The following is a 118,888-nucleotide window of genomic DNA, read 5'->3' on the forward strand; positions in this document are numbered from 1 at the left end:
CCCAAGTCTAATGTAATGTGCAGGAGCGTCATTCCAGGACTATAAAGCTGAAGCATTTATACTTAGTTTGAGTTTAAAATAAACTAATTCTGTTGCTCTATTCTTTGGATGAAGCAATAAATAAGATCCAGGTATAGCAAGGGTCAATGCTGCAGAGCATATAAATAAAAGTAATTTATTGTGGTCTTGTTTCACAGGTATCTATAGAATAGTATACTCAGCAGAAAAAAAGTAAAAGCTGTGGAGAAGCATACTGTTCATCAGAATGACACACCATGGTAATTATGTTCTTCTGGGAATATAGGTTCCAGTACAAGGCACTCTCTGTTACAACAGCCTTGCTTCAGAAAAGCAAAAAATAATAGTGCTTATATAAAGGATCAGCATATTGCAAGATTCTAAACCTGAATTTCATCAATTACTTTTGTTTTCAAATGTGGGAGAGGTAAAGTATGTGCTTTTTCACTATAAATGTGCCGGTAACTGATCTTAATATAGCTCTTGAGAGGTGTCATGTTTGAGTACTTTTAGCCTGCTACTTTTCCTGTGTGAATATCCTAACATTGTCTTTTTTTGACCTTTTTTTTTTTTTTTTTTTTTTTTTTAGAAAACATGTAAGTTTGGTTTCATTTTGTAGGACCACAGCTTTGCACAATAGTTTCTGAGTCAGCACTAACAGCCCATTTGCTATCCAAGTTCTATGCTAATCCTACCTGCTGCAAACTCTTAGCACTACTAATCGGTCAGTAATTTCTGCTTAGCTATGTTCCTCAGAGAAATGGCCAGCTGCTCCTGTCCTGCAAGGTTTTCTTTCCATCTGGAATGCAGTACTTTGCACAAAGTACCAAAACAGCACTGCTGGAATTTCCACCTTCCTGGCAATTTATCCCTAGCTTGATCTGTACTGTAAGCAGATCTTACCTCTCAAATATTTGTGTTTTTCTTTTTCTTAAGATGTCTGAAATGTATAAAAGTGTCGAGCTTATTTCCATTTCCCACAATGTATTTTTCAAAACTTTTAGTAAGGAAGCGATCTTCAATCTTGGCTCTTAAAAAAAAAAAAGAGAATGATGAAAAGGAGGTTTTCAAAATATATTTGCATGAAATGAAAGAGTCTTACAAAATTAAATATCTCTTGCATTATTTATTACATGCTGTGTCTGGATTTCACTAGCTAAAAGGTTTAACTGGAATCAAAAAAGGAAGGTTTTGTCTGTGGATTTTAAGAGAAGTCTTACACTGCTGGAGTAGCCTTTGTTAAATTCAGACACCAGATGGCCCCATAGCACTCAGTGAACTAACCAACAGATTTCAGTGTGCCTGTAAGGAAACAGAGGAGCTGTATAGCTTGAAGTTTGAAGCTATGGCTACTTGAAGTTTCAGAGTGAAAAATGCCTTGAATTTTATCAGATTTATGTATGTGTCTATAAACTGCCAAGCCATAACTGAAGTCCTTTGAGCTGCATGCATATTTTACTGTGCATTCATGCACATGTACTTCACTATTCCAAACAAATGCCATGTGTACTTCACTCTTCTCCTAGAATGGAGAATGAAGCTTTGAGGCATCACAGAGCAGCCCAGCTTCGCAGGGCCCTTGTATCAGCCACATGCAAACAAAGCTTTCAGGCACCTGTGTGCACTTCTAAGAGGGCTACAGTTTTCAGGAACTCTTTTGCTGTTTCTTGAGCTTTCTGTTATCACTCTTAAATGAGGTACATTTTAGCCATCTCAAGGCACCTTCCTATGGGGTCCAAAGGCCTTTGCCATTTGCTCATTTGATTCTGAACAGAATTTCTCTACAGGATGGTCCAGCTGGCTTTGTCTGTTACAAGCAAAACAGCCACAGCCAGATTTCACAATGTGAAACACATTTGGCTTTGGGATAAAAACAGAGCTTGAGATGCAAGAGCTTAAGACTTCAAGACAGCAGTGCCTCTCCACTGAGTTAGAAGAAGGGCTTTGGACTGTGGATACTGGAACCTTCCTCCCCCCCCAGATAGCAATCCTATATATCTACCTGTAAAAAGTGTGAATGATTCCATCATTTCTATTAAGGTCTAAAAGCTAAAAAGCTAAACCAGGAAGGAGGAGACCATACCATTTCACCAGAATGTGTAATACCTACCAGCAATTCAGGCAGTTTTGGAGTAGGAGGAAAAGCCATTTTCCATATCTCCTTTTAGAGTTTTACTGGTGGATGGTGATTTAAGATTCCCTGGACAAGGCAGCAGGATACTGTAGTTCAATGGTTAGATGTTTACTTGAGAGAGTCTTGGGCTCTCTTCATATTCTATTGGTGACCTGTAACGCTACCAGCTCTCAAAAGGAAGCTGTAACTAAGATCTCTGCAGAGCTTGGTCCTGCAGGAACAAGTATGGTAGATGCCTTCATAATGCACTCACTAGACAAAGCTGAAGTGGAAGGATAAGTATATCTACAAGATTAGGCACCAGCATCAGACTGGCAGGAACTGAAGCCACTTAGGAAAAGGCAGAGAACTGCAGATATTAAAACATAATTTTAAAATAAAACAGGGAGAAAAAGTTAATTAGGTGACTCCAGTGAGAAGACTCAATTCTCCTCTCAATAAAACCAATTACATTTCTGTTATTGATGGCAACAGACACAGATGCGAGTTTAAGTTTGTTGACAAGATGTAAGCATAGAAAATGTTGGCACACAAATGCTTTAACTTTCAAGTAGAGCTGAAAAGGATAAAACTCGCAGAGGTACACCTGAAACTACTCAGGTATGTTGTCAGTAAGAGAAGAGTACTCTTTCCTACGGAAGGGTAGGAAGCTCCTTCTACTGAATTACTCATTCTGAAACCAAGATTAGAGTAAAGAGGTCTTGAACTTCAAAAAAAGCAATGGATTAAAAGCAGAATTTTACATCTTTATAGTAACCTGAGATGGAAGCTACTATTTATGTGGTGGTACAGCAAAAAACTATAAGCCTTCTGCAATACATTCTCTTTCCCTCCCCACAAAAATAGGACAGTAGGAAAAAAAAAATGTATGCATGTAAAAAAGGTGCAGTATATGTTTATTTAAAATAAGTACTGATACAGAAGGACATTGATAATATATGGAGAATTCAGTTAGATTCTTGCTCCAAGTTATCTCTCGCTCACAAAAGGTAATACCAGCTGAAGATTAGATTTGCTATTTGGCAATGTAAACACTGCAAAAAGAATATGCATTTCCATTAGGATGTACTTTGTTACATCTTACTCTTGGTTCATCTCATGTTACATGACATCCATAGTTAGAATATGACTATGAAGTTGGAGATTACAATATTCACACCATGCTCAAATATACTATTTTTGTAATAAAACCAAACCGAGCCTACCCACATGTAACAGGGGAATCATCTTTAGATTAGCTGGTTAAGGTTTCAGCTATAAAAACTTATGCTTTTTATTTCATTTTCAACCATAAAATTCAGTCTATTACATTAAATAATGGATTGCCAAGATGAAGTCATCTGCTTCATTTTCTCTGAAGTTATAGTTTAAAAAGGTAAATTTCAAGATAGCTTTACACCGAGATCCAATCGGCTCAGTGTTTAAATTACTACTATAAAAACTTGTAAACGATTCAAAAGATGTTGAGGGTTGATCCCAGCCAGCAGCCAAGCACACACACAGATGCTCACTTGCTCTCTGTCCCCTCCATTCCCAGCAGGATAAGCAGCAAAAGCAAGAGAACTTGCAAGTTGAGATAAGGACAGTTTAATAAGTGAAGGAAAGAGGGGGAAAAACCCAAACCACCAGGTGATGCAAAGGCAATCACTCACTGCCTCCCATAGGCCACTCTGCAATGGCCAGCTTTGAATCCACCTCCACACACACCCCTCCTTCTTGCTCTTCCCTAGTTTTTATCAGCGAACATGATATTACCTGGTATGGAATAGCCCTTTAGCCAGTTTAGGTTAACTGTTCCAGCCATGTCCCATCCCAGTCTCCTGCTGACTGCAACCTACTCACTGTGGGGGCAGAGTGGGAAAAAGAAAAAGCCTTGGCCCCATGCAAGGCCTGTTCAACAGTTACCAAAACATTTTTATCAATACTGTTTTAGCCAAAAATCCGAAACATAGCACCATATGGGCTGCTATGAAGAAAGTTGACTCCATGTCAGCCTGACAGTACAGAAAGAAACCCCAATAATTTAGCTTTTAATCTGCATGTGCTATATCACATCACAGCTCACTGTTTGGAAGCCCAAAATGAAAAGCAGCTCATCTAATGTAAAATGCTTTCAGCATATGAAACTATGTGCCAAATTTATCAAACCTGAAAGCAGTCTCCTACACTCAGTACTGCTCTTAACATTGGCAGTAGTGGCTTTGACCAGTGTATTTGTAAAACAAGTAAGCCTAAGCTTTGCCCAAACATACAACTCTGTATGTGAGCTTGTGGAACTTTTGTCCATGTTATTAAAAGTGAACTGTTTTCTTTCTACAGTTTGGTTATTTACTGTTTACTCCCAGCAGGTTGTAAGCAGTATTGTACAGTAGATATGCATAAATAGAATCATAAATTAAAAAAAAAGCTAACAAAGGTGCTCAGAAAGGCAGCTCAGTGACTTTGCCACTGCACATCAGAACTCATGATTAGTTTATGATGCTTACTATAGTTCCACAGAGAAAAAAATAATTATATATATATAAAAAATTAGAAACTGTAGTTTCCACGCAAAACCTTCTCCTGCCCATAAGTAAATACCAAAGGAATGGAGGGAAGTAGTGATAGTCTGTGGAAGTCTGTACTTTCTCTTCACAGATCTTCAGAGCTCCTTGGTGTTTGTAAGAAAAACTGTTGATTAAACCCAAAATATCCTAAACAGTTCTACTCCCAAAAGCAGTAGTTTTTATTAATCTGCGTGAAACTCACTTCCCTTAAGGGTAAAGGTGTTGGGCACCACAGATGTTTAACCCACTGAAAGCCTTCAGGAATTGAGCATAAATAGTGCATAGCTTTCTGGCACTCTTAAGATGTCCCTCATTACCTCTTTGGGAAAGCAGTACAGGAGAGCCAGTAAGGAGGCCTCCAGAAATAAAAAAAGCCACTGCAGACTAAAACTACAGACAAAAATTAAGCTGTATCACCACAAGTATTTAGTAATTAAGTTTTACATGTAAAGGCCACTCCTGAAGAGCAGTAAGGCTCTGCCAGTGCAGGCCAGTACTCGCAGTTCTGTGTCCCTGGAGCAGGAGCTGCCCTAGAGTTCCATCCAAGGGCAAAGCATCCTCCCAGCAACTCAGGCACTTCTCTCCATGCAGCAAGAGCTTTCTAGAAAATACTGGGCTCACTTATAGTCAGTTTTGAACATGAAATAAGCAAGGTCATCTGCCCAGGGTTTTAAAAGTGGCATTGTTCACTGAAGAGATCTGTCATGCACTTGAGAGGCTAAGGCACAAGGAGAGCGAGCAATCGAGGCCATGATTTTCCATGTCCGACTTAACACAAAACAATGTGGCTCCACTTCCAACAAGCTGAAGCCGCTTTAAGGCATATGGGGGGGCACAGTAAACACTGACAGTGGCAGCTGTCAAATCTAAACACGACTAGAGGTTTGCTTTTCTTTCTAATATATGTAAATTACTCCAGTTTGAGTTCTGGGACACTGATGAGCTAAGAAACAGTTTTGTTTGAGGTATTAGCACTTTTACAGCTTGTACAGAGCTCTATCGCTTGCCACAGGCCTCAATCCAGAACCACCTGAATCGCCCAGGCTCTGCCCTGGGCAGACATTTCTCAGGCAGACTTCACTCCCTTAAAAATCAGCAGCAAAAGCAGCAGCCTTAGCTCCACTTTCCTCTCTCCTGCCTTTCACGCAGCAGGTCAGGCTAGCAGCAAACAGGGATGTTCTCTATTCCACTGTGCTGCACAGCAACCAAGCAGCAAGCTCACTTCTAAATATATCAAAATAAACTGCAAAATAAATACAGTTTTTACTGTAAGTTATGCAGCAAAAAGTATGTTACACTTAATATTTCATGGTAAATGTAGTGTTAACTTTTTTTCCTTGTCCTCAGCATAGCAGATACTTAGACACTCAATTGAACAAAAATAAAGAAGACTTCCACAGAAAGTAACAAATAAGTTTACTTTCTGGGTTTTTTACTCCCTGTCATAACAAAATAGTGATCATCTTGCCTGCTCTTCATAAGAGGACCTTTTGATACCCCAGGCATCCCTTTGTTACATGTCACTGCCAGTTTTCCCTTAGGGAGAGGCTTCTTGGCTGCCGGGGCCAAGCTTTCGTTTGATTGCAAGCTTTTGGTTGAAGGCTGACTTTTTGTGGAAGGCTGTACTGGCTTTTTGGTCACTGTTGCTTTGGCTGAAGTTTGAGGAAGCCGTACAACAGATAAGGGAGTGCGTTCAGGAGGTTTGGATGAAGCGGGTCCAACCTGAGGAGATTTACTGACATTTGGCTGCTTACTGACAGTTGATAGGTTTTTGCTCATAGATACCAGCATAGGTGGTGACTTTGATGTTTTGCTAACTGCAAGAGAAGGAGCAGAAGCTGAGTGTTTAAGGACTGGAGCACTTTTCAGGTTCCTTGCCAGGTCAGCTGTTTGTGGAGCTTTTCGATGATGCTGAGACCCAGTTCCTGAGGCCTCAATAGTATTTTCAGAAGGAAGTTTTGCAAGGAGCTGCTGAGAATGTGCAAACTTGGCAACAGCCTGCAGATTTGTAACAGGCGCCCGAGCAGCCCTCGGAGCAACTGAACTCGTTTTGGTTTTAGTGACAGATACAGGTTTGCATTTAGCAGCGACATGCTTCTGTTTTGAGGCCATGGTTTTAGCTGTGCCAGGCAAGTGAGATGGCTGTTTTTTAGAGGATGATGGGGCAGGACGCAGCACTGGTGCGGGGGAGCCCTGAGCCAGGGCAAATTTTGCCTCGGGAGCATCGGGGGACAGAATACGTTTGCGCAACGTTTCGGAGTGCACAAGAGCTGTTCGGGCTCCTGCAGATGAAGAGCTCTTGCTTACAGGCTGAGAAGGAGCTGGCGAGTTGTGTGAACGAGGCTCCAGTTTCTTTGAGGTGCCAGCTACTGGTTTGAAAGGAGACTGCACACCTGTCCCTGAACACCCTTGTAATTTGGACCTGACTGACTTGGCTGCAGAGGAGGGGTGTGCTGGCACTTTCGGTGACGCCAGGGCAGGGGACTGAGGACGTGTAGATACAACCTTCTTGGCACTGGCAGCATGGACAGCCTTTACAGCTGAAACAGGAGTAGGGGGTTTTGATGGCTGCTTTTGAAACATATTGACAGCTGACATCGGATTCATGATGGGAGGTTCCTGAATTCTGGCTGTTGAACTGGGGACACTGTCACTGGTGACCCCTTTCTGAAACGCCAGGATTTTTTGTTCCAGAGTTGCAAACTGAAGCACTCGGCATGGATCGTACTTGAGCAGAAAACCTTGAAGAGTGTCCCAGCCTCCACCAACACGTACCATCACGTGTTTGCCATGTAGCATCTGAGAATGGAGGAAGAGGGGGTGGGAGTAGGAGAAGAACAAGAGACATTTCTATCTCATTTTCTGCAGCATTATGTCTTCATTTTACATTAAGATCTATCAAAACCAAGTAAAAACAGGACCTCCTTTCTTCCAGGAAAATATTTTTTAAAAGAGAAATTATATGATAAATCAGGTTTATGCTTCCCAGTTCATTTATTAGATAGTTTCTCCTGCAGAGAAAGTCATTATATGTTGGGAAGTAATGAAGACATATATACAGAAGATATTTTAACCACTCTTTCAGCATATTTATTTAGTATACAGTTTTGGATACCTGTTTTGTTCGAATTATGGATGTCCTCATAATATTTTAATCCCAGAAATTCTTATGCCTGCTGAAGACCACACTCAACTAGCCTACAAATTATAAACCCCAAGCATCCAGATTTTGAATAAGCAATGTTCTCAGGATATTCTATTACATTATCCTTATTTATATTGCAAGTTGCTACTGAAATTTTAGAAACACAACAGGAAAACATTAACTTGTTTACTTCAGTGTGGTTGTAAAAATAAATGGTTGTAAGATCTAATTAGCTACACCTACTTTGAATAGGTGACTGGATGATGAGGTGTTCCAACCTAAATCATTCTATAACTCTAAAACAGTATCATAAAAGTGAAGTATCCCACTTAAAAGTATTTTCTTCCCCATTTTGAATATACATTTGAATTCTGAGAAACTACTTACTCGTATGAAGAGTATTTTATCTCCCAGTCTATAACGTCCCTCTGATAAGTATTCAATCGAAAATCGATGGGAACAACTACAGGGAGGATCTTCTGCTATATGTTTAACCTGGTTATTAAAATCAAAAGCATGCATTAGTATTTTGACAGAGGCAAGTGTTTAACAGTTTATTGAGATATTTGATACAAGAAAAGATACTGTTATCTTCGTCCAATATTCTAAGAAAACACTAGAATCCTATTCCCTCACAAGAAAATCTCAGCTACATAGAGTTTCAAAATACAGAATATTAAAAGAAAGAACACACTATATACAGACAAGTATTTTGAGTTGCTAAAACCCAATTTCCATTATTTCTTCAATTTGAAGATATTTTTATTTTCCTTTTTAAGATTAGTCCATAGCACACTGCATACTAGCATTCAATTCCAACCACAACTTTGTAAAGACATTGTTACGGTCTCTAGGAATTGAAGAATTATCTGAGTCTCTCCTGTGTCTGAATCCATTGCAACACTTGACCCAAGGCTAATTCAGCATTCTTCCTAACTTTCTGCAAGGCTTTTATAAGTTAATCTTCTATGTCCTACACAAGAAGGAAACTACTGATAAAAGGAGAAACAAAGTTCCCAAATAACTCCAGGCTTAGAAAAGATGTGCCTGTTACAGCCGCTTAGAAGCTTAACAAATGGGAAGGTCAAGATTATTGCCAAGCAGGACAACTAGTGAGTCTTCAGAGAGAGCAAGGATCTGGCAGCTGACATTCCCAAACAAGCATAAGTTTTACATTACAACACAGAGGACCTTTAAAATAAATTAAAGTCTTAATATGCATTTTTATGCAAAATAGGAAAGCTGTTTATCATTCCTTTTGGACCAAGTCACAGGATGTATAAAGAATTTCCTCTTCTCCATACATATTAATTTCCAGTTGGTATAGCTACAGAGGTTTTATTTAAAGTATTTTTCAAAAGCATTTAATCAAAGTCTGCTTTAACATTTGATGAAGTTTGATGAAAACATTACATTCAAGAGAAGTATACATTACAGTCATAGAACATTGACACACCAGAAAAAATGAATGAGAATATTTCTTCTACTCATAGCAGCAATAAAGGGGGAGGGGAGTGGAAATCAAGGTAAGTTATATGCACTAAGGCATTAACTCCAGAACATGAGGAGGTGCATGTCCTTTTGTTTTCTGTTTAAGGAGGCTCACGAATATTAGACAAAAATGAGCCTATGCTTACTGAGCTGGATCATACAAGCACTAAGCTTAAGAGTTTAAAAGCCCATAACCCACTAAATAAGTGATACATACTGCCTCATGTAGCTCCCCATGGTGACAACATGACTTGGCTGTGCTAACAGGTGACGGCGGTCCAGAGGTCATCAGTAGTGTTTCTTCTAGCTCAATTTCCTTCTCTAGTTTTACCAGTACAGGAGGTTCAACTCCATACCTCAATACAAATATAAAAGTAGAGAGTTTAATTGTCAATTTATTTAAGAAAACATAAATAAACTGATGATCGATCACAAGCATGCAAAATTCTGAGCAGTGTGACTGACAGAAAACAGCATCAAATCAGTCAGAGGAATAATTGTTTTGAAAATGCAAAGAGAAGGAGCAACTCTTGAGTTTCTAGCAGAAGTGCTCTCAAAGGTGATCTTTGAGCTATCAGAGAAGGCAGTAAAAATACTACCAAAACTACACAATTTAAGTCACATTCAAATTAGATAAGCTATCTGAAAACTTCCTGCTTTGCACTGGAAATAAAAAGTATGTATTTAGAGATTGATAGAGAGCCGATTCATATTTAAAGCTTCCATACCTGCCAAAAAGCCTACAAAATTAAATAACTTAAACTCATACTTAACGTTCAGCGAGATCTTCCAAGATGTATACATGTCTATAAACTGAATGTAGCATTTAAACCTACAGCTATAAAAAGCAGTGTGGATCATCACCTCTCCATGAAAAAAGTCTGATAACTAGAAGAGCTACTCATTACTTTCTGCACAGAATTAACATCTACTGCAATGCACTTAACAATCACAGATTGGTTTAAGTTTGTCATAGCTTTTACTTATTAGAATGTGTTCTTCAATTTCTTGTTAAGAGCACATGTGGATCACATACCCAGATACAATGCGTCCAATTTCCAACAGACAAAGATACACTTGTCTTGGATCCTTGTGCAAAACTAAAGGGAAAGAGAATAAAAGGAGTTACAGTTCACATTTACTGTGGGGAGGCCTGTGCAATTAGGTACACAGAAGGGCAGATAAGGAATAGATGACTATAACTTTGCCATAATTCTACCCAGAGGCAAGCTATATTATCATGGATAAAGCACTGTATGCTTTCCAACTCTAATATTCTATTCCCTGAAGCGTTTAAACCCATCCTGGCACCCCTGAAATCAAACTCTACCTCCTGAGAGAAACAGAATTTATTTGGCTCATTCTTGATGTGAACTGGAAAGAGAACTGAGAGCTTTCCCTTCTTTATTCCCAAATACTTCATAGCAGTCCTGAAGATAAAAAGAATTCAACAACTGCAGACAGGAAAATACACTCCATCTGCTCATGCTTATGCATACAGATACACACAGATGCTACAGGGGAACAACCATAGGAGAATACACTGCAAGGGACCTAGCTGACAAGTGGATGGCTGTGCACAGCCAGGCAGCCTAAGCGTTTTAAAATGCTTGGCTGTGAAATAATAATCTGAGTGACTGTTATCATTTTAGTAAGCAACAGGTCTTTTTCCTATCACTTTAGAAGTTCTAGGTGCCAGCAGGGTACATCCATATGGCAGATTAACCCAGTTGCCCTAGAAACTCTCACTTTGCCAATGGTAGCTCCCCTATCTCATGCTATATCCTCATTTCACTCCTCTCTATCCACCTTCACCTCCTGCCCCATCCACCCAGGTATTTCCTTCTGAATTTGGTATCTCTGTGAGGCTCTATCTGAAAAGGATGGTCAAAACCCCTGACTATAAGGAGGGGAGAATGAAATTGCCTTAAGAGGCAAACACTCAGATTTAAACATCAGATACTGGTTGTGATCACAGAAAAGCAGCAACATTACCTCAGATATGTTAGTAGCACAGGGTTTTGCACTAGGCTTTGCTTCTCAGAGGCTGTGCCCACAGTAACCAAGCTAGTGCCAAACACAGAAGATGCTTTGCACCCCTCAATTCAGAGCAGTTCTAGCAGCTGCATGCACTCAGCTGTGTAGGCACACAGGGGAGCTGAAGATGAGACGGAAATGTGGAGTGACAGACAAACACTATAAAGATGACTATTGCAGGTCTTCTGGGTTTTCTTGACAACTTTGAAATGGTAAGACTCTACTATTTCTACTGTTGCACTGAAGAACAGAAGAGGCAGAAAAAAAACCCCAATGTCTGTTTTGGTTTCTTGAAACTTCCATCTTTAGATGTGTAATAAAAAAAGAAACAGGGCCACAATCAAAGAAAGAAAGTAGTTGAAAATCTCACACACAAGTAACTCTTCCTCCTCTCTCCCCATTTAAACCTCAGAAAGTGTTGAGAGCACCTCAGTTTTAAGAACATAGCTCTAGAAATTCTATAGAAAACAAGTAATTCCTTTGCTTTTTTAGCAAACTAGGAATACTGCCTAATAACTCAGAAACCAAAGGCTGGCAGAAAGGTCATTCAACTCTCCTCAATCCACACACATGGCACCATTCTTTTCCCTCACCACAATCAAGTACAAGAAATGGGAAAAGCTGAATATACAATTTTCATATGATGTAACATTTATATAAACAAGTCTGTGTGTTAACAATATTCAATAGAAACTGGAAATTCACTCTGAAAATAAACTAATGAGCCAGCTCTATATTTACAGAAGAAATCTAACATCTTTCTGATGTTCAATTTGATATTTAAAATTACTTTGCTTTAAGTAAGACTGAAGTATTTCCTAAAGTATAAGCCAGGTATGAAGTCAGATGTTCTTGTTTACATCATCTACTGCAGCCTGTAAGTCTACTTACAGACCTGATTATGAAAGGTAAGTCTAGAACAGAAAGTTGACACAGCCATAACCTAAAAGGTACTAGAGGTAATTTCTTTTTTTTTTTTTTTGGTCATGTTTTTGTCAGCTGTAACAGAAGTGGCATAATTTGCCTGAATCCAGAAGTCAAAAATCCAAATACAACCCAGCAGAGATCAAGACATTTGTTTTGGCTTGACGTCAAAGGGTATCCCATGATGATTACTTTCCCTTTCTGCTGTCTCAGGAGCCACTTAATTTATTCCTTCACAGTCATCCACACATTTCTGGACATGTTGCTATATGTATCTGATGGGAAAAGGACAAGCGTCAAATTTCCTTTCCCTGATTCATTCCTAAAGAAGGGCTTGAAAGTTTGATGGAGAACATCAGCAGAAAGAACGTTTCATCAAGGAGACTGCAAGTCTGCTCATTTTGAATGCCAAAAAGGCTCACAGAGGATATTTATGGCACAAAGCAAGTTTGTGTCAGGAGTTGCAATCAGACTTCAAAACACTTCTTGCCTATGAGGGAAAGCCACAGCATTAGGAAATCCTGTCTGCTTATCTCAGGGAGGCTAAACAGGTTCTAGTTACCCTTCCACTTACAGGCACTGAGATGTTTAAGCAATGCAATTCATACAAGTTGAACTGAAAAAATATGAAAACTAGTTTTCTTAAAGCTCAGTTCTCCTACTCATCTGTATTTCATGGTACTGAAGAAAGATACACTCCCTAGTTAAATTAGAATGAGACATATGCAAATGAGGATCCTTTCTCAATTATTTTAAAAGGTGACTTATCCTTTTAAGGATAAGGTGGAGAAGGCATGGGCATTCCAACTAGCAGGGAGGAGAGCTTGAAAGAAAAGCAGCTAATGAAAAGTGCCTCCCATTAAATGGCACAAAGAAAATCTGGTAAATATTATGACAATTTCATCTGATTACAGAAACAGAGGAACTTTGCAATTTTTTGCTACTCTGCTTGACAGGGAGATATTTTGCCTTAAAAAAAAAAAACACACAACAAAAAGCCAGTATTTGGCTTGTCACAGAAAGGTTTGCATTAATTAATTTTTACTGACATAAAAGCTGGTAGAAGAGCATGTCATTATTTACCATGCAATGAAAGCAGTTCCTCTTAATTAGCAGTCAAAAAAATTTATTCCATCTGGAAGTATCAGTCTAGAAGCTGTTTGTTATAAGGACAGACTGTGCACTGGGGCAGGCATACACAAGTTGGCAGAATTTATTTTTACAACTATCTTATTAAATGGGAAAATACAAATGGTTTATAGTGATGTTAAGTAGGTCCTGAAGTAACTTGTTAATTACCAACAGACTGTTGTCACTTCAGGCACAAGTCCCTGATGTAGTTACCAAATTTAGCAGTCATGAATGCATTATTCTGAAGGCTTTCTGCGACAAGAATCAGCTCTCATACCAAATAAAGGATCTTATTGTGAGTTGACTCCATGGCCCTGTGGTCTTCCCGCACTGGGAAAGCGAAACCACACTTTCGTCCTCTGTTCCTCAGTGTTCCTTTTTACTGAAGGAAAACATTCAAGTTTGCTGCACAAGCTGTCACTGCCCCCCTTCCTCCCACACAGCAACTTTTAGAAGGTTGGGAAGGCATCATGCAAGTTAGAGCAGTCACTGAACTGATTTTTCAAGGCTTTTATGCAAACACTGCACTAAAATAAATAAAAGCATTAATAGTTTGCACATGACAGGTAAAGCTGTGACAAAGACTTCACAAGACTACATGAAGGAGGTCTCCCTGACCAGGTAGTTATCCACATTCAGACCAAAGCAAGTCTTAAAAAAATATAAGATTTACCTAAACCTTCAGATTCAAAGAGGTAAGTTTCATCAACTCCAATGGCCCTACACCAGTTAAGAAAGTTGGCTGTATTATCTCTGGCAAAAAAAGATCCTGATGCAGCATCCTTCTTACATGGAACTTTTCTCATAGGAAAATTCTGGCAAGGGAAGAAAGCAAAAAGTAACATTGTGCACATCAAGATTGCCAAAATATTTCAAAGCCTATTTGCAAAAGAAAATAACCCATAAATTCAGAGTACAGAAACAGTGGTTAGTAAGTATTTTGTGCTCAATCCACCATATATTCTATTAAAAAAGCTATGCTAATGTAGATGGCATTCCACCTTATCTTTGTGAACTGTCACAGAGTGAACTATCCTTAGCTCTGCAGCCTCTCCCAAGGCTGCTCACACAGTTGCTTCCCCGTTTCCCAGGCTAAAAGCCTTACTAGTGTTTTCACAGGTCTATATAGTTACTCCCTGCTCCCAAGCTCTGTTCATAGCAGTAGAATAAGCACAGAGAGAGACACAAATCAACTGAACAATTCTTGGCTGCCAGATTTTAACATTTTAGAGCCCATTCTAGAAAACAGAGGGAATCAAAAAGGAGCAATGGGCAATTACTTTTAAAACAATTCAGTACTTATTTGTTTTTAAACTGGTATCTTCAAAACTGAACAAACAGTTCAAAGGTACAGAAGTTGGGCATCTTGTTCTCAAAAAAAATCCCTAAGGATTTGTAGCTTTCATGTGGCTTTTCTATAAATACCGTGCTGTCTTGTTCCCCCAATTAATAATAATGTTTCTAATCTTAGTAATTATATTACTTACTGGCAAACATTCTTTAATTAAAAACTACTGTTTTGCTAGATAGAATAGTAAAAGTTAAACACACCAAAAAGTGACCTGGATATGGTGAAATAGTTCCTTCTGCCCCAAAGGGAAACAGCACCACTTAGGGCACACTGGCTGGTCATCTACTATTAGAGAAATCCAAGCATTGCTGTAGCTATACTGCTTACCTGTACAATGAACACCTGCACCAGCAATACATGTTTTTATATGCCAAAGTGCCACATTGCTATTTTTCATTGTTCAAAACCAGAATGCAAGTTGCTTGAGGTTCATGTTTCAACTCAGCCTTGGTTCCAAACAAAAACACTAAAGCCTATCTCCACGTACATCTCAATACAGATATTTTTAAGGCTAACCTATATATTAAAGTTAGCCACCAGTTTCAGGAATAAAACACTCCATCAAGTGACAATGGTATCTTGTTACTAATCCACACTCATATTACCTGGGGAACAAACTCCACACTTGGGCTACTAAGATCCTCCCCCAGCTAAACTTTTAGTGAAATAAAACTAAAAAAAAAAACTAGCCAGGACATTAGGATTTGATGAACAAAGCGAGTAAGTAATTTGTTGCATAAGGCCAGTTTATCCATCTATAATTCCACACTGTTGTTACTCGGTCTCTGGATACACAGCACACAGAATGGCTCTTTGGGAAGCCTTACTCACCTGCTTTCCTACTTACTTACTACTACTTACAATTAAAGACTTTATATAATGTATAAAAAAATAAATAAATCAGAATATGACTCACCCTTAAGTTATTTGAGCTACAACATTTTTTAATTGTGTTTTGAAGAACACCAACCAACTGGCAGAGCAGTACCCCATTATCAAGTTCTTCAAGCAGTTGTTCTGCTTTGATTTCTATTCCTTAAAAAGAAAAGGTCAATATTAGTTACTCCACAGAAGAGAAATAAGTTTCATATGAACTTAGAGGCAACTCAAACAACATTCCAACCATCATATAATTTACTAGAGCATGAAAGACTGAGAATTAGTAGACATATATAACTAAAATATCTACTTAATTAGATTTTAATCAGACTAGCAAGATGCAGAAATATAAATTAGAACAATTAATCATCCTACCTCTTAATGAAATTCTCCTCATAGCTCAGGCACAAATAGACCAGATCTTAATAATACTATAGTTATAAAGTGTCAGCATTGACTGGAATATTGGAAAGTACTTTGAAATGCATTAGACAGTGATTTATTTTTAACCTCACCCAGCAAGCCAGACAGCCAGATTGACAGATCTTCTTGCATAGGCACCAAAGTTGCTTCATGCCGCACCGATATCCATTGGTCATACAGGCACACATCTGCCAAACCTGGCCCATGTCTGGGAGTCAAGGGACTTCGGGGACTTAAGGGAAGGTCATCTCCAAACCACACCTGTGGAAGATTTCAGTAAGATGAAGAGAGCAAGCTCTAATATTTGCAGGCAGAGGACAAAAACTTGCAGTCCTGAATTGTGCTAAAGATCTACTATTCAAAGAGTAAGCGTTCATTCCCCTTCAGACGTTCACCAAACCAACACAACAGTAATCATTAATTGTGCAGCTCTCATTAGTAACTCAAAACTGTTTCAAAAGTCACAGAATCACAGAATGGTAGGGTTTGGATGGGACCTCTGGAGATCACCTTACATCCTACTACATTCATTCTCTTCACTTCTTTGGATTTAAAATTACATACTTTCCTAAATATCAAATAGAGAAAATATGCATTAAATTTGTGGGGATTTTTTTCTAAACATATTTTGAGAAATACAGTCTGCAGTTTACAAGATAATTTACGACCGACACCTCTGATCAAATATTTCAAAGACATTTTGTTCTTAAATCCTTTAAAGAATGATGTTAAAAATGTAAACATTTCCATGCAAGAACATAATACACTTCATGAACATGAATCCTTACCACATCTATTAAAGATTGCATATTTCCAAATTGAGAAGTACCTTTATATTTCAAGAATAGGACCACTCTGGAATTCCATGTACAAAATGTCCAAAGAGGGAGTCCTTCTTGTATTCTTAACTACTCCTCGTCAGTTAAGGAAGTGTGTCTTTATAAAACACATTTATTTATATTTAAACAATCACTAGAACATAGGGTTTTAAAACATGTCTCTTAATTATCAAGAAAGTTTTAAAATAATCTCAGCCTTTGACTTCAAAAAGCTGCTTAGGTAGCAGCATTTAGGAAGAGAAATGATCACCTATCTGATACAACACTGGATTATCTCTCGTCACATTTCTCTATTTGCAAAATGGGAAAACTATTACTTTTTTTTTTCGACTAGATATAAGTCTGGGGATTCTAGCATTTCACCTGTTTCAGGCTAGATTTCTGCATTAAACAAACAAACAAAACCAAAACAATAAACAGGATTAAAACATTACAAAAGGCCTTTACCTGAACTGCATTCTGCATGGTCATCTGCATTTACATTAGTTTCTTCCTCTGGAGAAAAAGAATAACATTTTTAGTACAGTCCCCCCTGCTTTCATGAAAATTCCAAGAAAAACATACTAGTGCTGTTTTGGAAAAATAAGAACAAGTCTAATTCAAATTGAGGGGGAAAGAGGGAAGTATCTTAGTAGCTAAGGTTTCGATCCAGTATTCAGTCAACTTCAGTTCTCTGCCCTTAAAATAAAACAGCAGCTATTACAACACAAAGTAGCAATAAATAATATGCATAAATAATACTCAACGGTTTGCACAGATCCATGAGAGAAATCAATGTTTGACTTTCCAGGCAGCTAGCACACACCTATGTTTTCAACAGAATGTGGAAAACTATTGCAGCAACATCATTATCAGGACAATTCCCTGACTAAACTATCCTTAAGCAAAGTTTTAGAGGCAATCTGGTCAACCCTTTTTCTTCTGAAGCCAACACAGTGTTTTCCAGCAATGCTTTTAATAATGGGAAAACCCAGCACAGAATCAACACTGAACTGAGGATAAGTGGTGTCTCCATGTAGGCTCAAGGTCTAGAGTTGTGCAGTATTACCAAGTTAGCTGCATACACACCTACCAGAAGGAATTTCCTTCGCGTAATTCTCCACAGTGGTAGCAAAGGGGATTACAGCCTCAAAATGTACCTATCTGGGGTCTTGAAGCCAGATAAAAAAACAACTATCTTGTTAAGTTACTTAATAGTTTCAATAAAACCTCATCTCACTGATTAAGCAGGAAAGGAGATTGCCAACACTGTCAGACAGTTTTAACTCATGTGTTTTCCTTTAAAAATAAATAACTTTCCTCTCCTGTCCCAGATGTTTAAGCTTTAAACATAGATGGCATTCTTCTTCTCCTCCATCTGTTGCACAGCCTGGCCTTCCTACAGCAAAAGGCCAAACAGCCCATCACAGAAGACCTAGTTCTTGTAAAAATTCTTCCTCTTACCCAAAAAGCAGAACGGTGCCATTTCCTCCCCATTTTTCCCTCCCACTGCCTTGAACCTCCCACACTACACAAGACAGGCTTTTCATAAAACTTACCTCTAGGACCAGCAAAGGGAAACCAATTTGCTTTTGGGCTGAAGCCACTTCCTTGTATCAGGACTGCTAAACTTTATCAGAGACACTCCAAGTGCTATCTTTCCCCCCTCCTTTTATTTCTAAGGGAAAATTAAAAAAAAAAAAAAAGAAAGAAAAGAAAGAGACATCCTCTCCTTGCTGTCATTTTTCCTTCTATGAATGAACAAGGGAAGGGCAGTGTATATACCAAGCATTACTAATGAGCATGTTATGCTTCCCACAGCTTTGTCCAGGGGAATATTTTGCTTTAGCATAAGAAAGCTATTGTCCTGAGACAGTCGCAGTAAGAGGCTTCATTGATTTAAAAAAATAAATAAAACAACAGCAGAACAGCCAGTAGAGAAGTTGGTCTCATTAAAATAAGGAGCTCCATATAGGCTAACAAGAGCTGTAGCATGCTAACTGCCAAGAGAAAACAAAAGGCAGCCTAATTCACAGGGAACGCTCAAAACACGAACAAAGCAAAATATTCACACAGCAGCTATCGCAAGAATGCTCAGCATCTGCAGTTTTGTGGCATGCCTAACAAAAAACAGTGTAGGAAAAAAAAAAAGAAAAAATAAAAAAGGGAGGAGATTGAAGAAAACTGTTGCACTTGAACTTCAAGGGGCTGCTTTTTTAAAACAAGTTATTCTGTAAGCCTATTTTCCAAAGGGTTCTCTAGTAATAAGTGAAGCCATTTCAGTTATTAGGGCATCTGAATAACATTTAACAAAAAAAGCCTCTGATGATACAAACTACCCTGCCTGAATTTTGAGTTGAAAAATTAACATAGTAACAATTACCCATTTTCAGATCCCAAGCAGTCCAGCTCTGAGATGGACGGGAATACAGATTAATGTATCTTTATCACTTACAGGGAGAAGCACGGGATGAGAAGACCCAGAAGTCTGCTAGCTTCAAGCAGTCAACCTGCAGAGGTGCAGAAGGTGCTGTGATGAGGCAAATACTGCAGTACCAGGTAGTCATAACCAAATCCAATTTCTTCCAAAACCAGTTGGGCTCCCCGCATCAAAAAGCTGTACATAATGAATGGAGCTAGTATTTGATATTGAATTCAGGCAGCTCCAGCTAGAAAAACGTTTTAGTTTCTATGTATGCCAGTTTTATCAACTCACCTTCATTCAACAGACATTTGGTGTTCAGGGCTCACAGTTGAGAAAGAAAAGACCTCAGAATGAAAATGCACTGAATCTTGTCCTACACACAGCCTCAGGCCCAGCCATTCCCATTTACAGGCAGGTTATCTCCAAGGTCCCTAGGACTGCTCTCTACCTGCTTCACCCCTTAAAATAAAGGAAGCAGCAGCAGTCTGCAAGCGCTTCCCAACCAGGGAGGCAACCAGCCCAGCTCCAAGCTCAGCAAAGGTAGAGGCCTCCCACTGCTAGGACGACTCTCAGAAAACATCTCATTTCTGCTGGTGCTTCTGCTGCCAACAGGCTGGGTGGGATGGGAGGAGAGGAGAAAGGCTGCCTAGTAGTGTCTTTTGGCTGATCAATACAGTGACGCTGATTCACTGTGGGATGGGTGGCCAGCCCCAAATTATATACTGGGGAAGGCAGGAGCTGCCTGGCCATCCACCAAGCCTCCAATAAAGGACTAGAGAGCTATGGATCAACATTAGGAAAGAGAGTTGAGAAAAATACACCTATCTACTTACATGTGGCACAGGGATAGGTGTTTCTCAGGAAAGGGGCTACAGACACACCCTGGAGATGAACTACACTGGGCAGCCTTGCAAGACCACAGTCTGCCTCTGCTCTCCAGAGAGATGCCCATCACTTTTCCCCCCAGGGCAATCTGAGAAACAGCAAAATCAGCAAATGCTAAAGCACTTTACACAAACACTTCAGGGTGCTGAACACATGCTCTTAGATGCTACATGAGATAGTTTGTTTAGTACCAGTTGTATCAAGTTTTCTCGATCATTCACTGGGGCTCAACTAGCAAGACATGCTATGCTAATTACAAGCCATTCTGTAGCACAAGATGAACTGAGCCCAACGCCCATTTTACTTAACTGCACAGTTTACAAAGAAACAAACAAAAACAAAATCCACAACTTCACAGATACCTAAAACATACATGAAGCAGCCATAGGCCTAGCTTAAGTGGAACCCAAAGGGAATCACAGACTCATTAAAAAAACACCTTGGGTGCATGGACTTATTAAAAAAAACTTAAGTAGAAACACTTTTACATCTTCACTCTATATTTAAAATATATAACACATCATCTGCTATTCCATCAACATCCAAAGGCAGTCACAACAGACAGCAGCTGGAAACTGTAGTTCAGTCTTGACTGTACCAACTGAAGCCCACATTTTTAAACACTCTAAAATGAAAGAAGCTGTCAAGTCAGTATCTGTTGAAACCTATTACAGGATAGTCAAGATTTTTTTCTATACACATATCCTAACATGCAGGGAAAAAGAGGTAGGCACAACAAGAGACATCCACAGAGTGCTGCTCTCTCCATCCCTACAGCAATTACAGAGCCCTTTCATTGCAGTACTGAGTCAGCAACAGCTCTGCTTCCCTGGGGAGGCCTCAGAGGCACAAAAGAACCAGACTAGTCAGTCCAAGGCAATGGGTTACAAGGTGGCAACAAACTCCTTACATTAAGGTACGCTGACTGCTCTCCTCTGGGACTGTCTCTGCCCACCTCTTGATGACAGCACGCACAAGCACATGGCAGCCAGCCTGCTCTCCCCTTCCAAAGGGTGGAAAAGGCCCTGGATTCACCTGTCAGGGCAGAGAAACCCACTTGACATCAGGGAGGAGCACTTCATCTCAACATCTGGCATCTCCACAGGAGACGTGCAGACGGCTCCTTTACCACAGGAGCATCCAGTTTGGGGAGAGGCTGGTTAACAACAGGACATGCTACCCCAGCTGCTCACTCATGTTTGCAACCCTTTTCTCCCTCCCATTTCCAGCCCACACTTCTTCCAGCAAAGCAACACCAGGGGGGGGAGCATCGCTGGATGCCCAGGCAGCAAGCTGCTGGCTGGTCATAGCCAGAAGCAATTTATTATGACTGAAATATAAAGCCTTACGAAAGAACCAACCAGTACATTTAGAATTACAAATACGTAGTCCAGCTACACCTTATAGGCCTTAAAGGTATACATGTACTTCTTGCCGTCTTGATCTGATACTATGCCAAAGGTGACACACAGCATCCCTGGAATACAGCCAGCTTCTGGGCTAAGAAAGGAGCCAGACGTTTTTCAGCATACTAAGTAATACGAATGGGCATTTTAGCCAAGAGCACTAGGGCAAATTTCCTACGAAAACAGCTCCGCATCCTCCAACGCTTGCGTGAGGCACAGGAGAGACTGGTTTGAAGGCTGTTATGCAAAAACTCTCCCCTCTCACCTCCCCAGGGAAAGTTTCACGGCACTTCATTTCCAATATCCATGCCAATAAGGCAAACTTGGCCGGTTGGGAGCACCTGACCCTGCGAGGGTGACCGAGCCCATCCCGGTAACAGGCTTCGCCCAACACCGGGGGTCTGTCCCCGCTGCACGGGGCTCCCCGCGACGTGCGATGCTCAACCCGCTTCCAGCGCTGCCCCTACCGAGAGGCGCACCCAGCGGGACGCCGCCGCTCCGGAGCCGCTCCGATGTACCGCGGGACCCTTCGGGGGACCCTCACCGCCACGAGAGGCCGGACCCGCCGCTGCTCGGCCGCCCCTCACCTTCCCCGCGGGCCGGGTCCGGGGCACTGCCACCCCCCGCCACACGCCGGTGCAGGGGGAGCTGCGAACGGGAGCTGCCACCGCCTGCCCCGCTCCCACCGCCTGCCCCCTGCCGCCCCCTGGCCCCGCAGCGGCAGGCAGGCCGAGCCGAGCCGAGCCGAGCCGAGCCGAGCCGGGCCGAGCCGGGCCGAGCCGGGCGGGCGGGCTCTCGCCCCGCAGCACTCACCGGCAGCCACCGCCGCTCTCCCCCTTCGCCGGGCGCCCTCGCCCGCCCCGCGCCGGCCGCTCCGTTCGAAAGGGCCAATCAGCGCCCGCGGGGCGGGGCGGGGCCGGGCCCGCCGCACCTGGGGCGGGCCGGGCGGGCGGTACCGGCCGCCCCGCAGCGGGTTCGGGGAGGCTGCGTGTCCTGCCGGGTCCTGCCGCCCTCTTTCCCGCTCGCCACGCCCGCGGCCCCTCGCAGCTCCCCGCTATACCGGATTTAGCAGTGGGGCAGCCGCGGGGGGCTCCAGGGCAGGCTCGGAGGGCGATACCTAGCGGAGCCGTCCCTGCAGCCCCCCGCAGGGACGCTGCCTCCGAGGCGGTGCGGGGCGCGGGGTCACGGCCCTGCCGGGTGGGACCCTGCGCGGGGCCGGGTCAGGCCTGAGCGTCCCACGCGCGGCGACACGGCCAGAAGGGCCAGATGGCCCTCCCGCCCACCGGCAGCTTCGGCTGGCGTGGAAGCGTCCCTTCCGTCTGTCACCGGCTGCGTCTCAGAACAGCTCCGCTTCCCTGGGGCAGCGGCGGCGGGGCTGGCCATCCGCGGCGCTGGGGCTGCAGGGCGCTCCCCGGGGGAGCCGCTGCCCACAGAGGTGCGCGTACCCGGGGAGGCCCTTTCCGCAGCAGGGCGAAGAGCTGCCCAAGGGCCTCCCGGGTTTTGAAGGACAGCCCGGTGGGCACCCGGGTGTCCCCGCTGCCCGGTGTCGCGTTGCTGGGAGCGGAAAGAGGCGCAGGGAAAGCACCCACCCTGCCTGCAGCCCCGGGTGGCACCAGGCAGCCCGCACCGCCTCGGCAGCCTTCAGACGTGCTGGCCTGCTGCGGGGGTGCTGCTGGGGGCATTTTTCAGAGCTGCTAAGTAAGCACCAACAGTCAGAGACATAAAGCAAAGTAACCTTTGTTGCACTTTCACGAAGAATAGTTTTTACTTTGAAATAATAATGCAAATGAAGTTACATGTTTACATCGTTAAAAGGGCTGGGTTTTTTGTCTGTATGTGTGTGGCTTTTTCATCTTCTGAAGAAATAGTACACGTCTTACATGAACACGTTTCACAGCTGAACAGCAAATGACTCTGGCATTAACCATTTCAGCTGGTTTGTTACCATAAATAGCTGGGATATATTCTTTAATGGAGGCCAAGCACAAAAACGCTGCAATGAAGAAATATTAATGGAAACTTGCGTTTCCCCATTTGTCAAGAGGAACCGTAACTGCAATCAGCTTAACTGCAGCAGGAATTAACAGCTTTCCTCTGAGGAGCTGGTGGACTTTTTCTGATCAGAGAACATAAATACAGAGAAAGTTATAGCCACGTGAGAAGATCTGCTAGCTATGCAATATTCTGTGTATAGTGACCCAAATGACTTTTATGAATCCATGGCATCTTTCTATAAAAATGCAGTGAAGAAAAAGTTATGCACTGTGGGATATTTTCCTATGAAAATAAATGTTATGTGGTCCTTTAAAAAGGTATTTCTCCTAAAATAAAGCAAGGAAGTATCCATCACTGCACATCCCAGATCTCACAGAGAAGAGGTGTGAATTTGTGATCGTTCACTCTCCATGACATCAGCATCTCTGCATGATGATGGTTGAATGTCCGTAGTTCTGTAAGACGGCCCAGAAGGCATGCAAAGTGTTGAGGGTTTTCTGGGTGGTGAAGTTTGCAGACTTTTTGTAGAATATCCAGCAGGGGCTCTTGAAGCCTTTCCACAGACTCTCTGTCCTTTATGTACTGGCGATCTGGTTATGGTTTTGAAAGAAAAGAAGTAGTTAGCAACTATGTTCTCTGCTACTATGTAAACATTTCCACTGATAAATTGATATAAAAATATTCAAATATATACACAGGACAATGATGTTCACACCTACCAAGATTAAATTTTGTTTGTTTGTTTTGGTTTGTTTTTGGTTTTTTTGTTCAGATTCATAGGGAATAAAAATGCTTAACACTGTGGTTTTGTTTTGGTCTTTTCACATAAGCTTCCCACTTCTAACTAGAGAAAACTTTGAACTTTTTCGAAAACCAAAGAGTTTTAACTCAGAAATGTTTCTCTGAGGTTGTGTGGTCATCTCCCAGTAGAGTTCTGCACCTGAGTGCATCCTGCCGTGCATTGCAACAACTGAGCAGCACAACCTAAGTTCATGGAGGTATAGTACTGCTGGAGAATTTGGCCAGTAGGGAAGAGGTTACATGCAGGTCACTAGGGAGAATGCAAACATCTTCATCCTCAAATTAAATTTCTTTGTTAGAAAATAGTTTTATTTTGTTAATATGGACTTTGTGTTTGGGTGTGGGGAGAGGAAGAGAGGAGCATGGTTATTTTATCACTGAAATTTCTGATGTAAAAAAATTTCCTGAGCCACACTGACTCAAAAAGCAATGGAATTACTTCACCTTCCCGTCTTCCTTGAAACCCTGTTTGGAAACCTCAGTGTCTTTTGTCTTGAAGCACCAGGCTTCTCTTTTCCCATTTCCATGTTAGTTTGCTTGAGGCACTACACAATTTGTATGTGTTTTTTAGGTAGAATTGGTTCGGTTTATGTTGTCAAATACTTAGTTTTTAAAGTGAAGCCTGTAATCAGAGCTGAGATGCTGTTGTGCTGGTACTTCTGAAAGGTCAGTTTCCAACACATTATAGTCAAGAGGACAATTTGCTACTGTCTGCTACTGTTTGCTACCAGCTCTTGACAGCTGGTGTTTGTTCTATAAAGGCTGAAGATCTTCATTGCTATTCTCTGTGCTAAGTTTTAAGGTTTCCCAATTTTCCTCTAAAAAATGTGACATACTACAATGGTCTGTAGTGATATGCATGTAAACACATCTGGGATTTTCTGAAGGAAGAAGTCTGTCATGCTAAGAAGTTAAGAGATACTAGTAATTTTTTTAAGCAGGGTATTTATGCACCTTTTTCCCTTGTATGCAAAACCAGATGGTGTAGCAGGACACTTGGAGTTTGAGTTTGTGTGCCTGTTTCCTTGTTTAGCAGCCAAATATACTGAATAAGCATGCATGCTCATTTACTCTAAGAATGTAAGTTTTCACAAGTCCCAGGTCACACTCCTCATGCTTTCTTTCCAAAACCACTCTGATATTTAATTCTGGATTAGAAGTTACCTGGAGACAGGATAACTATGGCTGTGAGCAGTGCATATTCTTCCTGTGTCATCTTCAGCTCTCCAATGCTTTTGTAGAAATTAAACATGGGAGTAATGAATTCATCTGAGATACCTATGAGAGGAAAAAAAGATACAATATTTTTTAATTATTGAAATAATCTGGTTTATTGCCAGCAATTATTTACTATTTGAAGTCTTGACTATTTGGTGGAAAAAAATTTACTACACAAATTGGGCCTGATACAAGACAGGTACAAAAATGCAAGCACATCTTTGTTTTCCAGATCAGAGTAGAAACAGGCAAGTGCTGGCAATTTCTTTTTCCAAGTCTTTCTTTCAAACAATTCCTCTTCCTCTACACCTTTTCCCACCCAGCTCCTCAGAACAAGTCTTATACATGTTTTTCACATTGTCTGCTGATCCTCTGTCTTCTGTTTCCAGTGCTCACAGATTGCAAAACAGTCCCAGTGTTCACTATCTTTAGCTGTATGGAAACCTCTCAGGGTGTGTGGCTTAATTCTAGCCCAACTCCACAACTAACTGCCTTGGGCAGTTGCTTCAGTTGTCTCCATAAAGATTCTTAATTGTTCATTTTATGTAGCCTGAAACTTTAGCTAGGACTAGGATTACCTGTAGTCAAAGATAAACTGGCTTGCAACCTTAAAGCATAAACTTGTGTATTAGAAATAATTAAAATCCAGCCCAGTTTAAGGATGGGATCATGTGATTCTCTTGCCATCGGCAAAAGCCTTTCGGGTTGCCAAACTGGGGCATGCCAATGGGGCTTCCTCTTACTGGCTTTGTCATCAGGTCACAATGTTCTTACTTAGACTTAAATTACAGATGTATTATATTCTGCTTTTTGGTGTAAAAGAGAACTAGGTCCTGTGACTTTTTTTTTTTTTTTTTAACCTGTGTGAGTCACTTGAAGCAGCCAATAAACTGTTGACAACGGCTGCTTGCAACTCTGAAGTGGTGGCCTCAATGAGATATAGAGATAGTAACCAGTTCTTTTGCAGCAAGAAACCTTTTGATCTTCCTTGGCTGAAGTGATGGAAACCTCCTCTGTTCCACAGATGAGGGCCATAGGATTTCTTTTCATTTTACTCCTAATTTTGAGCTGTTCTGGGAGAAGCCTTTATAGTGTGGTATGGAAACCACGTGATATAACGTCATTTTGAGTACTGTACGCAACAGAATGCTGAAGTCCAGGACTGGTGAGGTTAGGAGTGTCTCCAATAGGGGAAATTCAAAATTAAACTCAGTGGGTGGAACTAAAATAAAGGAAACATGAAGTCGCTTGCCTTAGCTACAAACAAGTCACATTTTGCTGTGACAGTGAGAACCCGTTTAATTCAGTGGAATAGCTAAGTGACCCAAAAGAGTGAAAGGCTGGCCTTGCAGGGTGTGGTTTATTTTTTTGGCTGAATTATGTATTTAAACATTTGACATGAGCAGCCTACATTTACTTGAGATTATAAGCTACAAATCTCTTTTTTGTAACAAGTTCAACATTATTGAGAAGAGTATAAGTCAATTAAGCAGAAATATATGATGTCAGCTCATCCTGTGGAAGCTAGTAACACAGCTGGAGCTTTATACAGAGCAAACAATAGTCATAGCATCTAATGATCTGGCAAGGTTTATGTCTTTAGTCATCAGTATTAACTTTAAAATGTTGAACACTTTGCTATTGGCAGCTTTTGGGCAACCACCTGTCACTCTTTTGTGCAGCTTGAAATGCCAAAGTTCCTTACAACAAAACATTGACTTGGAACACAAACATATCACACACCGGTCTTAAAGTTTGCATGAATCTAGAAACAGGAAAAAAATTAAATTGAGCTGAGCCCTAAAGCAGAGCAAACAAATTCCTTTTGTGGAACTGAATAGCTCAGCAATGACATGAGAAAAGTCCAAGACAAACTGGATTTTTTTAGAAGTCTCTGTGCAAGGTATCATGCCACTGGGCATGATCATCTTGGCAGCAGACAGGAAATAGGAGGAAGTGGGCTGTGACTAAGACTCCCATCATTTGCTTCTCATATTCATAATTTGATTTTTTTTTAAATTTTTTTTTTCTGGGTCAGGCTGGTTTTCAGCTGGATGAATTCATTGTTTTGCTGACCACAAAGCTTCTCACATCCTGCTGTCAGTATAGCAGAAGTGGGACAAAAATGATGCTGGTGAACAGAAGATGGAATAACTAATTCAGGTCCTCACCAGTCCAGGCACTGTATAAACATGCAGTAAAACAAACCTTGCCCCAGAAAGCTTAAAATCTAACATTAAGAAACTAAAAAATAGATGGTGAAGCAAAAAGTGACTATAGATGTTGAAGCAAATGTGATCATGTCAAAAAGCTTCTCTGCATTATTGTACTCCAAAGACAGATATAAAACAAAACAGGAAAAGTGAAAGGGAGTAAAAAGGGATGTTTCAGCAATGCAAATGATTTACTGCTTCTACTAAAGAGAACAGAACTTTGAAATCTTTGAACGTTTATGTGTCAGAAGACAGATATAAACAAAACAATGCAAAATGAGCAATTTTGAGACTAGGATAATGGATAATAATGGATTTTTTTCTTGTTCACTAGTTTGCCTTCATCCCATCAGTGCTGGAGTTTCCCTGTTATTTCATCATCATGCATGCACGTTACACAAAGCGCTATTCCATCACAAGAGGGGGCTGTTTTCCAATATGATTGAAAAGGCTTTGGTTTGTATTTAATAAGCTCCACAAGAAAGCAAAAAAAGCAGAAAACAGATGTTTATAATTCTTGCTTGCTTTTTTTTTTTTTTTTCTTATCTACTGCAGGAGATGTTGTCACTTCAATTCGGGTTATCAGGAAAAGAACTAAAGACAATTTCATGTTCATAACTAAAAAGGCTAGAGGAGAAATTAATTATATTACTTTTCAAATGTCGTTGTTCCAAATCATACTCCAAAAGTGAAAATAAAATAAAATAAGGTTATATTTCTGGTCTCAATGAGAACAGAAAAGTTAGCTACGTCTAACCCTCTATTTTGATCAGACAAGAGCCCTACATGGTACCATGTCAGATAGGCAGAGCTTTCTGGGCAGTGTTAATGGTACCTTCTTCTTCACTTTTTTTTTTTTTCAAAAAGGTTTAAAAAAACTTTGTTTCATGCAAGATCACAGCATTAAGAACATGCCCCTCTTTCACATTGCATGGTGCAGTATTCTGAATTACACAGATTTCCACCTAACCACCAGCCCAACGCTGTCATCTGCAGAAAATCCTGCAATTCATTTAATTGATTTTGCTCTCTGAAGGGATGGCTGGCTGTAAACCCCAGGATACTCAAGGGGAAAGATGGGCTTTACTGAGTATGACCTTGTGGCATTAGACTGGAGCAAATTTAAACACATGAGCATTATTCATTTAGCACTGCTTACTTCTTGCAGAATTTCATTCCTATGTGTAGCTCAAGACACAACATTGTTTTAGATCATGCCATTTTTAGGGTTTTCTTCCTATGATTTCCCTCTGAATTTGGCTGTTGCTTTCATAAGGTTTACAGTTTAAGACCATAAATAATTATCTGATTGACATAATCCTGGAACAGATGGTTTTACTGGGATATCTAGTCAGTATTGCCAGCTTTTTGAAACCAGTATTCTCTCTTCTATTTTGGCTGTTGATTAAAATGGAATAGATTAATCTATTGCAAGAGGAAAGCTTGAGAGTAAGGACTAATTAACAGTAACTAGCACTCTGTGATTAATATGGATAAAGAGATCCTTTTTTCTTGATAAATATGGAGATGCCGGTGGATATTAAACCAAGGGTTTATTAGTAGCTGTTTTATGAAACTAAAACGTATTCATTACTTGCAAAATTGCATCTTATCTTTCAGTGTTTCATTTACTGGAACTGCTTTCTGTGTTTATGAGCTGTGCCTTCTAGCCTGTTTAAATGCATCAGTGACCCTTTAAACACTGACCAAGTTCACTGTGTCGGGGCCACATGTCGAGCATGTTCATCTGACCTCTCCTCTGTCATCATCTTGTAGGAGGTTAAATGACCAACTTTTAAGAGAGGTTAGTGTGTGCCAAGGAGAACACACAATCAGGTAGCAAAAACTCATCTTCTGAAAAGCAACCAATAGGACCACTGTGAAATCATCATTGCAAGCAAAGAAACCTTAGTTTTTTTAAAAACAACAACAAACAAAACAACAAAAACAGACAAATAAAACAATCCAAAACCAACCAACCATAAAAAACCCCAAACAACCAAACAAAACCTGCAAGGAGGATGCAAATGACATTGCCACATAACATCCTTGGGCAGTGGCCTGAGTGCCTGCAGTCAGGAGGGAAGTGCACTCTGGCACACAGCAGCAGCAGCACTGCCTTGAGCTGGTCTTTGTAGGTGGAGTCTATTTAAAGAAGTTTTTGGCCTAGGCAAGCACACTTATGCAGAAGAAAAGAGACTGGGTCTTCAAACATCTGTTCTTGTTTTCATGGGTATAAATTAAGGCTGTAGATATGATTTAAACACTTTTATCAATTTTATTCGTCATTCAGGAACATGACACTGGCTAACTGTGTGGTGGACTTTGGAGTACCATGTACGAACAGAAAAGCTTTTTCCTATACCCTGTAATTTAAAGTAGTCTTAATAGCTAAACATTTTGGGCAGTTTGCCAGTTTTGGGTCGAGTCACAGGGTGGTGTTTCCTTCCATGTGGATGTTTATGACCATTTGGAGGGTTAGACCTATGATTTGCAGGTATGTTTGGAAACAAGGGTCTAGGTACTGGCCAGGCTGCTCTCTGTTAGGTTACATTATTTGGACTCAGCAACGGAGATAATTTCATGTTGTTTCTCTGCCCAAACCCCAGCACAATGGGGTTTTGAAGCACCACCATTACTCAGTACTAATAATCAAATACTAAAAGCCAAAGTGTTTAGACTATCTATTGTTCCAGTGCCAAAGTTTGCCCCTGGTTGCAGGACTCTTCTCCAAATTAACAGGGACTTTGTATCCCACATTCAAGGGCAAAATGTGGCCGCTTGCCAATGTTTTGAAATTGTGGCTATTTTTTTTTTTTCCTTGGATCTCACTGTACTTCAGCATCTGCAACCCATCCAGGAAAGCAACAGTATCTTTCAAATGTCAGGTGTCCTGCTGCCAGCCAAAACTTTCGGTCCGGATTCTTCTGTTTGTGTCCATATCAGACAGTATCTTTATTCCACAATACAGAAATTAGTAGAACTGCTCTGTGGAATAAAATGATAAAATAAAAAATCTATGGCTCTTCATGACCATTGAAAGCAGGTGTCCTTAGGAAAACAAGCTATAAATGAAAGAGACTAAGCATTAAATTGCTAGGATGCCAGTTAAGCCTTGTGTAAGATGACTAAGTGGCACAAGCTCTCATTAATACTAAATAAAATGTCTGTATTTCTCACTAAGCCTCAATATTAGTGTGAGTAGGAGAGGATTTCAGTCTCAGGAGCAGATAATAAAAAAGAATTTCCATAACACCTTGCGGACAAAGAACACAAACAAAGGCAGTCACTGGATGCACTAGGATTTGAGTGATACACTCAAGCTAAGAAATAAAAATACACCTCATCAGCATGAGAATAAAAACGAAGGCTGCTAGTACTCAAAGGTCATCACCACCAGATCTCTGGCTTTTTTATCAGGAAAAAATAATAAATCCTTTCCATAGAGTCAGACTGGGAAAGGCATAAATATTAATCGATGAGTGCGTCTTCCAAATGGACATGGTGGCAGTTGACAGAAGTCTGGACAGCTTGTGACTTTTAGGCAGGATGCCATCCACTGATTTTATGGATACAGACATCAAGGCTTGACAATAGAACTTATGTGACATTCAGACAATTGTCTGCACCTAAAAATACGTGGACAGAAGTTCTAACTAACAGCAATAACTTACAACTGATGGCCTGAAAATGCTTAGGACCTCACTAGGAGCCATGAATAATCCTGAAGCTTCTTCATTCATTACCTATAAATTTGATTTCCAAATTCTCCCTCAGCTATCACTGCATTTCCTCTGCTGGTCTCTATTGTCTTTGCAGGGTGTTTCAGTTTGCTGCATTTAGTCTTGTTTTTCGGTAAGGTGTATGCAAAAAAACAGCAACCTCCCTATCTCCAAATTTATATGTAATTCTTTTGGGTTTTGTTCTTTATTCAACTTGGGTTTAATCTCCTCTGGCCATTTTCTCTCTTTCACCAGTCGAGAACATGATAATGGCCAGCTGTAGTTTCTAGTAGCATGTATTCTTACTGGTTAAGGCTGGAAGTCAGAACAGCATATTATATATAGTTTTGGAAGATTTATATATAAACAATGATAATAGAATCACTTGGATGCCTTTCTTTCATTTTGTTTAAACTTAGGACAGCTGAAAATTGCTATTATTTAAACCACAAAAACCAAAAGGTTTAAGTAGTAGGTATTTTCCAACAATTACTAAGTTTATCTAAATGTGTAATTCTGGAATTTATCCCCAAGTAAGGCAAAATGTGCAGGAAAATTGCATGCATGCGAGCTCTTAAAGTCAAAACAAAAAACTTGGTAGCTTGTTTGGTGACAAACAGGATTCCTCTGAAAATTCAGTGAACACTGAGAAATAAATTTAGGAAGCATGAGAGTCAAAGCTACCTAGTAAACCTCCTTCCTTTTACAAACCCATGTGCTTGCATTTTTAGTACAAAGGAAGAGATACCACTAACAGGCTGTTACCAGAACTGAAAATGAAGGCAGAGGAGCATTTAAAAAACACATTTAAGCCTTTTCATGTAAGCGATATTCTTAGGTTGACAGATACTCTGCAGCAGTCCTAAATTTTGACTGAATTCTGGGTCCGTGCAGTAGCACCAACAGTTAAATACAATCAGTAGCAGCCATTAACACTACTACAAATGCTGAGATTTACAAGCTGCTTTTGTTGTTTACTGCCACAGCCCCACTAAGTGCAGGCAAGGAAAATGTTTTAAAGTAAGCTTGCATGTATACAAAGTGGAGAAATAAAATACATGGAGAAATGAAACACATCGGAAAGGGTATTTTGTCCTGCATTCTGGCTATTAATGGAAGAAAAGAATGCACCCAACAGTAAGGAAGCTGGGTAATACATATCATCCTGGAATATAGGAAGGGAGAAATTCTAGCAGCAGTATTTCCTCTTGTATTCCCAACTTGATGCTGACTTGAAGGAATATGTTTTAGGGAGCCTTTTTCAAGAAAAGTAAGAGATATATGTGTATATATATGCACTAAAAAAGTTACTGTGTTTCATTTCTTGGAAACTATTCAGCCCAGGCTTTGTTCTCATCCAGAACTCATTTTTTGTTTACTTGGGAGGTTGTCTTGAAATTTTCTTCTACACAAAATGCTATTTTTAAAATCTGCTTCATGTCAGGTAAATAATATTACTGCAGGATGCAATGTCATATTCCAGCTAGTCATGTTATTACATGTAATGTTCTTTTATGTTATCTTTAGTCTAGTATAAACTTGCAAAATATGACCTTGCATCTCAGCTGGACTCAATAGTCGAAGAGAATTAACAGGCTATTTTAAAATTATGACTAAGGAAAAAATTGGTATGACCTAATGGCTTCTGTAATGTTCTGGAACAAAGTGTTTCCTGTTTCTGTTTCTTATGAACAGGTGACACCTTGAACAAGAAGGTTGATACTCCCTGTATAGATTAGATGAAAGAAGTCTTCAGTAATCATGTACTCATATGGATTAATTTATCTAAGACTATTTTTATATGTATTTAAAAAAATATAACCAAATAGAAAAATCTCTTAATGAACATATTTGGATCCATGACAACTCACAACCTTTTCCAGGAAATACCTCTGGCCTTCTTGGCATACTTCTTTGCCTACAGAAACTGGACCAGGAGCCATTTCCAGTCCATCAAACAATAGCTTCTTACAATAAATGAAATAAATGAAAACAACTAAAAAATACAACCATTAAAAAGGAACACCAGAAGCCAGAATCTATAGACAGATTCTTTGATTCAGAATTGTTGTTGCATGTGAATTCTGAATGATAGATCACTGAGGGTTGGATAAAGTTTGATGGTCAATACAGAGAAGGGCAAAGTCAGTATTGCATGAGTGGAGCACAAAGAATACATAACAATGCAAAACATTATTTTGCCTGTTTTAAGAAACAATCAATATCCAACCCTGTTTGGCTTTTCATAATTCTGAAGATTTATGTCTAGAACCAGGAGAATTTATCATACCCCCTGAGCTTTTGATGGACCTTAAGAAGCAGAAAACATACTGGGAACATGGCATATTTGTAATTCTTCTAAGTACCTTGTGCAGTGTGGTTCCAAACTGACCCTAAGAATAGGTGGTTACCTTCAGTCATCTCCAGTAACATCCTAAAATCTTTTTTTCTCTCCTTTGCCTTTGAAAGCATAAATATTGATATTTTACATGAATAATTTCAAATTGTGGTATTTCATCATTCTTTCATTCTTATCATTGGAGATTTGCACCGGATTTATTTGATAGAGCATTTTTCATAATACTCACAATGTATTTATAAATAAACCTTTACCTTATGAACTTTAGACTGAAGACCGAGTTAGATTTGTTCTAGTTAATATAAAGAACAACATTCAGATAAACCTGTTTCAGTGCTAATAAACAATTTTACTATCTTTCCAAGGGCACAATACTGACACAGAAGTGCAATAGTGTGGTCTGGTTTTTCACTTATTAAACACAATACTTACCACTATTGCGAATTCTTTCTTCTAAAAGGACAGTATGTCCTGTAGGAAGTTTCCTACTGAAGATCTCAGCTGAACGGAGGAACATGGCTTCTACTGCTGAGCCCTTCAGCAAAGCAATCTGGTCTTCATGATCAAGGGTTTGGAAGCCTGAGGAGATGTTAGAAGTAAGTAAGGCAACAACAGAAAAGTCCTCACTAGCTTCTGTCCTGAAGTTCCTGCATGTGAGGAGTTACACATCTGCCCAACTTGGATGTTGATGTCGGTAGGGTTGCCAGGTGCTACAGAAATTGAAACCTAGATTCCAGAAGATGAAACAAATTTGAACCTCGCCGAAAATTATGAGAATTAGAATTCAGTGCTCATGGCACTTTGAGAGGAACATGGTAAGAAAAATCTAGCAGTGTAGCATAACTGATAGTGTGGATTTTGTCTAGCCTGATGCTGCTCCCTAATATATTCTGCCATGTTGCCACAAGAGCTCTCTATATGACTCTCCCACTACCATGCTGCTTTGAGCACTTTCCATGCTCTGATGACAAAAAACAGCATTTGAGGCATCTAATGTTAAATATTTCACCTTGCCTTTGGACTAATACTTTACCTATAACTATTTTACATAAATGCTTCCTGCTGTGTTTTAAACATGCATTTCTCTTTTTGGAGGGGAAAACTCTAAAACCCACAGGAGAAAACAGGAGAAATTTGATAACTGGTGTGAATGCATAAGTTCTTCTAAGAAGAACAAGATGCTGAAGATCATGGGAAACTCCCCTCATACTTGCCCATGCAGGCACTCACCTTATACCCACTTCCTGATTCTATGCGGAAGCACAGAAAAAGATAATTAAACAAAAAGCTGATAAACCCTACCAGGTGTCGAATCATAGAACAGTTTGGGTTGGAAGGGACCTTAAAGATGATCTAGTTGTAATTCCCCTGCCATGGACAGGGGCACCTTCCACTACATTCTAAGTCAACACTAAAAATAGCAATTATTCCATTACAAAGCTCCACCTTCTTCATTTCCTGAGAGCCAGTATCCCAGTTAGCATAAACAATACAGTTACAGTGGCAGTGCTGTGCTTTGAAGCAAGGCTGTAACATGCAGGGGAAGGGTCAATGTGTTGGGAGTGCCAGGAAAATTCTTCCATACAGCTAAGTGTTACAGTGCACTTTCCTTAATTACAAGGAACCTGAACAAAGCCCAGTGTTTACTCATCATTTAAAAGTTAGAACGAGAGTTAAAAAAATACTTCTGATAAACTCAAGTTTTCAGTGCTCGTCCATAAGGACCATAAACCTTGGTGCCACCAACTAGAGAAAGTTCTTGTTTAGGACTCACTATTCAGTGGAAGTCATGGCTGAGACGCTTAGAGGCTTTGCTGGAAAGGTAGCAAAGTGAGTGAAGCAGAGTCTGACAAGTGTTGGTGGTAATTGAGAGAGAGACTATTTGGCGTTGCAGTGATAAATTAAAATAAAATCTTTCTAGAGACACAGCCCCTTCTCTGAGCCTTCTCTTTTGTTTGTCAGTAGTCTGCCACATCTCAGAGTGGCAGTTTGATTTATTCAATGTATTATTCCTCGGAGCACAAAGCTCCTTTTCTTTAGATGGTGTCTGAAGAATATATGTGTCAGAGGAGAAGGCATTTTATGTAGTCTTCGAAATATACACAACAATTGCCAAGCGGTAACTGAAAGATATGCAAACTTTGCAATAACAAAATTTGCCCCAACACACTGGATATACCTGGTAGTTTTTTAGTGAATTCCACAAGAACCTGCACATGACTGGTAGCCATTTCTGTTAAAATCAGAAAATTTCCTTCAGCACTGAATTCCTCGTGTAACTGTTAAAAATCAAAACAAACAAAATCTGTTAATATTCATAGGCACTTCACCTTTAAGAGCATAAAATACAAGAACTACTAGACTGGATCAGACAAAAGGTCTATCTAACACTATAACTTGGCTCCAATGGCTGTCAAACCAGGTCTTTTGGAAGGCAACATAAGAAATAAGTAGAAGTAAAGAAAAAAGTAGACAGTGTCCTTTTCTCTGGAATATCTGTCTCGCTTTCAGTGTCATGTCTAGCAATCAATTATTTAGGGACTTCCTGAGATAGAAGTTCTATACCATAATATTTACCAAAAGCCTTGTTGGCCTTTTTTTTTTTTAATATTATATATATATATAAAAATATATATATATATTTAAATATATTTTTTACTTCCTCAGCCTCCCAGGGAAAGAAGTTCCACAAGTTAGTTATGGGTTAGTCAACTTTCCCCCTACAAGTGTCTTTTAGTTTTCAAAGTTGATGACTTAAGAAATACTTTTCTACAGTAGTTTTGGTTTGGTTTGGGGTTTTTTAAGATTGAACACGACAGTTTTGTAAGAAAAATTACTCTGTTTTCAACTCTTTTTTCCTTTTCTTCTCATTTCCCAAACTTTTTCCATCCTAATGTGAAAACTGGAAAGTCTTAAAGAGAATACAGAACTTCTAGAAGGTAGAGTGGAAAAGGAAAGAAGGGATGAAACAATGATCCAAACTTGGAAAATGTTGCGAATGTAGGTTAAAAAAAAATATGAAAGGTTTTCAAGCTTCCAGGCTAATGTATTTATAGAAAGGAAGCTTGCCTGCAAGTCAAACACAAATCACTGCCTATATTGACAAAGCAAAGGTCCAATCAGCAGTTTAGATTCTTAGCATTTAAATTTGACAAAGATGTGGTCTAACTATTGACTCAACGGGAGAGATTCTGCCTCACTTGCAGCACGTTTTAACTGTAAGATTTTACCCATAGTTTGCTCTACTACTTACCACAACTACTTATGCCAAGTACAAAGATTTTTGCCATATAATCCTCAGCATCATTATCCACATCTCAAAAATCAATTAATTGACATACTTACTAGTTTTTTTGACACCTCCTGTGGTATTTGTTGTTTACTGTATGAATCCATTATGTAATCAAGAAGGTTCTGCTGTTCTGGGGTAAGCTCTACTTTCTCCTATACTGGCAAAAAAAAAAGCCCGTCATGAAATGCAGTCAGAGAAATTTTGCAGCATCGATTGTTTTAGGCAAAAGCTATACATCTATTTCTCACATTTGGGTATCAAGCAAAAAGGAGTTTTGCTTTTCACTGGGATTTCTATACAAGCTTCCAAATTGTATGAGTTTGTGTGGTTTATTTTTAGAAATAAAGAAATGCTTAGTAAGTTACTAGGTATGCTCAAACTTCAGTATCAGACCTCACTGTATGTGATATATACCTGACATATGTATCACAGAAAAAATACCTTATGGATTTTACAGATGCTTTACTGAGTTTTGGCTAAAAATATCAGTACTTCTGTACTCTAGGTATTTCCTTGACTTGGTGGGAGGTGGAGTTTTAATTAATACAGACAGCTCCAGAGAGCTGGCAATTACTCCATATTCACGGTAATAGCCAGATTTAGCTTAAACATAACCCCCACTGTACAAACTATTATAAGAATTTTCTTACCCTATATATTTTAGTTGTAGATGTCACTTGTTTCATGTCATGACCTTCATTATCTTCATTGGCTGTTTGATCTGGGGGCTGTTTCACGTTTTTCCGTAGCCTTTTTGACTTGCATTGTATTTCTGTTAACAGACCTAGAACACATAATACAACAGATAGCAATTGGATTTATATATGTATCAGGAACTAAACAGCTACATAAACATGCCCATGGATGCCCTTTGCACTTAACAAACCCAGCTACCTGTGCAGATAATTTCCTGAATGTGTCATTATCTTTGGATGTGACTCTAATGAGACATACTAAGTACACACTAATGAGTAGCCTAGCCCAGCAGGAGCCCATCTGCAGAGCAAAACAGTTGGTGCTGGTGACCCAGCATCCACACCATCTGCATGTCAGGGGTCATGCTTTGGACCAGTGCTAGTCTGGTTTTACAGACAGAAAACCCATTAGTGATGGGAGTGCACTGGAGTGTATCTTTGGTTTAGTTTCATCCAAGAGAAAATCCCTTCCTGTGCTCCAAGACCCAAACCAAAGCACAATAAATGGGAACAATTGGAAGACTGTCTTCAAAAGTGTGCTCCTCATCCGATCCAAAACAGTAATCGAGGTGCAGCTGTTCTTGCACAAAGGGCCCTGGATGTTTTCAATAATCTTTAAGCAATACTATGGCTGTAGTGCAGAAACTTTGCACAGAAAGCCCATTCAGAAGAGAGGACTCCAAGGCTTTAGCTATTACAGTGCCACTATACAGAGAGACCAAAAGCCGAAATTGTAGGCTCAGATGTAACTCAGACTGGCAAATGTACCTTTAAAATATATTTATTTAAAATGTTACCTGGTTGGTCTTGCCAGTTTTGCATATCATTGTGTTAGACTATATATAGAGTTTTACTTGCCCTAATGAAGCAATTTTTTGCATTTGTGGTTTGTTTTGGGGTTTTTTTGGTTCTAGACTGCATTTCAGTACCTTGCAACATCCTTGTGTGGATGTCATAAAAACTAGCAATTTGCTTGAACTAACAAAAGAAAGGGACAATAGATACCCTACACAGCGTATGAAAGATAGCCAGAAAGCACAAATGAAAAAGTAAACAACCAAGTATTCATCTAAAAATAAACCTATCGGCACAGGACTTTTTATTCTTTTTTAGCTTCTTTCAAGTATCCTTCCTATTCTTCACCTTTGAAAATGCCAAGCAGGAGAAGAGGCTCATTCAGTGACTATATGATGCTGGACAAAGATACCATAAAACCAGTTGATTTCGTTGTGAACGTTTTTAATTTCCTGTTTAAGCACTATATTAAATAACCCACCTGAACCTCTGAGAGAAGAGGAAATTTACATGATTCAAATAAGACCTGCAAATAATACCTTGAAGGGTGGGGGTGGGGGGGGGGGAGTAGAAACGGTGGAGATAATAGTTGGTATTGAGCCATGTAATTTGTGCTGCCTCACAGCATCATAGATTTCTTTTTCTAAATTATTCAGCTCATCCTTTAGTGGTGTTAATGGGCTTGTACAGTTTTCCACCAGCTGAGGATTTGTCTACTGCCTTCCTGGAGAAAATTTTGTTTACATTTGCCTTTAGCAGTAAGACAGATTTTTCTCATGCTTCCTACTACTGAAGAGTAACATGAACTCTCTGTCTTCATTTAAGTTAGCTGAAAAACTCATGTGAGTGACAGGACTTCACTTTTTACCTCCTAGTTACCTAGGTTTCAATGGGTATTAAACAGGTATTACCTTCCAGGAAAAGTGGCAGAACCTGGATCTTCCCTAGGTAGACATTTCACCGAAGAAACCTGCAGTTTATACCAAAATGACAGCAAATGACTGAAATAGATGGCCAGTGATTTTGATCTGTCTGTAGTTTGTGTATAAAGGGCAGGAGTAGGATTGTTGAGTAGCCGTGTCATAAATATTTATAAGACTTGTTCAGAGGGGAAAAAGAATCCACAGAGCTTGCAATTACAATCCCACAAAATGAGTAAGTGAAACAAAGTTCAAGGTAACCTTTTATTTCCTAGTCTTTTTTCTCAAATAAGTGTTCTAAACTGCTAGAAGCTTTGTGTTTTACTGTCCTGGATTGCCTTGAACTAAAAGCAATTATACAGCACACTCCTACTTAAAAGCCATTAAACAGTACCTTTCCAAACATCCTCATTGCAGCGCGTTAGAGCATGCTTATGGTTAAGTCATGAGCGACACAAGATACCTCGTGTTTCCATTGCAGAGAGAGTCAGGTGACAGTGACATTCACTGGCTTTTATTTCACATATTTTTGAAAACGATAGGCCAGTTTAAAAGTTTCATGTGGAGCCTGTCAGTATTATTTACGCTGACCCATTTTTTTCAGTGAGGAGTTGTTTTTTTGTAGCACTGAGTCACTCAGGCTATTTTGAACCCTCAAAATTTTTGGAACAATGGATCTGGGATCAGCACCACAGGGGAGTTATTTTCCTCTGACACTTAGGGACACATTGAGTGCTGTCATCATAGTGGTGGTGTCTGCTCATATATTTACATATTGCATGAGAATATCTTGGGATCTTTGTAGCCTGTTCAATTTGCAGAATGAAGGATTAATTACAATTTGCTGGCAATGCATTCCAAATATTGATGGAGCTTATTGTTTCTCACAAAACCAACAGTTAATATAACATCTTCTGATCAGATTGAGGGATAGAAGTATATTAAAAATTCCAGGCAGATTAATTTCCTGTATGAACCTAAATTGGTTTCATACGTACGTGTATGCTAAAATGATTGGAGCCATCAACAAACAAAAAATTGTAGCCCTGTTCATGGAAGGCAGAAGAGCAGATGTCAGGAGCAAGCTTGTAAAAATAATGGATTGGCCAAAATTTTACTCAAAATTTAGTTTTGACTGTGTTTAAAGTTCCACTCCAATATCCCTGTTGCTCTAAGTTATCTAGTGCGAAGATCAATGATGTTTATAAGCTGTCAGTCTGAAAAGAATATTTGTTTTGATGTGAAACATTATTGAAGTTTATCAGCTTAATTTCTGAAGATGGTTCTACTTATGTTCCTATATGCAAGGCAGGAAAATCTATGTAGTAATGAGAACAGCTAATGGGATTATAAAAAAGGGCTAACCCTTACCAAGCCTTGCCTGATTGCTGGGTGAGGTCTGGGAACACACAATTGGCAAGTTCACAGAAACTTCCTGCTAGCAGTAATCCTCCTCTTTTCTTGAAAATAGCATTGAGTGAATGCCAAAATTCAGACTTGGCTAGAAAGAACCTGACAGGGAGAGAGCCAGAAGGAGTAGCAAAGGGAAAAATCAGGACTTTCTTCCTCTGGCTTCCACAAAACTGCAAACCCCTCACTCCTGGAGAGTCTCCCCTAGGCTTGTGCCCCTTAACTGCTTTTCGTTCCTGCTCAAGCAGACTAATAGCTGTCATGTAGTGCAGGACAGCCCTTCCTTCAACATTTGCTCAGTTCTTACACCTTCTAAATCCCATTGCTTGTAAGTGCGTTTGTCTTTTTCCACAGAAGGCACAGGCATGACATCATCTTTAATGTGCCTTCCTCCTGCCAGATGATGTCTTTCATAGCTGTATTATTAACACCAGCCTAGTTAAGTAAATATAGTATTTGTTGCATACTCTGCCTATATGATGCAAATACCTGTATACATACATTCAGCCAACATGCCCATTTGCTTGCATTTCCTTAGGCGACACTCCTGGCATTTTCTCCTCATGTACATGTCCATCTCACAGTTGCCTCCATTTTTACACTTGTATACTGCATTTTTTGTGATGCTTCTTCTGAAGAACCCTGCATAAGACAGCAGTGACACAGATAAAAGAAAACACTCACACAAACAAAGTAATCAAGCACCACCATCTCCACTGGGTTTTCTGAGTGTCACATGTTCTGCTGCACCACAAGTTTCTTTCAGTGCCTGGACGACTGTATTCTCAATATTTGTATTGACAACAGTATCAAAGAGAAATCATGGTCCCAAACATAAGCCATTAGCCCAAAGTAAGGTCCTGGATCTGTGAATGTCGTGAAAATTCAGACACAAATCTGAAACCTATCAGGAACAGTTTGAGCACCTGCAATGGAATTGTAGAAAGATATCACACAAAAAGCCAGTGAAAAAAAGATGAGTGCTTTGAGGGTCTTGAAATACAGGATGCGTAGAGAGTTGTGTAACTTGTCAACGTTCCTTCAGCTGCTGGGAGCTGCAGAAGCTCCGCATGCTGGTCTGCTTACCTATCCCTGAGTTTCATAAGGAAGCTGCATCAGAACCTTTCTTCATCCTGTCCAAATCTCCTATTTGGCTGCTGCCTAGCACACCTCTGACAGTGGTGCTGTGAGCAAAATGTGGAGGGCTCCAGATATTAGTGAAATTGAATGAAAGAGTCATCACAAAAAAACAGTCTTTGCTGCCAATGATGGCTTGAACATTTCTGAACTTTTAGCGTCTTTCACTGGGCCATCACAATCTTTTTATGTAGTCCTTTGAATGGCAGAAACTCCTTAACATCCATTACAGGAGAATCAGTTCTCCTCCCCATCTGAGGGCAGGTTTCTGAAATAGACTCCTTGGAACATCTTCTGGCACATCACTGATTTATAGTGCACTTCAAATTTGAGCTCTTCGTAAATTTACATTAACTAGAGGTATTAATGAAGCTTTGCTTTCTTATTGCCACTGGCTGGGGCAATAATACCACCATCATTTTCCAGTCTGGAATTTTGACATGATAATAGAGGCACCAAGTAAGACCCAGTCTCCCGTACTCAAATCGTAGGGCAAATTCAGATGAGAATCTGATTATTTTTTTTCCATTGCAGGATTTGTCTATGTGTTTTCAGAATGTGTTCAGCTCAGACCCTGGCCCACTGAATCTAGGCAAGATAACAGATGGCATAACTTTGCCAACAGATGACAATTTCCCAAGTTTGGCACATATTTTTAGAGTTGCATCATTTCTTCCAAGTACCAGCGTGTAGCTACCAGTAAAACTATTCCACTACCTGGTCACAAAAAGTCTGGCATTTCTCTGAATCGGCTGTAATTCCTGCTTGAAATCTCTTCCATGTTGTCTCTTAACAGCTGCTTTTCAGATAAATGCAGGTGACTGGCATCAGTCTCTTTTGAAATGCAGATTGTGTAGAACCTCCAGCAGCCCCAGGCATTATTTTTATTCATCATTCATTTGGTGTTTAATACATTACCATTTACTGGTCAGGGAAGGGAGAGAAAGGCCTGGATTTAAGCTGTATGTTCTCAGTTAAAGGCAACTGCATCTTCTTTACATAATTTATGAATTTTATTGGCTAAATTTAAATCCTGTAATTTATGACACATTATTTAGTAGTAAGTGTTGAAAACCTCTGCACAGATATTTATGACATTCTAAGTCCAACTGATTACCACACACCTTTCCCACAAGATTTGCATGAAGGAGCAAAGAGAAAAAGATTTAGTAAATTAATTTCTAGAAGTATGTAAGAATGGAAAGGAGAATGCAAAAATATGGATGCAAAAGCAAGGAACCAACAAGATTCAAACAGTCCAATATTTTCTCTTGAAAACAAAGGTTTTGAAAGCATGAAATTATGTGAAATGAAAAGTGAATATATTTATTTTTTCATAAAAATTTATACCCTACTCTTGCTTCAGTTTTATCATGAAGTGACTCTTGAATCATTGTCTTCTGAAACAGACTTCTTCCTAATTAAATTTGAAATTAGCTTTTTTGTATGAATGGAATTTATATATACATATATTATTCACTGATAATTCAAAATGAACTTAAACTGCCTCAGTTATATTACTTGTGACCTTCTATACCAGGAGGAGTTTTACACAAATTCAGAGGTAAATCAGAAATTGAATCTGTTAAACTAATGAAGGGGTAGCCCCAAAAGTGGAAGGTTTCTCTAGCACAATCTAACTTTTATCTGATCTTGCCACATTACAAAAGCTCATCTTGGCTGGAAATGTGGAATTTGCTTTGTTCTCTTAGCTAGTCATGAGTATGATTAATCATGGCTAGAGCTGCTCCAATGCTACTGATGCTGATTTTTCTTATAGAAATTGTGGAAGTTGAGGACAGCTGTTAAAAGCATATATGAAAGCTTTTTAAATATCTCTGTTTGGCATCCTGAAGGCCAACTGCTTTGAGTTTTTCAATTCTACTGTTTTTGGAGTTCACAATTGCTAAAAAACGTCTGCTCTGCTCTGTCAGACTCTCAAGATGTGCTCTGATGCTCCTTCCCCCCATGCCCATGGGGTGGGTGCTAGTGCAAGGAAAAATTAAAGCGGGACCTTTCTTTGCAAGAAGTGTTTTCAGTCTGGCATGAGAGACATTGAGCATTATCAGGAGTGGTTTAAAGGTTCCAAAAAGTCATAGTGCCAGCCTCCACAGAGGGAATTCACAACTAGCTTTTCTTTCACCAGAACTTATTCTGTGGCTTTATTGAACAAGCATGAAAAGGTGTTGCACTTGTTCTGTAACATCTGAAAATGGCTCTTGAAACCCAGCATCACTGTAGAGGCTGAGGCTAAACAAGAAAGCCTTTGATGTCTGTCTGCAAAAGTTGTCTCAGAAATGCCCTCTACAGCAGCGGGCTTTAAAGCACAGTATATTTCTCCCTATGCTGTAACAATGCCTGAACTGCCTCATCCTTTATGAACCTTATGTACTGCTATTATCAATCAAGGCAGGATTTTCTAATGTGATATATTAGAGGTGAGAGAAACCTCAAGGAAGCCTTTTATATATATATATATATATATATACACACACACACGCGGTACCACAGGCAAATGTTGCATGAGAGCAAATGTTCTGTTTAATCTGCTTTTGCATAATATATAAAATATAAATGAAATAGTTAATACTTATTTGTTAATGGATGGAGATGTATTAAAAATATATTTTGAAGCATATCCTCCTGCCTGTATCTTAAGATTGATATTCTCTTGAAGGAAGATAAAGAAGATCTAATGTTGTTCCTTCTGCCCAAGAAAGAAAAATAAAAAGAATGTAGGGTGTTGCTGAATGCATTACCTGAGAAAGAAATAAAAAAGCAATAAAATAAACATATTCATCACAGTGGACTGAATCCCATAAAAGTTTGTGCAAATCTTCCCCTTTTGAACAGGAATGTCTGTTATATCAGTGAAGCAGGGATGCTGGAAGGTGGGCACTAGCCCTACAGAAATAAATCTGCATATTATATTTTGGACACACCTTGAGCATGAATTAACAGCCTTCTTGCCACAAAGAAAGCTAATCTCATGCTTGAATGTGAGACACATGAGGTAGTTCTTCTACTGCACTGATAAGAGCACAACTGAAGTACCGAGCCCAAGTCTGGTCACCATGCTTTGAGGATAGTGTATACTCATATGAAAAGTTCTACAGGTACACTAGAATGATCAGAGGTCTATAAAACATAGTATTCCCTTCAGCTTGTCAAACAGAATTACTATCCTCAGCATATCTTTTTACTGAATCAGCTGGTACCTTAATCACCTCTAAAGTTTATTGTAGAAACAGAATGCATTATCGTTTAAGAATTAAACTTTTACTATGTTTGATCAAGGGTACTATTCTTTGTAATTGATTTTGCACTCATGAAACAGAGCAAAAACATAAAATAAATTATGCCAATAAAGCAGTAAAATTATGGTTACATAGAGTGATTCAAACTGAATCAGTAAAGAGATGAACATGTTTCCTTTCACCACGGGTTTTCGTCTGAGTATTTACCTAGTGGTACTAACTTTCTCCTAGAAATGTTCTTTACAAATTCTGTAGTTTGTACTTTTAAGTCTGAAAAATTGCTAAGACATTTAATAATGAAGTTGTTAAACATTAGGAATAGCTTACTAACAAAGCAAATTTATAATTACTTGGAATCTTCACATTAAAATAAAATTTAATCTGGTCTCTAATGACAGCATTCATATGAGGTAATTAAAATATTTTTTACTTTGAGACTTTGGCTTTGAGAATATTCACACAGACAGCACAAAGAAACTGGTATCTTATTTATTGAAATTATTAACTACATAACCCTTGACTGTATTCATGCCTAGAGGGGTTGACCAGTGTGGTATGGGATGCCCTCAGAAATTGATATCTAATAGATAAAGCAAAACCCCTAAATTAGTTCAAAGCCCACTCCCAGGGACACTGAGCTCCACATTCATGAAATATTTATTGACAAAATATAATGAAAAACTGGGGCATTATTTGTCTTTCTGTAATGCACCACAGCCCTCTCAGGGTAACCATCTTTAGGTATAATAATTATTCCATCAACTTAACCTTTTGTCCCTCTCTGCTAAAATACCTGGCAATCATGTTTCCAGTAATGGCAGTGAGTTTCTATGTTCCATTTACCCTGACACTGACTTGTGAATATTATTCTCCTAGGCAGCAAGACATTTATCCTAGAGATACCACCTGCTTCTTGAAGAATGTCCCTCCCTAGGGACAGAGGTTATCCCCAGAAGAAAGTCTAGAATCAGAAACCCTTTCATTAAGACACCAACTGTATCCTTTGGGAGCTGGGTGAAACAGATTCTCTGGCAACATCCTGTAGGTGGGAGCTGACAGTTTATCCTTCCTCACTACAGAAGGCATTTGAGCTGGGTTTGCAGATGATTTCATGGGCAGCCTAGCACTGAACTCCCAAGGGCCTCCATGGGTTTGGTTCCTTCCACAGGCAGAGATCAGCATGAACAGAAGAAACTTAAAAGAAACTTCTTCACTGTAAGGGTCCTCAAGGTCTGGAACAGGCTGCCCAGAAAGGCAGTTGAATCACCATCTCTGGGGTGTTTAAAAGATGTGTGGATGTGGTGTGTAGGAACATGTTTTAGCACTGGACTCAGCAGAGTTAAGTTAATGGTTGGACCTGATGATCTTAAAGGTATTTTTCAACCAGAACAGTTCTATGATTCTATGCTTCTAACAGCTTCCAAGACATCAGAGCTAGGCTGCCAGGCCCCCACATGGAACCTGTTCTTTAGTTTACCAAGACCTAATGATGGCTCAAGAGCCATAGGTTGGCCAGCTGAGCTATATAATCACAGGACAATGATGGAAGATGCTGTCAATTTGTCTTGGGGAAAACACAGAGTAGTGTACATCAGATCCAAGTGTAAATAATAGCATCATAGAATCATAGAATGGTTTGAATTGGAAAGGACCTTAAAGATCATCTAGTTCCAACCCCCCTGCATGGGCAGAGACACCTCCTGCTAGATCAGGTTGGTCAGAGCCCCATCCAACCTGGCCTTGAACACTTCCGAGGATGGGGCTTCCACAACTTCCCTGGGCAACCTGTTTCAGTGTCTCACCACCTTCACACTAAAGAATTTCCTCCTGATGTCTAACCTAAACCTCCTCTCTCTTTCAGTTGTAATCCATCACCCCTTGTCCTCTGACTACAAGCCCTTGAAAAAAGTCCCTCCCCAGCTTTCCTGTAGGCTCCCTTAGGTACTGGAAGGGCACTAGGAGGTCTTCCTGGAGCCTTCTCTTCTCCAGGCTGAACAACCCCAGCTCAAAAATATTCATAAAATGCTGTACTTATTAGCTGAATTGTATCCTGTAATTGATTAAATCCTACCTTTGCATCCTTCACAAGTAAGAGCATTGTAGTGGTACCCAGAGGCTTTGTCACCGCAGACCACACAGAGCTCTTCTCCTTTCACTCTTCCTGTGGAATGACCCAGTCTAGGCTTTTTGGCTGCAGGGATATCCATTATCTCTGTCTCCCTTGTGAAAAAGGTCTCTGAGGGTATTCTCCTGAGCTCGTACATCCCAGGGGAATACCATTCCTCATGCTGTGGAGGGTAGAAGCCTAGGTTGGAGTAATAAGGTGGCGATGAAATCTGTGGCTGAACTTGAGGAAATGGCACATTGTTGTACTGTGTGTAAGGTGACACATCTGCCTCTTGCACTGGAGAACTCATTGGCTCTGAAAGGACACCTGAAAAATAATAATGCAAAACCAATTTTTATTGCTACCATGAAACTGCAGTTATAGTAGAAGTTTCCTCTTCCAGGCATCCATCTCAAAAAACAAGGCACAATCATAAAGATTGCATTATCTGGACTCAGATTTGCTGTGATCCTGGTCCTACACAAATAGATTGCAAGATGTTTTAAAACTCACTCAACCATTCTCAGCTGTGCCTTTATTATTGATGGAAATGTCCAGCACTGACACTTACATAAAAAAATCTTGGAGGATACCATGCAGCTAATCATATCAATATTCAGTTTACAAGAAAGAGCAATCCACACCACAGAGAAGCTAGCAAATTAGGTCTCACATCAGAATAAAAGAAAACCAAACAGAAGCCAAAAATCCCATGGCATTGGTGAAAGTTAGATCAAGACTCAAGCATAATGTTAATTTCTACTTAATTGATGAATATGTCATAGAATCATAGAATGGCTTGGGTTGGAAAGGACCTTAGGATCTAGATTCAACTCCCCTGACAGGGAAAAAATCCACTAGGGAAAGATGACAAGAGTGAGGCTTAATTAGAAGACTAAGAACATGAAATAAACCTTTAAGAGCCTGAAAGGGGAAACTGAAGTTACCATGAAGGAATAGGGAAGATATTAATAGTATAGTATGATAGGATCACAGAATGGTTAAGGTTGGAATGGACCTTAAAGATTATCAGGTTCCAACCTCCCTGCTATGAGCAGGGACATCTCACACTAGACCAGGATGCACAAAGCCTCATCCAGCCTGGCCTTGAACACCTCCAGGGAGGGAGCATCCACGACCGCAACCTCCCTGGGCAACCAATTCCAGTGCTCATTCAGTCCTGCCCTCATGGCTGAAGAATTTCTTCCAAATAGCTAATCTAAATCTACCCTTTTTCAGTGGTGAAATACAACTTTATTGCAATCCAGCTTCCAGTGGCCACCCAGCCAGCCTCTGCAGCCTGGTCCCCAGCCTCTACAAGCTCAGTGAAGTTGTGCAGGTCTGATATGAGGCACCCCTGCAAGCCAGTACTACTCACCTCCCAGCCAACAACAAACCTGGCAGAGCTATGAGGAATGGCAACCTTTCCTGTTGGGATTGACACAGTATCTGGAGGCTACCTTAACTTTGCCCATTAAATAGCAGGTTTAAAAATTCAAACTACATAAGTTCGTTTTGTTGTGTTTTTTTTCTATACTACAAGCACAACAACAGTTCCTGAATGGCATAATTAAAACCAACTCTATGTCAAACAGTTGAAAAGTGTAATTTAAAAGTTATTTGCAAACTACTTCATATTTTCTGTTATAGAGAGCCACATCTTGCAGTTTCATGAAAACACTGACACAAGTCCTTCATGAGTTCCAAGAAGCGAATCTGAAAAAAATAATACATATTTCCAGGAAGATGCTGAGTCTCTCTCTTAATGGAGTCAACAACATTATTTACAAGGAAATCATAGATTAATGCTCATTGGTGACCATTACTTAACAGTGCTTCAGAAGCACTCCAAAAAAATATTTTTGCTGACATAAAATTGGTTCCCTGACAAGTCTCCTTTACTTCTGAGGAATCAGAAACAAAGAAAAAATGCTGACAGCTAAGGAGAGGGAACATCTGTAATGACAACAATAATTACAATCTCTAGCAGGGCATTCTTCCCTCTCCTTTGTCTCACTTCAATTAGTGCCAGAAACTAACCTTTTCATTTCACCTACTTGTTCACTTTCAAGGTCTCACGCTCTTGCTCTGCAGCCTTCTGCCCTTTATGGTGCTGCAGAAGCCATACAAATGTTTTGGATTTGTGTGACTGCTGTATTGCCCACAGCACGTCTTTGCCAATAGCAAATGTTGAGGTCTCAGTTCGAGAATAAGCAGCAAGATGTAAGTCTGGAAAAATGTGACACAAAACCAAATGAGAATAATGGTGCTAATTGTTATTTACAATTAGTGTAATTATGGTTGTATTTAGTTGCTCCAGAAGAGGCAAAGGCCCCAAGTACTTCACTAGCAGAAGCAGAATAGCAGGAGGCACTCCCCAAACCCAGTTCATGCCCTTTAAATAAACAGCACAGACATATGGAGACCTGAGACAAAATACAGGCATCTGGGGACTCTATGGAAGAGTCTGGAGGTGATGTTACCACTTCATGCATCAAATGCAAACTGTCACTGATACCTGCCAGCTGCAAGGTGACAAAACACATAAAGGGTGAGGACAATAAGGAGTGGGTGGTCTGTCTTTAATTATATTTACCATTTGTTGAGACTGTTGCTCATGAAGACTGGTCAAGGTACTTCAGGTACAAAAACTGGTGTTGATTGTGAGATGCACAATCATTATAGAAACAATTCAGTCTCTCTTTGGAAAGGAATCTGTTCACCATGGAGACCTAAGTTTTCATTTGCTAGTTAGTTATTACTTCGTTGATTGAGTTTGCTAAAGGAAAGTGGGACAATCCCAGAATGAAAAGGAAGTAACTGTTGATTTTTAACTTTATGCCATACACAGGAAATTCCACAAAAACTCTATACCAGGCTCCTGAATTGCTTGGGGCTCTGAAAGAGCTAGAAGAGAAGGCAATTCTCTTTACACAGAAAAAAAAATAATAAAAAAAATCTGAAAGCTTGTTAAAAAACCCAAGGCTGCTAAAAAGGCAACGCTGGGTGTTTCACTGTTCATAAGTGTTTAGAAAAATATATTTAGAAAAATCTTCACAATCATTAACTCTGCTCCTTGGGGAAACAAACCAAAAAAATCTGTGTCTTAATGTATAAAGTCAAATACAGGAGAAAAAAACAACCAGCCTTTATCCTTTCCTTTCCTTCAGCATCAGGCGTGTAGTTAAACCATCCATCTGAACTGAGTGCATGCTCAGAGCAGTGGAAGGGAAAGGGAAGAACAAGCAGGGTTGAGAGAGGCTGCGTTCCCCAGCCCTATGTGTGCATGAGGCTTCCAAGAAAAGCTGGAGAGGTTCTGCTTTCAGAGGTATATGGTGCACTGCTCTGTCTTGTGCCACATTTGAAAACCACACTGATTTTTGGAATTATGCTTTGCAAAGTACAAGTGAGCCTAGACCAAACAGTTTCTTATCACAAAAGGAAACTAATCTTATCTTGCTAACTGGAATGCACGTATACTTTTATCCAGATATATATTAGTAGAAGTCTGAGATGGGCTGGTCTTACACTGCTGTAACACACGAACCAGCCTTCTGAAGTGGCTGGAGTTGCAGTAGTATAAGCAGTGAAAGTGAAATCAGAAACAAGGTCACTGGAATACAGCTCTATTTTATGTTTAAGCGCTGTTAACTATTTTGAACATTTACCTGTTTTTCCCTTTGGGAAGCATACCTTTCACATTTTTAAAGAAAGTGTCTCAGTTTAAGCACACGCAAATGTGATATTACTTACAGCAGTAGATCATTTAGATAAAGTTTCACAAATAAATGTTTTTCAATGAAAAACATTTTACATAAATCTGGAAAGCTTATTAATGTCAAAGTGGAACTTTCCCATGGATGCGGTCATCATTTTGCCCATGTTTTTTCACAGTCCCACTTGAACCGAAACTCATTGGTAAGTTTTTCTTTTGTTCCTTTAAATTTTACACAAAATATTTTAAATAAGACTTGAAAAAAAATTTGACATAAACTATACAATGTAGAAAGGAAAGGGAATTTTCCTTGTAAGAACTAAAGAACATGTTTACAGTTTGCAGAATTATACTGAGGTTATGTGCAGATTGAAGGTGTTTTCGGTCAGAATATTACAGAAATTATGAGATCACATTTTACTGGAAGTTATTTTTTCCACTAATATAAAGCTAATTGATGAGAAAAAAAATTCCAAGCAGGCTTAAAATACAAATGTCTGGCTTTCTGTACAATATTCATGAAGGAACTTTAAGAAATAAGAACAAGGTTCAGAATTAAGTAATTTGGAAACCATAGCACGACTATTAATGAAGTCCTGATTTAATTCCAAACAAGTTATACAGATCTTTAGAGATCACTTAGTTTAAACAACCTTCTAGCATCTTACAGTTTCAAAGAAGAATGCAAGAATAGATGGCAAACATGTCCAACCAAGAGTATGACAATATCCTACCTTAGGCTGTCTTTGGTCTGAGCAGTTCTTGAAGAAAAGTACTCTTGTTAAGGTACCCAGTCCTCCTTTCCCTCTCTTTTTCCTTTTTTTCCTCCCTAAAGACTACAGTTTAAATAAAAATTCTTAGTTCTTTGTCTGTATCCTGTTGACTTCTTTACTGTGAGAACTTTAAGGCTAGCGAAGGAGTGACACAGGCCAGAGGTTATTTAGTTTACTGATTAACTTAATTGCAGAGAAACTTGTTTGTAACTGTCTGAAACAATAGCAATGTCCATTCCTGGTGTGGATTTACCTGGCTAAAATTTGGTTACCATTCAAGGGGATGCCTCCAGGTAGCCCAGCCATGGCTATTTTGTACCTATTCTGTTTTATTTACTACTAAATTTCTATCAATAAATATTTAGACATATCAGGTGATTCTGTGCTATAGATTAACCACTTCAATATCACAAGCAGCACGTGTCAGCTGACTGGATTATGTGCTTAAAAGCACATAAATGTTTTATTCTCATAAAAGGTCAAAGTCCTCAGGTCATATTGGACACATCTGTATGACAAGATAGAAGAGTGCCCCAAGGCCAAATGTCAAGGATCAAGTCTCTATCTATGTGACATAGATGTAACTCTAACCCTCTCTAGAGTCGGCACAGTCTGCACTATGAGTCGTTGTTGCTGACCTCAAGGCACCCACCCTTTAGATATTTGTAGGCATTAATAAGGTCTCCCCTCAGGCTTCACTTCTCCAGGCTAAAGAGTCCCAGGTCAACCGACCTCACTGACAACTCATCTAGCCCACGTTTCCTGGGTTTCCTAATGGGGATGTTATGGGAGACAGTGTCAAAAGCCTTGCTGAAGTCAAGGTAGATAACATCCATTGCTCCCCTTCATCTAGCCAGACAGTTACAGTGTAGTAGAATGCAATCAGATTGGTGAAGCATGATTTCCCTTTGGTGAATCCATACTGACTTCTCCCAATGACATTTTTTGCTTTCACTTGCTTTGTGATGGTGTCCAGAGCAATTTTTTTCAACACCTTACTGGGGATGGAGGTGATAGTTCCCTGGGTCGCCCTTTTTGCAGACTGGAGTGACATTCGCCCTCCTCCAGTGCTCAAACACATCTCCTGTTCTCCACGACATCTCAAAGGTGATGGAGAGTAGCCTAGAAATAACATCTGCCAGCTCTCTCAGAACTCGTGAATGCATCCCATCAGTGTCCATGGTTTTATGGATGCCCAGATTGGCTAAGTGGCCACTAACCTGGTCCTCCTTTACTGAGGAAAAGTCTACCTCTCTCCAGTCCTTTTCTCTTACCTCCAGAGGCAAGGATCCAAGAAGACTGCCTTTAGCAGTGAAGACTGAAGCAAAGAAGGCATTCAGTTACTCTGCCTTCTCTCTGTCTTCCACCACTAGGGCACCTGCCTCATTCCTCAGTGGGCCTACATTTTCCCTAGTCTTCGTTTTTTATTGATGTACTGGAAGAAACCCTTCTTTTTACCCTTGCTAGATTTAATTCCAGGTGGGCCTTAGCTTTCTTCGTTGCATCCCTGCATTTTCTGACTGTGTTCCTATATTCTTCCCAAATGGCTGGTTCTGTTTTTCACATTCTGTAAATTTCCTTCTTCCATTTAATTTTTTCCAGAAGATCTTTACTCATCCATGCAGGTCTCCCACCACCTCTGCTTGATTTCTTCCTTGTAGGGATGCACCAGTCATGAGCTTGGAGCAAGTAGTGTTTGAAAGTTGCCCAGTTCTCATGGACATCCATACCTTTCAGGGCCCTGGACCACGGTATTTCACTGAGTAGATCTTTGAAGAGGCTAAACTTTGCATTCCAAAATCCAGGACTCTAATCTTACTCATTGTTTTACTTCTTCCACACAAAATAGTAAACTCCACCATTTTGTGGATGCTACAGCCTTCACATTCCCAGCAAGACCTGATTTGTTTGTTAATACCAGGTCCAGTAGCACCAGGTCCTCATAGGTTCCTCAGTTAGCTGCATCAGAAAGTTGCCATCTACGCTCTGCAGGAACCTCCTGGACTCTGCATGCCAAGCTGTGCTGCCCTTCCAGCAAATATTAGCATGGTTGAAGTCCACTATTTTGGTTTTGCCTTGCTTGATGTTGCACCCTTCACCCTCACGGCCCTGTTCACCTGCATTCCCTCGTTACGTTTTTTTTTTTATCTGATTGCCACTCTGTTTCATTTGGCTCTCTTCATAATTATTGTACACTAATTTCTGTTTTAATTTGTGCTGGTTTGATTCCTTTTGATTTGGGGGTCTGTTACGGGCCTAATTATCTTCTCTGCAGGGATGAAGCCAGATGTTGGATCATCTGCCAGGTGGTGCGAAAACAAATAGTTATTTAACATACCTTGTGATCTTGAAGCTGTTAAATCAGTTTGGACACTTTATCCTAATATTTGTATTATTTTTTAACAACAAAAACAACAAAAAAAAAGCATAACCAGAACACATACAAATGTATCTCAAAGGAGTCAGACTTTTGTGCTCATCTTAGGCACTGTTCTTTGCCTACAATAATATTCAATGTCATGGTGTTTTTCTTACATTGTCAAATACTTGAGATAAATTTAGATGTATTGCTTTCTTTTCCCCTTTGTTACTTATAATTTTTTTGTTTCTTCTTTATTGTCCATTTCAACACAGCTTTTATGAGTGCTCATTCATCCCAAAAACTTCTTTCTCAGCTGGGGATGTACAATGAGGGTGACATTTCTTGTTTTGCTATATTTGGATGTCACGTTACAAGAAAGCATTGTCAGGACACAAAAAATACTAAAAATAGAAGTTTAATAAAATTAAACACATAATAGTAGTGACTTATCTTTTTAGAAATAAATCTATCATCTTATAGCTGAAGTTTCATACTTAATACCTTGCATATTCTTCACTCCTGTGTAAGGTGCTTTCACAGAAAATAGAATGGGACTATTACTTTAAAGGCTTGCTACTTACTCAGCATATAAATGACAGTTTGATTCAAATGCTGTATCAGATGCCATACAGTTATATATATGTTTACCCTGCACATTTATAATATGAAGGAGACATTTTTGGTGTCTGTAAATAAGTTCAGTCCCTTGTAAAAAAGGGCAAGTGATAACCATTGGAAGAAATAAGATGAGTGAGATACCGGTATTTGGCAGATGTTTTGGTTCTAATATGAAAAGCTTTTGAAGGCAATTGAAAGATGTTAACAAATACCTTTTTGCAACACTCTTGCTGTCCCAGCCAAATTGCCAAGTCTTAGATCAAGGCTCATCAGCTTCAGCCCAGAGCTCTGCTAATGTAGCTCAGTGTCTTCTAGGTCATGTCTTGTGTCCAGTTTGGAGCAAAGTGAAGGTGCTCAGATCAGTCTACGTCTCTCATGGTAGAAGTGTCCATGGGACAAATTAATAGCTCCAAAGTGAACTACAAAGCACCCAAGGGTTTTAAAGATCAGGATTTCAGTCCTAAATTACAGAGGCTAATAATGCAGATTGGTAGGTGTGACACTTTCTCTTAGTTCAGGATGTGAAACTGGACCAGTCTTCATTTGGTGGGCCCAGTTCAATTCAATAGGGCTTGAGAAAGAAAAAAAGCATTGTTTGTCTGAGGAAAAGAAATATCTTAACAGGACAGGTTCCATAGAAATCCATGCACCTCTGCGATTTCTTGTTATTAATAGTCCCTTTCCCTCACTGGAAATATAGCTGCAAAGAAGAAAAAGTTGATCTTGCATGCAGATGCTATAGAGGATGCATTTTACACATCTGCATTTGAACACTTCTTCAAAAAGATGTTTTCTATAAAGAGATCTAAGATGTTTCTAAATCACCTGGGTAGTGAGGCAGAAATATAGACGCAGCTTACCAGGAAGGCAGGGTGGAATAGAAGTACCCTGACTTCTGCTAGGTTAAAGATCCTTCCTAATTTGCATTTTGAGCCCCTTTTTCTGTGAACTTGTAGCTACAGAAGTGAAAAACTACAGTTTAAACACACAAACTCCAATGACACCAGGAGATAGTTTACTGTACACATACCCTATTAAAACAGCAACACACAATTTTCAACTACTGAAAGGAAGAAAACTTTTTTTGAATTTGTTTAAACTTGTCTGAAATCTGCTGCAAGCAGAAATCCTTAGGGTGAGTATGTAGAAGTGCCCTGGAATTACCATGGTGATGAGGCTCACAGCACAAGCAACTCACAATTGACAGCATTTATTTTGAGAGACCTAGACCTGGTGCTAATGTTTGGAGATGCACTTAAATTCGGTTTTGAAGGTCTAAGAACACTCTACCCGAAGACTGAGTGAAGCATAATGAGAAGAAATATATTCCCAAGGTTTTGTACAGAATGAAGGTATGCATTTTTGAATAAGGAGACTCTTTTGTATGAAGGCTGATGTTTTTTAAGCCAGTGATTTCTCCATTGTATTACATCAGCTGTAATGTGTGAGGAGTCCTGAGAGAAATGTATGTTCTAAGGGTCACTTAGAAGAAAAGCTTTCTTCCTGTTTCTTTGGGGTAACAAGTCTGTACCTGCCAGAACTGAACATAAAAAAAATGTGAGTAGTTTACAAATATAAAATTGAGATCATCTCCTACATGCATTTTTAAGAGATGGAGTGGTATTTTCACAATAAGCAACTTTGTGGACTCAGGTGCGTATTATTTCTGAAGTTTTCTTCAGCTATAAAAGTGAAAGACACCAAATTTGCAAAGAATTAATTTTTGAGAGCTGAGTGGCATCCCAGAAAACAGGACCAAATGGCCATACAAAACAGAAGTCAGCTTAAGTGAAACACAGCAGGAGGGTAAGTCTCCTTCCTAAGGGGGACTGCTGATTCAACCCCTAACATGTTATTTCTTTCTGTTACAGAAATGTCAGTTTGAATTAAATCTCCATTGGGCTGAGCTTCGAACACCTATAATGGGAGACAAAATCCCTCTTCTGAAGACCTCACTGTTTCTGAGTAAGGTTTTAATGTGGAGGGAAAGTATTTTACATTAACATGCTTCCTTATATTTTGAAGCTACCTAATCATTACTCTTTCAAAATAGTGAAATAATTAGTGAAAAAGTAGACATAAGTGGAAAACTCTTCCTGACAAAAATCTGAAGCAGTTCAGTTATGCAGGACTTTTAAAGGGATGACTGGACAGAAAATTTGTCTTCTTTCTATGTAATGGCCTGACATTGAAATTAACAGGTAGCAAGGAAGTGGTTTAGCTATTCACATATACTTTTTTAACAACAGCGAAAATGTTTCTCCCACCAAAATCCAACACATTTAGAGAAAAATCCAACAACAGCACTGCAATGGGATTTGCCTATAATTAGTGGTATTGCTTTAGTTTAGCTGTATGAAGGCAGGAGACTGGAAATGGTCTGATTTGGAGAGATCATCTTGAATTCTTAGAGCTCTGCAGCAGGAGTGACTCCACGTGTCAGACTCCCTCCATGCCCAAGCCATTATTCTTGTTTCAGATAGATCAAACTGAAATGTTTTCAGTTTTTCCAGCACTCAAAAAGACAGAATTCTGGTCTTATTTGGACTGGAAACTTCTGAAGTGTTGCAGCTTTCTGTGGGGGTCTGCATTGTGTGTGAGGCCTTGAATGTATCATGTATCCCCTCTGCTGCCAAAAGAAAGGCTAAAAAATGTATTATTCTCTCTCTCTTTTTTTTTTTCTTCTTTTTTTTTTTTTTCCTGAGGAGTACATCTAACAGAAGACAGCTTTCCCATGCTTATAAAATATTGACCAAGAATTCTTCATTCATTAACAAACTCTTGCATAGCCTTGAAAAAAATCAGTGGAACTGGAGCAAGGAAAAATTTCCAGCCTGCGTTATAAATTTTCTTACACATTGAATTTAATAACAGAAGTTTTTAATGGTTTCAATATGACAATGGTTTTAATTTAGGTAAAATTACTTTCATGAATTTGCATAATATAGCAATGCACATACATTGCAGAATAATTTCACTACAAATTAACTGAAAATATATGTGCTCAGCTTGATTTAAATTATTCACATGAAGATAACATCCAGCCTACATACAAAGGTCTGTCTTTGCTGAATGGTTTCAGGTATTAGAACAGTGCCATAAAAACAACCTACAAGCTCTGCTACGAGCAGTGATGAGAATAATAGCATGCAGGATGACATTAACACCACTGACCTAGTATTTGTTATTCCTTCCATATGTACTGAAGATTCAAGAAAGTTGGCACATGCCAACTACCTGTCCTTGACTTGAAGCTTCAGTGTATTTTCCTCTAGGTTTCCAAGTAAAGGATAACTTGCTATTTTAAGCTAATTTGGTGACTTACCAAATAAGTGAGGAACTTCGGCAAGAGAAAATCCATCAGCAGTGGCTAGCTGGTGATGTCCTATTAAATTCATTTCAGATCCCATTTGTTCTTCAGTTCAAGAGGAATATGCTAATTAAAAAATAGGTTGAAAGGAGACCCTGAAAGATATAAAGCAATAACAATATTTAAAACAAGATAACTAGTTTTTGTGTACCTGTTGTTAGGCAAAAATCAGGAGGTTGTTTCAATATTTACTGTAACAAATGTTGGCTTGAAGATACGATGTCTAATTCAGCTTTTAAATAAAATGCTGCATCTAGTTTGTTTGTTTTTTCCTTGCTGTGGTATATTTTATTTGCCATCCTTCTGCTCTTCGTTTAAAACTAATGGCAGTTTATGCTCAACCTTGTTCAAATATTCACAGACTGAAGCACTGGCCTGACCTGCTGAGGGCATGTTGCCCAGCCCCTGCTTCCAGGGAATACCATTTGTTTGCATTATTTTTCCATCACCCTTTCATCATTTCACTGCTTTTGCTTAGTGACAAAGTAGAAGTTTATGGTTAGGTCAAAAAAACCAAGCCAGGAAACTTGAGTTTATTTTCCAGTGACTGGCTCTTTATCTTGCCTTCAGTAATTACTGCCTGAACAAGATAAATGGTGGCAAAAACAATGTCCTGGCTTGAGCCAGGACAGAACCAATTTTCTTTTAGTAATTTTACTACTTTTACAGAAAGCAAAGCCTTCGTTTAAGAACCAGGCTCTCCTGCCTGTTTCTTTTGTGGTCTCACACAGGTGTATAAATCTGTGTGAGTTATACAAACATATATATGTGTGTGTGTATAACTCTATAACTCCAGCTTGGGGAGATGCTTGTGGTCCGCTCACTAACATACTTTCCTAGCAGGTCAAATGGAGCAGTTTTCATCTCCTGAGGTTGACGGGGGCACTTTACTCAGGTCTTTTATTTCTCACTCTCTTAGATAAGACACGAGATCTGCCATTGTCTCCTACTGAAGCAGAAGCTGTAGCTATAGCAGCACCACATCCAGGAGGAAGGTGTGCAAGAGGCTCCCTTGCCCAGGTCTGGCTCACGTGGGTGGGATGGGGCAACTCAAGATTGCATTTGAAGCAGGACCACTAGCAATAGGAGAACATACAGCTCCAGCAAGGAGACATCTCAAGGGTTTATGCAGACTCTAAGAAGATTCTGCATAAAGCTGACAGAAATGTTTTCTTTGTTTATAGTCTTAATTCTTTGTTAAGTTTTATTCCCATGGGACTGTCCCTGGGACTGCATTTCCACTCACTGCAGGCGTTTGAGAGTTACAGCCCAGTTTGCTTCTCAGTGAGGGCTCAGCATGTTTCTCGAGCAGAAGTGAAGTCATCTGACAAAAATGTGAATGTAGCAGAAGGCCCCAGTGCTGAGCAGACTGGGAAGTAGCTTGTGAGAGTGGCAAGCACACTGTAATTATATTCAAATTTGTCTGTAAGGATTCATTAAGTTCTTTCTTAACATAAACAAAGGCCCTCTAATTAGACAGATGCATTTTAAATGTCTGCCCACACATAATTTAAACAGTTTACTCAGAAATGTCAAAAGCTACTTGTATCACAGACCAGATAGGGTTCTTGTGGCAAATAACATATAAACACACAATCTCAAATCTAGCACGGAAACAGTTTTGCAACAGCAAAAAAACTCCACGTATCTTGGGATGGGTGTTGGCAACCAGCCCAGCCACCCCAGTAGGCCCAGTGCTACTTCCAAGCATTTTAATGCCTCCCCACTGTGTTTGCTGGGGAAGGTATCTGCTGGACTCAAGAGGTAGGGCTGCCCAGATGGCTGCAAAAGTCTTACAACTCCTGACATCCAGTTTGGTCATGATCTGACCATGTCAGACCCTTGAGAGCTGGTTCCTGTTACAGCCCATTACAAGAGTTCTAGCAGTCACCAAGAGAAACATCAAAATGAGGCATCTTCAGAGGTTTACTGAATGTTTCTCTGAATTTTCTTGCTGAAGACCAGAGGAGATCAGCCATGCCCACCCTCTTCTCTCGTCAGAGCCCTTCAATAGCTTTCTTACAGCTCACAAGTGTGCAGCCCTTGGTTTCTTGCAGGATTAAGGGAGTGGATCATCTCCCTTATGAGGAAAGGCTGAGGGAGCTGGGTCTCTTTAGCTTGGAGAAAAGGAGACTGAGGGGTGACCTCATCAATGTTTACAAATATGTAAGGGGTGAGTGTCAGGGAGATGGAGTTAGGCTTTTCTCAGTGTTGACCAGTGATAGGACAAGGGGTAATGGGATCAAATTGGAGCATAGGAGGTTTAAAGTGAATATTCAAAAAAAATTTTTTACTGTGAGAGTGACAGAGCACTGGAACAGGCTGCCCAGAGAGGTTGTGGAGTCTCCTTCTCTGGAGACATTCAAAACCCACCTGGATGCGTTCCTGTGTGATGTGCTCTAGGTGACCCTGCTCTGGCAGGGGGGTTAGACTAGATGATCTTTTGAGGTCCCTTCCAACCCCTAGGATTCTATGATTCTATGATTCTATGATTAGCTCTCCCTGCAGCCAGGCTGGAAGATTATGTTCCATCATCACTACTACTTCTCGTGTTTCCTCCTCATGCTCTATATGAGGAGATAACACTGCAACAGCTGACATGTCAGTGGTGGGATTGTGAGTTTCTACATGTTCATACAGAGTCTAGAAATTACCTTCTCAGGAAATGTTGGATGCTATATGAAAATACTTGAAAGACAGTCCCAATATGACTCCATTTAAAAGTATTTTGTTAAACTGTTGGTATACAGTCAGACTTTCAATGTATACCTTCTTAAGTTGGAAGGTGTATATCCTGCATATGTCTAGTCTGTGCTGCAAAGAAAGGAGAAAGCAAGCAAGCTGTATTTTTAAATGTTAATATAGCTCCTGTGTTTTTACAGTCTCTTTGAAATGCCTATAAACTTGTTTCTTTGAGGCCATTACATTTTTAAACGTCATTGGATAATGTCACTCTTAAACTTCAAGGCAGACTTCTTTGAATCTATTGTTCTTTACATACACACACAAACTTTGTTGCTATTATTACTGCCTTGCTTATAGTAAGAAACTTGAGGATATATTTGTCATAACCTCCCAGTATGTAAGCACATTACAGGTTATGTCTCTCTATCCATCCTGCCATGTTAATTTTAATCTGGATGGATTCAGTTCAAGTCAAATATTCAGTATGATTTTAAAGTTCCCACCCTTTTTAGTAATTCATTTTCTTAAATATATTCAGCTGATGTAGACCATTTAGTGGACTTAATGGAATCAAATAATCCTGTCTTCTGGGGATTTCTGCAAGGTACAAGACATGTTTACCATTAAAAAGGCTGGAAATTTATTTTCAATTACATGTAGCTTTGCTACTGTATATTTGCCTGAACACCGAACTCTTCATTAAATACTGATTGAGATTTTGCTTTGATTTGCCCTGGAATCCAGCCTGTTGTGAGCCATCTATCCTATATTAGATTTATTCAATTAATTTCACCTGTACTTAAAAGCAGCAGCGACTGATTTCCAGCTTTCAGACCTACAGCAGGTACACAATATGGAGCATTTAAGCCCCATTTTTTCCACACACTGCTCAGTTCTGGGAAATGGTATAGGCCACCATAAGTAGGTGTCACAAGGCATCACAGATCCAGGGATGGACTCTAGTTTCAAAGAGCCAGTGCCACAATGCACAACCCATCATTATCTTCTTCTCAGCCTGATCCTCCCAGGCTGCTTCTGCAGTTAGACAGCTGTGGTCCCAGCTGGCTGCAGCTTCCATGGAGCAGAAGCATTGTTCTGGCCAGTGGGATAGTCACACCCACCAGACATACAGAGGCACCAGAGTTGCTACTAACATGGCTGGGTGACAAAGGGTACCACCTATGCACGGAACCTCTTGGCAGAATTATTCTTTTAAAAAATAGTGTCTGAAGCATTTTTTTGGCTTGTAACAAAGTTATGTCATCTCAGCTTCCAGAATAATTTCATCTACATGAACTGGGATCAGTAACTGCTTTCTCAATTCTTCTTCATTCTCTGTCAAAACCACATAATTGTGGAATGCTTCTTGCTGTTATTCACAGGCATCTTTGGTATAACTAAACATTTATAGGTATCTCTACCTCATGCTTACTTCCTTAAATCAAGTGCATCCTTTAGCTACTGCTATCAAGATGAATCTAGGCTACCGTAGCCGATTTGACTGCTATGCCATTCTGATGTGTAACAAAAAAGTACATCAGACAGATACATAAAAGCTGAAATAAATGCAAATGCAGGAAATCTATATTGTTCTTCAAAATAAGAGCCCTTCAAGATATATTAAGAGGCACAGGATAAGTTAAAGCTTTTTTTCCCCAAATACTTATTTTCATTAACTTGTTAATAAACCTATTTGCTCCATCAGCTTTTGAGATGATTTTCATAGGCCAAAAATATACAAAGAAAACCAGCAATCAGTATGTATAAAATAAAAAATATGCCCAATTACTTGAGACTGTTTTAATCAGTTGCATAATAAAAGCTCTGAATTACATAAAACTTTTTTAGATGAATCCTTTAGCATACTTAAGAACAGTCAAGCAGTGCATGTTTATGTATTCTACGTTTAACTGGGAAAACCGAGATGTATATGACTATATCTGTGGCTTGTTATTTCACTGTGTGTATGCACATGTATATGTATTCAGCTTTTTTTACAGGATATATGCTCATGGGAGTATACAAATATATATACATTCACATATTTGTGTGGGTGTAGGTTTCAGATTTGTTGTTTCCTATTATCAGTGGACTACCTCTGACCCTGCCAGGGTCAATACTAAAGCTTCCTCTGGCTTCTGTGTAAGCAAAGCCTCTTAATGAAACAATTAAAATGAAAATTAAAATCAACTGGGCTCACTAAAAGACAAAAGCATCATAGCCTCGTTCTTGCAGATAAGCAAAAATATGTTTGATCATCAGGAAAGCTCCGTGACAGCCCAATTGCATCTTGCCTTCAGAGGAATAATTGAATCTATTTCAATTGCTCAGTAAAAGAAAATATATCAAAGCACTGGCAAAAATTTTCACAAATATAGTGAGGTGCAGTTCCCTCCTTCTGTCCTGTAGTATCATCCTATTCTTTACACATTTGGCTGCCATTTACTCAAAGAGAAATTTCTGTAACATTATTCATCTATGGTCTGACCCAAACACTGTTAACATCAATGGGAAGATTCCTGTCTAGTTCACAGGCTTTTGATCTGGCCTTTTTGTAGAACATTTAATGCAGTGCCTCACTTATTGGAGAGGCTTTTTTATTTGCTTGCTTGTTTGTTTGAAAGTGTATCAAAGAGACATGAAAGCATTAGGAAGATTTGTACTCCATGTTTCCAGCCTTTTGCTGCCAGACCATTTCAGCACACATGGCACAATGGGCAGCTACACACAACTGATGCAAAATACAAGCTACAATATGAGCAAGTTTGAGAGCCAGAGGCATGACTGATGTTACTGTGTTTGAATTTTACTGTTTAGATTGTTCAATGTGATGTTAAAAATCAGAGCAATGAAGAGACATAGGACACAGAAAAAGTATAGAATGTTCTTACAGTCTAATTCTGACTCTAAGTCAATCACAAGTAAAACTGAAATGTCTACCAGAAATCTCAGAGGCATTTCTGTAGGTAAGCAAGTAACTTTAAAGAGTGAACCAGCTTCTGGTTGTCCCTGGGATGACCTGCTGAACCACATTTCTCTGTGTTTTCCTTTCTCCAGTATCTTTTTCTGTCTAACCTAATAAAACTGCAAATCCTCCTTTGTTAATCTGGTTTTGGATTCCCATCTAGCCTACTGGAATACCAATCTAGTTTGGGATCTCTGCATTCTCTATAACACAAGCAGTAGCAATGAAAATAACAAAAGCCAAATGTGTCACACCACAATTATGTTTTTTCTGAAAATAAATGGCTAGTAGGAACACTAAAAAGAATAATAATGACATTTTCTTAAAAACTGTCCATGGATTAAAATACTAATTACTTGAAATGTGAAACTCCCTTTTTCTTGTGCTAGTTATGTGATAAGCAGAAAAGTTCTGGACTTCGGAAGATGCACCTGGATTCTGCACACAAAACTGTCCAATAAATCACATAAAACAAATGTAACTGTTCCCTTTCTATCTTGTCCTCTGTCCTCCCATTGATAACATTTAAAACATTGTCAGTTCCTAAAAAGATAAAAAAATTGTACAAACCAGTACAATTTCAAAGCTGATGGACATAATTAACGAGATAGTTTTATTGAAGGAAAGAATCCGTATCAAACTTGTGCTTTCTTTTCCAGTGACACACAGACACAGAAGGCAGCTTTCTAAGGACAAATTCCAACACTGTCATGATTTTTCGTGACCTTAACACTTTTTCCAAGGGGAATTCGTGTTGTTGCACCAGTTTTATAGCTGAAATTACTTCTTTAATTATTCTTCAATACAATGCTAGCTTAATTTATTTTTTTTTTCTGGTAAAAAAATCTATTAACATCCATTAAATAATTCAGGTGAGAAAACTGCTTTTCTATTACACAACAGCAAGAGCTATCAGTTTAAGAAATTATTACTTACTGTTCTTTTCTGGAAGACTGCAGATGGCAGGATGTAAGACAGTTCTGCGCTCAGTTCAGTATCCTAACGATTCTCACACAGGAACTTTTTTGTTTTGGTTTTTTTGGGGGTTAGCAGAAGCCTGTAGTGATAACACAATGAATCAAAGCTTGGGCTCATTGGCTCAGTGCCCTAATGGACAAGGATTACTCATTAACAATTCTCTCTTTGCGAAACTCTCCAAACACAGGCTATATTAAAACATTGTTAATTCCAGCTTCTCCACCAGCTCAGATACTTGAGATGCTCATTAATGCTCTGGTTGGGTGTAGGGGGGAAGTTGACTCAGAAGGTGGGGTGATAGTACCTTGTTGCTGATTATAACACTTTTCTTGCAAATTTATATTATTATGACATGCTCAGCCTCCTTGTCTCTCTCACCCAAGGACCCTGATGTCATTCCAAGACATATACCTGACTTCTGAGTATTTCTGTTATTCTTTACAAATTTTAGGGGAACTGACCATTACAGGACTATAAAATACAGTAGCAGAGAGATGAGTACATTAAAGTTTGGTTTCTGAATCTGCTGTACTCTCTAGCAAACCGCATAATTTTGATTTGGGCTCATCCTGTAAAGCTTTAGGCATGAAACGGAGGCCCTTAACTTTAAACCTAGTATATTCATGCACTTTTTGTGCACAAGAGGAAGAAAATGGTACCTGTAGATGCTGAATTACATCCTGGGTGGGCATCACTAAATCTGAAAATGCTGATCACTTGCCACTGACAGAAAGGGGACCTTGAACCCCTATATCCCCACTTATCCAGTACAGGAATCTGAAGTAAACTGGAACAAATCCAGGCCATTCTGTTTCAACATCACACTGACACAGCAAGAGCAATAATTCAGTTTTGCATTGCTAAACATACCCAGTGGGGATGAGTTGATCTGGCAGTGGTATTGAGGCAAATTTCTGCCAGAGGTGACAGCAGGCAGCATCACTCATGATAAGTGAGTTCATGTCTGCCACATGGTATGTGCTCTCCGTCCTTCTCTACGTATTTGCACTGTCTGAGTGAGAGTGAATACACAGAGACACGAGCTGTACCTCCTACTCCAGGAGAGAGAGGCACCAGGCAGTAAACACAGACCTCACTAGGAGAAAGGTGACTGCTGCCTGCCCTGAAATTACCAAGAGAGAAATACCTTAGCTTTCCCCCTATTTAAGAGGGAAAAAACCAAACAAAACAAAACAGCTAAAAATGTTATATTCATCTTCAAAATTATATCAAGGAAACTGAAACTATCTATCCTTCCCTTTAAAATGTAATTAGTAAAGGGACTTTTTCATATGCTCTGTCTCTTGCATATTTACCTGGCAGCCAGCCGAACACAAGTGTGGTATGATAGGTTTCTGAAAAGCTCAATGGGAGAATGATGCCATAAGGCTGTCAATGGACACTGACACTCCCAAGAGGGTACTGTTTTCAGGGATTTATGCCTACAGTTCATTCCAGCAGGCACTGACCATATGATAAGTACATTTAAGACTAAGATTCTCTCAGTCCTCATTTCTGGCTCTCTGAATTTCTGTTTTAAAAATTAATTTTCAGCAAAATTGACAAAGTACTTTAATATAAGAGAATTCTTCCACAACAACTCTATCCACAGGAGACAAGGGGGCTCAAGTCCAAAGACTCCAACATTGCGTCTGACACCTCCAGTATACGCCCACTCCAGTTGTGCCAAGGAAACACATGCCAAAAAACCCCCTCTCTCTTTGGTCATCCTGAGACCAGCTTTGGGATTTGTCCCTTACCAGGTGAAGAAGTGGAGGCGTGAGCCAAGAAGTCCAACAAATGTCATATTATATTTCATAGAGCTTTCTGTCTCTTGGCTAGATCTAAAGACCTTAAATCTCTGTTTCAGCTTTCAGTCTCCTGCAGCGTAGGTCATAGATAGTTGATGGCACAGAGCCGTTGCTATTTAGAAGTCCCTAGAGACCAACCTTGAATAATGGCTCTTCCCCAGAAAGCATTTTGGTCCATGTGAATGCTGTTTGCCAGACAGCAAAGAGCTCGCCATAAGGGAAACTGAATTTAATACCTCTATTCCTTAACAAATTTGTTGCATTAAAACATTTTTCCTTTTCTTACAATAACAAAGAGACCAGGGGTAAAGTGGTGCTTTGTCCACTAATCAATACTTTCAAGACATTATTGGAAAAAGCAAAGAAAGAATCCACAAGACCAAAAGAGAAAATGTTGCCTGTAGCAACAACATGTGGTATTACTAGCTCAAGCCAGGTGTTCATATTTTATTGTGGCTGATGTGCAAATGACATTTGAACACAAAGGAATTAGAGCAAATAAAATACATCTTCTCTAGTCTTACAAGAGACTACCTACACAGCATCAAGGGAAAGAAGAGGAAGGGAGAAGATTCAAATCAAGCTACTTATAAATAGAATAATTTTTTTTAAGATAACTTCACATTCTATCATGTTTAAAATTTCAGAAAATCAATTAACATCCTAAAACTTCTGTAGACAGTACTAACATTATTTCTGTAGCTGACAAAGTACATGTTCTAAAATATATCCATGCCATTATCAGTGCAAATACATGTTCAGCTACAAAAATAAGGAGATAGATATATAGATATAAAACATTCAGGCTAGAAATGTGTCTGCCTAGAAAATACTGCTTCATTAACTCCACACTCCATTAAAGAATGTGAGGCTTTGTTGTACCTCCTGTTTGCTTCTCCCCCTGCTATTTTGCCTTTCCTCCACTAAATGATTGCCATCTCACGTTTGCACTGACAAGGTAGCCCCATGGCCTCGGTCATGGAAAGGCAAGACAAATCCTGCCAACAAAGTAGTTTGTCATCAAAAGTGGGGATGGAAAAATCTAGCAGAGAAGGAAACAGAAGAAAGGAAGAAAAAGTAGGTTGGGCATTTGTCTTCAACATTTCCTTCTCTTCACACCCCTATGAATGCATCACCACATGTTAAAATAAATAAATAAATAAATAATGCGCCCACAGATGACCAGCACATATCCCTTTTTGCATAGAAAATGTTGTCAACAGCTGTACAACTTTCTGCCTACTCACAGCCAGTTGCTTGGATCTCCAGCAACATCATACAGATGACAACCACTCACAACTAGTGAGAGACCTTGGGTCTGTGTTTGTTTGACAGGCTGAGGAACATGTCTTGACTGAGATCTGTTTATGCTGAAGAATCTCTTTCCTCTGTGCTGAAAGGTCCCAGCATAAACAGCACTGCAGGCACCTGAGGGTTCTCCTGAACCAAACTTCCTCAGCACAAGTTATCAATCACAGCCCAGAAAGTGCTACTGACCTGATCATAAACAGTTGCCACCAAACAGCAGTCACAGGCAGCTTTCCTTTCACCCCTGCAGCCCTGTTTATTTATTATTGCTACACAGAGGACACATCATCTATACCACTTCAGGTCATGGTCTGTTTCCTCAGAGCAGCCGTTCCTCACTCTTAGGCATTCTCAGGAATATCACTATTCACCACTAATGAATAAAAGAAGCTTTTCATGTCTTAAAGGATGGCCAAATTTATCATCATCTTACAGTAAATTTTATCATATGGAGATAATTCAGCAATCTTAAGAGATAAGGCTGCTTCTGTACAGGTTCAAAAACCAGGAAAGGAATGGGTTGCAAATTTCAGTGAGTTAACTCTAGTAGTTGTTCATGCTTTCCCTCCTGCATTTCAAAAGTGCAGGAATAACTCCACTTATAACATTATATTAGCTTATTCAATGAGTCTTTCATTAATCAGAGCCTCTTCATTATAAGTTGCTCTCTGATAATTCAGTTTCTGAACAGGGCAAGATTTGTCCAACAATTCTACATTGTGCCCTCATGAAATCTAATGTTCTGTCTTTATCACTTGCACATGTAAAGTGGAGTGTCATGAAAGGGTAAAATGACCATGGAAAAACCTGTCCTAAGGGGAGCAATTCCTCCCTGATGGCAGCCAGTTAATAGTTAGCCAGCATGCTCTGTCAAAAGCATGTATGTTATTAACAAGATGCCACCTTAAAGCTATCTTGGTGCAAGAGGAGAGCTAAACTTATGTGGAATTAGCTAGAGAGTCACATCCTAAACTGCAGTATGGGGAACTTGACCTACCACCCTCTAACTGACTTCAGCTGAAATTTAAAAATTGTTTCCTATAAATTGTTTCCTTCAGGTTAATCCACATTATATTCTCTCTCATTATTTTAAATTTTAATTAAGGCACTGATATTACATGTCCTCTTCTTCTCCCTCCCCACACCCTGCTAGGAATTATAAGTTTAAATTAAAAAGTTCCTAGAGGAGCCACAGATTTTAGTTTAATATGTTATTACAGTATTAGCTGATAAGAAGTTCTCTTAGAGGCCTTGGAGTAAATACATACTTTATTCTTTCAATTTTTTCCTCTTGACATTTTAATGTCATAAAATATGCTAGTGATTGAGTTAATAAGGGTTAGACTTCACTTATGTAAATATTTGGAGATAAAAATATTATGAAATGTTGATCTTTTCCAGTAAATGAATGCACTGTCCTTTCATTAATAAGTAGTTCTTTTAAACTAAATGTCAAAGGTGATGAGTGAAGTATTATTAATAAATAAATAATGGGGATATTTTTAGATGGGCTTTTGAGTTGTTAAAATAGTTGTGCTAAGTTAGCTCTGCAGACTTTTAAACCTCTACTTGTTTCTCATACTGTGCCTAGTGTCAAGGAAAAAGGTCCTTAAAAGGACTAGTTCAGTAGCTAACAAAAACATATTTCTTTCAGGATGGGAGAGGAAATGTAGTCTGGGCCCTATACAAAAGGATAGTGTAAGTCCTTGAAGGTGCAGGAGAAGCCTCTGATAATGCTATTGGGCAATACAGAGTCATTGTTTTCCTTTCAAACCCCCAGTTCTATATTTTATTGCTCTGAAGTGTTGCAGGCAGGTGACTGCTCTCATTGCTTGTTGAGAGGAGGAGCTCCAGAGCAAGTACAGGACCCCAGACAAATACTCAGAGCAAAGCCCAGGGAAATTGGCTCATCCTGCACCAAAAGGTCCATGACCACTCAGGAAATATCACATACTCAGCAGCTGGTGGAAAGGTCATTGCACCTGCCTATACATTCAGGAAGATGGGGAACATCAGTTTTGGCTACAGGGAATCAAGCAAGTTTCAGTTTGGAAGAATCTGCCTGCTTCCTTCTGCAAGAAGGACACTTGTACTTTAGTGAGGAGCAGGAGCAGGGCTGCTCCAGGAGAAGGAAGATCTGCAAACTGAGGATAGTCCCACAATACCTGAGTGTGACTAGGGTCCTGATAGCAACAGGCCCAGAGGAGACCAGTGGTGAATGAGGACCAGGGGCCACCCAGGGATCAGCCAAGAGCACAGGAAGAGACAGGGCCAGCTGCAGGACTGGAGGCACACTAACTGCAGCATCAGTCTGAGGTCCACCCAGGAGGCAGAGCAGAAGCAGGACTGGAGATAATACAGGCTATGGCATACACCTGCAGTTCACTTGGGAAAAAAATCCACCAGTGAGCCAGGACAGGAGAAATCAGCACCAAGCAAACCTCCAGAAACAGACCAGAATTAGAGGCCCAGGCTTGAGCTTAAATAGCACCTTGAGCCCATAGGCAGGATGTGTGGGAGATCCCAGGTGAGGTTGTTCAGGGCTGTTAAGTCCATTAGTGGTCTCAGGACCCTGATGTAGAGCAGCTCTTAAAGCTTTGGTTGGCTTTTCCTTGTCCCCTACCAGAATTTGAACTAATATTAAATACAGTTAGGGTCACTTGTGGCAGGCAAGAGGAACAGCAGGACTAGACTCCTAATATCCAAATTGCACTGGAAAGACTAAGATTAAAAACTCGAAATCACAAGTTCAGCTGAAGAGGATTCCGTACTCCACCCAGCTAAGGACAAATGAAAAGGGCTGGGAATTAGATAACACTGGGCCCTGGTTATGGATGAGATAATGCCCAACTCAGAAAAGTGACAAAGGATATAATATTACCTTCCAACTGCCTCCACATCAATTCCTACCAAGTCAGCCATGACTGCATTGGTGGAACCCTTTTCAACTCATTATGGAAGATGTTAGTGTTTTGTCTTGTGAAACTGGTGCACAGCTACTAGGCACGTTACAGTAAAGAGCTCAGAAATGGCCACTGCTGTACTAGGGCAATTTTTTCCTTAGCCAAGGAAGTGCAATCAAGCCCAAGGTACCTACTGCCATAATTACCACTAACAAGCAAATAAGCAGGCAGTGCCCACATAGTATGGGGTAAGACATGAAGGATAGTGAGGAAGACCATAGACAACTGGACAGACTGTTCTTATTTCATCTACTAGGGCCCAAGTCAGTCAGATCATTCTATTGGTTTCCATCTAGCAAAGAGTTGGTGCTGAGGAAAGAAAGAGATCTGAAGGCCAAAGGGCAGTGGGGTAGTTGAAGAGAAAGTTAAAGAGATGTTAAATACTAACTCTTGAGAGAAGTGAAGGATTTAGTTTATTTTCTTTTCTATTCTTCAGTTTACATCATTGCATTAAAAAAAAAAAATTGCAATAAAGAAATTAAATGCAATATAAAGTTTATTACATTTAATAACATAAATAAGGAAATTCAGATGTTACTTATCCCATAGTAGTATTAATTTTGACTCACCTGGAAGAAGAGCTTCATTTATCAAAACCATTTACCATAATCTGAATACTCTTTTAGTCCAAAATTGGTTCATGTCCCAGAATAAGAATAATTCGCATTGGCAGATCCCTCATCTATCTCAGATCTCACTTGGCAGATACATTTCCTATTCCCATCTCATCCCGTAACAGAAAAGGTATAAGAAAAAATTCTTATCTAGAGAATAGTGATAGAGTAGATTACATGCATAAGAAATTTGTCTCGTTCTGTTTCTTGTCTTTTGTGACACCTCCAACCAAAACTTCACAAGGAAAGGAGTTGTACAAATTCATTAATTTTAGGCTTCAACTGTTTCTGTAAATAGGTGTGTAGGATGAGACATTTTATGTGAAAAAGGGCACAAATCAGTTCAAAGCATGGCAGTCCACCTACTCAGCAGCATAAGCTGCCTCTGCACTGGCTCTTCATACATATGAAGCCTAATTAGATGCTTCTATCCTTCCCCTCAAGGTTTCCTTAAAATTGCACCAACCTAGTGGGGATCTGTGGCTAGAACTCCCTGAATTTATGTGTCTTCCTCCAAAATTGATCTTTCCCATGAGCAGTGGTGTTGCCCATCCAGAAAATGAGCCATGCTCATATAGGAGATAGCTCTTTCTCAGCTGCCAACTCATGCTGGAACAAGTCCTCGAGAGCCTATGGAATCAGCCCCTACATTTCATCAGCCCATTTTAGCCATATGTGCATTTCTTGGACATAGAAACTGACGAGCACAATGACAGGTTGGGAATGGAAGGTGTTACTGTTACAGAAATGCTAGCTAGGAAGTTCTTTGGAGCAGAGTGTGGACCAAGCATCCAGCCCTGCTGTTAACTCTTTTGTCTGGCAGGAACTAGCAGAGAAATGGGCTGCAGCAGGAATCAGAAGCCCTCCTACCAACCACTTTGATGTACAGAACTACTTTACAAAAGCATCTCCAACCCATGTGAACCAGACCCCATGTAGTGTGAAGAATGAAGTTCTACTTTTTGATATCTTCAATTAGTGAATAAGTGAAAAAAAAGACAGCATCAATGATCAAAAACCAGGGTTTATGTTATCGTGTGCACTACTGCTGAGTCTTAGCTGCAGCAAACTTATATGTGAAATATTTTTTGGCTGAAGATGTGTATGTCTATGTGCAAGTGTTGCTATTTCTACTCAAAGGAAACAAAATCTATACACGTGATTAACAAATAAATAAATGTCACTGACAACTGAGGAGCAAAAATTTTGCCCTGTTCTTTTTCCAGTCATTTTTTCCCCATAATACCAGCTGATGATAAACACAGAAGTTGATAGGAGTATCAAAGGTATCAAATGCTGAAGTAATAGTATGATTAGTATGATTATGCTGTTCTAATGTTATTAAACTATTGACTTCCAACATGTAATGCATGCTGCCAGAATGTCATCCTCCTGTAAATACAACAAAAGTGATTGCTTCCTGCGTGCATGGAAATTACCCAGACACTAGCAAATGATTCTGTATTTCAGATTTTGTCTTATTAATGTGCAGCTAATAAATGTACATCCTACCAAATAAAAGATTAATAGAGAGGAAAAAAAATGCATGTAGCAACAGCAGTTTTTAGAAATAGAAAATATATTTGTCCTGGATGTATGATATCAACATGGGAATGTACATAGACCCTGGAACTGCATATTTTCCCCCACACATCCAATTCATTCCAGAGAGGGCTTACCACTTACAATTTAGTCCAAGAAAGATAAGTCAAAATTAGAAAATAAGAGGGAGCTGCTGTTTTCCCAGTGACCGAATTGCTAGTCAAGTAGGTGATGAACTGTAACCTTGAACTGTGTAAGACCTCATTGTCACTGCTATAGCATGATGCCCTCTATACCAAAAAAATGTTTGCTTGAAGAAACATAAATTCTAAAATCTTTTAGGAAAATTTGACAGAGCATCATCTAGTTGTGTTGCAAAGTTGATCTAAAAATTAAATTTACCAAACATATGCCTCTCCTCTGCTGTTAAAGATAATACAGAAATAAATTGCCTTAGAAAGAGAGTAATTAGTAAATACCATAGACTATAAATAAGCAGTAGAACAGAAAAATACAAGTGAAGTTGGAAATCTTAGTACTACTTCAACTTACAACTCAGAGAACTATATTTTTTATACTTCACACTTTCTAAATCTCTTTTAAAACTAGCATAGTTGATACTCTTTTTATCAGTTTAATCATTGACTGGTTGCTTAACCTGTCTTGTTACTTAGGCCTTTAAAAGTCAACAGATAATAATATGAAATAAATAAAACCTTTGTCACTCATTCCTACATCAAGCTTTACGTAACTCTCCTAAATATGAGTTGCAACAGAAACCTTTGAACAGCATGCCAGTAAAATGGACTGTATTGCAAAGAAGCTGATAAAGTCTTGTTTGGAATATTGTCAATTTATTCCAGGAATTTAAATGTAATTAGCCAGATACTTTAGGCTTCTTGAATGTAATAAATCTCTGCTCTGTAAATATACTGCTCCTCATTTCTTCATGTTGAACAGCTTGATCTCTAATGGCTTGAACACACTCCTCCTTTTTGAGATTGCCAGTAAAAGGGGGCAGATACATGGTGATTTCTGTAATAGGAACGTCAGCCAGCAGGTGCTAAAATTAAATGAGACCTTGACTGCCTTTACACCTGACTTTGGACTACTTCAAGGCAATAACTGAGGTGTGAAAAAGCACTGTTTTGCTGTACTGACCCTTGATCCCTCCACCAGCTACCACAGTTTAGCAGTATTTTAACAATCTACTTCCTAGTCGAGAGTTTGAGAAATTAATTGAAAATTGGGGCTGCCTCCATTTTTTTGGCCTTTAGATGATGGATATTCACACACTTCCTGCTGAAAAATTCACTTCTCCTAATGCAGAGTGAGGGGGACACACACGAAAAGAAGGGAGGGATAACACAGCAGGTAAAACCAATCCAGGTAGTTTCTTGAGTCCATTTTTGGTAACTGACTATAACCGGTAACAAGTGACTGAAGAGCTGAAGACAGGGCATGCTCTGCTGGACCTGATTCTTTAAAATAAGGAAGAACTGCTCAGGACTATAAAGATCATGGGAAGCTTTGGTTGCAGCGACAATGGGATAGTGATGTTTAGGAACTGAAGAGGCAGAAACAGGGCAAAAGCAGGATCATAACACTGAACCAGGAGAGTGTATTTTGGCCTGTCAAAGACTTGCTTGGAAGAATCTCATGCAATACGGCCCTGGAGAGAAGACAGGTCCAGAAGAGCTGTTTAGCATTCAAAAATCACCTCATTCAAGCTAAAGAAAAGTGGCAAATCAAATACAGGTGTCAGGAACCTAGAAAGAATGAATAATAAGATCCTACCTAAAATAATAGAAAAGAAGGATACAAGTGGTGGAAGCAGTGTCAGGTGACTCTAGTGGAATCTAGAGCATGCAAAGCATGCAGGGGTGTTGTTAATAAAACCAAAGCCTACCTGACATTGCATCTGGTGAGAGATATAACATTAGGAAAAACATTGCCAACAGGTCAAAGAAGAGGATCCCTGACCCTTGCTCAGCCCTGGTAAGACCCATCTGGACTGCTGGGTCTAGCTCTGGGCTCCCCAGTGCAAGTACAACGTGCACTTACTGAAGCAAGTCCAGTGAAGAGCTGTGAAGGTGTTTAATGCGTGGCAGCATCTGACACGTGAGGAGAGGCTGAGAGAGCTAGAACTGTTCAGCCTTGAGAAGGCTCAAGAGGCATCTCATCAGTGTATATGAATAACTGATGAGATGAAGAAGATGGAGCCAGACTCTTCTCAGTGATATCCAGTCACAGGACAAGAGGCAGAAGGAATTCATTGAAGTACAGGGAAAAACATTTAAACATATGAAAAAACTGTAAGAGTGGTCAAACACTGGATCAGGTTGCCCAGACAGGTTGTGGAGTCTCCACATTTGGAGATACTCAAAACCCAGACCTGGTCAACTGGCTCTAGCTGACCATGCTTTAAGCAGAAAGGATTGGACTAGATGACCTATAGAGGTCCTTTCCAACCTCGACTATTCTGTAAGAAGTGTTTGTCTATGTGGACTTTAGTAAAGTCTTTGACACTGTCTCCCACAGCATTGTCCTTCAGAAAATTGTGGCACTGGGCTTGGATAAATGTACTGTAGGCTGGATAAAAAACTGGCTAGATGGCTGGGCCCAAAGGGTGGTAGTTAACAGAGCTACATCTGTTTGGCGTCCGGCCACAAGTGGTGTTCCCAAGGGCTCAGTACTGGGGCCTGTTCTCTTTAATATCTTTATTAATGATCTGGATGAGGGGATTGAGTGCACCCTCACTAAGTTTGCAGACAACACCAAGCTATGTGTGTGTGTTGATCTGCTAGAGGGTAGGTAAGCTCTACAATGGAACCTAGACAGGTTAGATTAGTGGGTCAAGGTTAATTGTGTGGGTTGTAAAGCTACAGGCTGGAAAAAGACCTGAGGTTATTGATTGACAGTCCACTAGATATGAACCAGCACTGCGCAAGTAGCTAAGAAGGCCAATGGCATCCTGGCTTGTATGAAGAACACTGTGGCCAGCAGGAATAAGGAGGAGATAGTTGTCCTGTATTCGGCACTGGTGAGGCCACACCTTGAATATTGTGTTCAGTTCTGGACTCCTCACTATGAGAAGGACATAGAAGTGCTGGAGTGTGTCAAAAAAAGGGCAACGAGGCTTGTGAAGGGCCTAGAGCAGAAGTCCTATGAGGAGCGGCTGAGGGAGCTGGAGTTGTTTAGTCTGGAGAAGAGGAGGCTGAGGGGAGACCTCATTGCTCTTTACAACTACCTGAAAGGAGGCTGGAGTGATGAGTGAGACAGCCTCTTCTCCCTGGTGATGTGTGATAGGACCAGAGGGAATGGATGCAATCTGCCCCAGGGGAAGTTTAGGTTAGATACTAGGAAGCATGTTTTTACTGAAAGGGTTGTCAAGCACTGGAATAGTTTGCCCAGGGCAGTGGTGGAGTCACCATCTCTGGATGTGTTTAAACAGCATGTGGACCTGGTGTTTAGGGACATGGCTTAGTGGTAAGCTTGCAGTGTTAGGTCTAAGGTTGGACTAAATGATCTTGGAGATCTCTTCCAACCAAAGATATTCTCTGATTCTGTGATTCTGTTATGGAGTAACCAACTTAACCTGGGCACCTTTCACTAAGACACTAGCTACAGAAATCTAGCTCCACACAAAAAATGTAGCATCACTAAATAAATTTAAATGTTAAGCCTACTCATACTTTGGGGAGCACACAAGGTGTGGAAACTCAAACTCTGTAAAAGTTTGGCAGGTTCTAGTTGCTCGTCCTTAGCTATTTTATAGTTTCTTGTGAGAAGCACCAGGGAAAATACAACTTCCTAGAAAGATTTGTACCAATTGTTCCTGATGAGGAAATCTGCATGTGTGCTGTGTTGGGTTGGAGGGTTTTCTGACCTTCAGTTGTTGCAGTAACTTGATGGCTCAGTGAAGTATCCGGTGATTTTTTTATTACTTTTTTATATTATTTTCCAAACTGAGATGTGCCTGTGTCCTCTGACACCAATCCCAGCCATTGACACAAACCAGAGAATGACATGCTAGCAAACTTCTCCTACAGGCCTTTTTGAAGAGGCAGATTCTTTTGTTAAACTTTGGGGAAGTCTTTCCCAATAATTGGCACAAGTCAGGGCCATATCTTCCCTGAAAGACATAAAATTTCCCAAGAACAACTGCTAGATAATCCTCCTGCCTCAGCCATGGCATGAGAAAGCTAGCAGGTCAGTGGGCTTTGGATCTGCCCTCACCTCTGCTTCGTGCATCCTGCAGTTTGTGGGAACCCTGCAGTATTGAGAAGAGCCATCAGAACCAGCGGAAGTCATTCAAGCTGATTCATACCGGGATAAAAATATATCCTCTTGTTCCATATATAGAGGAGGCTAGGTGCAGGGGAGTGCATGGGCCAAAGGTATGGCTCTAGAGCACTCAAGAAGGGATGGATTGGGAGCACTGGATGGAATGGGAGCTTGGATAAGCTTAGGAGACAGAAGGAGTTACATGTGGGCTGTTCCTTGTCATATGTAAATATGACAGCAGAGGGTGCCAATCAGCAAGGGGCATTTAAGCTGCTCACAGCTTTTTGTGAAATTAGAATAGAAGTTATTGTTTGGAAATAGTAAAAATGTGGATGAGGGATGCAGAAAATGACTTGGAAACACCGGCTGCTCCTCATGATCTGACAGTTCCTGTAACCGATGCAGCCAGCAAGGGTAGGGGACAGGACCCTGCCTGAAGTTTCCCTCCCAGCTTTGTCAGCGACTTTGCTCTCCAGCTCTGTCCAGCAGTGACCTTTCCCTGTGTGCTCTGGCAGAGCAGAGGGTGCTGAGCAGGCCAGCATGGCCTTGACCTTTGGCCAGCCAGGGCAGTACCTCTGCTGGGCAACATGGCCTGGCTGCTGCCACTGCTCTGCCAGCACAAGCCTCAGCCCAAAATGTCTGGCTTTGTGGCACAAAAATAAAATAAAAAAAAAAGATAATTTATTAAAAATGAACCCCTTGCTGTTATTGACTCCGTATTGTCCTGGGGTCTTGTGTACTGTTCCATTAATGAGCAAGGGTCAGGTGATGCCACACATAAAACCAAGAAAATACAGAGTGAAGATAAAATCTGGTGCAGCTGTGGCTCTTTTCTGTACCATGCCCAAAGCGCTGTGATAGGTAAACCTGCCACAGGTACAGAGTAATGGGATGTGGGAAGGCAAGAGTGCAGGACAGAGGGTATTGCTGCTCCTCTCTGAGGGAAACCTACCTGCTGTGGTTAATCCCAGCTGACTTGACCTGCCCAATATAGCAGCGTTATTCCACTGGAGTAAAGTTACACACATCCAGTTGGTTTTGTCCTTGACATTAATGTCTTTTACTTCTATGGTCAGGTTACTCTTCAGTACTATGACTTTCCCTTTCCCACCTCTCTTCAGCAGGGACCCATATGCCACTTCCATCCCGCTGCAGATTTGTACCAGCACAGACTACAGAAATTACCACTGGCAGGACATGCACTGGGTCTCTCAGGACATACAGAAACCTTTATTTTGACTACACACAGGAGAGGGGGCAGGGAACAAACAGATGGAATCGAAGTCCCCTTCCTAAAACAAGAGAAAGTCCCATTCCTCCTGTCTTAATCATGGCATCAGCAAGTTTCTCCAGTTCCTTTCCTGTTCATTACACCTATGCCCAGCAGAGGGAAATCACCTGGCATGGTGCTGCTGGTGAGGGCTGCCAGCTCCTGATAGCAGAGCAATCTGTACTGGGAAGCTTAAATATTTCCTGGTTTACAAAAAGTTGTTGTATTCCCGAGATTGGTGATCCAAAGATTTATGAGAGAGCTCTGGGAAACCGCAGCTCTGAGCCAAGAGAGATTTATTTTTCAGGAGTTCACATATTTAACAAAATAGCCATGGCCTGCTTGATGGAGCTTTGAATTTGTCATGCAGGTAGAAGTAAGCCTAAAACAAGGAGCAAAGTAGATGCCAAAAGTTTGTACTGCAAGAGTCTGAGCATTAACTTTATTGACAAGATAAATGCAGTTACACATAAACAAATGGAGTCTGTTGGTTGCTGCAGAGAGCCAACACGCTAATTAAACAAGGGGGAGAACCAAGTTAGTTGAGTTAAGCTTTTATGATGATGGAGACTTGCAATATCTGAATGGTATGATCTTTGGGAAAAATGAGTTGGCTTTTATTGTGTTATTTTAAAGGTATGTCAGCACAAAAAACTACAACCTTACCACATTTCTTACATACGTTTCTTTCTTTACTTATGGCATTTTGCTTATGGAAGAGCTGTAAAAATGATAAGTAGTATAAACACTAAAATCAAAAAGTTGAGGAAAAAGAAGGAGCAATATTTTCCTGTCACTGCTAAATATTGTTATCAAATGGAAGTTAAGAAATAGCTGATACCAGTATGTGAGTAATTAAAAGCATTTTTACAAAGAAGCCTGCCAGACTGTCTTCTGCATGTACATATAGTGCTGCAGTAGTTTCATAGGGTGATCTCACTGCTAGTGTTTTCTAATCCAACATAAGCATTTGAATGTCATGAGAATGAAGAGTTTCTAATCTCTCTTGAGAGTTAAGTTTTGAATTGAGACCTGAGAGAACTCCCTGAGACTTGGGACAATGCAGAATATCAGGTTTTGACCCATCCTTTAGGTTTGAACTCAAAAACCCGAAGAACTCCAAGTTCTGTTTCTAGGATCTGGAAGCTGATTTACCTCATTTCCCCTTTTCCCCTCTCTGCTCTTTTAACCACAAGAATTACTCACTCCTCTCTCTTAAAATTCAAATAATTAAATATTAAAATGTAAAATATCTCAAATTAATTTCTTTAATGATAAATGAGAAGAAAAACAAGAAATCTGTTTGGGTATTTTTACAAGATTTTCCTTAAATAAACCCTTAAAATAATGAATAAACTTAAAGATCTCTGTAACTATTAACAACAGGAATCAACTGGAAATATTCAAAGCCATGACACGTTTTGCATGACCTTGAATTAATTTTTGCCTTGCTACTTTCAAATTAATTACGTTACACGTATTAGACTCCTCCTGGCACTTTGTTAACATCTGGATGCCCTTGTTAAATTTTTTACTCAGAAGTCTGTATATTATTTTGGACTGTGCTTATTTTGCAGTATAAGTTTCTACTCAGGTGAAATTTCATTATGACATGCATTTTATCCTTTCCCACTACCAGGAAGCTTTTGTTTAACTCTCACATAAATATAAGAGGAATATTAATTACCATTACACTTCTGCTAGTAGTGCCCAGAAAACGTGAGATGTCAAGGAAGTTAAAGATGCAGCCTTCTTTATAAAGAGAGATCAGTGGATAACTACACTGAACGATATATAGCTAGGACTTATTGTCCTACATTGTCTCTCCTCAGACTTAAATTAATATTCCATAGCCTACCATTTCTTCTACCATTTTATATTGACTTTTTCTTAATTTGCTTAAGATCTGTTTTCCAATATAAACCAAGTTTTGCTTCCTTCTGCAACCAGGAAACCATTTTCAAATAAAACTGAGTGTTTAAGCACTGTCTTATATTTGAAAATATGTAAAAATTATTTTGGACAAAAGGACAGAAAAACATAAAAAGAATGCAATAAATGAAGTTTAATCAAGCTAATATTTCTCCTTAGAAAATATCATCTGAGTTATTCACAGACATTAGCATTAGAGGCTTGATTTTTTGGAGTCAGGTTGGGATATGCCAACTGTTTGCCTGATTGTTTAAATGTTCCAAACTCTATTTTTAAAAGCCAGTTCTAGCAGAAACACTCTCAGTGACTGTGCAGATGCCACAAGAGAAGGTTTTTGGAGCAGATTGCAGATAAAGACATGCAGCAAAACTGGAGTTACAAAGCGTCTTTGATCCTAACAAGTTGGTTTTATTCTTGGTCATGTAGTATTGTGGAAGCCACTGTGTAGATCAAAGAGTTGATTAAGTAACCAAGATCTCCAGGAAAGAAAAGTTACTTCCAACCAGTGCTAATGTTTACACTTCTTGCAATGCACCTGAACAATTCTGAATAGATGCAAATGTAAGGGAGAAAACCAGTTCGAACATCTGAATGTCATTGCCTGGAACAGCATTGTGGTCTATGGGTAATGTCATCTTGTCAGAGATGAGATTCTGCCTCTGGAAGCACTTAAATTTAGAAAAGAATGAAAGTGCTTACTTAAATGTGAAAGTTTGTCCAAATGTTTTTCAACCTTATATTTCAGGACTTTATATAATGATCAAATGTGCACTGAAGCCAGACTTCCATTGAACTAAATCAGTGTAGTCTGCAGATACAAAACAATCCTGCTAAACTGAGCTCCTTACCGTACCACACATCACTTGTGACAGCCCGTGGCAAATCTCTGTAACAGTCAGAAATTGCAGCTACCTTCACCAGAAAGGCAACCAAGCTCTGAAGTGCTGGCTGGCCATGAATGTTTGTAGTTCTTTGTCATAACAACAACATTCACTCGCTTTGTGTTCCAGCGAGACTGGAAAGTTACCCTTCATCATTACAGGAAAAATTATGCTTCTTCGCAGAAAACATTATAGAAGCATAGAATGGTTCGGGTTGGAAAGGATCTTAAAGATCATCTAGTTCCAAACCCCCTGCAAGGGCAGGGACACCTCCCACTGGATAAGGTTGCTCAGAGCCCCATCCAACCTGGCATTAAACACTCCCAGGGTGGGGGCATCCACAGCATCTCTATGCCAGTGTCTCACCACCCTCACAGTCAAGAATTTCTTCCTAATATCTACTCTAAATCTACCCTCTTTCAGCTTAAAACTCTTCCCCCTCATTCTATCACTACATGCCCTTGTAAAAAGCCCCTCCCCAGCTTTCCTGTAGTCCCTTCAGGTACTGGAAGGCTGCTATAAGGTCTCCCCAGAGCCTTCTCTTCTCCAGGCTGCACAACCCCAACTCTGTTACCCTCTTTTCACTGAAGAGGTGCTCCAGCCTTCTGACCACTTTTATGGCCTTCCTCTGGACTCATTCCAATAGCTCTATATCCTTCTTGCATTGGGGGCTCCAGACCTGGACACAGTACTCCAGGTGGGGTCTCATGAGGGTGGAGTAGAGGGGCAGAATCACTTCCCTCAACCTGCTGGCTACGTTTCTTTTGATGCAGCCCAGGATACAGTTCGCTTTCTGGGCCGTGAATGCAGGTTGCCAGCTCATGCTGGAATTTTCATCAATCAACAGCCCAAGGTCCTTCTCATCAAGGCTGTTCTCAGTTTATTCTCTGCCTTTATTTGTGCTTGGGATTGCCCCAACCCGCTAGCCTTACTGTTTCTAGAATAGTCTATTGTCTGGCCTTCTCTTTCCTCTCTGCCTGATTATACTTCCAGATTCTTATATTAAATCCTTTCATATAATTATTTTCCCTATTAAGAGTTCCTACAGTAACTACATGCATGCTAGGAGATTGGAGAGGGAGGAAGATGTTTCATTTGCGCACATGCAAAGCAGTGGCCCCCCTTCTTTTGTAAGTTGTGGAAAAAATTTGACAGCAAAGTCCTGCCACCTAAATCTCCAAATGTTGACTACAACCTGCAAGAGAGAAGATATTTTCTTATATCTGTTCTAAATGTCAGTAGTGAAATAAGCAACTGTAGTCTAAAGTGCAGAATTTTGAAATAAATGTATTATTTTCTTTCCTAAGAGAATTAAGCAATAAAGTTTTTTTGGAGTGGCTTATTAATAAAGTTCATTGTGTCAAGGTAGGATTCAGCTGTACCATAACAATATCTCTGTCATTAAACTGTCTCCTCATACCAATTAAAAAGTATTCCCTGTAGTCAAATTAGGTATACATCAATTCACCTCTACTTTACTCTTTATCCATATTTAGTTGTAGGTTGGATTTTGCTGGGTAGAAAAGGAACATGAAAAGCAAATCAGCTAACTTACTGGTCTCCCTGTTTAATTACATTTGTACAGAAGATAAATCATCCATAAATTCAAATGAATATACAAGTGTAATTCCACTCATGGTATTCAAACACTTAAAGAAAATAACAAAATGCGTGTCAGAAATTTTCAAATCTCATGTGCATCACAGCGGCTATACATGGAACATGAGAACAATAATAAAGAAACATCACAAAGAATATCATAGGCTAGACAAGATAGCTTTCACTTGAGTTTAATGAGGCAGTAATCATGATGAAAGACAAATTAAATCACAGCTTACTGAAATACTTCATTCTGAAATGAGTATTAATGTCACAATGAGTCTCTGAGTTGCAACTGCTTCAGATCATACAGCATGCTCCACTGGCTTGTTCTAAAAATGGTAGAAAAAGGCTAAAGCCACTTTATACTGTCAAACATATACCAATGGCAAAAGATAATTACTTTTGGACATAGATACTCTGTTAATTCCCAAATGGTTCAGTACTTCATTTGCAGCAACAGCAAAACTGAGGTATTGAAGAGTTACAGATCCAGAACTAAAGACTTTACTTGTGTAAGCTCATTCACCTAAATGAGGACTGTTGGGGGTTGAGGCCAGGAACTCTATCAGTATAATACTAGAAAAATATATTTAAATTACTTCACAATAAGGAATTGCGTGAGGAATCTAATCCCAACAGGACTAAGATTTCCTTTTATAAGGATTAATAATATTGCATCACTAACGATGATTTTGTATTCAAAATTATTTCATGCCAGCACAAAATCTTTGAAGAGGGAGGAATCTCACAAGTATCCATTTTATTGCCTTATCCAGACTCTGTGGGCTGTGCATATAAAGCAGACCATCAATACATTTGAAGGAACTGTGGAAGCAATACCACGCCATCTCTGCTACGTGTTCCTCTTCCTGTTGTTGAGTGACCATTAGTAATAAAATACAGACTACTGCCATAAATCTGTTTTTCTTTCAGCATGAGTTTGTAGTTTGGCATTGGGTTAAGCAGCTCAAATGACAACCTACAGGAATCCTAAACAGGCAAACAAGGCCACTCAGGGCAGGTTTTTATGCCACTGGAGCCCCAGTAATTAAATATATAACTGTGGATCCACCATGTGACCTTGTCCTTTCTCTGTTTAGATGAGATGAGGACACTCTTTACTCCTACAGCCATAGGCTTGTACCAGGGAGGAGCTCTGCCAGGGCTGGTCATCTCCTAACAGGAGCAGGATACAATGGCTGAGTGAGGATTTTGTATCACCTCTCCCAGTCCCATAGTTGTTAGATCTCTTCCATACTATTAGAAGGAAATACCACCCCTTGCATCTAGCCACATGGACAGATACTGCATGATTGAATAAGAAAATAAATATGGATACTTCATTATTTGGGGTAGTTAGGCAGAAGAGGGGATGGGAGCAGGTGCTATACAAACCTTACAATTTCAAGTATTATGACAAATCTTGAAAATTTCCATTTTCATAATGGTAAGAAGTCTGTTCTTCCATGTCTTGAGTTACTTGCTTTTGCTTTCTCCATTCCCTTCTCTGTACCTCAATGTTTTGACTGGTAGCACCGTACGTTTTCTTTGGACTAACAAAAGTTTCATTGTTCATCTCTGTTTCTTCAGCCAGTTCATCCTGATCAATTATGCCGCATTTCTCTTCACTGAGGTTTTCGGGGTCAGCCCATTCCTGCTTCTCCCCAGAAGCAAAGATAGCATAGAATATCACTCCACTGTAATGTACCAGGGCTGCGATCAGAAAAACATTTTGCCATTCTTCACGGGTCTGAAAGAATGGTGCCAGTCTCATTAAGTTTGCAGTAAAAAGCAAGATTACTCTCTGAATTACACCATGAGTTAGCACATACTGCACAATGACTGTGATCACAGTTTGATTCCCAGCGTTACAGAGAGAACAATTTATGAGATATTGTGAAGATTTATTTTATCCATAACAATGACTAGTAAAATAAAACATGAGATTTTTTTTTTTCTCACAGTGAAGTTTCTCTCTTCCATGTGAGAGAATATTCATGGAGTTGGAAATGCAGGGATTTCTCTAGCAACTAAGTTAATCTTATTGCAGATCAATGATTTCTTAGAAACCCTACCAAGGATGTGTTGTAGAGGAGCTACCCAAGTACTGCAAGCATTACCCAGTAGTATGGAGATATTGCAGAGTCTCAACCTCAGGTGGTATAAAATATCTCCCTACACAAATATTGAGTTTATAATAAACTAGAATCTGGCCCCTGTGATATTGTAAAAGTGAATGTTATAGAGACAAGAACAGAAAACAGCTGCAGAGATCAATAATGAAATTGAGTTCCCAGGAAGCTCCAAAATAGTTTAACTTCTGTTGCATTACCTAATTCTTTTCCTAGAAAACACAGAGGAATGTTACCTTATGTTTTGTCATTGCACCAACGATGAGTGGGCACACCATGCCCGACAGCGTCCCCACGCCGTTGGAGATCCCCATCAGAATGCTGGCGTAACGCGGGGCTATGTCCAAGTGGTTCACGTTGAATCCTACAACAAAGGAGAGACAATGGTCAGCTACACATCTTTGCACTACCAGACCAACAGGGCTTTCAAACAGCCCTTTTATCTGAAGAAGCCTGGAAAAGGTAGGAAACCTTCTATTATATATATCAGAAAGAAGAGTAGCGTTTTCTTGGTGATAAAGATGGAAGATAGGTTGCAACTCTCTATTATTTTTTTAAACACCTTTTATTTTCTCACCTTTTGGGATCATATTGTAAACAAAAATGTTGGGTTTGGCCTCTTTTAAAGTATCTGGGCTTCCCATCTTTTTATATTGAAACACTGTACTCAGCAAATATTTTTAATTAAAGAATGAATGCCTCATGTCAAATATCTGATATCTTTTTATTTAGGTAGGAATGGTTTTTAATACATGTTTTCTGGTACTTTAAGTGGTTGTTTAACAACATGATAGAAATGGAATATAAGCCAACAGGAAAAACAATTACCCTTACTATAGCATATCTTCTGGGTACATCTATTATTAAGAAATAATAAAAAAAAAATAGTAAAACTCAGCTCAGGTAATTATCTTGCTTTAGTTACTGAAAATTAGTCATATGGGCTATGGGTAGTAACAAAAAAAGGGTGATGGATTCCAAGTCCATCGTTAGGGCAACAAAGATGATTGGGGGACTGGAGCATCTCTCTTACGAGGCTGAGAGAGCTGGGACTCTTTAGCCTGGAGAAGAGAAGGCTCAGGAGAGATCTTATTAACACCTATAAGTATCTAAAGGGTGGGTGCAAGGAGGATGGAGCCACACTTTTTTCAGTAGTTCCCGGTTACAGGCTGAGGAGCAACAGGAACAAGCTGGAACATAGGACGTTCCATTTAAACATGAGGAAAGTCTTCTTTACTATGAGGGTGACAGAGCACTGGAACAGGCTGCCCAGGGAGTTTGTGGAGTCCCCTTCTCTGGAGATACTCAAAACCCGCCTGGATGCAGTCCTGAGTAATGTGCTCTACGGAATCCTGCTTTAGCAGGGGAGTTGGACTAGATGATCTCTAGAGGTCCCTTCCAAATCTGACAATTCTGTGATTCCATGGCATTATGTACAGTAAAAAGTCGAGTACTGGGAAAATCCTGCAATAAAAATTGATTGTTAAAAATAGCCTGCTATGCAAGCCCCTCACAACTGAGTAGCAAAACTACTTCCCATCTGCATAATCCTGAAACAACTGGAGACCAGTAGTTACTTTGTTCATCAATTTTACTCAATACATCCATTTTCTTGGCAGCCTGCTAGCTGATAGCCTTTTATCTCCATAACAAAAGGGGTTTTTTAATAACCATGGTACTGATAGAACTACAAAAGTAATTCTGAGACTGGTTAGACCCATGAAAGTGTGAGAAACAGCTCTTCTGGAGGAGTGCTGGTTATAGGACACAACAGAGAGAGGACTGACCAAGAAAGCAGAAACTGGTAGCTAGGGCTGGGAGCAGAGTTACAACTGATAACCTTTGAGCAAAATATTCATCCAGAGTAGTTCCCTCACTCTCCTTTGAGAGATATTTTTTATACAAGAAGAATAGGTGGCTGACACCGTAAAAGTATATTAGAAAATAACAGCCCAAAGCTGATGTAAATTGGAATCAATAAAGGGAAGATTCTTTCAAAGCTTCATGTCATGTGTGCAACACTTCTCATAAATACTGAGGTAAATGATTTTTGAAATGGGTAGAAATAAGAATACTCCTTAAGCAGCCACATTAAGAGCAAGCGGAATTATAGAAATCATGACAGTAACAACAGTGGGGATAACAACATTACTTTTATCATAAAAAGTAAAACCAGTAATAAGATTCTTACCTGAAATGGCAAAGCCACTGAAGCCTACTGCTAACACCAGAAAGGAAATAGCCACACCTTTTGTATGAGAATAACCAACAACCAAAAGCAAGGTTGCTTCCATCCCAAAGCCTTCAAATGAAACACATGGGAATAAATTACATTTAAATTACTATTGGTCATGGAGATACTGAAAAGGTCTAGGCAGAATAGCTACTTAAAATTAGACAAAATTCTTTGGTATCTGATAACTATTCTTGAACATACTTGGAAGCTTTGTGGATTCACAGAAATATTTTAATATTTATGATTTGGGAATACACTTTATTCTCCCTGTTGCTCTCTAAATGATCCAGGCAATTAGAGAAGTTAAATCACTGAGCAGCACAGGGAAACAATGAGAGAATGACTCCATGCAAAGTGCTGCAAAATTCACAAGCACGAAAACATGATAGGGAAAGGAGGAAAATACTTATTGTCTTCAATTTCTCATGGTTGTAGTGATGTGAGATGTTCTTGGTAAATGGAACAAAAGAGCATTTTACATGCAAGTGTGCCATCAACACAATAGGACATCCCTGAGCACTGCAGGAAACTTCCAGTGTCTGCCACTACTGCAAATCAACATTTCCTAATATGTAAGACTACAATCCTTCTGTTTAGTTTATTTTTTAATGACACTGAAAAAAACGCTGAAGATAGAATGAATCTGAGAATCCTTTGTGAAGATGCATAGCCAAGCTGCATGGCATCTCTGACTGCAGGCATCTCTATTTCACACAGTCTATGCTATCCATAAATAATGGATAACAGCCAGGAATTTGCAGTGGAGAATGACTCCACAGGCTATCTGGCTTGAAATTTTTCTATAATTTATAATCATTCCTACATTTAGATGTCATTGATTTTTCAGTTCAGCTACTGAACTGGAAGAAATTATTTTGTGATGAGTAAAAGTCAGTTTGTCCATACCTTGCGTTTCCATTTTTTTTACACAACTCTTCCACTGGCCTAAACGTGCTAGTGTGTTCTGCTGTAATTAGCACATGGGAACGTGGCCAGTTATTTCAAGACTGTATCCACTGGGAAAGGGACTCTCAGACACCACATAGTTAGCTTGTCTATATGAGTTTGCAGGATGAGGCCTACTTGATTGTACTACTCTTCTGGGCCAGTCCCTATTGCCTATTTAATTATTAACCAGGCTTCTGCCCTCCTCCCTTAAAAGCATGTTCACATGAGTTAGGATTTATAACATGAGGACATCAAACATCAGCTCTCCATTAAATGCTTCAGATTAACCAGCTGTAAATGCAATTTAGAGTAATTTGTCTCCTGTTAAAATTAAACATGGATGAAACTATGGTAGTTGCATCAACTTCAGCACACAATTTAAATATCATATTTTCAGAACCCAATAGTACCTCCACAATTCATGACCTTCCTTACAGTAGTTGTGGTTAAAATCTTCCTGCTCCTTAAGAAGTCAGCTAGCTGCCCTCCAATGGGTACAATGATTGTCATGACCATGTGAGGAACTGCTGACAAAAGGCCAACCTGCAATTAGAAAAATGAGTGCTTACTGCTTGTGTCCTCCCTCAGGATTTAGGGGGGAAAGAAAAGGAACCAAACCTCTTCTTCACCCCCTTTTTTTTTGCCCATCAAACACTTTATATCCTGGTTCCTTGTGTGGGATGATTAGAGACCTGCAACCAAGGCCTGGGAGACCTTAAGCTATGTTTGTCCCATATTTAGGGATTTCCAGGAGCTTCAGAGACTCCAGGATACTCTTTACCAGGTAATAGCAGACTTTCCCAGTAATGGCTCTATGTGAGACATGGCATGGCCAGAAGTTACCCACCTCAGTCCTGGTCCACCATCTCTGCTGGGGCTTGTGAGGAGGATCTCAGGAGGATGCTGTACCTGGGGAGCAGAGCCTACAGGATACTCCCTAGGGTATTAGATGCTGCCTAGTCATTACCCCAGTTCTACATTAGTTTTTAATTAGTGAGGTACACAGTGGTCCAACTCTAGTACTTAGGAAGGCAGTTCAGAATAAATAAACTCATTTTGACTTAATACCCCTTCTTGTCATCTCCATGCTGCACTTGGCCATTGCCACCAGGACAGTGTTGCAGAACCTGAGCACACTGGTGCTGCCAGACCACAGAGATAATGATGTTGTTTGTTATTGTTTTGCAGGATGACACTTGCAAATAATTTACAATATAGCAAGTTGGGATTTTTAAGGAAAGTTGGGAAAGCTTCTCTGGAACAAATACTCCAGAATATTTGAATTTGAATACTCTGAAATCCTCATTCTTGCTCTGAAGAGGAAGTGTAACAATACTGGCTTTAATTAAGTGGCAGAAGCAGAATGGGGGGGGAGGAGGAAGAGAAAGAGAGAAGAGAAAAAAAAAAAGGGGAAAAAATTACCTGGCAATTAATGCTAGACTGCCAGCACTAAACAAAATGTGCATTTTTAGTTACTTGCTTGGTGGTTTTCATTATATATATTTTTTTTTAATTAACTCCTTCTCTAAAGAGCCTTTCAGTCCTTTCCTTTTGTTAGCAATTTGATGCTAGCGAGCTTTAATTTCTATCTGATCACCAGAAGTTTGTCATCCCAACTACCGTCAATAATCTACTGTAATGACTCCAGAAGGGTGTGGAGGTCCTGAAGCACTCTGCATCTCCTAGGGTGAGGTCTGAAGGTCACTGCTTCATCTCAGACATTTACCTTGCTTATTGCAAATCCAAAGACTTCTTCAAAGTAAGCAGGCTGACTTATAAGAAGCAAATAGAAGGTCCAGCTTCTGCAGAAGTTTGCCACAATGATTGCATAAACTGGCATTGAAGTGAAAAATCTCTTCCAGGGGGTACTGAATTTCTAGGAAGAAAAAAAAATATTGAAAGGATTTTTGAGTAAGTAGAAGGCAAAATAAAGAGACAAGTATCTTTTAGTACCAGGACTATCCAATAGTTGCATCCAATTTAAACTGCAAATCACTTAAACTGCAAGTGAAGGATGTTTCCTGGTTAAGTGGCAAAAAACTGGTAGAGAAACTTTCTTAGAACAGTTAGGGTATTTCAGATGACTCCTGTGTTACTATTACTCTACTTACTAAAATTGCACTGGAATCCTGCCATTGGGATAAAAGGATCAATAGCAGAATCAAACAAAACTAGAGAAAACCATGTGCCATTCCCCAGTTTTTGGCATGACCCAGTTTGAGACTTTCCACTGAAAGAATTATGAAAAAAAGGATTATTCAAGCTAAGAAACATGCAGCAGCAGAGGAACAGGCAGCTGCCTGCTTCAACCTAATTAATTTCATTCAGCAAAAAAGGTCCATGGTAGAGGATTTGATTTCTGTAACTCGCTTTTGGCATTTCCCATTTCTATTTATGCTGCAATGCCCCATTCAGCTGCAACAAAAAACAATTCAGAGCCCTATTCAATTATAATAGAATTCAAATCAGGAGCTGAAATATGTAACTATGGCAATATCCATTGACAGTCTTTTTTTTTTTTTTTCTAGCATTAGTTATATTCTACAGGCAATCATATACCTGCAGTTGTGTGTGAACACACGATGGTGGAACTAGTTTCCTCTGCAGCAGAATCGCTGTGCAGGAAGGGTATACCATGACCTGGAATAAGTATGTGTCTCCAGCCAAGACCCAAGTGACTTCAACCAAAATTCAGGGGCATGCCAAAAAGAAGAGTCTGGTACTTTATACTGTCATTAAGGCTAGCAAGAACATGTAGAGAAAAGAGTCTGGAGTTACTTGGTTCCAGAATATTCAAGAGTAAAAGCCAACATGGTACAGTTTATCAAGAAACAGCTTTGGTTTTCAGCACTAGCAAAAATTAGTTACCTAAGGGAATGGAGGTAAGTTTGATGGGAATATAGCTTTAAGCTTTAAGTTCTCAGGATCTTCCAGGATCCTCTCAGAGAGAGAACAGAAGTCTTAAAACAAGGAGCTGAGCTTCTGTGAGAGTGAGCAGGGCAGAAACCCTGTTCTTGAGTTTTCAGAATTTCAGTCATTGTCAATAAGAGCTCAAAAGGCAACTGGATAATTAACATCTGCAACCAATTTCTTATTTAGCCATTTTGATTAATACATTTTTTAGAATATGATAGTTACTCAAGAGCAGGAGATCAGAGAGTGTTGTTTCCCCTCTCTCCCCAGTCCTTTACCTCCCTAGGTTGGGCAGGATTTATGAGCCAAGAGTTAAAACAGCACTATGTGTTTTGACTTAAGCTCAGCTCCTCCTGTCCACCTGCATGAGCCTGAATCCTGTAATTTTCATAAAAGGAAAAGCCCCTAAATATCAGCAGCAAATACTTCTGCTGCTCTTACACAGCTAATAGCATCCATTTGGTCTCATGCTTATCTCATTCAACTTGCTCACAAATTATAACCAGAAAAGCCCTTTCTACTTACACTTGCACTAGCTAGGCTGGCTCCTTCTCCAATACTTGTTTCTATGTATATCTTCTCTTCGTTGGTTATTGTTGGATGTGCAGCAGGGCTCTCATAGGCATGAAGGAGCCAGAACATGTACCAAACAATCCCAAACATTCCTGGAGAGGCAGAAAAAGCAAAACTAAGTTTGAAAAACTAATAAAGCCACACTTCAGTATCTGCAGGCCTTGAAGGTTATTTTAAGAGCAAATTAAAGCAAATCTGTGTAGCAAATACTCCCAGGGAAGTAAGAGAATAGGATAACTAACTCTGTGTATATTGTGTGCCTGCTTGCAAAGCATTTCAGCATTTTGTCACTTATATTACGTGATAGATGTAGGACAGAAAAAAAGACAGAAGTAAAGTTTTATATGGGACTTGGGAAAGGGAAAAAGCAGACTGGTCATAACATGGTCACAATCTACATAAAAGAACTTCATGATCAGATTTCAATGGCAGATCTTCTGGTGTGTGCTGTGTCTCCAGATAGAACCCGTATTAACTGGGTTCTTGATGTGCAAGGCTGGGTTTAAGCCAGCTCTGCCACCTGCTGCAGGGGGAGCATGAGGCACCACCATTAGCCATGAGGCTGTACCCATGTGATGGGATCACTTTGTAAAGGTGTCACTGCTTTATGGAGGGTGAGCAGCATGGAGCAGAGGTCTCAGGGCAGAAGGTTTCAGAGGCATTTGGCTCCCCGTCAGCACCATATGCTGTAGCATTCACTGTTGCTGTGTGCTCCAGGACAGATACCACATGAGTGTGCTACAGAACAACCTTTGCAACTGCATCCAACCCTGTCACTGAAGCTGCAAACTGGTCGTTACGATTTTAAAACATTTTACATTGAATGATTACAAAATGAAAGTTTTTAGAAGCTACAATAATTAGAGAATAAATTGGAACACCCATTTGCAACCCCTTCATTCCCCAAAATTACTTTAATCCATACTAGTTAAACAGGTTTAACAAAACTGCTGGCAGTAGCTGGCAGTAGCTGGCAGGCTAATCTCCTTTGTGTTAAGCAACTCACCATAAATATAGAAGACTGATGACCATCCGATGTACTGGACCAGTACACCTGCCAGTGGCATGGCAACCACTGCGCCTGCATAAGACCCTGGAGGAGAAAAGGGATTAATAAAACTTGCCAGCTATGATAGGCACACCCAGCCTTCAGTGCAGATGATCCAGACAGGTGCTCATCTGGGCAGAATTGAAGGGTCACATTTGGCTGATTGGCGCCATGATTTCTTGTGAACATGGGGACTGGGATGACAACTGTAGCATTTACCTTGGGGTGGTGGGAAGGACTGGTGCTCACTTGCATGGGATCACCAGTTTTATTTTGCTGTTGGAATGGCTATGCCCTGTGGGTAAATGGGATTTGCAAATCCAAGACTGATAGCAAACCACCATGCAGACATGACCTGTATGTGTGCACTTAAGTGGGGAATTCCAGCTAACCCCATGGTGTATGAGGTAAACTCTGGAGAAGCTAATGGCCCAAGTTTCAGAAGCCTTCTTGATGTCCAGAAGTCCTGATGACTGCAGATATCTGCAGATATGAATGCAGTTGGGAGGCTCTTGTCATGGCTCAAGCCCCATGACCCCACTGCTAGTGGAGGGGGTGTTCAGACCAACACTGAGCCTGTTTAACCATATCAGCAACATGAACAAACAGCTGGAATACACAGGCAGAAGCTGACAGGGGAAAAAAAGGATAAAAAAGTGGTCTGTGCCAAGGTTTCTGATTGGGAAATATGTGATACTGATTAAATATATTTCCAAGTGACTTGCAAAAAGAGATTAATGAAATGTGTTTAAAAAGGAATCTTCATCAAGACCCTAGGGAGAATTCATGCAATCTGAGCATTTGGTTTCAGTGCAAGATGGCGCCACTGGATTCACATGTGAGAAGTGTTGCTTTGATTTATTCTAGGAAATGAGGTGTTAGTGTTTTTGAGAGTATTACTCTCAAAAATTATTATTACCTCATTAATGAACATTTGTTAATGGTCTACTTGTTAACAATACTTCTATGCACAGGTTCACAGTGACCCTTCTTCCTCATCTCTGTGTAATTTATTCTCCCTACAGCAGTAGCAAAGCCCCAGGCAAGAACAGAGACAAGGAAACCAGAAGTCTGGGTAACATGTGGTTTCTTAATTTTTCCGTTGTTCCTGTGCACCTTTCAAGTGCAAAAATGGGTGATCTGTAGCCACTGAAATGGGTGCTGGGCTGCAGGACAGATCTTTCTCTACGCAGTGCTAAGATTTCAAGCAGAGAGCATTGAGGGTGGAGAGGCTGCCCTTTTGGTCTGTTCTTCTGCAAAAAATGCAAACATTTAAATAATCTCTAAATCCTTGAGTAATATGAAGTAAAAATAAAATTCCCATAATATGAAAAGCTGCTTTTTTCCTCTTGTATTTTTTCTTCTGTGTTTTAGTGCCGTATTTTCTTTAGCCTTTCACTGCTGATGGACAGACTGCTTTTTAATCTGAATTTTGTATTTTCTATTACAGACATTCTGTACAAATATAAAATACAAATACACAGTATCTTCTCTTACAGACATTCATCTTCAGCTGGCTTTACCCTACCAGCTGTGTTTATTTTCGTTGTTTTCTCTTCCACTTTTACCAACTGTCTACTCTTCGAAGTCTTAATATTTCTGATTTTTCTGCAGTATTACTAGACATCCACTCCTTGTCCCAATTTCCCTCTTATAAATTGGAAGGGACACATCAAATATAGATAATGAGGGCATCTTAGAGGAAAATGACAGAATTAAGTAACAAGCCTTTCCCTTCATTCCCAACACAGTGCATTAGAAACTACACCATTTCTGCCCTGTACTCTGCATATCTGGACTTTTAGGGGTAAAAAAGGCAGAAAGAGTACATTTGTATTATGACTTACATTTAACCATCCACCCAAACCCAGCCTGGAGCTGGTAGGGAGATATTGTCATTCACCATTTACCCTGGAATTAATACCCAAATGATGATTGCAGGGTTATCAAGAGAAGATTAAGACATTAGGTAGGAGAGGAGGAAGGGACAGCTCCTGGACTAGACCTGTGAAATGATACTTACAGGCATGATACTCACAGTCGTATTTTCTGGTAAGAAAGGGTGAGACAGAGTGACCTGTGGCAAAACCTGCTACCTGGAGGATGGAATTAAAAGTACAAAAACCTTTTTTTTTGTTGTTTTGTTGGTTGTTTTTTTTTGTGTTAGTGTTGCTGTGAGCAAAAAAGTATCTTTCTTGAAGAACAAGATGTAAAATCTCAGTATTCTTCCTGCTCCCTGCATCATAACAAGGTTTAAGGCTCTTGCCAGAGGTTAGAAGCATTCTAAATGGAATGAGAGAGTTTGCTTTCTCCCAACTTTACACTTGATTACAATCCCCAAACTCTTCTGAAATGTCCCACAAGCCATCTTCCAGAAGGCCAGCTGTCATCACTGGAAAGGCACCCAGATAAGAGAGCAAAGTACAAGGCTGATCATAACACAAAACAGAGTGAAGCAGAACAGCCAGCAGCAGAAAGTTGTATCACCTCCACTGCAGTATACTAAGCAGCCAGCCTGAAGTACTCAAGTCCTTTTAAGAAACTTTGAAAAGTGCATACTTGCTTAGGAGGGTCAATTTAGTATGCATAATTAATGGAATCCCTAGGGATATAGAAAATTAATAGAAAAAAAGAAGTGTGATTTCTCTTGTATGATTTCTCTAGACCCATTTTAGTTTACTATGAGAGCCACTCTGAGGGTTGGCTTTAAACGAGAAAATGGTGACACATTAAACAAGAAGACTCTTCAGCTCCTGAGCTCAGCGTACAAGCTGAACAGGTATGTGTGTAAGTACAGCAAAGGGCAGAAGGTTTACATTTTTATTTTAAATCATTAAAATCATTAAAACATGTCTAATAGGAATATGTAGTTACATAAATGGTATAAGCCTATCAACTTACCACAGAATGATGTGGTGGCCAATCTGCTTCTCTCCAGGGGAGGAGCCCACTTACTCCACATCCCGTGGCACGCTGGGTAGGTGACGCCCTGCAGACAATTCACACATCGTGATTTGTTTTCACTGCATTCCTGTTTCAAGCAGTTGCTGATACTGTTCAAACTGTCTAGATGTTTGTCACCATGGAATGATGTAGGAAAGGTCAGAGAAGCCTGGGAGAGTTTTGCTGTTCGAGTATGAATATGTCAAACTAATTTGAAGAACCACTTAAACAGTAATGTGTCCTGAGGTAAAAATGCTGGTTAGTACATGCAGTGGATGGCACAAGGAAACTCAAATAGCTTGAACTGCAGCACCAGAAACCTAAACTATTTCTTTCCTTTTAAGTAAACTTAAAAAGATAAATTGGTATGATAAAAAGATTGTCATCTGATAATGAATAACAAAACTATATAATGGTCAACTTTTTAGAACCAGATGTCCAAAAACAAATGATGTACAGAATCAAAAAGGTGAGTGCTCCTACCTCCACCAGACCTTGCAGAATCCTCACAAACATCACACACCCATAATGCACTCTTGCTGCAGAAGGGATGAACATGTTCAGTGTAGACGTTAGGAAGATAGCTGCTCCAAATACCCTATGGAAAGAAAAAAAAAAACAACAACAAAAAACAGCATGAAAAGGAATACAATTACTGTCTGCTTTTCAGAAGCAATGTTGTTCTCAGGTACAGTCTCAGAGACAATCTTACCTACTGCCATCTCACCAACCCAAACAGATGTAAAGGCCCCTTATTGGCAAAAGGTAATAAATCCCCATGTGGTCAATCCATTTACCTCTCAATGGAACAGAAGTTTTACATATACTTAAACAAAGGTGCTGAATGTTAATTTGTGTCAGAGGAATAGATATGGGCATTGGGACAGGAGGTTAAGCTGTTTATAGGAGTCCTGACCTAAGAGAAGCATTCCTATCCTGGGAAGTACTTAAATTCTGTTGTATCAATAGAGTTTAACTTGAATCAGATAAATTCTGGTTTAAGTGCCTGTCTGAACATGGGCATGTGCTAGTGACTTGGTGCTGCTGTAATGTGTAACAGGGCTGTTAAGATCAACCTCTTTTCAACAACACTTCTCCAAATCACAGCTGCAGGTGTTCTTTGTGACTATGACATAGAAGGGGCATTTCTATAAGACAAGACAGCTTCTGTGGAAAACATGATATAAACATAGTTGTTACCCTGCTTGGGAAGAGCACTTGCTGCAGCTACGCACAAGTCAGTCATGGCTCTAAGTGCACCTGAGGCCCAGTGCCTTTGGGAAATCATTTGCAGCCTCCAAAATGTTAGCATCCATTAAAGAAAAGAGCAGCAGAAACCTCTGTGTAGGGGTAATGGATCCAAACAGCATCCTTGAAAGTCCAGACTACTCAGAGGCCTCGGGGTAGCACTCAAAGCTGTGTTTTCCTCACTCTCTGCATTCTGTGGAAGCTTTTCCCAGCACAAACATGGGCTTTCCTATATTTCAGTGGTGCACACTTAACACCCTATAACAATAATGAACAACAGCGACACTAGACATGAAAGACAGCTGGGCTACAGGACAGTCCTTTAAGTATGTTTTGGGTTGCAGGTTTGTCAGGCACTGATGCTGCAGTGCAAGGGAAAAGCATTCCTGGGTACCCAGCTCATGAAAGGACATCTGAGGAGCTTGTTTAAAAACAAAAGCTGCTGCACCATGAAAAACACCACTGGAAGCAAGAGACTAGGAATAAACTGCTGGAATAATCATTGAAATTACTACTATCAGTGGGAATGAGCTGTGCTTGATTCATTAGATTTCATATATCTTCACATCTAACTGACTCAGATTTCTTCAGGTTTCCTTTCTGTGCAACAAATGGGGATCAATAGCTGCATCCTGCACAGTCTGAGTATCAACAGCTCATTGCTCCAGCATCTGTGGAAGCTGATACACTGAAGGATCTTCTCTAGGATCCTGTTACAGCACTGAAAAATATGAGAACTGGCAGTGGGAGTTCTCCACAACTGTCAAGCACCATTTAAATTCAATGGAGTACAACTAATCTCCAGTAGTTCGCAGTCATCTTTGTGTTGCCTGCCATTCAGAGCAGCGGGTCTGGCTCCCTGAGGACTGCCTTTGTGTAGGAGATCTTCCGTTGTGCAAGCAGAAAGTTGCAGCAGTTGGTGGCCCCGGGGACCCCAGCACTTCGGATATCGGAGGTCAGCCCAAAGCTGTCCTGCCTTGCTCCAGACTCAAGGTGACACCCTGAGAATTAAGCAGCCCCTTTTGTTAAAGGCCTTCAGCTCCCAGCTTCACTGATGTAGCTAGCAGTATGCTGCTGTTTGTGGACCACAATTCGTGTTCCTTTTTCAAACTACTCAAATTCAGCGACTTTTAACAGGCTTTGAATTGTCTTGTTAAGCATGTGGCATTTCAGAAAAACACATCAAGCTTCCTTCTGATATACAATTGGCATTAGACAGACACTTGTAAGAAATCATGTGCTTTGGACGAGGAGTATTTCTGTCCCTTTTGCTTTTTCTGCCAGAGACATACACAGATCTTATTATGCATAACTGTTTATCATGCTCCACTTCAAAATATTTATAAACTTTTAAAACCTTTCATTGCCATTCTTTTCTTTTTATTTTTTAAATACAGATTTCAACTGTTTATGTTTCAGTCTCTTTTTAAAAGGTTATTCACAGGAAATAGATGTCACTTCATTTTTTAAATCTGGTTTTACTATTCCCAGTAGGATTAATGGTAGTGTCATAGCTCAAAGAATCTATAGTCAGAGATCAGCACAGTTTCATCTAAATTCGGTACACCCATTGAGAAAAACAATAGTCCCTGCCTTGACAGCTCATAATCTGAATGACAAGAAAGCACTCAACAGATAAACACAAAAGCAAGAGGCTGGTTAGACTGGCAGAGAGAAGTGACAAAGGAATGGCTTTATATGGAAAGCAGTCTGAAAATCTGAATTAGAATACAAAGCATATGATCATATCTTGATATTTAGGAGATATCTTTCAAGGTCAAGAAAACATTTAACTGAGAAATAAGTATTAGTTAGCTCTCTATTATGACCTGTGAAAAAAAAGAGGCTTGCACATTTCTTGCTTTCCAATAACAGACATATCAGGTCCGTTATCCTAATGCTATTGACAGTCTCAGAGAATTACAGCAAATTATGTGAATTAATAAGCACCTGAAAGACTAAGCCATAAGAAAGAGATTGTTTTTAATTATTCAAACAGCTGGTTCTGAAGACTCAGTTTCCAATTTCTGCTACTTCATTTAGCACCATCTCTTAATGTGCCTAGGTTGTAAACGCACCATTTACACTGAGTTAGAACCAGTCACTCAACTGCTACTATTGAAGAGGTTGAGTAATGTTCCTGCAGAGAGGCAGCATCTTTCTAGCACTTCATTGCTGTTTGTCCCAAAGACATTGGTCCTCATAACAAATAAAAATAACCCAGTTTTGTTCAGCTCTTTCATGCGTTCTTCTCTTCTCGCTACCATGATCCTTGGCCAGCTGCCCCTTTGGGATCAAAACAAACTTCCTTCTGCAACAGACTCCTGTGCCCAGCATGGCCCTGTTACTGAAAACGGATATCAGGAGGTGCCTTGTGTTTCACATAGCCTTGTCATCAACAAACAATGATGAAATTACATTTGGGTATATGTTTGAGGACAAGCAGCAAGTCAAAGGGACAATGTCACCAAATGGTTCATGAACTTTTGAGTGGAATGCAGATACACAAAATTTGGATGAATGTGTAAAGCAAATTACTTGTTCTTAGATTGTTTTTGTGCAAAACTGTAAGACACTCAACATTTTCAGCTGTTCTGAGGTCCATTTGAATCCCACATTATTACAGGTGGTCATTTGCACAGAGAAGTGCCTGTGGTGGGGGCCTCCATGTATGTTCAAAGTTGCACAGTGCTGAGCAGAATTTAAATGAGTGACAAAGGAGTCTGTACCTAAGTCTATAATGTCAGTAATTTAGTCTATAATGTCAATAATAGGATAGAATAATATACTCATTTCCAGAGTGCATCTGGAACAAAAGAAAATATTTGTCTTTCTAGGGAGAGTGGATTGACAGACTGTCACAAGATCTCCTGGTTTCCTGCCCTGTGTCTTAGAAAGAAAACAGATCTTCTGAAACAGAAACTCAGCATCACTGTTGAATCTACCCAATCTGAAACTAGCTGGATAAGCAAGGAATAAAAGAAAAACATGGTGTTAGCCAGATCTGTGAATCCTAGTACTACAAACAGAAACTCTCTTTGAGCCCAGCCTTTGGGATATTGTTGTACCTCAGCAAATTCTGCTCCAAAAATCACTTATGATAGTAAAATCCATAATTTTATATTGTAATATAGCATCAGATTGAATCTGAAGGTCTCATGGGGACAGAAATACAACTTTCTGTGCAAATTCACAACCCATACCTAAGGAAGTAGGCAGCTGACAGAATATATTGATTTACAGTATGCACGGTTTCTGGGCAAACTCAAATGGAAAAGGAAAATCTATAGATCATGGAAGGAGGGGCTGGTTACTTGGGAGGAATATAGGACTGTTGTCAGAGAATGTAGGGAGGCAACTAGGAAAGCTAAGGCCTCCTTGGAACTTAACCTTGCAAGTCAGGTTAAGGACAATAGAAAGGGCTTTTTCAAATACATAGCCAACAAAACTAATACCAGAGGCAATATAGGCCCACTGCTGAATGAGGTGGGTGCCCTGGTGACAGAGGATTTAAAGAAGGCAGAGGTGCTGAACGCCTTCTTTGTCTCTGTCTTTACTCCTGCAGGCTTTCCCCATGAGCGCCAGTTTCATATAGCCCCAGTAGAAGTCAAGATAAAGGAGGAGTTTGCCCAGGTAGATGAGGATTGGGTTAGGGATCAGTTGCGTAATCTGGACATCCATAAATCGATGGGTCCGGATGGAATGCATCCAAGGGTGCTGAGGGAGCTGGCGGAGGTCATTGCTAGGCCACTCTCCATCATCTTCGGTAAGTCTTGGGTAACAGGAGAGGTGCCTGAGGACTGGGGGATAGCAAAGGTCACTCCAGTCTACAAGAAGGGCAAGAAGGAGGACCCGGGTAACTATAGGCTGGTCAGCCTCACCTCCATCCCTGGAAAGGTGATGGAACAACTTGTCCTTGGCACTATCTCTAGACATATCAAGGAGATTAGGGTCATCAAGAGCAGTCAACATGGTTTTACCAAGGGTAAGTCATGTTTGACTAACCTCATAGCCTTCTATGAGGAAATTACTAGGTGGATAGATGATGGTAGAGCGGTGGATGTGGTCTATCTTGATTTCAGTAAAGCATTTGACACCGTCTCCCACAGCATCCTTGTAGATAAGTTGATCAAGTATGGGTTTGATGATCAGGCAGTGAGGTGGATCAAGAACTGGTTGAAAGGAAGAAGTCAGAGAGTTGTAGTCAATGGGGCAAAATCTAGTTGGAGGCCTGTGATTAGTGGAGTCCTTCAGGGGTCGGTACTGGGACCGGTGTTGTTCAACATCTTCATCAACGACCTGGATGAGGGTACAGAATGTACCCTCAGCAAGTTTGCTGATGACACCAAGCTGGGAGGAGTGGCTGACACACCAGAAGGCTGTGCTGCCATTCAGAGAGACTTAGGCTGGAGACTTGGGCGGGGAAAAACCTGATGAAGTTTAACAAGGGCAAGTGTAGAGTCTTGCATCTGGGGAAGAAAAATGTCATGCACCAGTACAGGTTGGGGGCTGACCTGCTGGAGAGCAGTGTAGGTGAAAGGGATCTGGGGGTCCTGGTAGACAGGAGGATGACCATGAGCCAGCAATGTGCCCTTGTGGCTAAGAAGGCCAATGGCATCCTGGGGTGTATTAGAAAGGGTGTGGTTAGTAGGTCAAGAGAGGTTCTCCTCCCCCTCTATTGTGCATTGGTGAGGCTGCATCTGGAGTATTGTGTCCAGTTCTGGGCCCCTCAGTTCAAGAAGGACAGGGATCTGCTTGAAAGAGTCCAGTGCAGAGCCACAAAGATGATTAAGGGAGTGGAACATCTCCCTTATGAGGAAAGGCTGAGGGAGCTGGGTCTCTTTAGTTTGGAGAAAAGGAGACTGAGGGGTGACCTCATCAATGTTTACAAATACGTAAAGGGTGAGTGTCAAGAAAATGGAGTTAAGCTTTTTTCAGTGATGACCAGTGATAGGACAAGGAGTAATGGATACAAATTGGAGCATAGGAGGTTTAAGGTGAATATCAGAAAAATTTTTTTTACTGTGAGAGTGACAGAGCACTGGAACAGGCTGCCCAGAGAGGTTGTGGAGTCTCCTTCTCTGGAGACATTCAAAACCCGCCTGGACACCTTCCTGTGTGATGTACTCTAGGTGACCCTGCTCTGGCAGGGGGGTTGGACTAGGTGATCTTTCGAGGTCCCTTCCAACCCCTATGATTCTATGATTCTACGATTCTATGATGATTTTATGGTTTGCAAGAAAATTAAGGAAAAAAAGCCAAAGTAATACTACACTGAATTATACAGCCACCAGTGTGCACATCTGTCTTTTGTGGACCTTTTGCTGCAAAAGATGGTGGCAAGACTAGAAAAGCTTGGAGAAATTACTAAGCTTAGCTAATTTACTTGCCTTATTCAGTAGATGGAAAAATACTTTGCTTAGGCATTTTTGTGTGGTAGAGGAACAAAGAAATGAGGATGCTGCCAGTGCTGAAGAAGCAGTGCAAACTGAACTTTGAGTAACTTTTGGTTATGGAGAGAGGAGAGTTGGGACTGACTTTCTGGGCAATTCTATGGGGTCAGCCTACAACACAATGAGCATAGAAGAAATCTATATAGGTGCTCAGAGTTCACCAAACAGAAATCATGACGTTCTATTAGAACTTATAGCAATCCTAATTACAGACAGCAGTACTGTAACCAGCCATGGTGAGGCTATCTGTGTGCATGAGGATAGATTTGGGTCATCAGAGCATTAATAGCTCTGTAATGCCTACACTTCCAGCTTCAGTCCAAAGGGAATTTTTAAAAAGAGAAGAGTAATTATTTTAATTTTTTTTTTATGTTAAGTTGAACGAAAAAGCACTAAGACAACTTCTGAAAGACATATGCTACAATCATTGTTTGAAGTATTAAGTGTGATTTTCCTAACACTCTCCAGAAAGCCTTATTGTTTGGAGAACAAGAAATGTACTAATATTTGAGATGAACAAGCTAAACTTGGAGAGACAGCAACAGACTCCTAATGGAAATTTAGCCCATTTTTGGTTATATACATAAATACTACAAGTTCAGTTTCAGATGTGTATTCCTGATACACATCAATTCAGTATATTTGTAATCATCATTTAAACAGTGTAAAACAGTCATCAGGCTGTAAAGCTTTATTCCTTTGATTTTCATTTTCTTACCTGTTAGCAGCCAATTTATTTGAGATGAACCCTCCTGGGATTTGTGTCACAATGTAACCCCAGAAAAAAGAGCCGTGAATGAGCCCCACTGTCTCTGGATCCCAGTTGAACTGTGCTTTCTGTAAAGGAAACAGAAAAAACGTTGTAAGATTAAGTATACTCGTTGCATGATAACCACTATTTGGAAGTCATGAGTCACTCATTCTCCAAATCAAGGTAGTCTCTGTATGCCAGCGTTGCTGAGCTTGAATCCTACCAACTAAGGCAAAGCAATGTCAAATTCACATGTGAGATCATTGGTTTTGTTCTGAGCTTTCAGTCAGGTGGAAAGGAGAGGGGAGATGTTTCAGTGAGAAAGGAGCTAACACTGGGCCTTCATCTTTGCCACTTGTCACTGCTCCACCCCTGGCTGCTTAGTCCTGAAACAAGCTCAGTGTTAAAAAAAGGACCTAATGCCTTTTAATGATCATATTCATTTTCCCGTTATTATCAAGGTAGCTCAGGTCCTTTGGGTTGATCAGCTTCCTGGTCAGGCTGCTACTATCCATGTATTATCCATGGTTCTCCTTGTCAGGGCCAAACCCTGACTGTCCACCATCTGCATTAAGTGGTGTGGGAGCAGAGAATGGGAGGAGGAGTCAGGGGGTGTAACACCTGTAGACAAAGCAGTCTGGAAATAAAACTAGGTAACACTAGAAAGCTGAATACTCTCTCTTTTATTGAAAGTGATACCAGGTGTAGGTCTGGATTTGCATTCGGAAGGCCACCCACAGGCTGGTCATCGATTATTTGTAGCCAAAAATGCCTGCTGCCAAGAGAAATATTTTCACCATAAATCTCATCCCTGGATACCAGGCACTTTTTGTCTTCTTAAGGCTCTTTCTGGACAAGGACATTCTTGTTCTCTGATGAGACTGTTTGATAAACCTTGTTCACAGGAGGGATAGCCGAAGCCCCAGGCGAAAAATAGAGGAAATGAAGAAAAGGGTGATAGACCCAAGGTGCCCCTCCTTCCCTCCATTCTGAGAGGTCAGACAGGGCCTGGGTCAGTAGAATCAAACTAAAATATGGTCAGTGTCAACTTTTACTCCTTGAATCCTCAGTTCAAAAGAGCCTTTTTGAAGCAAAGAGAAACTGCAACGTTGCTCTTCATGATCCTTTTTATGCTAATCACACAGTAAGGAAAGGTGACCAAGCATCATATGAGAATGCAGCACAGGTGCCTTTTAGACTCTGAATTTAAAATGTCATTAAAATGCTACAGAAAAGTGAAAACTGAGTGATAAACTTTAACATTTCTGTTTTCTATATTAATTTATGTGTGTAAAAAGAATAGGTTTTCCTTAGTAGGTTGATTTCTTTGTTTCTAAACAAGCAAAGTACAAAATAGCTCATTTGACCTGCAGGGAGAAAGATGGCGTTAATTAGTCAGGTATGTTTACTGAGTAAACATCAGTATACCTTCTGCAAGACATCTACTTTCCTGTGCTTAGTTACATTGCTGTTTTAAACACCTAGTTTTCTACTAGAGATTTCATCTTAGTTTCTAGGTAATGTTAATGTCTGAAGACAGAAATACTATGAGACATGGAAAAAGTTCCTGTATCAGGAGGTGCTCATGCCCAAACAGAATAATTTGACATTCAGGAGATGGGTTTGTCCAAATTTTCTCAAACTACCTATTCTGAGCCTCACAACTTTTGCAGGCACATCTTTTGTCTTGCCCCAGGGTGAAGCATAGAACCAAGAAGTCATAGCAGGACCACAGGGATCAGGAATTAGGCTGAATAAATACAAATTCAGCAGCAAGTTAAAGCAGCAGGAGCTGGTGGTAAGAGATTGCAGATTAGGAAGAACAAAGAAACTGTCCCTTCACTTTAGTAAATCTTTCTGAGGTTTATTGACTGCTTAGAAACACTCTGCTTGATAGCTAGAAAGGGGAGAGAAAAACACTGAGGGACTGAACATGACATTATGTGGGAAGGGGAGATATATTTAATCTGCAGCCCTAGAATCATAAACATGGGGTCTGGTCTTTGCAGATCAGTATCATATTTTTAACTGGGAATTTTGCTGTAGACATTTTCTCCAATTTTCTTTACCAAAAGTTAAAATATTTGGGAGAAAAGCTGATTAATAATTGCACAGCTTTTCATTCATCTCTATAAATATGACAGAAGGTATATGCCTCTCTAGGAGAAGTGTTTTGTTTTAAGGAATGTGCTAACAAAGGATATCCATGGGAAATATCCAGGGGGAGCCCTTGATATTTTGTCGTGTAGCAGCTTTCCTCCCAGACCTCAGCCACAGAGAATCATCAGGTAAGAGTCAATATTCCTGTGAATAATTTTTTAGGACAAAAATAAAAATATATATTAAAAAAAAAAGTCAACAAGTAGAGCAAATGTTAATGAAGTTCAACTTCATAAAATCCATAAAGGATATAAATGTCCATAGGTGATATCATAATTATGTGCCAAGGCAGGACTGGGGAAACTAAGGTATGCATTGAACCCACTGCTCTTCGGGTGCTTTGTTAAAGGTTTATAGACATCTGCTGTGAATCACATGCCATCTACTCCAAATTTGAAAAGCGTTTGGCCGCTAGCTCTGAATACTTCTGGACAGAAGTCCACACTGTCAACAGTCTGTAATAATCTGTCACCATATTGCCAGTGACAACTTTAAAGTCTTGAAAGTCAGCTACTGATCTGAAAAGAGTAAGTGCAGAGCATCATACAACAATTAATCTGTAGCGGAATCAGAGCATGCTTCCCTGAGAGATAATAAAGAGTAAAAGCTTCTGCCACTGCCTCAAAATCTGTCTACAACTGAAAGATCAGGGAACTGATAGACATGCCAGCCAATTGAGTTCTCATTTCTGCTCTTTACGTCTTGTATGACATTGCAAATCATCACATCTTACAGATTTGTAATGGGATTTAGAGACCCAAATAGGAATAATACACCTATGGATCTATGTGAATCCAGACTCCCATGTCTCCCTGCCTCCATTTGTGACCTATATAGATACAGTACTTTGATATGTGTCACTTCAACAATTTTGCAACAGGGTCTGCTCAGAACAGTGAAAAGAAGGTGGTTTCTCACCTGCAGCTCTGGCTTCCCGTTAACATAAACAGTGTTATTGTTCACCATTTCCACGATGGCAACACCCAGGTTGCACCTAATTCCGAAGGAGATGCAGAACCCCAGCCCGCTCATGATGGCGATGATGTAGCGCTTGGGCAGCCCGCAGCAGTAGCAGTCGCAGGCTGCCGGCTGGCGGGTGCTCGCCTGCACCGGCCGCCCCTCTTCTGTCAGCTCAATGTGGTCCTCCTCCACGTTGGTGCCATCGATTTTCCTAAACAGGTGAAGAAAGACAAAACAAAACAAAACAAAAAACGCTTTACTGCCTCAGTAAATTTTACCGAAATTAGTAGATGGGCAGTTCAGTGCTCTGGTCCGCTGCTAAATCACCTCCTCACAAGGCACTTTGTCTCTTGGTGGGGTGAGGGGCTAGTGCTGGGCAGGCTGTGGAAGGTTAGAAGAGCCTGTGCCTTTTCATGAACGACCTCTGAAGTTTGCAAATCCAAGCCACCTAGATGGGCAGCTAGCTGGAAAAAACGTTCACAGGCTATTCATGAGCATAATTATATGAGCTCCATTGAGCTCTGTTGTGATACATTCAGCTGATTGTTAGGAAAATATACATATGAAGAAATTAATCATAATTTCTAATTAGATTCACTAAGCAGAACTGGCAGTAGGTTTCAAGAAAAGGGCCAATGCAGCACAAAGCATGGTTTTGCTTAGCCCAAAACTCTCTGTGTATTTATTTTCACCCTTGAAACAAAAATCAGAGCTATACTGAAGAGAAGCGGCTCTGGTGTCAAAAGCACCTATTTAGGATGTAAAAGAGCCAGGTCCAGATTTCTTCTGCCTGAAGGGATTTGAAGCCACATATCGTCTCTTCTATGAAACATCCTCTCACCACAAAGACTTAGGTCATTGCAAAGTGTATCCTCACAACTCCTATTGTTGAATGTGTTGCCCTTTGTGTGAAATACTTAATATTAAATGAGACCTGAAGGAAGAGAGGGACTTTCTGGGCTGTCGATCCACCACTGCTCAGCAGCAGAGACTGAGAGGGCCTTGCCTGGGATCAAATTTGGTGTTTGAACTGCAGTGCCATTGGGAGGAACAGGGAAGGAAGAATCCAGGGATGCAGATTACTCAGGATAGCAGCAAATGGGACCCAGCCATTTCATCCTGTGAGAGATTACCCACCAGCTACTAACACAGGAGGACAACTCCTCCAGTTTTGCATATCCAGCCTTCCCTTTTCTTACAACCCACCCAACTGAGAGATTCAAAACAGGACTTTTGTGTTAGCTGGAATTGCATGATAGTGCAATTCAAAATTAGTTTGGTTTCCCAGTCTGATTGGAAATATTCATATCCCATGCTGTAGGACCAGGGAACGTCTTGGGTAGAACAGACAAGGTCAGAAATAACAGAACATGCACCTCTGGACTGAAGTAAAATACTTCCTTTCCTAACATTAACCTCTCCTGCATTTGTTTTAAATGTAGAAAATGGGTCTTCTGACATGCTGAAACACTTCAGCACATGGTTACCTGTAATACATGACTAGCCCACTACCCACAAGCTTAAGGTTAACTGTTTCCTAAAGGGAGGCCTCAATCAGCAGTTTCATTCTGAAGCCTTTCAGTTTTGGCATTGCTCTGAACAGTGAGCCAGCACCCAGCTCTTTTTGTGTCTGCCATGGAGCTACTCTCTCAGTACAGTGAAAATATGAACAATTACTTAATCTAAAGCAAGCCCAGCTTGCCCTATATGATGATAAATTTATTCCCTATTTTCTAATAACTCATTTCCATCTTTCACACCTCTGCCTGAATCTGTTTGAAATCTAATGTATTTCAGTTTTTCATATGAACCTCGGCTATAAAGAAACATTGCCAGAGCATATATGGATGTGCTACACCCAGCCAGCCTTCAGAGTAGCTGGTCGGCTTTTTTCACAGAGTAGTGTTGGTTTAATGAGAGCTTCCTCCAGTTGCTGCAAATGTCATGTATTAGCCATAATCCAAAAGAGAGCACTCTACACTAAAGGTTTTGCACATACAGGTGGTAAGTATGGCTTTCAGGGTGCCATATGAGATTTCACTTTCCAATATGAAAATTCGCTTTAAATTCTCAGCATTTCTAGGCTTTACAGCTCCAGGCTAACCAATACATCATTTACTACGTTATTCTTTTTACACTGTATCATCAAAACAATACGTCAGCCTTATTCTTCAGAACAAGAAAAAAGGCATGGTACAGCCCAGCAGCTCACACTTCCAAGAAACGCTAGGATCAGAGTGGTTTGGGCCAGAAGGGAAAACTGGGGCTGATTTAATTTAACCCCTTGCTCAAAGCAGTGCAACTGCGAAGTTAGATCATTAGCTTATTGTCAGGCTGGAGGGAAGACTTTGCTTTAAAGCAAGGTAAGGCAGGAAATGTGATATTACTGTGGTGTTATTGAAGGTGATTGAGATCTTATGATTCACTGGCAGGGAAACAGCATTTGTTAGTGAAATTAGAGTACCGAGAGTAATGCAGTCAGTCACTTTAAAAAGAAGACACCATAAATTCCATGGTCTGTGTGCTAATACAGGTAAGTATAAACTGAATAAAGTACCAAAAAAAAAAAAACACCTCAGGAAGTGAAAAGACAATTGAATAATTATTTTTAGAACTGTTGTAATCTCAAAAGGGTTATTAACAAACAAAAAGAAGTAATTTAATTGTCTTCCTCTAACATAATCGAAGATACTGATTGAATTAAATCAAAGCACAATTCCTCAAATTTTTATACCTTTGCCAGGCTCTCTGTTTATAAGAGAGACACTGGACTTTAATTGGTGCATTGTTTTGGGCAAAGATTAGACACATCAAGCAAAGCCAAAACATCTGTTCTGATCTGGACATTTTCAGCTGGCTGTCAATTCACATAGGCATGAAAACTTCCTTTTTCTCCAAATCCACTGTTAAATGTGGTGACCCAGGAGTAGCAGTGTGGGTCAGCATAGACTCTGTGGAGAAATTGTTTTGCTATTGTATTCAACTACACATTACTAAGAGCAGGCTGAGGGCTGACCCATGACCCCAAATTCACACAGTATTTTTCACACTCCTAAAACTTAATGTTGACCATTCTGTAGCAGATTTGTCTTTAAGACTATTTTGCAATAGCAGTCAAAAAACGGAGCTGGAATGAAGCATTAGCAGTGCAGACCTTCACAAAGCCAGTGTTAGACCTAGCTTTTTGGCTTTATTTTATTGAACAGGTATATAATGAAGGTATGGCAACTCCATGAAAATATGCTAAGTATGTCTTCCAGTTGATTCATATATTTTGGTGGCACTGCTGAAGGTTTTCACTTGTTATACACCAATGATTCAGAAGAAAACTGCTTCAGACCCAGGGCTCTAGTTATCTGACTAACCTAGGAGATTATTTTGCTGCGCGGGAAATGCTCACTCCATACATCAGTCTTTTTCCTTTCTGTAACAAACACACAACACTTGGCAAGGAAGAAGAGGTAAGCTATTTGAAGGTATCTGCATCCATGTTCTGTGACCAAATGTCATAATAACTATATGCAAAATTTCTCTTTGTTATTGAATGACTTCACTCTGGCATACACAGAATTTTGGAAGAATGAAAAAAATTTTAAAAATTCCTACCAGTAGAAAATAAAATCCCAAGAACATATACGCATACAGCAGTCTGTATTTATAGGATTTAAGCATAGGAATTAGTTATTTCTTCAAATTATAAAGTAGGTGGACTAGCATAATACCATTTCATTTGATTAAAAACACATAGATTCTGCAATAATGGGCAAACGTTAATACTTGACTTCTAGCAGAGACTACAGTTTTTCACAGGCAGCTGCAGCAGAATCATACACAACGTTCAAATCTCACATCTACAAATCCAGCACCAGCCATCACATGGTACAATTATTTATGATCCTGGCATAACTTCAGAAACCTACATAGTGACTCTAACAAAATATTATTTATCCAAAAGCAGATACAATCTTCTGAAACCTCATTTACTCTTGGGGGATATGCCCAGGTGATAATTTGCCACACTAAACCCTGCAACTGATGCATTGCTACAAAATCCAAGTATAGACAGGCAATCCCTCTTAAGTCTCTCCATCTGGTTTCTGCATGGTATTTGCATGGAACTCGTGGCATGTTTCAACCATATGCACCATGGGACTGCATCTCACCACTGCTGCACTCCCAGGCTGCAGGGCACCCTTGCAGTCTCTCTTCAGCCCAGCTTCCCTGCATTGAAGAGATGCCCTGTGGGTGCTGCAGCACATTGTATTGCACCATTTGTGCTACACTAACACCTTTGTACAAGGGCCCTCTCACGACTCACAAACCAGCTGAGTCTGGACACCCCATGTCGTGCTCACAGTGCTGTGTGGGCTGCAGTGCACTAAATTGTCTGTACTTGTGCTCAAAGGAAAAACTTGAGAAGACTTAGGATATGATCCAGCACAGGTGGAGGAGCCCTGGTCAAGGCAAGGGTATTGCCCAGCTTCAAGCTGCAGTTTTTAGCAGTTTAGGCTGTCTAACTCATGAACAGACATCTGCAGTAGCCAGAACTGTTCCTGGTAGGGCTCAGACTACAGTGAGCAGCTGTGTGACACAGCTCATATGACTTCCACATTAACAGTGACATTATTGAGTTGTAAACCCACGTAATCACTTCTCACTTCAACAGTAAGCCCACAACTGCCATTAGCTGTTCCAAGACTCCTGAAATTCTCAGAGCAGGCAGAGCCTGAGATGCTACATGAGTTCATTAATTTTTCTACAATAATTAATTTACTCTACAATAAGTTCACAGAAGCTCCAAAGTGTTTGTGCATGCTTCCTGCAGGAAAAGTTTCATTTTCTGGCAAATCTGTAAGACTTGCAGAGCTCCAGCTCTGATATCCATTCACCCAAGCCTTGAATTCTCTATTATTACTATTATTATTGTTGTTGTTGTTGTTGTTATTAATAATAATAATAATGCTCCACTGTATTTAACTAATCAAGAACAAACCAAATTTTGCATTAAAAAAAATTGTACAAAACATCTGATACACTTTCTAAAACATATTCTAAGACCTCACAAATGAAACCACTGGCAGCAGCCTAAAGGAAGGACCCCTTTTGGGGTCTCTCCAGTTCAGTCCCACTCACATCCCTTCCAGTTTCCAGCTACACAAAAGTAGCCTCCAGTGGGCAGTCTCTTGTTTTGCAGCACCCACAATATAATTTGAGGTTTCTACACACCTGTGAGGAGGCAGTAAGTCACCTTATGCTGCTTGTGTTTTAGCATTTGAACTTATCTGGGGAGCAACTGGTGTCTGGCAGCTGGTCTTGTCTGTCCCTGGTCTCTATTGTTTGCAAGACAGAGGAAAAGTGGTAGGAAGGCAGAAACTTGTCATATTTGTCAAAGCTAGAAAGTATTTTTCTACCCACTTTGCCAGTTTTGATCCCACATCAACACATGGCACCCAGTGAAATCACCCTCAGAGACCTAATCAAGAACGAGCATTAACATAATTAATCATCTGTCAAGTACGACAAGAAGCAAAATTCTTTGTGGATTTACACCATATTCAAGCAAATTGGAGTGGATGAAGAGTAAGGTCGAGGATGCAGCTGGTACATATGCCTGTGTACCATCATGTAAAACCAGAAGTGTGTGCTCCCCTTTGTAGGCTAAGCTGTAGGGAATTAAGCTCAAGTTGAATATGTGCATGTTTCCTTCCTTATAGAAACCTTTAACATGACTTATTTCCTAAAAGACCACTCAACTCGCAGCAATTCTTACTTAGATCTGATTGCAGACATAATTAAAAAGAAATATTGTTTGTATTTCCTCCACTGGCCAGTACATCTGAGAAAGACACGGGGTATATATATTTTTAAAACAGAAAATAACTGAGTGCAGCAAACTCTCTTGTACCTCAACTAATATTTGGTTTGGTTTGATTCAGTAGCAATGTTGTGTAAGTTGGATGCCAGTACTATCAACTGTGTAGGAACCAGCAGATACATGGCTACAAGAGGAGAGTAATCTGGATAATTTAAAGTTTGCATACCATTTCCACATAGCAAACCCAGTGCTCATTAAATACAAACCTGACATGTATTTGGTTGAACCGGCCAGTGCAGCCCACAGCAAAGAGAATGTATGATTGAATAAATGACATAACCTGATGTTTTAGATCAGAAAAAGAAAAATGGAAAATACTGAAAATACTATAGAGTGTCATTAACATAAAAACAACAAAATGTCAGACTGCATCTGACATGAAGAAAAGTTGAGCTATGCAGAACCCAGATACTCTCTCCATATGGTGTAGAAATAGTGTAACTCGCAGTCTACCAAGGCATATTAGTAACTTCTTTAAAAGTGTAAATGCTTATTTTCTCACACATACACGCTGTAGTGCAATACATGCAAACTGTTATACATTTTCTTGTGATCAAAGGCATGTTCAGATGTGACAAGAACTGTACCTCAATTCAAAATATCATTCCCAAAACAAGGTAAGGGGATGGATATGAAAGCAAATATAATTCAATCACTAAAAATATATTCAGTTAAAATGTTCATCTGGTCCATACAAAGATTTAAAACACTTAACACCAAGCATGAAAGAAATGTCACTGAACCCTATGGGTCTCATCTATTGATTACACAAATAAATGTCAGTGGTCATTCCTAACAGAAAAAAAATCTTCCATTTAAATGCAAAATCTCTTTCTCTTTATGAAACTGGTCATTTGTTACATTGCATTTTTAGTTATTGAAAAATACAAAGCCCTTGTATTCGTTGCTTCACAAACTATCAGATTAAGATAAAATTCTTAAATATTTTTTTTCTTTGCTAGCAAACAGCTGTTTCTCCTTTTTCTCTTTCTAATTTGTTAGTCTCAATAAACACACATGCATATCTCTACTTAATACATGTTCTCTAACTGATTCAGAATAAGATTTCCAAAAAGTCTCTGTAATTTAGGAACATTAAATCTAATTTAAAGAGTGGCATAATTTGGGATTGTTAATTCCCATCAAACCATCAGTATTTCTCATGCAAGCTAAACCATAGAATTAATTCACATTTAACTATTTAAAAGTTTTTTAATTAAAACACTTTTTCATATTCTTTGTGATGTTAGAACATTATTTTATTACTTATTTTCATCTTTGTGTTTACTATAAATATTCTGTTATCAATAGTCATACATTCTTGCAACAGTGCTACTTTTACATATTCTGTCTTGCAGCAATGTGTCTCACATTATCTGAACTCAAATATTACTTTTGCAAGTCTAAATTCTGTCCTACGTGTATACATTTCCCTATACTTCCTTTCTCTTTAATAAATGGAATGAATGGACCTGTTTGGGAATTTTATGTTGGGTTTTACCTTCTGAGATTCCCCAGTGAGTCACTAATGGTGTTCTTCACCTCTTCCTTTCCTGGGTTAAAAAATCTTTCCTTCAGGGAATGGAACCCTTTGAAAGGCATTCTGTCTTCTTCAGAAATCCCTTATGTTAGCAAGCATGCACTTCTGCTGTCATATTTCCCAATGCCAGACTTGGGAGCCTCCGCTGGTCCCTTCAGTGACCTCTGCAGTAACAACCAGTTGCTCAAGAAAGGATCATTGAAGAAATGAATAAATAAATAAATTAAAGAAATGATCAGAACAAATCTTCCAAAGTCAGAAAAGAGCTCTGGACTGAACCCCCCGGGAAGCACTCAGGGACTCAGCGGTGCAGTTGCAGCAGCTCCGCCGTGCATCTGCGCAGGGTCGGGTACCTGGACGGGGGCAGCTGGTCTGCAGGCTGCAGCTGGCAAGCTGGAGGTGCTGCTGAGGGCTGGTGTCCCCGGGCAGGAGGCTGCTGCTGCCTGCACCAGGGAAGAACCTCAGGCTGGCTGGCTGGGGCTCATTCTCAGTGCCTCCCTCCTTTTCTCCCTCCCTCTCTCTCCCTCCCCTGCCTCTTCACAGCCAGATCCTGTGCAAGGTGGTGCTATAGTAACAGACACAATACCTGTCCTCAAGCCACTCCAGTTCATTAATAAGACTTCATCTATGGCAAAGGCAAGAAGTTTATTAAACATTTACGAGCCATTTCTGCATGGGGGAATTATTGCAAGCTTTGGTTCCCATTCACTATGTACCCCCCAGCCAGATGAGCCCCCAGCACCCCAATGCACCTGCTAGTTTGAACCCAGAGCCACCTTCTCCAGACTGGTCATTTATTATTTATGTTCCCTGGCCTTTAGGCAAACAGACACAGAGGTGTCTTGGTGCAATGCTGTTTGAATAAGCAATGAAAGACCAGCTGTAAATTAAATGCACTGTGTTTTTGAAACACAAAGTGGCTGAAAGAGGTGAGCCCATCCAACTCAATGTGACCTCATAATGACAACACACTTTTCCTAGTTTGGCAGAAAGTACTTAATGAAAATACTTGTGGAAATACAGCCTAACAGTAAAGTCGTTAAGCCTGCAGTTTGGCTGGAAGCAAATGAAGAAATTCTGCTTTCAGCAAGGCCCCAGTTACTGAGTTTGGGCAATGGACAACAAGAAAGACAAAAAATAGGCCCCATTTCTTGTTGGTTTTGGGTTCCTGTCAGGCCTTTCCTATTCCCTGGGTGAGGTGAAGGTAGAAACCTTCAAGGTTGAAAGAAAAATGGTAAGCCCTGTGTTCCCCTTGCTGTCCCAAGGAAAGTTAAAGTAAGAGACTGTCAGTGCTTTTTCAGGCCAGCAGCACAAGAGGAAATGTTTTTCCCTGGAAGCCTCCGGCTGTGAAGAGCCCTGAGGAGGGCAGGTGGGACAGGTGGACAGCTGCCTACCCATGAACCCATCTCCTGCTCTGCCACTGGCTGCCTAGTGCCCCTGAGCAAGCTGCTGTGGCTCTGGTCCCTCTCCCCTGCCCTGCACTTGTTATCCTTCCAGCACAGGGGCTACTCTTTTCCCCCTAACTGCAGAACCAGGTCTACCCAGACTCTGCAGAGAGACAGGGGGAAAAAAAAAAATTAAAAAATTGAGAAAGTGTTTGCTCCAGAGAAACAAACCAGAGCAGAGCTGTTTTCAGCTGCCTTTGACCACTTACAGACTCCTCATGTGGGTGTTTGAATTGAATAAGTAGGATTGAGTGGGATGTAAATCTGGGCCAAAGCAGGGCAAGAATTATCCACCCCTTCATTTCTCCTCTGGCTCCTTCCATGGGCCACCAGCCTCTGGGTTTGAGATGTCTCCACAATACATATACCAAATATCTGGATTGTCCCAGCTCCACTACAAAGAAGGGAATATTGGAAAAAAACATTTCCTTATTGTTAGGTGAGGCAGGCAAGCAGCCTGCACTGTCCTTTACTCCTAGTATAAAGATGAGGAAGGAGAGAGGAGAGCAGAGAGCGGACAACTTGGAAGCTAAGTTTTGCTTGGCTGGAGTCTCTTTTGTTGCAGAACTGGTTACAATTTCTTTCTCTCTTTGAATAATTCATATTCTGCAGAGTGGTGTTGGAAAACTTAAGGCACAGCAGAGCTCACTCACATGTTTGTGCTAGCAGAGTCCTCCCACAGCGGGCATTAAGTGCAGCCAGCTCCCAGCGCTACCTACCCGTTGCAGGGCTCCTCTGGGTGTTAATTCTGTCTAGCTGGGTTGAAGGGCAGCTGATCTCACTGCCAGCTCCAGGGCTGCCTTGTTAACCCTCCCTGCAGCATGTCTTGCTGCCCTGGGAGCAGCTGCACATCCACCTCCTCACACCACTCAGGCTTGAATCAGGCCATTTCCACAGCTGAGCAAGTGGAGGCAATTCCTCCTGGTTTCTCACTCCAGACCCCCGGCCATGGTGCAGCCTGGCTCACTAGGACATACTGACACCCAGAATAGCAAGGTCATCCTCCGGGAAAAAAGCACACAGGCCCAACACAGTCATATGAACACATTAGGGCAAGCTCTCAAATTTTCAGAGGGTACACATAAGAGCACTAGCTGCCTAACTACCAAACATCAGAGGTGCGTATGTTTGCAGGGGTGCATATATAATGCAGAAGAATATAATGAAATTGCCTTCCATTTAAGCAAATGTGTATTTGCTAACATTTGGGGTAGTTTCCTGAATACTCTGAGGGCAGCTGAAACCATGTTAAGAATCCAGCTCCAAACCGGAAGTGGTACAAGTTCCAGTGTAAGGAATTTGCCTCAAAAGATGGGGGCTCAGGCTGGAAAGTGCTGGTCATAAGCAGTATCTCCTGACAACTGTGGAACAGAAGTTTTTAGTTTACCCTTTTTCCTGGTCCTGCTTCAGTTAGAGAGCACAGAGCAGACACAAGAAAGGAGCTAAGCTCCAGTTTTAGTGTTTTGTTCACTTATCCACACATTCTGTAATTGCATTTAGCACAGAAGTTCATCCTTTGTGCATTTGGGAATGCTTCAAGCAGGTTCCTTAGAGATACATCTGACTAGCACCTGGCAGGGTACGTTCCCCTCACGGATGGAGGGGCTTGTATTAGCGATATTGCCTACCTCACCACTAGCAGAATTGTCCATTTTTCACAGCAGATTTCACCCTTCCCTTATTTCATAGTCCTTCCACCTCCTGCAGCTCTTTGATGCTGCAGTGGTGGCCCCTTTGAAATTCACTGACCCTTTCCCCAAGGCCTGAAGGGTGTTTCTACTCTCACTTCTCTGCAGGGAGGCTGCTAGAGGCAGCAGTGCTGGTTCTCTGCTTCCTCCTCCCCAGGTTCACAGGGCAGTAGAAAGCCAGACTCCAAAAGGCTGCTGCAGTTTCACAGCAGCTTTCAGTGCCCCGCTCCGGCTGGGGCTCCATCCACACGGGCACCACCTAACTCCCAACAAGGATGAGCTGGATGAGGCCATGGTAGTCCTTATGTGACTAATCCCACTACACATTTTTGAGTGCCAGCTCAGGAAATCTCTTTTCTTCCTGAAAAAGACCTAGTATGGTAGCCCTGATGGGCCCAGCTGTCACTGTCCGTAGTATTTATTTATTTATTTAGTTCTGTTTTAACCCTTTATTTTATTTTGCAGACAATAAGGTACCCCATTGCAATTTTCATTCTTACGCCTCAGACCTTCCTAAAACACATTGTATTATATCACTGCAAGTCTGAGCTTTTTGCTGCTTGCAACCTGGAATCTAAGTCCAAGATCCAGCATGATTCAGGCCTGCACTTGCAATGAAATATTTTGCAAAATTAGAACTGCTCCTGGCTCATACAACTTGTAGCTACAGCTGAAATTACAGACATATCCCAAACAACCTCTAGTAAGGCTGTATTAGAACTGTATTTTAGACCTAATAAGGACATAAAACCAGCATGTCACTGCTGTGGGCTCATATACTTTTATTACCTTGTGTGCTCAAGTATAAAATAAGTTGTAAGAAAACTTGGAAACCGGTCAAATGCACGTATAGGAGAGGTGTCATTCTAACAAGAGATGTAACCTGCAGACACAGGGCTAGATTTGGGATGGTAGCATCCCATTAAGAAAACTAAGAATGAAAATGTCAGAGCTAGCAATAAACATACTCTCACGTAGAAGAATAGTTTCTAAAGGTGCAAGCAAATGTACACCTAGAGGCTATCGACTTCATTGCAGTTATTTCTTTTGTTGAAAAGCCTGGAAAAATCATCTTTATGCTACTCCTACTGTTCATACTCAAAATAATGGTTGGGGTAAAGTCTTTGCCACATTTAAAGGAAAAATTTTGCTATTGGTTTCAGTGCAAACTGGACAGCAGACACAGTTCATGTGCAGGTGTGGTTCAGACAGAGCTCTTGTGTTACCTACAATTCCTGATACAGCCTTGCAAATGGGCACTTCTGAGGTTTGTAAAATATAAAATGTTGAGCTCTTTACAAATATTTAATCACCATAGCCATTCACACCCTGACACTAACACCCTGGGAAAGTCAATTTGACCTTCTGATGTCTCTGCTGAGATAACATAAAGCTGCTTCACTTCATGCTGTGTGGTCAGCCTTAACCATAACCAAAGTCAGTGGGGTCCTCCAGTGGAAACACATGCAAGTGAAACACATTGTCTCAGCCAGGACAGCCATAGTCAGGCTAGAATAACCTTGCTAATTTTTAATCAGGTTTTTTTTAGTTGGAGGCCAGATGATCACATCCCTGGTGCTTGTAAGCCGCTTGTTGGATTGTAGACTGCTCTTCTTATTCTTTGAAGGAACATTCCTTTGGGAAAGTGAGTTACTCATCTGTAGCTCTGGGCTTCCCAGGTGAGTTTGTCTTTTAGCTCTTACTAAGAGCTCAAAGGCTTAAAAAACCTGGGTGCCCTGCCTCTTTAACTTAAGATTTCTTAAAA

At 40.1% G+C, this 118,888-nt stretch overlaps 3 protein-coding genes across 7 annotated transcripts; all 3 read right to left on the reverse strand.

The window, feature by feature from the left end:
- Nucleotides 1-3,571: 3,571 nt before the first annotated feature.
- GAS2L3 (growth arrest specific 2 like 3) lies at nucleotides 3,572-17,425 on the reverse strand. Its single transcript, XM_051608322.1, has 8 exons — nucleotides 17,366-17,425; nucleotides 16,172-16,340; nucleotides 15,694-15,812; nucleotides 14,100-14,241; nucleotides 10,371-10,434; nucleotides 9,552-9,690; nucleotides 8,231-8,338; nucleotides 3,572-7,497 (listed from the first exon to the last, which is right to left on the reverse strand). The coding sequence occupies exons 1-8, from the start codon at nucleotides 17,393-17,395 to the stop codon at nucleotides 6,115-6,117; spliced, it is 2,154 nt and encodes a 717-aa protein (XP_051464282.1). The 5' UTR covers nucleotides 17,396-17,425; the 3' UTR covers nucleotides 3,572-6,114.
- Nucleotides 17,426-23,349: 5,924 nt separating this feature from the next.
- On the reverse strand, nucleotides 23,350-65,093 carry NR1H4 (nuclear receptor subfamily 1 group H member 4). 4 transcript variants are annotated; one of them, XM_051634460.1, is made up of 10 exons: nucleotides 64,959-65,093; nucleotides 58,328-58,467; nucleotides 47,499-47,861; nucleotides 41,523-41,675; nucleotides 37,864-37,997; nucleotides 37,267-37,365; nucleotides 36,101-36,200; nucleotides 34,354-34,500; nucleotides 25,574-25,687; nucleotides 23,350-24,198 (listed from the first exon to the last, which is right to left on the reverse strand). In XM_051634460.1, exons 2-10 carry the CDS (start codon nucleotides 58,410-58,412, stop codon nucleotides 23,960-23,962), a joined length of 1,434 nt encoding a protein of 477 aa, XP_051490420.1. In that variant the 5' UTR covers nucleotides 58,413-58,467; nucleotides 64,959-65,093; the 3' UTR covers nucleotides 23,350-23,959. The 4 variants fall into 4 exon arrangements, with proteins under 4 accessions (XP_051490420.1, XP_051490429.1, XP_051490446.1 ...); XM_051634469.1 differs by having other exon boundaries at nucleotides 41,535-41,675; nucleotides 64,959-65,091; XM_051634486.1 differs by lacking the exon at nucleotides 41,523-41,675 and having other exon boundaries at nucleotides 64,959-65,092.
- A 19,467-nt stretch (nucleotides 65,094-84,560) lies between these two features.
- On the reverse strand, nucleotides 84,561-114,142 carry SLC17A8 (solute carrier family 17 member 8). 2 transcript variants are annotated; one of them, XM_051625273.1, is made up of 12 exons: nucleotides 113,952-114,142; nucleotides 106,534-106,786; nucleotides 103,423-103,541; nucleotides 96,487-96,601; nucleotides 95,962-96,049; nucleotides 93,019-93,105; nucleotides 91,965-92,104; nucleotides 90,253-90,402; nucleotides 88,937-89,069; nucleotides 87,534-87,644; nucleotides 85,579-85,706; nucleotides 84,561-84,960 (listed from the first exon to the last, which is right to left on the reverse strand). In XM_051625273.1, exons 1-12 carry the CDS (start codon nucleotides 114,050-114,052, stop codon nucleotides 84,622-84,624), a joined length of 1,764 nt encoding a protein of 587 aa, XP_051481233.1. In that variant the 5' UTR covers nucleotides 114,053-114,142; the 3' UTR covers nucleotides 84,561-84,621. The 2 variants fall into 2 exon arrangements, with proteins under 2 accessions (XP_051481233.1, XP_051481244.1); XM_051625284.1 differs by lacking the exon at nucleotides 90,253-90,402 and having other exon boundaries at nucleotides 84,622-84,960.
- Between the last annotated feature and the right edge of the window lie 4,746 nt (nucleotides 114,143-118,888).

Source organism: Apus apus, chromosome 1 (genome assembly GCF_020740795.1).
Source record: "Apus apus isolate bApuApu2 chromosome 1, bApuApu2.pri.cur, whole genome shotgun sequence".
NCBI lineage: Eukaryota > Metazoa > Chordata > Aves > Apodiformes > Apodidae > Apus > Apus apus.

Coding starts and splice junctions, on each gene's coding strand:
- GAS2L3 (XM_051608322.1), bottom strand. CDS start 17,395: ATGCAGATGACCATGCAGAATGCAGTTCAG. Junction 15,813..16,171: donor CTGGCTGTCTGGCTTGCTGG/GTGAGGTTAAAA, acceptor TTTCTTTTTAAG/GAATAGAAATCAAAGCAGAA. Junction 9,691..10,370: donor ATTGGACGCATTGTATCTGG/GTATGTGATCCA, acceptor ATTTGTATTGAG/GTATGGAGTTGAACCTCCTG.
- NR1H4 (XM_051634460.1), bottom strand. CDS start 58,412: ATGGGATCTGAAATGAATTTAATAGGACATCACCAGCTAGCCACTGCT. Junction 36,201..37,266: donor AGGAGGTGTCAAAAAAACTA/GTAAGTATGTCA, acceptor GATTTTTAACAG/TTACACGAGGAATTCAGTGC. Junction 34,501..36,100: donor ATTCACTAAAAAACTACCAG/GTATATCCAGTG, acceptor ACATCTCCTCAG/GCTTCCAAACCCTTGATCAT.
- SLC17A8 (XM_051625273.1), bottom strand. CDS start 114,052: ATGCCTTTCAAAGGGTTCCATTCCCTGAAGGAAAGATTTTTTAACCCA. Junction 106,787..113,951: donor TCACTGGGGAATCTCAGAAG/GTAAAACCCAAC, acceptor TCACCTGTTTAG/GAAAATCGATGGCACCAACG. Junction 87,645..88,936: donor GAAGGTCATGAATTGTGGAG/GTACTATTGGGT, acceptor TTTCATTTGAAG/GCTTTGGGATGGAAGCAACC.